The sequence below is a fragment of the Herpailurus yagouaroundi genome, unplaced genomic scaffold (assembly GCF_014898765.1).
Source record: "Herpailurus yagouaroundi ecotype Mexico unplaced genomic scaffold, PumYag 187, whole genome shotgun sequence".
Lineage (NCBI taxonomy): Eukaryota > Metazoa > Chordata > Mammalia > Carnivora > Felidae > Herpailurus > Herpailurus yagouaroundi.
Window position 1 is genome coordinate 28,320,833 of NW_024412418.1, and position 144,179 is coordinate 28,465,011.

Genomic DNA, 144,179 nt, shown 5'->3' on the forward strand with positions numbered 1-144,179 from the left:
GTCAACTTTGCTAGGCTATAGTGTCCAGTTGTTTGATCAAACACTAGTCCATATGTTGCTGTGAAGGTGTTCTGTAGCTATCATTTAATATTTAAAAGATCATCCCTGTGGGGTGCCATGGTGACTCAGTCAGTTAAGCATCTGACTCTTGATTTCAGCTCAGATCATGATCTCATGGTTCACCCTGACCAGTGCAGAGCCTGCTTGAGATTCCCTCTGCCTCTTCTCTCTCTTTCTCTCTCTCTGCCCCTCCCCCCTCAAAATAATTAATAAAATAAATTTGTAAAATAAAATAAAATTAAAAAAACAATCATCCTTGATAATATGAGAGGGCCTCATCCAATCAGTTAAAGCCTTAAGAGCAAAAACTGAGGTTAACCAGCAAAGAAGGGATTCTGTCTCAAGATTTTAACATAGAAGTCCTCCCTGAATTTATAGCCTCCCTAAATTTCTGACCCACACACTTTAGACTGAAGATTGCAACCGACTCTTTTCTGAGTTTGTAGGCTGCTGTCCTGCCTCACAGATTTTGATTTGCCAGCCTCCACAGTCATGTGAGCCCATTCCTTCAAATTTCCATCTTTCCTCCTCCCACTGTGCTCTCTCTTTCTTCTCTATATTAGGCACTTTCCGAAAGCTTTATATTTACTTAATATCTCATGTAATCTCTGCAACCAGATGCAGATCCAGATATTATTAAGCTTAAAAGTAGTCTATTTGGAAGGTTCTTTTTAAGGAAAGCAATATAAAATTAGAAATACAAAATTAGATACTGAATTTGGAGAAAATCTCCATAAATGAAGCCTTGCAACATACCCTTTGTTAATGTCGTGGTAAATCCATCTCTCTCTTTTTTTTTTTAATATTTATTTTATTTTTTAAGACAGAACATGAGCAGGGGAGGGGCAGAGAGAGAGGGTGACACAGAATCCGAAGCAGGCTCCAGGCTCTGAGTTGTCCGCACAGAGCCCAAAGCCGGGCTCCAGCTCAGGAACCATGAGATCATGAACTGAGCCAAAGTTGGATGCTTAACCAACTGAGCCACCCAGGAACCCCAATCCTTCTCTCTTTACAACAACCTGTGAGATAGGTACTGTTATTTTTATTTTTCCCACCTGACCTAGGAGGGAATTGAGATTTAAAAGAGTGACGTGCCTCATGCCTTAAAGCTCAAAATTGGACAATGTAAAATTCTAGAATAAATTATATGTTATGCTTAAGACTTAAGGTGCCTTATGTAAGTATCTTAGGTAACATTTCACATAGGAAGTTTCTATTTTCAATTGATGAGAGGCAATTCTGAGAGGTCTATGCCTTCCAATTTGATGTACCTTTTTAATTTCTAGATCCAAAGTGTACCACCACCACTGCTAACCGAATAGAACATAGAGAAACAACGCGCCATGTAATCAAAGGCTTGAAACCCATATGGTGCTGGCATACTAGGATTTCTGGTCAAAAAATGGTAATAGTGCATTTAAAAAAAACTGAAGCAAAATGGAATGCTTTTAGTATTTATGGGTTTTATTATTTTTTTTAATGTTTATGTATTTTTGAGAAAGAGAGACAGAACATGAGTAGGGGAGGAGCAGAGAGAGACACACACACAGAATCTGAAGCAGGCTCCAGGTTCTCAGCTGTCAACACAGAGCCCAATGTGGGGCTTGAACTCATGAACCACAAGATCATGACCTGAGTCAAAGTTGGACAGTCAACCAACTGAGCCACCCAGGAATCCCCTCTGTCCTTATGGATTTTAAAACATATTTCCTTTTCTGTTGCTCTTTATTCCCAAATAAATGTCATACATTATATTCAAGATACTCAGCTTTGACACAAATATCACTGGACCTATGATAAGCCTTAAACAAATCTAAATATTTTGCTATATTTACTTCAGATCTTTAAAACAAAATATTATAGTTAAAAATTAAACAACCATTGTATTCCCTCCTTGGTTACATTTCTCTCTACCTCTGTGATTACTGGTACAATAAATAAATAACTGAACTAATAAGCAAATCCAGTTGCAATAATATTTTCTCTTCTCTCCTTCTCAGCAAAGCCATAGTGCTTCCACCCTCTAGGCTAGACAACACCAACAAATAAACATACCCTACAGATCTGAGTGAAGAAACGAGATGAATATTCTGATGCACCCAGAATGTCCAATAATGTCACTGGGCAATATGTTCTATGGGAATGGAAACACCCTGAATCAGCTCAGACTTAGTCCCCTCCTTAACCTTAATCAACTTACTGGCCCTGGATGCATCTGTCTTTTAAAATTTTCTATCAGAATTTCTGCACATCTATTTTTAGAATCACAGAATCACTTCTCTTTAATTTTTAGTGAGATCAAGAGCTCTAGGTGAGGACTGACGCCACAAAGTTTATGAAAAAAATCAGCCTCCATATGTGAAAGTCACTTTTAGCGTGAGAGGTGTGACATTTTCTCTGCTGGAAAGAGAAAATGATATAGACATAGGTAACAGCATCACTTCAAAGTTGTGTGATCTATAACATCTAAAGAATTCCTGTCTTTGAGTTCTGCTCTGGCTTTCTTGTTCATGGCTTGCAATCTCTAGCTGACCCTCAACACTGGGGAAAGAGAGGAACGAGCTGTTCCCCACCACACCAGGGTTCAGAATTCTTCTGCTCACTGAAGGGAAGTGGAGGTCTGGTCTGTGGCTGAAAAGAGACATTTATTAAATTAAATGTCCATAGCAGTCAATAACTCAAACTCTGAGCCAGGCAGGCTTTGTTTGGTGTCTTGGCTTTTTACCTTACTAATTGTATAAAGACTGAACAAGTGACCACTTCATTATAACTTAGTTTATTCATCTGTGATATGGAAATAATACTAGTAACTATTTCATTAGGTTAACATTTAATTATATATTTCATCTAAAGTTTGCTACATGGTGCATAACACAGGATAGATGTGCACCAAAGGGCACTGAGCTGCCTCTCCAACTCCCTTCCTCTTCTGGAAGCTCTGCCCTCACCATCAATGTCATCTCAGGGGCCACCATGTGAATACATTATGACCTCACTCCCTGACCATAGTTGATGATTTTGAGGTGGGCATCTGATCGGTCCTTTCCCAATAATTTTGGAACTAGAACTGAGAAGCAGACTCTCCTTGAATAACTTCTGCCAAAGATGACAGAAAGCTGACTCAAAAGCTGACTTCTTGGGTAGCCATGATCATCTACTACGAATAAAAAGCTGGTGTTTAGTGGAAGGGAAGGAAAACATGCAATGGTGTCTTAATGACATTTGAAATTCTGTTTACAGTTGGTTCTGAGATACAGCCATATCCCTGCATTCTATAAGATCTTCTAGTTCTACACCATATCCCAACAACCTTCCAACCCTTTATACTTAAATTAGTTGAAGCTGAACTTTGATCTCTTGCTAACAATGGCAGCACTTAAAAATATATCATCTCATTTACATTTCAGTAAAGGTGAATATTATTTACATTTTACAGATAAGGAAACTGAGTTTCAGTAAGTGTTTGCTCAAGGTCAAGCCACTGATGAAAGGTTGAACCAGGATGCAGTATGATCCTGCTTCCAAGCATTTATTCCTGCTTCTCCCTTCCCTCCATCATGTTCTTGCTTTTTCTTTCTGTTCTCCTCTCTCCCTTCACCTAACTTCTCTTGTCCTTCAGGTACCAGCCTATAGTTCCTTTAGGAAGTTTCTCTTAACTCTAAGGACCAAATAAAGGTTTTCATTCTATGCTCCATAACTTCTACACTTCCCTTTATCATAGTATTTATCACCTTGTATCCTGAATGTCTCTCTTCCTTTCTGTATGCTCCACTATACTGTAAACTGTCTAAATGTAAGAGGGGTCTTGTTTCTATCTTTGTATCTCCTGCCAGGCATAGCCCCTGGCATAAAGTAGACCCTTTATACACATACTTGGAATTGAATGAGTAAAAATATTTATAGGAGAAAAAAAGGGTTCTCCATATCTCCAAAATCACACAACTAAGAAAGGCACCCACTTTCTCATACAGAAGATCAGGCCTGTAGTCAGAAACTTCTCTATCTGAGCTAGATGCTCTTATCTTAGAAAATAATACAAATCATCTTTTTGCTTAACAGCACCCTCTTCTACACCTCCTCCCCATTTCCCTGCAGCTTTGCAGCTCTGTTCTAATTGGGAGGTGAGAGTGAAAATAGCAAATAAAGACAATTTAAATACTCTGAGCTATCATATGGCAGTTCTACAGGACAGGAAAATGTGTCTTGGGCTAATAATGTTCATAAAATTTCTGGCTTTAAATTCAGCCATGCTGCCTTATAATCTCCAGGAATAGAAGCTATGGTTTTTCATTAAGTTTTACTTCAGAATGTCAAAAATATTCTGGCTTTCATATTTTTTCTTGACATCCAAGGAAATATATGCATAAACAGAGCATGCATGCATACCTACACACTCACACACAAAGAGAATGTAAGTTTTAAATAAAATAATTAAATCTAATTATTAATCTAATATTTAATCTAATAATTAAATCTAAAATAATTACAATGCTATTAAAGATTCTTCAAAGTTGAATCAATCATAATGAAAAAAGTTGAAAGAATAATATTTAAGAAGATAAATTTTTAATGAACATGGTCTGCCCCTTATTAAACTTTTCTACCCAGAAATGATCTCAAGAAAAGGAAAACCAATTGGAATTGATGCTAAAATGAGCTATCAGATATGAGATTTTTTTCTTTTTTTTGATTTGGTGAGCCTCATGTCTCAGCTTGATAAAGAAGACAGCATGTCTTTTTGTAGGGACCATACTGAAATGGTTTTGAATTATTAGGACTTCTGGGAAACTGTGCCTATTTTGGACAGGTGAACTACTCTGAAGCTGTGAATCTGTTGCCATCCTCATTAAATAAAATCCTGAAAGATCAAATCCTCATGCAGGTTGGGACCAGAAGCTTTCAAAGAGCTGCTAAGCAGTGAGGGGTCTACTTTGTGGCCAATAGCTATCCAAGTTGCTCTTTGAAAGCATTGTCTCCTAAACAAATGGAAGGAAGGAGACAAGAGCTCTTCACCAATATAGAGGACACAGCAAACAAAAAGAAATGTAGTGTGAGTGCTTTCAGAGTAGTGCAGCTTAGCTCCGGAACATGCAAGATGTCGCCTTTCTTCTTGCAGGATGGGGGATGGGAGAACGAAACAAGACAGAAACACTGAGGGTTAATATAATTAAACCAATGCTCTCATAACGTGGGGAATAGAGTTTGACTAAAAGAACATATTTCTCAATCACTGTCAAAACTATTTTCTACAGGATGCTTTTTCGTTCTCAAGCCTATATGTCTTACTGTTTTTAAAATCTTCTATGAGCTGTGTTCACCTTCCATGAATCTTTTTTTTTTTTACATTGAAAGTTGCTATTTCTGAATTTTGGTATGTTGGAGCAATCTGTTCAACTGTAGCTTTTCATTTGCTGATTACAATAAGGAAAGGGTTAGTTGTTTTATAAATTCAATTTATCATGAAAGGTACTAACGCAAAGAGATAAATTAAATTGATGTTTGTATTTATTGCCATGAAGATGAAAAGAGTTACTTGGAAATAAGCTGCAAACCTGCTCTAACCAGAATGCAAGTGAAAATCAATAATTCATTCTCATACATCTTCCTGCACTTTGCTGGCAATTGCAGACAAAATTAACAGCAACTCTGACAACCAAAAGAATGACTCTACCATGTTTCCCCAGGAGGGCTGCACCATTTCAGTTCCAGTGACATGATGAGCAATTGGATTTGGAATTTATTCCAGTTAGGGGGTGGGCTCAGGTGAGGGTTCTCAAACAAGGTCTTGCATGGTTTGGACTTCCCACCAGTGCCAAGGGAGGGAGTGCCCAGGCTTTCTTACCAGTTCACTGAGATGTGGAGCAGAAGAGAAAGGAGGGTGCTTGAAAGCTGCCAGCAACGAAACATTAAAAATATGGTCAGATCATTTAATACACTCTTCACCTCTTATTGGGCTCCAATACTCTATATTCTCCGATTCTCTCTGCACCAATCTGCCACTTTATTTTCTTTAAAGAACTGCTCCCTCTGTCAGGCTGTTTTGTGTGTGTGTGTGTGCGTGTGTGTGTGTGTGTGTGTGTGTGTGTGTCTTTGGGGGCTCTGTTAGCAATGGTAAAAACTGTAAACATAAGTGACCTGTTAATGTTATGATTGTCACCATATAAATGACTAAACTGCTTTATCTACATGTGGAATGAGAGAAAGAAAGGGAGACAGGGAAATAGAGACAAAGATGGAGAAAATGAATCATATGTTTGGATTTCCCCAAGGCAAGGTATGGACTCTGGCCTGTTTAATTATGTCCAGTGAAGTAAAGCCAGGTAGTTCAAATATGGCTACTCAAGTGCCCTCTTTCTTTTTTTAAAAAAAAAAATTTTTTTTTCAACGTTTATTTATTTTTGGGACAGAGAGAGACAGAGCATGAATGGGGGAGGGGCAGAGAGAGAGGGAGACACAGAATCGGAAACAGGCTCCAGGCTCTGAGCCATCAGCCCAGAGCCTGACGCGGGGCTCGAACTCACGGACCGCGAGATCGTGACCTGGCTGAAGTCGGACGCTTAACTGATTGCGCCACCCAGGCGCCCCAAAGTGCCCTCTTTCTTAATGAATGTCCTGTGGTTGGGGTAAATTTTCGTAAAAGGAGTGATGACAGGGGGACTATTATGGCATCTTTGACATACTAAGTGAACACCGGAAACTGCGTTGTGAGATACAATTGGAGAAGTATTATTTCAATATTGATCACAGAAGATGGGAGAACAGAAAAAGACATGGTTAACTAAGGCCATGACAATTCAAAACGCAGCATGGTATGCTGTACACATTAAGCTCATAGATGATTGATTGTTGATTGAATGAGGTCATAAATAAGCAAAAGTTGGTCATATTAGTAAAAAGAGAGAGATCCATCATTCGTTAAATGCTAATTGAGCACCAAGTATGTTTTAGGTATTCTAAGTAAGCACTAAGGTTACATCCATAGACTAAACAGAAAATATCGTGCCCACATGGAGTTGCGGTAGGAAAAGGGAGATCGAAAATAAATAATTTGTAATATAATGGTTTGTAGTGATAAGAATATTTTTATGAAAAATAGACAACAGCATTCTATGTAGGCTAATAGGTTGTCCATTGAGTACTTACTATATACCAGTCCCTGATCTAAATCTTTATGGTGCATTCTCTCACATTGAATCTTCCCAGCCACTGTCATGCAGCTACTCTGATTACCGCAGTTCATGAATGAGGTTTCTGAAACACCAAGGAGGTTGTTTTGCTCAAACTACACAGCTTTGGTAAAGGAGCACAGGTCTACTTAATATGAGAGACGGTGCACCTAAGTTCTGCATTGCCTTGTGGTCATTAGAAGGTGTCCAGTGCACACATGTTTAATACATAGACTTTATTTTTTTTAATTTTTAAAAATGTTTTATTTATTTATTTTTGAGAGAGAGGGAGGGGAAGAGAGAGAGAGCTCGAGCGTGTGTGTGCACGTGTGCGCGCGCAACTGGGAGAGGGGCAGAGAGAGGGAGACACAGAATCTGAAGCAGGCTCCAGGCTCTGAGCTGTCAGCACAGAGCCTGATGCAGGGCTCGAACTCACGGACCGTGAGATCATGACCTGAGCTGAAGTCGGACGCTTAACCGATTGAGCCACCCAGGTGCCCCTAATACATAGATTTTAATCCTAATGAAAAACGTGTGGAAACTCTTAGCCAGAAAAGATTCTCTTTTCCAATGGGGACTGATTTCTCTTCTTTATTCCAGTTGTTTTTGGGGAAAAAAAAAAAAAAAAAGCCAAAGCATCTTGTAAGCCAAAGGACTAATTGTGAAATTTCTCTTGATAATCATTTTACAGGTGATACCATTCACATCAAGTGGGTTCGAAAAATGGTTAAACTTTGTCTTAATCAAAACTTTCTTTTAAATATGTGCTCCTCTCTAGCATTTAAAGAGCACATGTTGCTGTGGTCTTTAAGCTTATCAAAAGGTCACACCAAGATAAATTATAAGTGGAAGAGGTGACAAATTGTAAGGGAGAGGAGTGGAGATTTGTAGCAAAGGGAAAAAGCAGACCCAGCGGGAAGACATTTTCATCAGTGGGGGACAGTCAAGGTTGATGAATGTAAGGTGGAAAGTAATCTAATTCCTATAAATGTCCATGTTTATGAAACGGACAGGTCCAAAGCACAGTCTCTCCAAAGAAGGTTTTCTTAGAGTCTAGGAAAAGATTCTGCCTGAAAAGTGTCCGATTCCTCCATATTAAGTCCTATCTGCCACTTATCACACAAGTTCTTGCCTGGGTGAACAGCATCTTAACAGGATGTGAGGCTTTGAATAAGGAGGCTGGCAAGAAGCAGTCTTGGCATAGGTGTCTTCCCCTTGTTTGACCTTTCCTAGTTACTTTTTGTACTACATGTCTCTGAATCTCCTAGCTAAATACTTTTCTCTCAGACACTTTGACCACAGCCAAGTCAGCTCCTGCGTCTACCCAAAGCTCCTTTTGCCTAGTAAGTAACAGGCCTAAAATTCATAACAAGAGTCAAATATGGTCCAACCAGCTCCATTTATCAATGTAGACCACTATTCTGAAGAGTTCCTTTACTCACTCAAGACTTTCAAACTCATCCAATCCACTCATGAGCTTTTTAATCAATAAAGTCAATTTCAACATTGCTATATCTAATAAACTGTAAATACTACACAGTCTGGATTTAACTTAAAAATTTCTTCCTTTCCCACTACTATTAGTTCTGGTCCTATCTGATTCTTTCTCTTCTTTAATTGCTCAGGATCTTTCTATGTGTCGTGTCTAATGTGAGTTAACTGCTAGTACCCATTCTTCCCCTCCTTTTTAAGAGAAATTTTAGCTATATACATGGTTACCCAGATAAAGACTACATTTTCCAGCCCTCCTTGCAGACATGCGTGGCCATGTGATTAGGTTTGGGCCAATGGAATTTGATCAGAGCAATGTGTTTAACATCTGTATCATGCCTCTTCCTATACACTGGCATATAAAAGTAGAAGAGGGCCATCCACGAACATGTCGTAAAGGCAGCATTCTCAGGTTTAAGAGCAATAAAATGAACAGACCTTGCCCTTCTGTACTGTCAAGTCACCCCACCAGTCTTAGACTTCTTTCTCAGGGATGAGAGAGAAATAAATAACTTTGAACTTGTTTAAACCATTGAAGCCACTATGGTTTAGAGTCTTCTGATTACAGTAAGCAAGCCCACATTCTAACTACTGTACTCTACTCATGTTCGACCCCGTTTTTCACTTCTTGGTCGCTCCGTACACCAGGATGTCTACTATTGACTAGAGGCCTTGGTTTGTAATTGTCTGAAGTATGGGTTTTGGAATTGCCATCAGCCAAATTTAAACAAGATTTTCTTCATTCCAATGCACCCACTGTAATCTGCTATGTACACAGGAAGTCATATTTCTTTGTTTTCATATCCCTACAGAAGAGCACCTTGTAGGTATCAAAGTTTCCTGAGTGCGCAGATGGAGATTCTCCAGAAATATTTGTCTGGACCACCCCTGACCTTTAAACTCTATCACCCTGTTCTTGCTCCATAACCTGTATAGCACACAAAGTCAAACCAATAAGGAAGAACAAAAAACTTTAACACTTTCCCAACATCCTTCCCATTTAGCTTGTCTTAAAACTTTGTTTACAGTAATAACATTAGTTTGTTTGTATTTTAGAAAATTGTGTTGATGCTTGGAAAAGATAATTTAAAATTGTCAATAAGCCCAGCACCCAGAGTTTACCATTCCACTGACATTTAGTATTTGGTTGATATTGCCCTATTTTATTTCTGTTATTTTTAAAAATAAGTCTCACATTTAAAAACTAACTGAATTTAAATTTCACATTTAAATTTTCACATTTAGGGGCACCTGAGTGGCTCAGTCGGTTAAGCGTCCAGCTTTGGCTCGGGTCATGATCTTGTGGGTTCGTGAGTTCGAGCCCCACATCAGGCTCTGTTGACACCTCAGAGCCTGGAGCCTGCTTCAGATTCAGTCTCCCTCTCTCGTTGCCCCCTCCTCCACTCATGCTCTGTATGTGTGTCTCTCTCTCTCAAAAATAAATGAACTTTAAAAAAAAAAACTAACTGAACTCTACGTTATATGTATTAGAGTATGCCAATTGCTATAACAACTCCAGTTGCAGTGCTTAACATAACAAAGGTGTATCTCTCACTTAAATATTAGCTGAATATGGTTCATCTGGAACATTTACTCCATTTAATCATGCAGAGACCCAAGCTTTTCCCTCTAGTGGCTATGCCATCTTTGGGTCTTCAAAGTCCTGTACTGCATTCTCTGGATCTGGCAAAGAGATAAGAGTTAGCATGGAGGCATGGAGGAGCTCATGGAAGATTTCAGGTCTTAGGCTTCTGCTTACATTCTATTAACGGAAAATCAGACATTTAAGAACATTTAAATAAAGAGACTGGGAAGTGCAATTTAGCTGTGAGCTGAGGAAGGAAAGGTCACTCTTGATGAGCATCCACTTTATCTATACAACATAGTATTTTCTCATGTGAATAAATATTCTTGGAAAATTAACTAAATGATTGCATAGATAGCTCCTGCCTACTGTAAATAGTCATATCCCTGGTTCTCAAATTGCTAACTATATACTCCAGTTTTCACTTCTGTTTGTGGAAGTATCTCATTAAAATTCCATTTTCTCTTTCTATCCATTTCTTGGTCCTGTTCTCTCTTCTTTTAACATCTCACAATGATGTTAGTGAGAAATTTTCCACTATAAATCTGAGGTCGCAGGAACCGATTAGCTCCAAAAGCTGATATGCATTTGGAAGAACAGGAAGCAAAAGGGATATTTGGAACCTATCAACTACTCACTTTTTGGGGGGCTGTTAATAGTTCCCTATTTTCTTCAGGGAATCATCCCCTCTACTGCTCTCAAATCATATACTTTAAACGAAACTGACTCCAGCCAGGAGTCAGGGATTAAACCTGTGTCTGCTTAATTAAAACATCTTATTTGCCTCTCCAAACAGTTATTTCAAGCAAAGGAAAGTCTGTGTGAGAGTGGCTGAAACTTAGGAGAAAGCAAAGCAGAAGAAATTCAAAACAATTTGGATTAGGCTTCTGTCTCTTTTGACAGAGTCCTGCCTACTAATAAATATAGAAACAAGCAGGGAGTAATTCAGTTTCATCAATTCAAGGAGACACTGCTCCAGAAAAAGAAAACAAAGCAGAATCTAGGAAACAGCAGAACATATCAAAAATGAACAAATTTTTTTTTAACGTTTATTTATTTTTGAGACAGAGACAGAGAGAGATGAACAGGGGAGGGGCAGAGAGAGAGAGGGAGACAGAGAATCTAAAGCAGGCTCCAGGCTCCGAGCCATCAGCCCAGAGCCCGAAGCGGGGCTCGAACCCACGGACTGCGAGATCGTGACCTGAGCTGAAGTCGGATGCTCAACCGACTGAGCCACCCAGGAGCCCCAAAAATGAACAAATTTTTATAAATAAAAGCATCCTAATTGAGTAACTCAGTAAACTGAAAGAGTAAATCAAAAGAGGAAGAGTACTGGAACAAGTCTGTTGTAGAGAAGATAGTTCCAAACTTGTTCAGTAGTTAATTCCAAGATGATTGAGTATCTGCTATAGTATCCTTGTAAGTACAGCCAGGTAAGCTTCACCAGTTAAAACACAGATATATTCCTAAAGTACCAACATAGCCACTTATATTTTTGTAGACAGATTAGGTTTTCTGTCTCAGGTTACAAAAAAATCTTTAATAGAATGTTCCAGCTCAACCTGAGCAGAGGTTTAGTGTGGACTTGGCAAGAAGATCAGTTACCAATTGCCCAGGTGAAAAGCAGTGATTCCCCAGAGAAATATGTGGAAAGGCAAAATGGATTCTCCATTGCCATCAACTTACTTCTTAGATACATTCTTGGGTCATGGGCTTAAAAAGGGTTTTCTTCTTACATGGATTACCAGATGAAGGGGAACAGGTGATAGCTTACTTAAAATCTTGCTAATATTACCCCTTAGATTGTTTAAACCTTGATAGAGAAATTGTCATATTACTTTCTGATGATACAAGAAATGGGAATTTATACTTTTGTGGTAGAACGTTTCTTGGTTCTTGGAAAAATATACCAATGGGTCATGTACTTATGCAAGTGCTTTGAGGAAATTTTGTTTAATGTTTATTTATTTATTTTGAGAGAGAAAGTGCACATGAGCAGGGGCGGGGCAGAGAAAGTGGAGAGAGAGAGATCCCAAGTGGGTTCCACACTGTGAGTGCGGGCCTGACACAGGGCTTGATCTCACCAATCATGAGATCATCACCTGAGCCCAAATCAGCTCAACCAACTGAGCCACCCAGGTGCCCTAAGTGGGCTTTATAGAAATTACAATCAGATATAGAGGTGTCTCAGAAGTTGTGGGATTAAGGTGCTAAACTGCCTGATGTGCTAACATGAATGTTTGTTAATGACAGGCATAGTTACATCTCTGAATGTGATGTTTCCTTAGAGACGATCTAATTTTCAAGTATGGATTTAGAAGGATGTGTTTTCAAAATATCTCATGGCATCATACGTTCTTCCTTTGGACTATGGTGTCACAAGAGAACAACATTTGTCAACATCACCAACAATTTCCATGTTGTAAAATCTAAGCGTCAATTTCTGTTTTTCTTTAAATAATTCAACAGCATTTAACACAGTGGTCACTCCTTACTTCCTGAAATACTCTTCTCTTCTGAATTCTGCATCAACTAGAAGGCCTTATATTGCATTACTCAACGTTACAAAATCTGGCTTAAAAACGAAGAGGGATTGATTGGTTTATACAAATGTGAAAAATTCAGAGGTAGCACAGGGTGGTTTCAGGTAGAGTTTAGTCCAGGTTCTGGCTCCATTTATATATAGTTCTTTCAGCTCCGCCCTTCTCCAAGAGTCAGCTTCATCCATAGCTGTGCTCTTTATGTTGATACGACAGCTTCTGGCCACATCTAGGGTTAATAGCTTCCCATTTATACCCAGGAAGAATGGATAGCTTTGCTTTAACTATGGAAAAATAAAAACCCATGTTTCATATTGATTGGAACAGACTAGAATGGAATCTTATAGTCAAAATAATGTCATGTGCTACTTGACTTAAGCCACAGCAACTAACCCAATTACTGAGTCAAGGGGAGTGAGATTATCCTGACAGATCATTACTAACTGGGGCACTTTCTACAGGTGGGGAGACACTCCCACCCAAATTCTGCAACTACAGCACCATGAAAAAAGGGTGAAATTGATGACGGTTAATCAGATACAAGGTTACTCAAATACAATTTTGGTGAGATAGCCTCCTGTTGTTTCACACAAATCTATCTTAGTGTTCATTCCTGGCTCCCTCCCCCTATCCAAGCTGTAAATATTGGATGCTCCAGAACTTGACCCTGGACCTTATTCTCTTCTCTATACCCTCTCCCTGGCTGATGTCTCTTTCTCTCATAATTTTAAATATTATCTATTGGTTAAGGACTCTCAAATTTATGTCTCTAACCCTGACCGCACCTTAAACTTTAGTTTCATTTTCCCAACTATTTTATACAACACCTGCACTTGAATGTCAAATAAGTATTCATATTTAGCATATCCAAAATAGAATTATTCATTTCTCCACTTTAAACTTTTTCTATCTTCTGCCTATTCTGTTAACTCAAAGTAGTTAATAGCACTATGACCTACCCCAATGCAAAATATCTCATCCCTGATCCCCTAACCTCGTAATCCAATCCATCAGAAAATTTATCAGCTTTGTCTTCAGAATATTTTGCAACTTTGACAGCTTCTCATCATATTCATGGCTACTATCCTAGTCCAAGCCCCACTGTCTATTAACTGGATACTACAGTAACCTAACTGGTCTCTTGCTTCTATTCATGCTTTCCCTATAATTTATCCTCCACAAAGGGACCTCAGACCTTATTCTGAAATTTAAGGCATATCATGTCACTGCTCACTTAAAAACTTATAATGAGTTTACCACAGCACTTATGAAAAATTCATACAGGTTTCGGTTCCCCATCTACTCCTCCAGCTACATATCATCCATGCTCCACATTTCCCATTAAACCCAGAAACATTGGCCAAGCTTGTTCCCATGAGCTCTTCCTTCAACCTGAAGTACACTTCCTCCAGATATTTGCATACCTTGCTGCTTCTTACTTCCAGAGCCAAACTCAAATATCGCCCCCGATAGTGAATATGGTTAGTGCTTACCCATAGCCCCATTGTTATGCCGGTGCACCCATCCCTAGCTGTTGGGTGCATTGGTTATTAACAGTTCACAGCTGCCACCTTTTCCAAAGAATTACCTTCAGCCCTGTAGCTTAAGAGGTATGCTCCACTCACGAGGGGAGTAATGGAGACATGACTGACTGACAGGGGAGATACAAAAGGCCAGCCCTCTTGCTTCAAGGTGGTACCAATTGTGTGGTGTAACTCATGTTCTAAAGTCCTTGGTGGGACTAGGCTTAAGGGCCCCGCATCTGAAACCACATCCCTGATTTGCTTTCTTTCTCTGGCCTCTTTTTCCCCTAGCTCCCCTCCTCGTAAGAATACACATTCAAGGGGCGCCTGGGTGGCACAGTCTGTTAAGCGTCCAACTTCAGCCAGGTCACGATCTCGCGGTCCGGGAGTTCGAGCCCCGAGTCGGGCTCTGGGCTGATGGCTCAGAGCCTGGAGCCTGTTTCCGATTCTGTGTCTCCCTCTCTCTCTGCCCCTCCCCCGTTCATGCTCTGTCTCTCTCTGTCCCAAAAATAAATAAACATTGAAAAAAAAAATAAAAAAAAAAAGAATACACATTCAATAAATTACTAACGAATCCTCATCTCAGCTCTGCTTCTAAGAAATTCTATGTAAGGTTCCGCCTCAGAGAGACTTTCTTGACAACCAGCTGTAAGGTAGAACTATACCCTTCCACATTTGCTATCCCATTAGTCTCTTTTATTTTTCCCTAACACATTCCATTCTGAAATTACTTATTTGTTTACTTTTAAAAATCTGTCTTCTAGACATATCATAAACTGCATGACAAACATGCATATGCTTGGAACAGTACCTGCCTGTGCCTGGTCACACAGTCAGTATTGGCGGAATGAATGGAATGCAGGCTTTAATGGTTGAGGAGGAAAATGCTTATTTCTGTCTGCACTTACATTTCTTAAGGTGGGTCTCTGAGGGGGGTAGACGCTTAGGAGCATAACCACAGGTAAAGGGGGAAAGGTGATATATGCGACTAGGACACAGGCTAAGAGCATGTCAGGGAGTTATTCCTAGATCTTGCCAGGAAGTCAGGTCTGTAATGAGTGTGAGGAATCCTATAAGAGAAGCTTGAGGAATTCCCAAGTCACACAGCCTCTAAAACTGTGGCTCAGTCATTGAGTGACTGACTTTAGCTCAGGTCATGATCTCACAATTCATGAGTTTGAGCTCTGCACTGAGCTCTATGCTGTCAGCACACAGCCCACTTCAGATCCTCTTTCCCCCGTTTGCCCTGCACTCCCCCCCCCCCATGCTTGCGCTCATGTGCTCTCTCCCTCTCTCTCTCTGTTTCTCTTTCTCTCTCTCTCTCTCCCTCTCGCTCTGGCTCTCTCTCTCTCTCAAAAATAAAAATAAACATTAAAAAAAAGCAAAAACCTGCCAGCCTGGAGACTTCCAAGTGAAGCCTAAGGGCCAAATTGGCCTGGAGACATTCTGTTTAGTTCACATTGTTTGTTAATTTGACATTATATCTGCCAGTATTTAAAAACAAAATTCCAGGGCACCTGGGTGGCTCTCTTGGTTGAATGTCTGACTTCGGCTCAGATCATGTTCTCAGGGTTCGTGAGTTTGAGCCCCATATGGGGCTCATTGCTGTCAGTGTGGAGCCTGCTTTGGATCCACTGTCCCCTTCTCTCTTTGCCCCTTCCTTGCTTGCACTCTCTCTCAAAAATAAATAAAACATTTAAAGTAAAAAAAACAACAAAATTCTGTGATGCCACATAAATATCTCCATTTTCTACCTCTTGGAAAAATTCCACCATTTCCACGTGGCCATAACCAACTGGAACTGAGGGGCTGCTGCCCCTTTCTGCTGGGGTGTGAATTTTCTGTGTTACCATATCCCCCATCCACACTAGCCTTCCTTCCTTTGTGTATTATGCTTGAACCCTGTAGGCCTTTGAATTATGATCCTAAATAGTGACGAGTTGAACATCTTCTATTATTCTGGATCTTTTTTTGGATCAAACTTTGTAGAATCTTCAGCTTGTCTTGAGCTGTTGTAACTAAAGGAAAGACTGGAGTGGTAAAGGGGCAATGGGTCTGGGTGGAAGGAACCACTGAGACTGAAATGCAGCTAGAATTCTGTGCCAACAACGTACTCTGACAACTGAAAGGAAGATGTCCCGTTCAAATCTTCCTCTTTGTAATTCATTGGCAAAGAGCAGGCCACAGGTAGAAGTTATGGCTTGAGAGAGTAATACTCAGGGTAGCATTGTGGTAGCAGGAAGAGCCCCAGGAAACTCCAGGGGTAACATTTCAGCAACTCACGGATGGATCAGTTCTATGGCACCAAATTCAGCAGAAGTCCAGTAAGTGACTCAGATGGATAAGGGCAGCCCAAGGGACGCTTGCCAAAAAGGATAGTTCGACATCAAAGCCAGGAGTGACACTTCAGGTTTAACTGCTGTGTGATCTCATTAGAACCCAGAGCAACCTAAAGGGATTCTGGTTTTATTTGATTTTCAGGCAACTTTTCATTTGCACATACTCTGCAGATCTCGCAGTGAGATATATACAGTTGAATCTTGAATATTTACTCCAAATAACAGCTCTACCTTCTGCAGTGACTGACGTTGACATTGAATTGAATAGATCCACTAAATTTTCTGAGTAATGTTAAGTATTGCCTGAGATGAACTGCCAAGTGGAAAAAAATCAGACTCACGAATGATTTGGGATACCAGTCACACAGCCAAGTACACTTGTTTTATGCCCTTGTCTCCAGTGCTCATTTTATTTCTTGCCCTTTGATCTAAGACTTCTGCCATCTGATTCTTGAGGGGATCGACAACGTGTCTTATCAGACTGACTCCTTGTCAACAGAATGGCCGTGCACTGTCTCTGTGATGTCTTCCTCATTGTCCAGGATGCATGTTTACTCTCCCACTTCTGGTCATGTTAGAAAATCACATTCCTGTACATCTTGGAGAGAATGAGGGCAACCAATGCCCACAATAAGCCAAGTATTGGAATATTTTGTAAGACTTTTATTATCCATACTAAAGGGAAGAAATGGAGAGATTATTAAGAAGAGCTGTTTTGTGGTCCCTAATTGAACAAGCTCTGATAAACTAAGAGACTTTTAGGTTCTCTTAAGCCCAGAGGGATGTTGTTATAGCTTGAATTATGTTCCCTCCCATAATTATGTCCCCCACAGGTTAATCCTAACTCTGAGGACTTTATTTGAGATCAGGTCTTTATAGGTATAACTAGTTGAGTGAAGATAATGTCATACTAAACTAGGAAGAGTCCTTAATCCAGTACAACTGGTAGCTTAATAAAAAGAATGCCATGTGAAGAGACAAACAGACTCACAGGGAGAAGAATGTCATGTGAAGATTAAAGTTATTCTGCCATAAACCAAGAAACTAACCAAACCTAGGAGAGAGGCCTGGAACAGATCATTTCCTAGCAACTTTAGCAAGAGCATGGCCTCACTGACACCTTGATTTCACATTTCTGATCTCTAGAACTGTGATACAATAAATTTTTGTTGTTCTAAGCCATCCACCTTGTGATACTTTATCATGACACCCTAGGAAACCAACACGGAGATGTTTTGGGTTTCTCTCCACTCTGTTCTGTATTAGGTGAGAGGCATAGCTTGGGGACTATGGGAAAACATGAAGAGAATAAAACAGGGGTCGTTCCTTCAGTAAGTTTGCTGGGGAAGCACAAATAATAAAACAATAATAATAAAGGTTACCTGAAAATAAAAGTAACTTGTCAGTGAGCAAAACAAAACATGGCATACCAGCCTTCCTTTCCTTTTCTATGCCCCTTTCTCCTCATCCCACACAGGATCTTCATGGGGTCACGTGGCTGCTCCTGCCCACCCCCATCCAAGAATGTCCCTATTGAACCTACTCTGCCTAGAGAGCAGCTCTTCCCAGGATTCACTTTACTTGGGCCTATCCCACCCAGAAACGGGTGCCATGATATATCTGACTTAGTACTAGTCCTGGGTTCTAGCCCAACATTCAACAAATCAAAGACTACCTCTGAGTCTTAATTTTTTGTTATTTGAAAAACATGAAAAAAATGACCCTTCTCATAGCACTGGAGTGAGAATCAAATTTAGGGAGAATGACTAAAGGCATTTAAAAAAAATTTTTTTTAAATGTTTATTTATTATTGAGAAACAGAGACAGAGCATGAGCAGGGGAGGGGCAGAGAGAAGGGGAGACGCAGAATCTGAAGCAGGCTCCAGGCTCTGAGCTGTCAGCACAAGGCCTGATGCGGGGCTTGAACTCACAAACCACGAGATCATGACCTGAGCTAAAGTCAGATACTTAACCGACTGAGCCACACAGGTGCCCCGACTAAAGGCATTTTGAAAACCTATAATATATCATAAAATATTCAGAGTTGCTAATATGTTTACATGCAGTTAAATACTTCCCTTTTACTGTGAGCCTTTTGCATAGCTGCCACCTTCCCTGAAATGGAGAAACTTGAAATCCTTTCATTTGCTTAGCACTTTATTAAGATTTACAAACTCTACAAATCAAATCATCCGATTAAATTTCTGCCACAATTTGGGGTGCCTGATTGGCTCAGTTGGTTGACTGTCAGACCTTTGGTTTCAACTCAGGGCATGATCTCACAGTTCATGGGTTTGAGCCCCACATTGGGCTCTGTGCTGTTAGCACGGAGTCTTCTTGTGATTCTCTGTCTCCCTCTCTCTCTGTCCCTGACATACTTATGCTCTCTCTCTCTCTCTCTCTTTCTCTCTCAAAAATAAATAAATAAACATTTTAAAAAATTACCACAATTTAGTGAGCTCTGCATTTTTATGCCCATTTTGAAGATAAGGATACTGAGCTCAGAGAAACGAAATTGTTTTCTCCTAAGTGGTTGGAAATATGGTGTGAAGCCAACTCCAGGATTGCTTTTGGCAACTCCTAGTAAGAGTGATATTTTGGATCACCCATTCCTTTCTATGTTTTCAAAAATAAATTCTTAAAGCAGGCAACTATAATGTCCACCATTACTGATGAAGAACTAGGATTTTGACCTTAAAAACCCTCTGGTTACACTTCCAGTTTTTATTTATGTTTCCAGACATATCATAAAAGAACCATGCTCTATCAAGAAAAAAAATACAATGATAAAAAGGCACCAAAAATGATGGAGTATGGTCAAAGATTAACTGGAATCTACCATTTGGATTAGCCTGTTGCTCCTTGAGTTGAGTGCATTCATTTCCTTGAAAAAAGAGACCAACTTGGGGTTACTTCTGAAACAAATATGCTCCTAGATATGAGAGAGAAGACAAAGCAAAATTGGAGACACTTTGTCTTGTCCTTGTGTATAACCTTGAGATCCAGACAGGATTTTTAAAGGGAAGAAAGAAAAAGAGAGAAGTATTATTTCATAAATAATGTGCTTGGTTCTTTCTGTCTAGAGTTGTGAAAGCCAGGGACAAGTGGATCACTCTGCCTTGGACTCATTATGCAAGGTGCGGAAAGCATGAATCATGTATTTGTTGATATATTTTGATTATCCACATCCTGTTCTTGGGTTGTGAGTGGGTGTATATGCAATGAAGGAAACAAGCTTTTATCTTAACATCTGGAAAGACACTACGATCCCCAGAGCACATCATCTTCCCCCACACCATGTCTGCCTTGGCACTCTTGTACCAGCCCCTCCCCTCTCCTATGCAACATCCTGTAAGACAGAAATGCTCATCTCAGGCTGCACTAAAAATTATTTCAAATATAAAATAGCATCTGAACAATATAGTCTAGCACCAAAGACACTGCACAACCAGCCTACTCATCCTATCTAGTCTCATATCTCTTCCTAAGCACACTTGATATTATATTCTCACCACCTTCTGGCTCTTTCAAACACAACACAGTAGTAACACCTCCATGATCTGCCAGTGATGGGTCCTCTGCTGCTATGCTATAGATGTGGGCAAACATCTATTCTGCTTTCAAAGTCTAGTTCAATATCTTCTCTCTGTCTCAGACTTCCCTTCTGAAAAGAAGAATTGATTTAATGAGGAGGATAATATTCTGCTTGCATTTCAACTATGACCATGCATTCTCCCATTGATTATTTGTTGAGTTCATAATGTGTATGTTAGGCCTTGGATATAGTATGGAGAGCAAAAGATATGCCTCATAGCATTCACAGTTCAGTGGGAAAAATATGTTAATGTTATAGTTATAAACAAACAAATAAATGCCTAATTACAAATTGTGATAAATCATATGTAAAAGTGAAATTATACAGTGGTGTACCTATGTCAGGAATGATCGTAAATATTGACTGATATGCAGAATTTGCTACCCAAATGCAAGAGGTTCTACATACACGAAGTTCTTTCTTTTTTCTTTTTTTTTTTTTGCTCTGATAACATTCTTTCTACAGTTATTTCTATTTCTATTTGTCTTCTCTTCTAAACCATGAGCTTCTCAAGAGCAGACAATATGCCTAACTCATTTTTCTGTCTCTATAGTTTAGTAATAGGTCTGCACATAGCTTAATAGACGTTGAAGTAATGAATGAGCGAATACTGTAACTCTTGAAAAAATGTTTTAGTATGATAGATTTAAGCTTAGCTGATTAATATTTCTTCCTTTTAAACGTTTAGTTCATTATTTTGAGAGAGAGAGAGAAAGAGAGAGAGCACACACACAAGCAGGGGATGGGCAGAGAGATAGGAAAAGAGAGGATCCCAAGCAAATTCCACGCTGCCAGCAGAGAGCCCAATGTGGGGCTCAAACCATGAACTGTGAGATCAGGACCTGAGCTGAAGTCAAGAAGAGCTGGGCATTTAACTGACTGAGCCATCCAGGTGCCCCACATTTCTATATATTAAATACATCTAACTTGTTCTGTGTGTATACTCATCGACATTTAGGTAGTTTGAGAAAATTTTCTTCCACCCATAGACTAGGTCAAGTCCTCCATTTGAACTTCTCAAAGCACCTATCCATCTCTTTCATAGTATCTGTCACAACCATAATTGATTTTTCTGTTCATTTCTTTATTATCTGTCACCTCCATGTATTAAGAGTTCCATGAAGGCAGGATCCTTTTAGCTCTTTTCCCCACCATATTTCTAGTACCTGCCACATAATACATTCTCAATAAATATTTATTGCTTGACACACTGCCTAACTTCCTGAGTGAAAGAGTGGTTCTTAATTAGCTCAAAAACTCTGTTGTGAATCCTAAGATGTAGGCTAACATTACCTTCTGTTAATGACTAGCTTAAATTAAATCCTAAGTTTTGTAAGAGTCAGGAAGAGAGTAGCATCACAGAAAGAAGCCCACCAGGATGAAGTGAACCTCCAGTAACCATCAGGATTTTAAAAATGTCAGATAAGAATATAGACAGAAAGATAAACTTTAGTCTTACATGTAATGGGGTTCTGAGAACAATTACACTTCTTTAAGTTGACTTGAAAAACTCAGCTATATGTCAGTGAGAATAAAGTCAGAAAACTTCAGAGCTTCAGAGCCAGGAGGATCTTTGGAAACCATCAAGGCTAACCAATTCCTTTATTTTGGCAGATTTAGGAGTTCAATCCAGATAATTCTCATTTTTATACTATCCCATTGCAACTGGAATTGATAATTAATATTCCTTTAGATTAATGGTGATATACTAATTTCTACTCTGCATTCAAGGAGATAGGTACACCCCCCAAAGCCCTTTTTTAATCTTTGAGAAGCAGTCCAATAGACTCTGAGGAGATCTGCTAGAAAGAAGGCTTTCATCTGTGACATTTATTCTCATGCACACTTTTGTTGGCTTTGTGCCCAAGAACTTCATTTGGATTCAGAAACCTATTCACAAATGTGTATAATTCTACCTTTATCTTGACTTTATAAAATAAAATCATTCCCCGAAAGCTGTTGCATTAAATGCTATTTTGAAAGCTGTCAAATGCTCTGGAATATCATGACAATATCTTCACTGGAAGCCCAGAGATTTAAAAACAAACAAACAAACAAACAAACAAAAACTTGGAGAGAAATAAGACTTGTGTTCTCTTGGGAAAATATCTTTCCTGGTTTGCTTATTTTGTATTTTACAATGCAGAAAATTGTCTGAAAAATATAATAAAAAGTCATATATAAATTCCCAGAATAAACAAATATTGGAATTTTATTATATTTGCTTCAGATCATCTTTGCAAGTTAAAAAATGACAATTTGAAATTTCTCTTATGTTTTTCCCAAATCTATTCTCCTCCTTCCTTTCCAGGTGTAACCACGATGAATACTTTTATGTGCTTCCTTCCTGTCCATGTCTTTATCCTCTTACTACACAGTATATCATCTGATAACTGTATATTATAATTTACATAAATAGCATCCTACAGTGCCTATTATCTGCACTTGTTTTCTGTCACATAAAATCTATAAGCTAGAAATAGAAAAATAATTTAGGTAATCACCCTGAGCCATTTCGTTTTGGTAAAGATAAAAATATCTGAAGATAGTTTCCAAACTGAGGTCATACTTGAAGAATTAACACCTTGCATTTCCTTAGCACAATGGGGAAAGTTGCAAACAAAATGACCCTTGTTAAAAACTAGAGTGCAAGATGCTGTGCTACACGCTTTATATGGTATTTTATGTCATCACAGTCCCAGTTACAAGTTAGGGATTGGAGTGTCATATTATTGGTGAAAAAACAACAACAACTGAGCCTCAGAGAAATTAAGTCACTTCCCCAAATCATACAGCTATTTAGAAGCAATCAACTGTAGCGATCATGAGTACAGGATCTAAAGCCAGATGGCTTGCTCTCATGTTGTTAACTTTACTCCATTAGTTGTATGACCTTGGATAAGTTACGTCACTTCTCTGTGCCTACATCCTCTCATTTACAAAACAGAGTTGACACCAATATCTACCACAAAGGGTTATTTGGAAGATTAAATGAGTTATGTATGCATATATGAAACCCCAAGATAGTGTCTGGAATTTTATAAGCCCCATATAAATGATTCCTAGTATTAATACCATCATCATCATCATCAGATCCCTTGCTCACATCCTCCTTTAAAATGTAATCAAAGGTAATAACACCTAAACAAACAACGAAAAACAGAAACTAAATGAAAATGAGGAATGAAGATAAAAACAGCACTGAGTCAAACAGCAGGTCTCTAAGCTTCTGGAGAAAGAGACAAAGAAAAGGAGACATGGTGGAGCTCCATGTCTTTTCCTTTCTAATTGCCCACATGCACTAATGCATAGGAAAAGCATTCCTCAAACTCTTGGAAATGCAAGGATCTTCATCTAATGCATATTGAGCAAAGTAATAAAACGTGTCCTCCAATGTGATTGAACAAAACTGGAGAGGTTTCTTCATTTTGTTTGCTCTTGGTGAAATCTGAGGGTTTCATTCAACAAAAGTGGCTGACTTTGGACAAGGGACAGGGTAATAAGTCCAGATTATGCAGCTTTTAGCTGCCTGGCTATATTCATGGGAGAAGCTTGGAGAAGCTTGAGCATTTTAAGGGACTGTATTGCACAGAGCCACCTTCACAAATAAAGTGTTTCTGACAGCAGCTGAATGAAAATTCAGGTTTGAGGTCTTGCATGAGGATGGAGAGCAAAGGATAAAAAAACAACCCTGCTCATTATATCACCACAGTAAGAATGAAATCTCAATCGTCGTTATTTGTCATTAGGACTGACAAGGCAGTATGTGGATGCAGGGGGAACAAATGGAAAGAGAAAATGTACAGATCATTAGAAACCCAGGGGAGGAAAACAAACAGAAAGAAATGTGAAGGAGAACAGGAAAATGAACATAAGAAGTTCAGCCCATCCGTCTCTTCTCCTGTGGAGTCTCAGACCCTGGAGATGGTTGATGTGGATCTTCCTGCACAGCCTGGACCCCATGCAGCGTGGAGATCTCTAAGGCTGAGAATAGCTTCCTCACCTGTAACTTAAAAAAAAAAAAATTGACATGGTGCCAGGGTTGGTGGCTCTGTTGGTTAAGCGTCCAACTTTGGTTCAGGTCATGATCTCAGGGTTCACGGGTTCGAACCCCGTGTCAGACTCTGTGCAGACAGTTTAGAGCCTGGAGCCTGCTGCAGATTCTGTGTCTCCCCCTTGCGCTGCCCCTCCCCTGCTCTCATTCTCTCTCTCTCTCTCTCTCTCTCTCTCTGTCTCTCTCAAAAATAAACATTTTTTAAAATGTTTAAAAAAATTGTCATGGGGAGCACCTTGAAGGCAGCCCACCTTTGGGAACTTGGGGGATTAAGAAAAATATTTTCTCAGCAAAGTCCTGGTGTGCAAAAGCCTTTCCTCTCACCTCTGTGTGGCCTGTCTGGGCATCCAGGCGTGCTGCAGACACTTCAGTGAGGAGATTGGACTTAAGGATCCATGAGAGCAGGGGCTGATTTCTCACCACGCTACGGACAGTGACTTGCACAGTGTAGGTGCTAATAAACCTTTGTTAAATGAATACGTAAATTAGTAAATGAGCCACAGAAAAGCCAATTGTCAGGAGCACTGTCTGTAAACAAACACGGGAATAATAAGCTACAGATAGTAATTTAAATATCCATCACGGTTATAGAGGTTATAAGTGTGTATATGTGACTTTGCATTTCCCCAAATCATCCACACAAGCAGAAAGATAAAGGGAAAAAAAGATGTAAAATTAAAATTTTCATAAATAAGATACTGGTTACGTAGACTAAATATGGCTCATGTTATGTAACAGAATATTAGACTCTAGAACTCTGTTGTTCAAATAGGAGACTATGCATGCAATATTGTTCAGTGGAAAAATTGGTTTGCAACGATAGATCAAGTATGACTTCAAATTTGAAAATTGCAAAACCTTTTTGTCCATTTTTCTTATAAAGATTCCAGAAATGTTAACAGTGCTTATCTCTGGATAGTGAGATTATCAGTTATCTTCACTTTCATTGTTTTCAATACTGTCCTTTACCTAATGAAGCTCCCCTCCCTTATACTACATTTATAATCAGAAGAGTAATAAAGTGATTTAAAGATAAAAATAAATCACTCTTTTGCTGTGGCCAAATAGTCTGTATCTCGTTCTAATACTGCCTAGGGAATCTTTAGGAAGTTAATTATGCTGTCTTACACCTGGTTCCCCTACTTGGAAAATACAAATACTAACACTGATATGTGGCCTTTCAATTTTACAAGGCAGATAGATGTGTGGATGAAATGGGGTAACACATAAGAAAGCATTTTGCAAATTACAACATACCTGAAACATACAACACTCCACATGGGGATAACCATTGGGATGAGGAGGAAAAGGGGAAAATGAAGAGAAAGGGAAGATAAGAGGTAAAAGCACATGAGGGTGGCCCGTGATAATATCTGGAGACAATAGAACGCTTCTCTTACAGAACTGTAAACTTTTGTATTACAGAATTGGGGAAATTATAGACTGTTAGGTCCAAGACACTTTCATTCCTGCCAAAGATATGCAAAGATGGCATGTCAGGCTCCATAAAAATTAGTCTGGGTGTCTGGGTGTCTGGCTGTTGTTTCTTTGTGCAGAGGATTTCAGGAAGAGACAATACATTCCTTCACTTCCCCCCCGCCCCCCCCCCCACACACACACACTGAGCTCATGTAAGTCGTGGATATGGGGTAGTGGTTGAACTGATAAATATTCTCCAATTAATTTATTAAATTAAGTCCTGGCTAAAAAAGAAGATAAAAATAAAAACAAAGCACAGCTTACTGTGCTACTTCTTTCCACACCCACAACATGCTCTGTGTCCCTTGATCCAGTCAGTTTCATGTATTGACCCTCAGTGTCATCATTAGTTAAACAAAGAGTGTTAACTAAATCATCCCAGAAGTCCTGTTGAGTAGTAAAGTTCTATGACTCTAAGATCCCAGTGCTATATAATTATGGTCTTCCCCTTCCACACATCTGTAACATTGGGAATCAGAGCAAAATGATCACTTTTCCAGTAACACAGACATTCCACTGGCCGCTACCTTGATAAATCTCTCTTACCCCTTGCTGGTTTGGCTGACGCATTATACCCTATGATGCTGTTACTCTGTTTTACCTTGGGAAACTTATTTAAACTTTACTAGCTTCAGTTTCTTCCTTTGTAATCTGGGAATAAAAAGAGTAACTACTGTGGGTCATTGTGGAGTTTTGTGAGATAACTTTATGTAGAATGGTTAGGACAGTGTCCAGCACAACCAACAAATGCAATCCAAATTGTATAGTATCCTTGACGTGACAACTTTTGAATTTTTTCCTAAAAATTTTTAAGCTCAGCACACATGTTATGAGAAGTCCATCACTGAAGGATAGAGTTTGACTCAGAGAACTATTCCTTGATGTAAAACTCTGTCTAGGGAACCACCTCCCATACAATCTAAAGAATGCCATGTTTTTCCATTAAATCTCAAGTAGCTAAAAAGATTATTATTCTTGAGCCTAGATTTGGCTTCATTGTAGCACACAAAAGTTAAATTTGCATTAATGTTACAAACTAAATAAAATAAACCCAAATTAATGTATTGTATTTTACAAAAGGATAAATAGAGCATTTTATTAACTTTTTTTTTTTTTTTTGCAGCAACAAAATGATAGTCCACATCTTTTCATTCAACACAACAAAAGCCATGATCACATTACATCACTTTGAGACACAAAGCAAAGGATGTTTTTATTTTCTCAAGGTTCAGGGATGGTTTGCATCTTTAAAACAAATGTTATGTTTTCTATTTGCAGTAGCAGGGGTTTCCAGTCACTAGCACAGTACAATGAACCAATGAACCAATGAACAGATCAAATATCCAGAATAGACAATTAAATACACCAATCATATTTTGCATTGAATTGGGAAATGTGTTATTATCATTTAGAACATTATAAAGAGGTCTGATGTCAACTTTTTGAAAGAAAAAAAATCCAACCACCCAGACAGCTACCACAAGCAAAATGAAGATAATATACAGACAGGAAATTGTATGCATTGCACTTATTGCTTGGAACACAAATGTTGCAATTCCTGTTGAGTTATATTAAGAAATGACAAGCAAAATGCCTCTGCCCCCATCTAAAATTCTATGACTCTATGAAAGTAGAAATTGCAGTCCCCTAACCCAACATGAGGTGTATGCTATTTTTGGTTTTTTGTGAAGATTGTTTATTATGTTTTTGTGTATGGATATGTATAAGATATACAGATATATATATAGATATAATTTTTAATATAATTTATTGTCCTATATATTTAAGACAAAGATCTTTTAAATGGGACTTTAAATAATAAAATTGTCTACTTACAGTATCTCTATTAAGTTTATCTTTTCATATTATATATAGCTCTGTGGCACAAGGTTAATATAGTATTTCATTATTAAGGAAGAAGAATATCTAAACAATTTTCTATTTCTTTTGTTGTTAATATTGCATTTTAAGGGATATATCTCCGTAGTAAATTTCTTATTAGATTCTTTATGGCATGTGTATCTTTTTTTTTTCTAATGCAAGTTACAACCAGTACAAAGTTGTAATAAAAAATACATTAAAGTCTATTTACTTTTTATATTTTTTTGCAAAAAAGTTATGTGATATGCTACATGAAACGTCAGATTTTGTTGAAGTGTGAAGTGTTTTATACTGTTAGGTAAATGAATGGAAGAACATGAAGCATACCCCCCACTTTACAAGTTCTCTTTCACAGATATAAGTATATGCGCACAAGCATTTCATATAAAACACTGCAAGATATTTCTTTTCAGAACCAACAAAATATTCCACATTATGTAATAACAATAATTATTTAGTACACCTTGCTAGTTGCTAGCCCACAATATTCTTCTCTAATTGAGAGATATATCAACTCTATAATTTATATTCAATAAATGTTGCCAACACCTGATGCAGCCAACATGACACCTTTAGTTTTCTTAACAGGACTTCTGCATGATACCTTGCAATACAGTGTAACAAATATATAAGTGCATTTTGCATGATCAAGTAGCTTTGGCTTCCTAACCTTTGTAGGATGGGATGTGCCAACTGTTTTAGTTGTGCTTTATTAAATGGTGATGAGTTTTAGCTCACATGAATCCAAAGAGTAACTACTTGCTTCTACAATTTTGACCAGTCAACCATTAAATCACAAACGCAAAAATGGATGACCTGAATGGGAATGATGGCATTTCACAACTTCTACAGATTGCTCTTGATGGAAACTTCATGAGTTTTTTTCTTTGTTTGTTTTTTTGATTCGTTTTTATAGCAAGAGTTGCCTGGTTGATATGTTTATGTGTTTACATCACTTTTTTTTTTTTAATTTTTGTGCAATCACAATTAATGTAATCACAAACACTAAAAATAAATCCAGCAATTAGCTTTGTTATGAATAATCATCTCGGTCCTTATAGGTGTATGAGTCTTGTACTTCTTCTTGTACGAATTCCTCTTTCTTTTCCCAACCATTTGGCCAACCTCCATTGGCCTGTGTTGTGGCACCATAAGACTTGGTGGTACCATAATTTATATAATTTTGAGTAATGTCCCCTGTCTCTTCATCAAGCTCATCTTCATGGATAAATCCACATTTTTCTTCACTTGTTTCTTCAGGGTCTGCCCAGGGTTGCTTCTCTCCTGAGGCAAATATTGCGTAAAATATAACTCCGCCATAGTGGACCAGGGCAGCAATCAGGAAAACATACTGCCACTCTTCACGTGACTGTAGTGACAAAAATTGGCATTGTGAGAACAAACTCCCTGTGTTTAAAAAAGCGTAACATCTTCTTTGAATGCACCACCATCAAGCTTTTCATACAATGCTATCTTTAGGGGAAACCCCTCTTCTGAGTATATAAAGCAAATACTGTGATAGAAATTTTCCATAATCCTATGGCTTTTCATTAATTAACATTTTTTGTAAATCTCAGGATCTGAAATAAAACTCCAAATATATCTGTGGTCTGCTAATTTTTAAAATACCCATAATCTCTCTTTTAATTTCCATTCATGTACTTATATTTTTTTCCTCCTAATTCTTTTGTTTATTTCTTTTTGGTGAACCATAATTTTGAAGCTCTACATATAAGGACAAATACCTGATAATAATATTCTTCCATTGATACCTGTGGATTCAGAATTGACATTTCCAAATAAAGCTCAGAAGACTTCTATTTTCATGTTCTAATAAGCTAAGAGAAAAAAGTTTTTTTGTTGTTTCGCCAAACCAGAAATATAAGAAATATTAAAAGGTGTTGGAAACCATATTGTCTATTGGTTGGGAAAGACACCTTCCTCAGAGTTCCTCAAGAGAGATTTTCTTCTGAGCCTCATTTATCTCCCTTACTCAGAGGTCTGGTGACAGGACCACAAAGAGAATGTCAAACAGAACACAGGAACTTTTTTTTACCATGAGAGAGAATCTTCTAAAACTAACACTTCCATCTTACCTTATTCTTTGTCATTGCACCAACAATGATAGGGCAAACCATTCCTGACAATGTGCCAACACCATTTGAAATGCCCATTAAGATACTTGCATATCTCGGAGCAATATCCAAGTGGTTAACATTGAAACCTGAAACATACACACAAGCTTAAACTCAGAGAATCCTAAACCTCTTAGAAGTGGGTGACTGTAGAATATTCTCTACCACACTCATCGCCCTCTTTAGAAGATACTAGGGATACAGCCTGTGCTCAATAAGTATTTTTTGATAATCTAGCTCAGGGATATAATGGGAGTATGAGGTATGATTTCTTACACAATACTTAAAATGTGATGCTCACACTAGAGAGATTTTCTCTGAAGGAGAAGAAGGAGAAGAAGAAGAAGAAGAAGAAGGACAAGAAGAAGGAGAGGAAGAAGGAGGAAGAGGAGGGTAAGCAGGAGAGAAATTGGTAGTAACAAATCCAAATAATTATTTCTAAATGTTTATTCTTTTTATTTTCTAGTGGAAATATTATGAGTAACTTTTCAACAGTCAGAATATTAAAGAGGAAAGGAAAGTGTGTGTGTGTGTGTGTGTGTATTAACAGCAAAAATCAGGGTGTTACATTTATAAATTTAAAAACATATCTTACCAGAAATAGCAAATCCACTGAATCCCACTGCAAGTACCAAGAATGAGATAGCTACACCTCTAGTATGAGAATAGCCAACAACCAGAAGCAGTGTTGCTTCCATGCCAAAACCTTCAGAAACAAACACATAGAAACACTTCACAAATTTGTGTAAATTTTTCCAATGAGCTAAAACTGCTAAAAACGTTCATGCCTATCTGACATAGCAAACCATTTCAGGAAGTCTATTTTAAAAATAATAAGAACAGTATATGCACAGGGATTACTGAAGCCTTTCAATTTAATAAAAACATTGAAGACAATCTTCAGTTTCAGTGGTGGGCAGGGAAAGTTGGTTATGTGGTTACTTAAAACTAGAAATTATGAAAATTTGAAGATAGAGAAATGACTATAAATGAACAACGAAGACACAAATTGTGCTGCATATTTGATACGCACAGAAAAATTTACTCACTCCTGTAGATCAGCAGCAGTTTGTGAGCCAAAATCATGTCCTTAACATCACTTATGTACTTACCACCACAATTCATGATCTTTCTTACTGTAGTTGTTGAAAGAATTTGCTTGCTTCTTAGAAAATCTGCAATCTGCCCTCCAATGGGTACAATAATTGTCATTACCAAGTGTGGCACAGCAGATAGCATGCCAACCTGAAGGGGAAAAAAAAGAAGAGACATATATGTGACCATAAGTAATATGGGCAACTTAATCGTCTTGGTTTTCTGAATCCATCATACTCTTTATGGAAAAAGAAAGGAAATAAAATACTGTCTCCAAATGACCACTTAGTCCTAGAATAAGCAATAACTTCCACAGAATAAATGAGAAAAGCTAAGTAAATTTACTTTTTGTCTTTTGGAAGAGAATGCTTTTTTTCTGTGTGATGAATCAGTAAAATTTGAGTTTATGAATAAATTATCTTGAATCTTATCACAGACTGATTCACATTTATGTGCCCATATTATATTCTTTTTTTTAATTTTTTTAACGTTTTATTTATTTTTGAGACAGAGACAGAGCATGAACGGGGGAGGGGCAGAGAGAGACAGAGACACAGAATTGGAAGCAGGCTCCAGGCTCTGAGCCATCAGCCCAGAGCCCGACGGGGGGCTCGAACTCACGGACTGTGAGATCGTGACCTGAGCTGAAGTCGGATGCTTAACCGACTGAGCCACACAGGCACCCCATTATATTCTTAAATGTATTTGGAAAACTTCATCATTAGTGAGTGAGAGAGAGATAGAGACAGAGACAGACTCAGAGGCACAAGAAACATATTGGATAAGGCTGGAAAAGGCTACATTAAAAAATTTTTTTTTTAATTCTTAATAAGGCTAAAAACCTTAAGTGCAATTTAAATGTGTATCTCTTATGAGTTTCATAGTTAGTTTCTAAGCTAAATTTAGCCCAGAAAATGAAAATAAGTTCTTTAATTTTAGGTATTTTCTATGTCAAATGTCAATCTTTTGGTCACATTGTCCTGCAGTGGTATATAGTTTCTGTATTAATTTCATACGAAATAGCTCGTATCTAACCTAGAAGCATCAATTCAACACACATTTTTTGGCCAGTAATTATGTGCAAGGTACTCTTCTCTAGGCATCATGAAGGCAGGAAGTATGAAGAAAATGCATTTTAATTGTATACATGGACTTAGTAAATTTTGAATATAAACATATAAGGAAGTGTTTTCCCTAAGTATAATTTGAAGTACAGTTCTTGGCAAATTATAAGTACTGGGAAAAAGCCTATTATTTGTGTATAAAAACGTCTTCCATGTTAGATCATTGAAAGTTTGAGACAAAGATTGCTGTATTTTACAATGGCATAAGTATAGTACCACAACCACAGAGTCAGGCTGTTACAATAATTAATTGAGATAGTGAATGACTCCTAAATAGCTTAAATATATGAGTTATTTAATTCTATCTCTTTTATCCAGATGAAAGTTTATTATATTCTCTCGTATTGATGAAGAGAGTGTAATTTAAAAGGGCTAAGTGATTTCCAGAACCAAATATTGAGCCATTTTCACCTGAGTCAAAAAACTGGGCTTTTAACAATTTATGGTTAGTACTATTAACCATCTGAGAAAGAAAAATCAAATAAAACCAGTTAACATGTGTGAATACTTTTAGTTCAGTTCAAAACCTGGCATTTAGGATGGCCAACAGGCACATGAAAAGATGCTCCACGTCACTCCTCATCAGGGAAACACAAATAAAAACCACACTGAGATATCACCTCATGCCAGTCAGAGTGGCTAAAATGAACAAATCAGGAGCCTATAGATGCTGGAGAGGATGTGGAGAAACGGGAACCCTCTTGCACTGTTGGGAATGCAAACTGGTGCAGACACTCTGGAAAACAGTACGGAGGTTCCTCAAAAAATTAAAAATAGATCTACCCTATAACCCAGCAATAGCACTGCTAGGAATTTACCCAAGGGATGCAAGAGTGCTGATGCATACGGGCACTTGGTACCCCAATGTTTATAGCAGCACTTTCAACAATAGCCAAATTATGGAAAGAGCCTAAATGTCCATCAACTGATGAATGGATAAAGAAGTTGTGGTTTATATATACAATGGAATACTACTTGGCAATGAGAAAGAATGAAATATGGCCTTTTGTAGCAATGTGGGTGGAACAGGACAATGTTATGCTAAGTGAAATAAGTCATACAGAGAAAGACAGGTACCATATGTTTTCACTCTTATGTAGATCCTGAGAAATGTAAGAGAAGACCAGGGGGGAGGGGAAGGGGGAAAAAAAGTTACAGAGAGGGAAGGAGGCAAACCACAAGAGACTCTTAAAAACTGAGAATAAACTGAGGGTTGATGGGGGGTGGGAGGGAGGCAAAAGTGGGTGATGGGCATTGAGGAGGGCACCTGTTGGGATGAGCACTGGGTGTTGTATGGAAACCAATTTGACAATAAATTTCATATTTAAAAAAAACTGGCATTTAGTAGAGGCTCCACAAATGTGAACGAAGTAAAAGTATAAGCTAAATTGACATTAAAGCAAACATTGCTTTTCAGAACAGCACCTTGAAAAAAGCAGAGTGTTCTTTATTCTTAACTACAGTAGATATATTTAAAGCAACCACTGTGTAGAGAGAAACCATCAGACAAGAAAACATTCTGAAATACACCATGCTGGATTTGTGTAGAGTTGTATGTCGTGTGTCTGATATTCAGAGGCAGACAAAGTCTAAGAGTGACCTGCATTTCTGAAGTCCACACAACTGGCCTGCATCTTGACCAGTGTTTGAGACATCTGAAAAGTTCTCAAATTGAACACCCTTTGCTATTTACTATCTACTCAATAAACATTTTATTCCTTTGGATAAACAAAGAATAAAGCTATGATTATTACTTATTCTTTCAGGAAAACACTGTGGGAAGTACAAGAAGCTAACAATCTCAAGGTTAATGAGACAGAAGTTGAGAATATTTTAGCCTGCTGACTTAATATTTGAAGGTACTGAATCTCCAAGTTCCTTAGACAATGTTTATATATTCTGTATGCGACCTCATCAGGGCCAAGTTGCAGAACTTTGAGTAACTTATTCAACTATCTTCTCAGCTTTTGGTGACTTATCATAATTAATCATTTGCGATCACATGTTATCAGAATGATCAAGACTTTTTGGGAGTATCATTATTTATGATAAACACACAGTACTTTGCTCATTATTTTAAGGCTAAATGTTTTTACATCTAAATATAATTAGATATATATACTTAGATAGATAGATAGATAGAGTTTAGATAGCTATATCTATATATAGATATAGTTTTTTATCAGTATATATAGACTATAACTGATTGGTTCTTCATAGAAACTCCAGGTCATTAGACTTTGTGCACCCTCCTCTTTGTGCTTCTCCTCTTTGTGCTTCACAGTCTGGATTTCCTCTCTCCCGACCTGTGTCACAGTCCTTGTAGAAATTGGCAGGTTACCACGCAACAAAGAGCAACCACTCAACACTTCTTCTCTGCCCCTAAATGTGAAACTCAAAAGGAATCAATGTCTCCTGTCACTTGTTATCTCTTGTAACCTGACCTCTCAAAGGGCTGGTTAATCCAAGCACTGGCCTTCCCTTGATATACCATTTTCAACATACATATGTGTATATATGTGTGTGTGTGTGTGTGTGTGTGTGTGTGTGTGTGTGTTTCTGCTTTACCTGAGTCAGTCTACCTGAATATTAAGCTATTATACTTGTCATTGAGTCTGCAAGATACTCAGTTTAACTAAGGTTGTAGAAAACTATCCTCCTTTTAAATATATTTTAATGTTTATTTATTTATTTATTTTAAGAGAGAGAGAGAGAGAGAGAGAGAGAGAGAGAGAGAATACCAATCAGGCTCCATTCTGTGAGCACGGAATCTGACACGGGGTTTGATCTCCCCAACCATGAGATTACAACCTGAGCCAAAATCAAAAGCCAGAGCATAACCAACTGAGCCCTCTCCATTTAAATATTTTAGTTTGCTTACATTTTGCTGAGTTCTGAAAGAGGATATTAATGGAATTATTTGTACAAGAGAAAATTGGGGCTGGCAAGCATTCAAACATCAGCACTAGGTTATGTATCAATTGTTTATTGTACAGCTTGGATTCAGAGCCATGCCAGCCTGGATCCAAAACCCGTGTTCTATTTATTTTACTACCTCCTTTACACATTTTTCAAGGAAGTATGTGACTTATTTTAAGCCAGTATAATGAAAATTTTCAAGCCAATCTGTGTGTGTAGAATTTACCTACAATTTTAGTTAAAAATACAGTAAGCGAATCGAATCAACTCATCTGGTTATTGTATTTAGGTTTTGCAAAATATCATTGCTTTTACTCAAGCATTTTCAGTTAAGAGGAGCTACAGGGCCAGAATGACCACAGTTTCATTAACATCAGTTGGCTCCTTCAATTTTTCCCCATGAGACCTGACTTTATTAATAGCGTCTCAGTGTCATATTTGTCCTAGATTATGAAAATGGACTCACACCTCCAGCAGCCTTTGTTGAGCAGTATAACACCTCTCAGAGCTTCCAAAGGCTACCCTGCAATGTTTGATCAGCTCTAGAGAGAAGAGGCCTATCTAAAGCAGCCATTCTTCTCAGGAAGGGAGGAAACAGTTTCCTTAGAAACAGGGATTACAAAAGAGCTCTTAGAATAGCTTCTCCTAAACTCAGGTTTTCTTCAATTCCAGGCCTCTGATAGTCTTTCAAGTAGAGACATAATATGAATAGCGAGCCCAGCTGGACGTATGTAATGACATGAAGAGAAATGGCAAGTCCATTGCCAGCACAGACAAGTGTATTCAGTACTCGGCAAAGGGCTTGGCAGAGATGGTATTCAACAGATACTTTGCTAAGTGCTTAAATGAACATAGGGTCTACCTGAATTTGAATAGCATAGTAAAGGGAAATGAAACATAAATTAAAGGATCAGGGTTTCAACTCGATCCTGGCATATATTACCAGCTTGGCTGTAGGCAATTTAAATACCTTCCCTAGTTTGTTTCCTCACCAATAGAAATGATGATAGTTATCCAGCTGGTCAACCAAACAAGGTTGTTTATGAATATGAAAGGACCTTGTAAATTTCAAATCCTTCTATAAATATGAAGTTGTATTTTCATTTTCATTTTTTCTTTACGAAATGTCTCAAAATGATTACATTTTCACAGCTATGAACGAATGTCTGTAGCATTTAGCATACTGTGCTGTAACTGGTAACTAATTGCTTTCGTCTATACCACCAAGCTGTGAACTCTTGAGGACAGGAACCATGTTTTTATTTCTGAATCCTACACATCTCATATTCAACAAAAGCTTGTTAAATGAATAAATTGAATAAATGGCACATAAGATTGTTTTCAGCTTTTTTTTTTTTTTTTGCTATCTCAAATCTTTTAGCCAGAGAGATTTTTTTAAGTTTATAAGATTTTTTTTAAATTTTTTTCTTTTACTTGAGTGTAGTTAAAACACAATGTTACATTAATTTCAGGTGTATGACAAAGTGCTTCCACAAGTCTATATATTTTGCTACACTCACCACAAGTGTGGCTACCATCTGTCACCACACAATGGCATTAAAGTATCATTGACTGTGTTCCTTATGTTGCATCATTTAATCCAATGACTTATTTATTCCATAACTGGAAGCCTGTATCTCCTGCTCCCCTTCACTCATTTTGCCCATCCCTTATTTCCCACCCCTCTGGCAACCCCCAATTTGTTCTCTATATTTACACATCTGATTCTGCTTTTTGTTTGTTTCTTCATTTAGGTTTTTTTAGATTACACATATGAGTGAAATCATAAGGTATTTGTCTTTCTCAAAGTCTGACTTATTTCATCTCATATAATACCCCCTAGGTCCATCTATGTTGTCACAAATGGCACAATCTCATCCTTTTTGTGGCCACATAATATTCCACTGTGTGTGCACGTGTGCGCGTATGCGTGTGTGTTATGTATGACATCTTCATTATCCATTTGTGTATCAATCAGGACCAAATCAAAATAAACTTTTACATGGAAAAGAGAGCCAGACAGATTTTTGAAAGCATTGAAGAAGAGATTGGTAATTGTATAAATACAATTCCATTTTTTGTTCACTGTAACACTATCTCTGATCTGAGACTTAAAGAAAGTTATGTTTCTTTATAGGGGAAAGGCTCCAGAGCTGCCCACCCCAACTGAGACATAAGCTCCATGAGGGCAGAGACCAGGCTGATTTTGCCTGTATTTCCATCAACAAAGAGCAGTTTTTAGCAGACAGCTGAATGAAGCAGACATTCAAACACCTTACTCAGTCTGTTTCCCAGAAGTTATTTGTTAAATAGATGACACATAAATGAGTAACTTATAAAATTTAGAAGATAGAATGTTGGCAAAGAAACTTAATATTCAGCTGAACACAAAAATAATGCACTAGTTAAACAGGATAATTTTTACATACCTTGCTGATTTCAAATCCAAAGACTTCTTCAAAATATGCCGGCTGACTAATAAGCAATAAGTAAAAAGTCCAGCTTCTGCAGAAGTTTGCAACAATTATTGCATAGACAGGCATAGATGTAAAAAATTTCCTCCATGGAGTCTTGAATTTCTGAAATCCCAAACAGAGAGCCATTCTGACCATTTAAAATATGTTCTAACTTAAATGGGAATAATAAGTGCTTTGCATTTTCAGGATGTATATGTTGGGGCATGAGTAGGAGGTAATGAACAGTTCATTGCAAGTCTAATTAATCTTTGCTGCATGAATAATCATTGGAATAAAAAAAAGATATCAGCCTCTTCTGATTAGATAGTTTACATTTTAGGAATATGTAAGATCCTATGTTTATAGAAAACAATTCCAAAAGCACAGATCCTAGTTGTTAAGATGTTTTTTTGCAATGACAGATCATGACTTAGCTAAAGATCATTGCCATATCAGTGACCTTGTTAGTATCCAAAATATCTTATCTAAAACATTGAAAATCCAATATAGTTAGAAGAAAAATAAGAAAAATTAAGAGTGCAATATTCTAGGCCCTATCTAAAGTCAATAATACGACTACAGATCTATAAATTCTCTTGAAAGACAATGGATTTCAATATAAATTCTGTGATGCTAAAGTGCAAAGTTCTGTAAAACTCCTATGGTATACAGTTGGATTAAAGTGGCCACCCATCACACCATGGGCACATGATAATTCGTTATTTGTGATATTGAAAACATTTCAAAATTAACAACCTAAACATGATTGGTTTTGCTTATGATAACCATTAAAAAATTATACCTAATATTCCTAAAGATCCTCTATATGCCCAAACATAAAGCAATTTTCTTCTGCCCCTCAAGACTAATATTTTCAGACCTGAAAATGTCTCTCCTATTCTCAAGCACTTTCTCAATGACCTTATTTTGAATGTCAAAATAGAGTTTGGTGAAGAAACGATAGCCTAAAATAACTCTGTTTAACGCGAGGTTGGGATCCTTGAACCGATCAAATTAGTAAAAGAAGAGACAACCATTTTTTGCACAGATTGGGTAATTATTCCTGGATATAGAACCTTAGAATTGCTAGCCTTGATTGTGACTCTAACTAAACCTTTCAAGATCACTTTAAAAGTAATATAGTAAGAAATTATATTTTGTGATCACAAATATATATCAGACAAAAAAGAAAAACAAACAAAAACAAAAACACAGCCTAATAACATATGAGTGCTGTGGCTTTGAATAAACATATCCAGTGACAACATCATAGATGAATTTCTTAAAATTCAGTATGCTCTGGGAAAACAATGCCAGATAAATATGCTTATTTCACAGGTAATAAAAATGGTCAAATACAGGGATGTCAGTATTGTATTATTATATTTGTATGAGAAATAACTTCAGAATATTATTAAAAGTAAATAGCTTTTTCCTGCTGGGAAAGTGTTTCTATTATTCAGACCTGGAACATCTCTGCTAAGAACTTTTTTCTTCAGGTTGTAAAATATTTCATCAAATGTAAGATATATCTAATTTTATACCTTAAAAATTGTTAGGGGTCGTAGGAGGGCTTATACCATTTTGATAACAGTGTACTTACTGACCTGGCTGTTTGCTTCATAAGTGTGTTTACAAAAATTAAGCAAGTTGTTTGCTTAAGATTTATGCATTTTTCTGTATGCATGTTATATTTAATTTTTTAAGGAAAAAAAGATTTAAAAGACAATACAGTCAGCTGCAATGTGTGATCCTTAATTGGATGCAGATTCCAAAGAAATAGCTGCACAGGGCATATGAATATAGACCAGGTATTCATATTGGGACTGGGTATTAGAAATTTGAATACGATCTAGGTATTAGGCACTATCAGGGAATTATTTTTAATTGTTTTAGGTATAATAATAGCCCTTAAGTTGTGAAAGAGGATTTTTATTTTTTTAGAGAGGCATATGAAGTATTTGTGGGTCAAGTGTTTTAATACCTCATTTACTTTGAAATCATTCAGAAATAAGAAAAGTGAAATAGATAAGGCAAGATGTTAACAACTGTTGCATCTATGCCGTGGAGACATGGATGTTTCTGTTACTGTTCTTTCTGCTTTGCTATATATTAAATTTGTTCACAATAAAAAGCTAAAAATAACTAAAGTCCAAGTACAATAACTGGAATATAATCTCATTTTTAATTTTCTTTTGGAGCTTCAGGAAAGTATAAAACATCAGTAAGAAGTAAATACTATGTTCAGAAAAGCAGTAAGGTAAGGAAATTGGGAGTTTGAGATTATGCTGTTTTATCAAGCTACTAGCTGCTCTTTTTAATGTCATTTCCAGAAATTGGTTTTCACTTAGACTAAATTTTTAACTGTTTAAAAGCGTATGTTTGGGGCGCCTGGGTGGCGCAGTCGGTTAAGCGTCCTACTTCAACCAGGTCACGGATCTCGCGGTCCGGGTGTTCGAGCCCCGCGTCAGGCTCTGGGCTGATGGCTCAGAGCCTGGAGCCTGTTTCCGATTCTGTGTCTCCCTCTCTCTCTGCCCCTCCCCCGTTCATGCTCTGTCTCTCTCTGTCCCAAAAATAAATAAACGTTGAAAAAAAAAATTAAAAGCGTATGTTTGATTTAGACACACAATCTCTCAAGAACTGGTAAGTAAAAGAGGTATATTAAACAATGAAAATATAGGCTGATCAGATCATTTTGGGGCTAGAAATTGAGGCTAAATTCTGAACTCGCCATGGATCAGCCTATATTTAGCTTCTGTGCACAGCGACCACTGCTGGTGGGCACCAGCGTGCACTGCCAACACCCACGCCATCCCCACATCACCACTTGTTTCCTAAGTAGCCACCATTAGAAACCATCAGGCCATTTACAGAAGGAAACAGGAAGGGGAAAGTTCTAATGCCAGTCTCTCCCATTCATGGGACTACCATAAGAATACTGTTTTTAAGTACTGAAGTTTCACTTCTGTATGATATCCAAAATGGGATTTTTCCTATTCATTAAAGGCCTCAACACTAGTGGCTGATAGACCTTTGAACCTAGGATGAGGTGTCAAAGACAGGCCTTCTCTAACAAATGAAGTAGAGAATCTGCTGGAATAAAATACAATTCGAATGAGGAGAGGAGCCTTTAAAAGAAAGAGAAGCATAATGTTAAGAGACACTGGTTCCTCAGCCATGCATGGTGCCTTCTATCTCTCAGCATAAGGAATTGAGTTTCTGTTCAGGTGCTGAATTATTGCACCTATCTAAATACGTGAGTTTTGTTCCCCAGTTTTTAATAGTACCAGATGGCTATTTACCAATTAATATTTATGATATATTAATGTCACGGGGACTAAAATATTTGCATTATTGACAGAGAATGCATTTCTGTCTCCATAGATTCCATTCAAGAAAGCAAATCAGAATAAGGAAAGGGGTTCATGTTATATGAATACTTTATCTTCATAACAATAATCCTGAAAATGGTAAGATTTTATCAATAACAAGATTGTATTATGCTAAGAATATTTTCATGTCAGCTATTATTGACATTCTAATGATTTAAGATTTCTTAAACCACATGTAGCATAAATAGATATGTGTAAAACCTACATTTAGACAATTCAATACACTAATAATAGTCCTTTTCATAATTGTGTTAGCTGATCTGGCATTTCCTGTGATCTGAAGTTAACAAATATTTGTTGAATTTGTTTAAATTATGGATCATATTGAACTGTTTATAAAAGCTTATTTAGGTTTATAGTCCTAGCTACAGCCAAGGGAAAATTTGATGATTGAGAAAAGATAAAGAAAAAAAGAAGTTATAGGTAAAGGAAGTAGTGACCATTCCTAACTCAGAAAATATGGATGGAGGAAAGAAAACAATCATGATTGACACCAAACTGGTTTCGTTGAATTGGGACTCAGAAAGTAGTTTGGTTGGTCAAAGGGAGGTGAGATGAAGAATAAGAACAGGAATATACACCATAATAAAATTCTTACTTCCATTGCACCTAAAAGATTTGCACTCTCTCCAATGCTTTCTTCAATGTACCTACGTTCTTCATCTGTAATGGTAGGATGCTTTGCAGGACTCTCATAAGACACCAAAAGCCAAAACATGTACCAGATCATTCCAAAGCTTCCTGCAAGCAAAAGTTCAAAAGAAAAAAGGCAAAAATCTATCATAAATGTCCTTAGTTAACCATCATTTGGTGGAATAAAATGATAGGAATCTCATGACAGACACATTCTATAGAATGTGATTTGGAGTTTATGCTTCTCCAACTGACTTCAGCCATCTATGCTTGTGTTATGCCACTAGACTTCAACCTTCCTGAAGGCTGGTCCTGTAGTTTTATCTCTTTATTAAATAACGGTGATACACGGGAAACTCACAATGAACAATTATTGAATGGCATGGTCTGGAAGATGTTCATACATCCAACAAACATTTACTGAGCACTTACTATTCCAGGAACTCTGCTAAGTGAGAGGTATTTGGTGCACAAGACAAAATTCCTGTCTTCAAAGAGGTTGAGTTCTTTTCTGATTTGCCTTCCATACGAATATGTGAGTGTATTTCCACACACACAAAAATACTCCTTTCACTCTCCTACTAGCACCTCCAGATCTAGTAAACAGACTATTAAATAAAATCTAGATTATTTTAGCCTAAGTGGCTATAGTTCATTTAAAAAATTCTCTAATTAACGTAGTAACATTTAACACTTTATATGACTATATACCATGTCATTTTCAGTACCACACTGCTGCCTATGGATCACTCTTTGGGCAGATGAAAGTTAAATACAATAAACTGTTTGCAAGTTCTTCTCCATCCCTTTCTTTAGCACTTTCACTATTAAATCATGCCCTTATTGTGCAATGTAAACCTAAAGAATCAATAAAAGAAAAAATTTCAAGTGGTTTATTCTGGTTTCCCAGAGGATGGTCATTTATTTTTGCCTCTTACCGTTCTTTATCCCTTGGGTAACAATCTAAATACTCCTGATCTCTCTAATACTTTTTTCCTGCTTGTTCAATCTCTAAGAATTGTTTCTTAATACCACAGATTTTGATATGCCGTGCTTTTTTTTTTCATTACCAAACATGACAGCGAACACAACTGGGGGTTAGATAGTATGTGAACATTTGGTAGAGTGTAGTCGTTGTGGCATATGGGTCTCCCAGATTCAAATCCTGGCTGTGTCACTCATTAGATATATGCTCTAATCAATGATGAAATCTCCGTAAACCTCCACTATAAAATGAGATGACTCTTTTTTTTTTTATAAGACTGTGGCAAAGAAGGGTTAAAGGAGATAATGCAACTAGTAACTAGCACAGTGGATGGCACAAAAAAAAGCACTCAATAAATGAAAGCTTGTGTAATTCAGTAGTAATTACCATTACCACTAACTGAATGCATCTGCAGTGCCAGACATTTAGCTAATTGCTATATATGCATTATCTGTTTTAATGTAAGCCACTATTCAGTTCATATCATATTAATTTTTAAATTATTAATAGTGAATGTGTGGCTGGCTCAAAGACCTAATTTTTGTTACACACAGTAGGCAAGTGCTATAGTGTGATATTTTCAGTGTATCTAATGAAAGATATGGATTAAAATGAAATGAAAATCTAATGAAAGATATGGATTAAAATCTGATAAAAATATCTCCCCAGGAAAAAATGTACAAATGCATGTATGGCTGATAATTTTGGGCATTCATGAATCTAAAACCCATCCATGGCTTTTGAACCAGAATAAGAGCTCCTGCTATATAAAGCATATTAAATAATATTCTGCAAATATAAGAATTTGCTCTGACGAGAACATTCTGAAATGGAAATGGATCATGCCAAATTTGGAAGCAGCCAGATACTGTCCGGTTCTACCTCATGACTTCATTAATATTTCACATTCTCGGCCCACATCCAAAGATGGTATTAATCAGTGACATCAGTTGGAATCCAGCTCTCTTATATTTCTCTTTTTCTGATTGTTACCAAAAAAAAAAAAAAAGAATCTAGAGAGAGACATTAGGGGTCTCTCTAAGGACTTCAGACTTAGAGTTTCGGGTCCTTTTTTATTTCCATTTGAAGGTTTCATCGCACTTAATTCTGGAATAATGAAGACGAAAATGTCTGTTGCTGCAGCTGACAGTTAATATTTCATCACAAAACTGCACTGCTGCATTAACCCCACTATTGTTTTCCAGCTTTCTATCCCTATTCAGCCTTGATAAGGCAGGGTCAGGGGAATAACTAAGAAAGCAGTAGCAAAGAAAGAAAAGTGGGTGCTGCCTAGCTCTTTCCTCTTAATTGGCTATGAATCAAGAGCTAACTTTTTTTCATATTCAAGGACAATGTATGTCATACCATGTCAACGTTGCCACCAGCAATGTAATTGCTTTTAAAAACAATAAATACCAAGGTAGGGAGAATCATAAAGATAAGACATTTTCCTTGATCTTCCCAAAATATGAAAAAAGGATTATTAATGGGCAAAATGTGAGTAAATGCAGGAGTCTATTCAGTGATCTATCACTTTGTTTTAGTTCACATACATTTCTTTTAACTTTATTGTAGAGAAATGCAACATACCATAGACATAGAATACTGAGGACCAACCAGTATACTGTACGAGAATGCCAGCTAAAGGCATTGCAATCACAGCTCCAGCATATGAACCTAAAGTAGAAGGGAGAATGGGAGGAAGGTAAATGAAATAAATACAAATTCTGACTTCATCTCACATTTATTGGTTGGCTCCCACTAACACATAGCTGCACACTTAGGTACATGCACACTTCTACCCCTGTACCTACAAATACATATATATGTCTACATACACAGCCAGTGATACAGGACTACACAAGTGTATCTGACCTACTTCCCTAAGACACAAAAGAGGTATAAAAATAATAAGACTATAATAAAAAAAAATGAAGTAAAAAGACTATGATAAAATTATGTATGAATATATTTGAAAACTTAGATGAAATGGATCATCAACTCCTAGAAAAATAAAAAACGCAGAAGAAATAGAGGATTTAAGGAGACCGATAAGAATTAAAGAAATTGAACTGGTGGTCAAAAACCTTTCCTCATGTACACACACACACACACACACACCCCAAATGGTTTTAGAGATGTGCTTTATCGACTTTCGGTTCTTATCCAAGTTGTTCCTAAACTTTTACCTACCATAATTCCATCTGCATGTGGTACTCACCACAAAAGGAGGTGGTTGCCAATCTACTCCTCTCTAGAGGAGGAGCCCATTTGCTCCATATCCCATGACATGCTGGGTAGGTGACGCCCTGTGATGGGGGAAGATATATATATCACCATTTAGGATGCAGGGTAACTGAAAAATAAGCTCATTCCCTTCTCTGAGGCTATCTCCTTCAAATGGGCCCAAGGTATTAGAGAAAGCTGCTACTCATAGCTCTTTGCTAATTCCCTGAAATTTCACCTTAAAAACTTTCAGCCCAGATCAAGTAAGACATGGCTTTTTAGTGACCTGTCCAAATTCTCCCCAACACTCAAGTATTACTCCATTCATCTGCAACTCTGAACAGCTCGAGAAATGTGGGAGGCCTTTTCATGAGTCATTAAATACAGTGATTCCCAAATATAAGGAATCCATACAGAAGAAGGTAAAGCTTAGATCCTTGAAGCTCACACTTCCTAAAAGTAGTATCTAGAACTTAAGACCTTTAAAATAATTATCCATTTTGTGTTATTTTGATCCTATCAAGTTTTTCTTTCTTTTTTGGAGAGAAGGGCTTTAATACTTATCTGATTTACCTACTCTCACTATACTTCAGGAGAATTCTGAATTCCCAAAGAATATAGTCAATGAAACATTTTAGTGAAAACTCAGATCATGATTCGAGTCCTACGGGGACTTGGTATAAAACTCCCAAAAGGTATTAATTCAGGTTATCACCAGGAAAGGACGGACTCAAAAATTCTTATCATAGCACATTAACAAAAGTGTTTGTCCTTTTTATTTTTTTAAGTTAAATAGTCATTAAACATTTCTTTAATACCACTCAATTCTCGAGAAGAGGAGACGAGCAGTCACAGTTGTACTTTAGCATTATTTAAACACAAAATATCTGATTGCCCAATTTTCCAATTTTTAAGCATACTGTGTAGACACAACCTTATAAAATGTTTATTTGTAGATCAAGACAAAGATAGCCTGCTGGTTCTGATTAACATGCCAACCTTAAGATGATGTCATCCTGCGGTTCCATACCTCAACAAGTCCCTGCAATATCCTAACAAAGATGACACACCCATAATGCACTCTGGCTGCTGATGGGATTAGCATATTCAGAGTAGAGGTAAGAAGTATGGCAGCTCCAAAAACCCTGAAAAAGAAAAGGAGTTAGCAGATCTAAATATGTCAGGTCAAGTTAATTAAAAGCAATTTTAAGGTACATTGCTTTTTCCAAAAGAATAAAATGTGTTCTGGACTTGATTGACTAGCCACTACAAATAAAAACCTTGACCATCTTGAAATGTTGTATTAAAGCACAAGAAATAAAAGAAAGACTCAAGAAATCCAGTTATATTTACTTGTATTTATTTTCTTCATAGATCTAAGCACAAATTGCAAATATTTGACAAATCATTGTACATGTTTTTGGTTTATATCTCAGTCTACGATGTAAGCTGCTTACGGGCAAGAGGATTTTTTTTTTCAGGTATACTGTTATATCCCCAATACAGCACAGTGCCTGACACATAGTAGATATTCACTGAAAAGTTGTCAAAAAAATCATAAATGCCTAAATAGGCTTATGTCTCACATTATACAACTATTTTCAACTTTCTTAAAAGCTGCATATACATAAAAATGTTATGAATGGAATTATATTTAAAAATTTTTTTTTCAACGTTTATTTATTTTTGGGACAGAGAGAAACAGAGCATGAACGGGGGAGGGGCAGAATCGGAAACAGGCTCCAGGCTCTGAGCCATCAGCCCAGAGCCTGACGCGGGGCTCGAACTCACAGACCGCGAGATCGGTCCGTGAAGTCGGACGCTTAACCGACTGCGCCACCCAGGCGCCCCAGGAATTATATTTTAAATACCCCGAGAAATCTCATGATCGGATCCGGCAGCACATGTATTTATAGTGAAAGTAACTATTACTTAATACGTATTTTTTTCTTTCTTTTTTGTGTGAGTGGGGATAGTGTCTGAGGCACACCTCTAGCTGTGTGCATACACACAATACGTCAGAAAAGAATTGCTTTAGCTATGGTACTCACACCTTCATCTATCTATAAGCAAAAATTCCACTTTGTTTTCAAAATATCTTCCACAATGTTCATACTAAGTAAGAAAGATATTCCCTTAACTGGGTAGCTTTAGAAATATTCTCTTGCAGAGAAGTATGGGAACACACTATCTCTAATGAGCTAATTTGTGCATCCTGTGCAAGTTTTCTCAAGTCGACCACTGAGCCTTGAATTCAGTGAAGATTGTTGCCTCATAGAAGCTCTGATTCTTCCATGGGGCACATTTAAGTGTAAGAGTTAAAGCCTGGAGTTTCTGAAAGGGACCTTGGTCATTATTAATCAGCTACTGAAATTTGAGAAATGACTTTATGAAAGGCTAAAGTGGATCAGCTGTTTTTCTATGAATCATAGATCAGGTCAAATACTTTTGTTTACTTCATGTAACCTAATATCTGCCTGTCCTCAGTGGCTTCTCAGGAGGTAAATATCCTGTTCCATTCTTCCTCTCTGCTGTTTGCTGAATAGGTATCTTTAGGTTTGAGTCAAAGAATGACTTATTTCCTAAATGTCTGTCACAAAAGAGGAACTTTCTATTTCTAAAAATGATTACCCTCATTAAGATACCACCCATCCAGTGACATTAAACTTCTGCCAAACATGGATTTATTTTTTCAGAAAAGAAATGCAAAATCCCAATGACCTGCCTTTATAAAATAAGAGTCCAAAATTGGTATAAAAATTGATTTAAAATGTATTGTCATTGATTATTACCTTCCAGCTGAAAGAATTTCAACCTCTCTTAAAAATGCAATCCGAACGTGGCTGTGTGCCATCCCCAGGACATTTTGGAGGCTTCCTTTAAGGCTGATAGGAAGCAAGAGAAAAGGTATAGGGCATGTTTCCTGGACCTAGTGGTAAATGGTGCCTGTTTCCAAAGGCCAGTGTGATGCACATGTTTCTACCTCTCTGGAAGTATGAATGTTTTACCTGTGTAACAGGATGAAGGCAGGAAGGGCAAAAGACACTGAAGTTTTGGTCATGTGGGTAGGCTGTCTAGGTCCTGCCAAACTCACTCTCCTGTATCCTGTAGCTGTATCTCACTTTGCTTATTATCCTCCATACTAAAGAGACTGACCCTGCTGCAGGCTTTAAGGATAATGAGAACCAGAGCTACATAATGCGACAGCACTTTTGAAGGTGTTTGTATGAGTTATGCATCTACCCCATTCAGCCCTTCAAAAGAATCCCTTCAAACTGTTGTCCATGAACCAGCTGCAGATTTAAAAATGCAGATTATTAAAATGTTTATTAAAAATGCAGATTTTTCACACCAGAGTTTTCAAATCAGACTATGCTGGGAGTGAAGCCTGAAAATCTGTGTTTTGATAAGAAATCCAGGTGATAATTTTGCATGCTAAGGTTTGCCAAAAAACAAACCAACAAACAAACAAACAAACAAAAACCACCATAAGGTGTATATCCAGGCTTATCTAATATGTGTGTCTTCTTTTCCAATAATTTTTTGAAAGTATGATGCATGAAGTTTACTTTTTATGAATATAACTTTCAACCATCACTTTCTCCCCATTTGAAGTGTTTTTTTTCACATTTATTTATTTTTGAAAGACAGAGTGAGACAGAATGCAAGAGGGACAGAGAGAGAAGGAGACACAGAATCTGAAGCAGCCTCCAGGCTCTAAGCAAGCAGTCAGCACAGAGCCTGACACAGGGCTCGAACCCACAAACCATGAGATCATGGCCTGAGCTGAAGTTGGACGCTCAACCAACTGAGCCACTCAGGAGCCCCATGAAGTGTTTTAAAATATGGCTGTCTCTAGACATGTCAGGAGAGATGACTTTTACCCATTCTATAGCTCAGGATTTCTCAACCTCCACACTATTGATATTTCAGGACGGATGCTTCTTTGTTGTGGGACACTGTCTGTGCATTGTATCATGTTTAGCAGCACCCATGGCCTTTATGCACTAGGTGCAGTAGCATTTGTCCCCAAGTTGTAGCAACCAAAAATGTCTACAAAAATTGCAAAATGTCCCTTGGGGGACAAAATCACCCACTAGTAGAACTGAATCAATTATGAACTGTTCATTAAGCATCCATTATAGTTAGACCTAAATCTAATAAATGCTTCTTCACCTTGCTAAACCCCAGGCTAACACTTCACATGCCATAAAATCCATAGCCACTTAACAACCCAATGACATGGATATTATTAACATACCCATTTTATAGATGACGAAACTAAGCCTCAGATAAGTGAGATCATTTGCACAAGTCATTAATCAGTTCCAAGTAGAAGAACGCTGGTTCAAATCTAGTCTGTCTGATTCCAAAGCCAGTAGGTTTTACCACTAGGGTTTTCATCTGATTATGCATACATGTAGTCAGTAATGTGTTTCAGGATTCTAAGTGTAAATTTAAGTAGTAATCTTCACAAACCTACTTGAACTCACGCTGCTATTCCTGAAATAAAACACCAATAGATCATTTTCAAAGTTTACTTCTCACTCTCACCCTGAAGAGTGTTTGTAATAATATAATCATGTGGCATGTTTAAATGCTTCCCACTTGCAAGTTCCCATACTATTCCTTTTTCATTATAGTTGCTATTGGATCATGAAAACACATTGACTTTTTTTCTATTTAAAAATGAAATCCATCAGACTTTTCAGAACCTCATCTTCTTTTTAAAATTTTATATAGTTGTTATCCAAATCAATATCCAAGTACTTACAAATCTATCAAAATTCTTGCCCAGTATGAGAAGCTTTCACACCTTCTCTTCCTGTGCTACACACAGCCAAAATTAAAGCAGCCACTTCACTCAACATTCATTTATGCATTCACACTCCAATTCTTTGTGAGACCGTATTTAGAGTAGGGTACTGTGCTGAGGAGGAAAAGGAAGCTAAACCTTACAGAACAATTACTATACTCTCCACCTACATTAATTCATGTAATCCTTACCTCTCTGAGTCACACTTTCTTCTCATTTTACAAATAGGAAAATGGAGACCAGAATTGTGTAAGATAAAAGCAAGCAGTAGAGTGGAGATTGGAATCTAGGGCTCTCTGACATGAAAAGCAATGCTCTTTCACCAATATGGTGCTACTACGCACTCAGGAGAAAACATAAGAATGGCCCTTGGTGTAGTAAGAGAAAGAACGAGACAAGTAGCAAGAGGCAGCTTAAGCCAAAGTTCATAACAGGTGTACAAATGAAAAGCAAAAGAGGGAAAATACCATTCCAGCTGGGGTGACCAAGAAGCAAGCCCTTCGTAGGAATACTCTCAGGTTGGGCCTTGGAAGATGAATTGTTGAAGGAAGAAGGAAGAAGGAAAAAGGAAGAAGGGAGAAAGGACAAGGAAAAGGAGAAGGAGAGGAAGAAGAAGAGGAAGAAGGTGGAGGAGGAGGGAGAAATTCCAAAAAGAGGAAATGGATCTGCAAAGGTTCAAAAACATGGAAGAGATTTCATTGTACATCAGAAACTAGAAACTATTTAAAATGGCTGGACATGGTGGTACCCTATAGCGTGAGTAAGAGAAGTAAGAACATCAAGGGTGAGTTTATGAACAAGGAATTAGTAGAGGGTGTGAGGAAATGCAGATTGAACAAGGAGGGGAAGAGCAGAGTCTGTAAGTCCATGACATCTTGGACATAATGTAGCTTAGAGTGATTAGAGAAGATAATTGATGATCAAGCCCTTAAAGTGAAGTAAACACAAAAGCTGATCAGAATTAAGGGGCAAGGGATTGTTAAGGCCAGGGAGACATAAAGTGACCAGGATCCATGTAAATTTAGGCAAGGTGATGGGTTGCAGAGGAGCAAGGTGCCAAAGTCACTAATGGTGGTAGGAGAAATAGTGACATAAACATGGTACAGAAATTTTTATAAGACTCCAGCTTTGTCATTCAATAACTATGTAACTGGAAAGTTATGTAACTTCTCTGGGTGTCTGATTCCTTGTCTATAAAAAAGGGCAGAGCTGTGTAATGGTCAAGAGCACAGATTCTAAGGCCTGGGTTTGAAGTTTATTTCTGTCATTAATTACTTGAGTGATCTTGAGCTGTTTACTTAACTGACTATGCTTCATTCCTGGTCTACAAAATGGGGACATTATCAGAACCTATGTATTATTACAAGTAAAGCACCCAGAAGAATGTCTGGCATATCATAAGCATTTAAGAGGTGTTAGGATCTGTACAAAGAACTATTAATAAATTACATGTCATAGGACTGCTGTCAGACTAAAAATAATGCACTTAAAAGGCTTAGGCTGGTGCCTGGCACATAATAATAAATCCATAAATGTGAGTCAGTCAAGTAGAAATAATAATAAATAGCCAATAGTTATTGAATTGTTAGTGTATGTCAGTCAGTGTTCTAGATTCTCATTTTAAGCTAACAATAATATCAGAAAGCTGCCACCGCTATCCTTATTTCACAATAGAATAACTACATGCAAGTGAGTTTAAAGAACTTGCTACAGTCACATAGATATAAGCGGAGAATTATGGTTTATATTTACTCAGTCTGGTTGTAGATCCTAGATACTTAACTGCTAAGTTCTACCTACTCTAACAGCAGCATAACTAATACTTACACTGTTCTGGCAGCACCAGATAGAATAACAACAACTTTGAAGGACAAAAACTTGCTGAATAACGGATGATAGCAGCCGTGAGGAGGAAAAAAGGATTCTACTCCTGTCCTATTTTCCAAAGTCATTCAATTGAGAAGCTTATTTAGAGAGGGTTTTGTCTTCCTATGAGCAAAGTCTAGGTTTTAACAGAGAAATGGAAGAAATAGAAGTAAGTATGGAATACAAGTTCCAGAGTATAAAATAGTGATTTTCAGATTTCATCATTCATGATCATCACCTTAGATGGCTTGTTAAAACACAGATTGCTGGGTGCCACAGCTTCTGGTTCAGTAGGTACATGTGGGTCCTGAGAATTTGCATTTCTAACTAGTTCCCAGGTGATGTTGATGTTACTTTTCCTGTCTTGAGAGTCTTTGGTTTAGCAGGACTATGCTAGCTATTCCCCGAAGACATCACAAAAAGGACACATCTGGGGCAGAGGTGGGGGGACAGGCTTAAAATGGACAGAGGTAGACATAGGTAGAAAAGGGGGGGGTTGCCTTTGACGACAGAGGGGAGTGGCAAGAATGGAATGGAAACACCTGCAGATAGAAATGATATCACTTACAAAATATAAATTGTAATTTGATGGTGGGATCAAGACCAAAAGTGAGGTTCTCTGGCCTAATTTTGACTGCCCTCACTGACCAAATTGACTGAGCAACTGCCATATTTTTCTTGGGGACATAAAAACAGCACAACATAATACTAAGAATAAAAGCTGCAGTTACGGTGTGTGATTTCAAATTCCAACTCTAATTTCTTTCTAGCTATAACTTTGGACAAGTTATTACTTAAATTCTCTAAGCCTTACTTTTTGCATTTGTAAAATGGAAATAATAAGTTTTCACACTTCAAAGGACTATCATGGAGAGTAGATAAGTCAATTATGAAAGAGGACAGTGCCTGGTTCATAGCATGTGTACGGTTTATAAATATCATCTATCATTACACAGGAATTTCCCAACATTCAATAGAGTTTCCAGAGAATTGCTATTCTTTGCCTTTTTTTTCCAGAATGTTTTTGCCCTAGTTAAATAGTATTATTTCTATAACAACGGACCCAGAGTTGTTCCGTGTCATCTTGAAATTCTAGCAGCTTAAAGTGTATGAAGACATATACTGAAAATTCCCTCTCCCCTTCTGAAGACATACAGAATTGATTGAACTGCATCAGCCTCTCATTCTGTGCCTCAGTAGTCCATCTAAAATATCTGTCAGGAAACAAAACATTTTTTTAATGCACAGCATTGTCTAAATGAATTATACCTGTCTTAGTATCCCTCCACCCTATCCCTAGTAACCACCCAACGCGAGCGCGCGCGCACACACACACACACACACACACCTCTTTTTTCAGCTAATTTCCTCTCAGATATTTCTCAAGCACTGTAGATTGCTTTTATAAGACTTAACTCAAGAGATCACATGTTCCCTTACCCCCTGCATTATTTGTGTCTCTTGAGGAACACAGTCAGTGTCCTTATCTCACTTCTTCAACCCCTATGATGCTAGCAGAATGCTTTGTAGATAACATGCTCTTAAGAAGTAACAATTCAGTTACTTTTGTAGAAAGACTGTAAAGAGAAGGCAATGATAACTTCCCTTCCTGAGATGTGTGTGATAACAGATTCTTCTTTGAACCTTTGTTATCCCAATATCCTTTTCAATCAATTGACCATTTGTATGTTCTTGAGCTTTTAGTAGGAATGAACTGCTGTTCTTGGTATCTTAATAATCCTAGGAAGCTGAGTTACTCTCACAGAATAACTGTAGGATGGCAGCTATGGACTAGAATTTAGAGTATTCCTGTGGATAAATCCTCACTTGAGATAGTTGCTGAGTTCAAGTATGTGGCCCAGCCTGGCCTCATCCTTAAGTCTTCTAAACAACACTGTAGAATCTCCTGAAACCAACTGGCATTATACTTTATTTATTACAGCATCCTCATCAGCCTTTGAAACCACTCTTTCTAAAGCTCTGCTTTCATAACTAAATTAGATGGTGATGTTTCAGAGATGACATATTGTCCTCCTGAAGAATCCTACCATTTTTCAATATTTAATATAGTCGTGTATATTGTATGGTGCTTGATAATCATTGGTTTGTTTGGCTTGATGTTCCAAGAACAAACATAAGCATTGAATATATTTTTGGTATCTCAACAGAAGGAAATCTATACACGTAATATTCATGTGAGTTTCATGATTTCTAGCACTGGTTTCAACTTTGACACATAATTGCATCTCATAGTACTGCTGCACTGAAAGCAGTTTCCACCATAATAGGCTTTCCAGATTTACCCTCTGATTAGAAGACTTGTGTAAAAACCAAACTCATGCAAAAAAAAAAAAAAAAAAAAAAAAAGCTTTAAATTATTCCACAGCCATGTTCTTTCCTATGGACCTAGCCCAGCACTAAGTAATACAGTGAAAATTTTTAAGACACTGTTAAAAAAAATGTTTTAAGGAACACACGGCAAAGGTATTTAACAGGAGAAATGTGTTTAGAAAAGCAGCACATCCTTTGAAATTAGACATACTGGGGTTGATACCCCAGCTCTTCCTCTTACCAGCTAGTAATATTTGAGGAAATAATAGCTATTTTGTGTTCAGTCCTCTCACCCGTAAAACAAGTGTTAAGAATGTCTGCCTTCCAGAGTCTCTATGAGGAAGAAAGATCATGTATATAAAAAGTTTAGTGACACATGTATTTAGTATTCTATTCAATTTCAATTTCATCTGCCTCCTGAAATGGGGAACTAAGGCAATTACAAAAACAATTAATAACTCATATCCTCTCTCTTCCTACCCCAATACAAATGTACTATTTAGGGAGAGGTTGAAACTTTATCCCTGAATGATCTACTTCACATTGATGGAAAAGCTTTTCTGATATTCACTCAGGCTTGTCCATTGTACATGGTTAGAGTGTCTCTTCCATATTTCCATTCAGTTGGGCTGGTTTTATTTTTCCCCACATTAATCTAAAAGCTAGATTTCTAGACTCTCTTTACAGGGAAGGAGAAGGCTGTCCTCTACTCCATCATATAAATTAAGCAATCGTGTTACTGCTTGACCTCAGTAGGCCTATGCTGCTTTCCAGGTTCATTTTTACAATTTTTTTTGTCTTTTGAAATTTCATTGTGGGTTTTTTCAGGGACATTTTCAATGTTTCTCAATAGGTTAAGTGCTAAATTTAATGACATCGAATAGTAATGAAGTTTATTTGAGAATGTTTTAACGAATGGCAGTTATAGAATAGAAATGTAAGACTCTATTCAATATAGGTAACCAATTACACATTTGTAAAAGTAAGCTGATTTCTCATTTATATTGTCAGGTTTGTTTTGTTTTGTTGTTTGCTTTATAATCCATGTCAGTCAAGAAATTCACTTAAGGTCTGATGCACCATTTATTCCAAGTAAAGGTGAATAATGTATAGGCAAGTAAATATTATACTTCACATCAAAAAAACAATTTATAGAAATAAATTTCCCCAAATAAACATTTTCCATGTTTAATATATTATTTTACTTTCTGAATTATAAATCTAGGTTCTATAGAATATCACGTAGTATCTATATCAATATATATAATCTCAGGCAATATATTCATGTCAGTACTACACCTAAAAACTAAATCATCATTGAAAATTCTGGCAAATTACAAAAAAATTTTCTGCAATAAACTAAACCATTTATTTCACTTAACAAATAATCAAGCCATAGAGTTATTAGGTAGATAAGTATTGCCAAACTTTAAATTCCAAACAGTAGGCTGGATCTCAACTAGCATATTTCATTTTGCCTAAAGTCCTTCTCCTTATAATGGACAGTTAAAGTCCTACCTGAAAAACCCACTCAAGTGTGAATATAAGTCAGAGATGGGCGTCAGTAACTGGGCCAAGAAAAAAAAGGCAAAGAAATGAAAAACCTGAACATTTCAATGCCTTAAGAACAAGATTAGAAACTGATGGGTGCTCTCCATTTCTCACAGAACATCTTTATAACCTCTGTGAAATAAAATAAGGGCCATTTGCTTATTAACATTGGTTTTAGGGGCGTCTGGGTGGCTCAGTCGGTTGAGCGTCCAGCTTCGGCTCAGGTCATGATCTCATGGTTTGTGAGTTGGAGCCCCGCATTGGGCTCTGTGCTGACAGCTCAGAGCCTGGAGCCTGTTTGGCATTCTGTGTCTTCCTCTCTCTCTGCTCCTCCCCCACTCGTGCTCTGCCTCTCTCTGTCTCTCTCTTTCAAAAATAAATAAACATTAAAAAAATAAGATTGCTTTTAAAAATGATAAACTACTTGAAAGCTACTTAAAATTGTTGTTTTCCTCACGATTTCCCCTGCAGCAAATGACACACTAAAATGAATTTAATTTGCCTATTTTCAAGTTAAAACCTAATTTCTACTTGTTTTTCCTCTACTTGTTACAACACATACATACACACACACACACACACACACACACACACACACACATTTCTTTGTCTTCCAGTGTGAAATGATCATATTCTCTCACACAGAATAATTTTAAGAACACTGGTGTGTGTGCAAACATGTGTGTGCACAAGTGAGCACATACATGTGTGTATGTATGTGTGGTAGGAGGCTCTGCATTACTAAACAGATTCCCCAAATTGAAAAGCATATAGTACCCCGATACAGAAATGTTTGGAAAAGCAAATGCATTTGCTGAAAACGTGCATCACCCGTTGTCTGATGATTAACATTCAGTGTGGTCCAGAGTGAGTTAGCTGTGAAATCCTCAGTCATATTATTCTCTCTGCCCTCCAGCCACAAACACCCTCACCTACCGAGCCCACCCCACAAGGAGTTTCCTGGAAGAGATGACAGGAACACTGGTGACCTGTCACTCCTACAGATGCTATCCATTTTCCCGGAATCAATCAATCCATTTCCATTTGGGCAGTGGCTTGTCCCTTAACAGGGAACTAGTGTTCCTCACCCCAGGTGTGGCACTAATCCTTTCCTAGAGGGTCTGTAAGAATAGACTGATTCAGGCTGTTTAATCTATTTAATATAATCAAATCAGGGCTCAGGCGCCTCCCTCTGTCACATCTGATGCCCCGGTCCCATATTTAAAAAGGAATACACAAGCACAAGCCAGCCCTCTGGGTCCCTTGGTACATCATTAAGTTGTAAAAATGACTTCATCACTCATGACAGAGAAATGAGACAGCCCCAACAGTGGCATATGGCAGCGGGAGAATCATTCTACCAGCTGCCCACCTGACTCTCTCCTCTCTCAAAATCACGTCCCTCCCCTCTAGAGGCTGCCTCTGCACTGCAGTAGGTTGGATGTGGCAGCCTCAGGGGAAGCCAGAGCTAGAAAGGGTGAGAGGAGAGAATAGAAGGAAAGAGAAGCTCAAGCCAGCAAACCACGTGCAAGCCCTTAGGGACCCCTCCCCCTCTCAATCCGTCTATTTGTCTTGTGCAAAGGGTATTTTCTTTTGTCAGAAAAAGGAAGGTCTCTTCCGTGTTGTCCCAGACACAAACCTAGAGAACCCACAATAGGAAGGTGGCGAGATGCTTGATAGGCTGCTAAATGAGTGAAATAGAGTCACCTCTGGCCCTAAAGGACTGGATGATGATAAACCATTTCCACCGCAGTAGGATGGTGGTTTCTTGCAGCAGCTTTATGTTCATAGTCTGAATTATTTTCTTACACAAAAGGAATTTGCAAATGTTTCTCACTGGAAGGGTTCATGAACCCCTGCTTGCAATAGAGGTAGCAATGGACAGGTAAGTAGAGAAGAAAAAATGGTGATGGATGATAGGTAGACAGAGAACGTTTGTATATGTGCTTGGTAATGATGCTTAAGAATTCATTTCCAATGCTTATTCCAGTAAATAAAGTACATGTTCAGTGTTTTATTACTGTGAAAGAAAAAGAATAACACCTGTAAATTGTTCCTTTCTGGGCTTAAAACATGAAGATGTTGAGTTTAAAATATCTTCACTCCTCTTTTTCTGAAAATCCCTCCCACATGAGAATTTTTCAGAATCAGGCCAGTCAGAATATTTACCTAAAGTATACCAGATTTCGTTTTTATAATTGCAGATTCAACATTAGGTAACAGTTTTTAAATCCATGCATTTGAATTTGTAGATTTTTTCAGTATAAACCACTCTCTCTTTTGGTATGAATTAAGTTGTATCAGTCAAAATCCCAAGGAAAAATCCCTTCTTTTTTGCAGACAAAAGGTCTAAAGTACCCCACCTCTCCCCCCACCCCCAGTCATGCTCAAACCTCTATAATCTTGCAGGAGCCCACACTGCCAAAGGGCTAGGTAGGGAGAAAAAGTTCTAAATACTGCTTTCTGCTATAGACAATCACAAGTCGTTTTTTTAAGTCGTAACCAAGTTTGGGTTTTGTCTTTTGCACAGAAAAGAATAGAATCATTCATATGGATTCGGGAATCCGTACACACACACACACACACACACACACACACACACAAATACAGTATGTTTTTCCTACCACCAAAATCTACGGATCCCTTGGGCTTGCTAAAGACTTCTCCTTCTAATTCTTGGATTTCTGTCCTGGATTTGGGGCATTATAGATTGTAGGCACTCACTGAGAGAGCAGATGGCTCAGCTTGCTGCTGAAAGTGAACTTTGTGGTGAAGCACAAGGTATCAGGCAGAGATGTTAAATTTCAGTGTAAAGATAGACTGAGGTCATGCATTCCTGGACACCTGAGTTTTAGTCCCAAACTCTTGGTGATCTTGTGATCCCTGATTCTCTGTTTCCTTTCCTGGTCTCTAAATGAGAAGATTGGATTAGATGACCCTTATTCCGCTTTACTATGGGCTCTTTCTGTTAGCCGAAGTCCACTGTTCAATTTCTTAATTCAACTAAAGAGCTTTTTTTTTTTTTTCCTTATCAAAAGTCAGGCTAGAAACCCAGGAAATACCTGAAAAGACAGTGTTGCACCAGAATCAGACACTATTTAAATAAAGGATAGGCGTAGGGGAAATAAATTGTAACTATCAACAGAGAAGTCTACCCTCAAACTTAAATGGATTTCTCTAAGTGTAGTGATAATGCCTGACTAGAATTCAAAGACTGAATGCACTGAATTACTAGCACTGTCTACACCATTGGCCGAAAAGCTCTTTTAAGAGAGTTCTTCAAATGAGATGTAAGGCATTTTCAGTGAACAATAATTTTAGCTGTAAATAATGTGTATGGAAAAATAATTTTAAAGGTAGAACCTAACAGGTGAAAAGATACATTGTATCACAATAGAAATAATACTTTTGCATTACTAATGCTTAAAACAGATTTAAACACGAGTAATACTGAATGGCCATAAGACATTATTTATTCTTTCATTTTCTTCTGAAGTCAGGACGTTATTAATAATAAATGGTAACAGCCAACAATTACCTCGGGCCAGGCACTTCTAAGAACATTACACGGATTCTCTTACTTAGCGGTCATGATACTCATATCAGGTAAGTAGTTTGATTAATCCCCTTTTACAGAAATATAAGCTGAAGCTCAGAGTTGTTGAATAATGTTTTATGTCATTCAGTTATTAAATAGTACATTCAGGAGTCTAAACCCACATGGTTTGTGCTTAGAACCTGTATCTTAACCACTATACCATACTGCCTTTAAAAATTTTTTTAATCCCAAACACTTTTATTCAACAAGTGTCTGTCATGGGCCAGGCACTCTTGAAATGCTAGGGATATAGCAGGAAGAACTACATGGACACAACAGCCTGCTGTCATGGAGCTTACATTTTAATGGAGAAAACAGATAAGTAAAACAGATAAGTATGACTGCTGGCAATAAGTGCTCTGTAAAGAACCAAATCAGCATTGGAAGATCAAGAGGACAGGAGCAGGAGAGGGAAAATTTTTAAATACGCTTAAATAATATTGCCCCTAGACAGAAAGGATAGCCTTTGTGAAGACAATTATCGGCCATGAAAAACATAACATTGACCAAATATTCTTTGGTAAATCTGGCCATCTTTGGTTATGTCTTTGGTCAGAATTCTGTTGTTTCTCCTGTTAAGTACTTGACTAGGTTCCTCACCAGTCCATATGCAAGATAAAAAATAATCCTTAGCAATTCCACATTTGTAATTATCCGGATTACTGCAAGACCATGTCGTGGACTGTTTAAAGGTAAAATGAATTTGTCCCCGATGCATTTTTATCCGTGTAGTAAGTATGTTCTCATCTAAAAACACCACAGATTTTGTAAGGATTCCTCCTTGGCTTCCTCACCCCAAAGCCCTCCATGGAGGTGACTAAATTTTCCTGCCCACAATATGCAATAGCCCTTTAAGACAAAGACAAAGGAAAACATGATGCAAGAGTCCTTTCTCTCCCCTTGACTCCCCTGGCTTTGTCTCTCAATGAGGAGGAAAACAGGAATACTTGAAATTTGACCAGAAAGGGACCAAGTATCTGTATTCTGACCAAGGGTGTTGCTGCTTTTGTTTAAAGCACAAAATGGAGAGGCAAAATCACTGCTGTGGGTTTTTCATTGAGAAATTTGCCAGGGGGAGTAGCCAGGAGCTCTTCTCTCTAGAGGAGCAGTCTCCACACACCTCAGTTCCTCTACTCTAGTCCTGCCCATGACTGTGATGACAAACACTTTCCAAAGGGAGCTTCTTTTATACCTAGACAGACAGGACTCTATCCCTGTACCCACCCCCCCAAGGAAAATCTTGTTCTACTATTAGATGATCTATAGGGAGAGGCTTATTTGAATGGGCACATGATATCTGTAGGTGGAAAACTGGTCTTGCTGGGTTGTTTTTACTGTTTTTGAAAAGGTAACATCATAGGAAATGTACATCTTTCAAAACAATTATAAAAGTCTTTCAGATTTTATGTTTAAAAAAAATTTTTCCAAAATAAAATTCCATGTAGCATATATAGGACTACGTGGACATTTACCAACATATTAACAATAGGGTCTTGGTGTGATTAAATTATTTATGATTTTTATTACATTTTATTTTTTATATATTTTTATTACCTATTATACAGTAGTTTTCTCATCAGAAAAGAAAATGTTATATATCTTTTAGACCTGTTTTCACAGAAAATTTCCACTGTATTTGTAATGTTTTGTTATATTTTTTAAATGAAGCAAATATGTCAAAATCCTAAGGTCTGATAAGGAAGTTACTCTATATTTTCCATATGTTTGTAGTATTTTACAGTAAATTTTAACTTAGTTTTCTCAGTCTTGGAGGACATAAGACATTGAAAATATTAAGTTTCTCTTCCTTGAATATCCATTTCAGATCCAAATAGGACTTCTAAAGTTCACAATTGTTTCCTTTAAGGAAAATCTACCAAGTCAATTAGAACCTCAGTTAGCATTAGTCTTTAATAAACATAACACAAATGATAGCGATGAGCTTGTTTTTTTGTTTTTTTGTTTTTTGTTTTGTTTTGTTTTGTTTGTTAACCAGAAAAACCTGTTTACTGACCTCCCAGTGTTACAACCAGGGAAAGCTGGGGCATCCCTGGTGTTTTTTCCTGGCAGGAAAATGTTAGCATTTTAACAATTGGCAAGCTGAAGGTTTTGACTCTAAAACAAAACTTAAAGGCACAGTCATAATATAGTTTCACTTCACATTACATTGAGTTTGCTGTATCATTTGTGTGTGTGTGTGTGTGTGTGTGTGTGTGTGTGTGTGTGAATTTTCGGTTGTTTTTTCCCTGAAGTGAAAATACTTATATATGTATGTTTGAATTATCTTTCTGGGAAGTTTATATTGTTTAAAAAAAAATTTAGGGGGAAAAAAAGATTCAAGACATTATACATTAGGGATATGAAAGCCAAAAATGTAACATGCTCATTACTACATTACCAGTACTATTTAATGACATATTTTCTTCAATTTGATTTATCTCATCTATAGAATTGGGTTTTGTAAATAGTTAATGATTTTAATTTTACACTGATCCCTTTTTTAAAAGACTGGTTTGTCTCCTGTTGGGTCTGAGTGCTAACCATCGTGGTGTCAAGGTAAAGATGATATTCAAAAGGTACTATTCCTAATCTTTTGCCCTCTTCTTTTGACATTTTGAAAAAATGTCCAAAAATTCTGCTCCAAGGATTCCTAAACCTAAAATAAATTTCCAAGAATTCTTCCCTAGGCTCTGGAGCAGACTGAAAAGTCTTGGGCAGGAAGTCACAGCTGGTGAATGGAATTGGAGGTGACAAAAGCCACTAGAAGAGACGTGGGAGATTTTACTGAGAAATGAGGAGAGACCAGTTTACAAAAGCAAAGAAGAGATCAAGACTGGAGAGGTGCCCCGTTCAAGATTTCTTCCTCAGAAAATCTGAGTTTGGAGGGGAGGGAGAAAGGTGAAGTCATAGATACAAGGTCTGAAGAAAGACCGGAAGTCTTTACTTGGAGTCTTCACGAAGCGATACCTGAAAACGTGAGTGCTTGCGTTGTCAGTTTTCCAATTCAGACTTAGGGAGCACTTGGTTTTATTCATCTTAATATACACAAGGAAGCAAATAAAGCTGCCTTTCACCCTCCAGTGGCCAGCTGTGCTCCTTGGTATCCCAAACCTTATCAGTCCTTATGCCCCATATTTTGGGGTGTCTCTGCAGCTGACCCCGACGGCATTCCCAGAGCTGGCGCTAGGAGCTCGACTGCAGCCACCGCTGCGTTGCTGGAGGCCGCGGGACTCAGCTGAGCGCCCTCCCCACCCCCGCCCCTATTCGCTGGAGCTCATTAACAGGTGGAATCGCACCCCCGGCGCCTGAAATCCCGCCTGCCTCCATAGAAACAAATCCTTCAGACCCAGAGCACCATCTGGGCGGGCTCGGTGGCCCGGCGTTCGATGCGCCCTGCCGGGAGGTCAGCACCACAGGGAGCCGGGGCACCCGAGGGACGCCCTGCCGAGAGCGCAGCACGTGACGCCCCCCAACACACTCGCCTTTGTGCACCCAGCCGCTCAGTCCCGGCCCGGCCACACCCCGCCTGGCCTCAGCTCTTACCAGGCCTTAAGGCACGTAGACCATTTGGCGAAAAGCTGGCTCAGCCAGGGCAGAGAGAAAGCGGCAACCAGGGCCCTGCCTGGCGATCCCAAATCCTCTTGGGTGCCTAATTCTGGAACGAGGCACGAACAGTTCCAGCCCGGAGAGATGGGGTGCCAGCGGACCAGAAGACCTCGCCCAAGAGTTCCAATCCCCGCGGGGCTGTGGTCCCTGCCCCCAGCCTCTGATGCCCCTTGTGAGGGTACCAGCCCCATTACCCCCCGCCCTGCGGACGCGTTACCTGTTGGCTGCCAGCCGAGACGCGATGTAGCCGCCCGGAATCTGGGTGATGATGTAGCCCCAAAAGAAGGAACCGTGGATCATCCCCACGGTTTCTGGGTCCCAGTTGAATTTGGCCTTCTATGGGGGGTACAGGGGAAACGGGGTGGAGGGAAAGAGGAGAGTCAGTGTTTGGGCTGCAGACTCACGCTCAGGAGCCCTCAGTCCCCGGGGTGCTCCCTGCATTCTGGGGTTGGAGGTGGCTGAATTTTCGTTTTCTAATAAAATTGAATCTATACCTTCTTATAGAGAAGAAATGCTTCTTTTAACTGAAAAACTGTGTTCGTTTGAAATGTATTGCAGTTAATGGCGAAGCTGGACGCCCTGGCTTTGCTCCCCCAACTACTGTCAGCCAGATCTGATCACCTCGATGAATGAGGAGTCCTCCGGGCTCCAGTTTTGAAAATTAGAACTCCCCAGGAAGAGATTCCATTTGCTGGCTGGGGACAGAGACCCCCTGACCGGGGTCCGTTTAGCCGATGCCAGCCAGTACTAAAGCAGTAGTGGGGTCTCTTCCAGAATGAAATCCAACTAGGGAAATTCTGAGGAAGGAAGGTGGGGAATTTGGGATGGAAGGTGAGGAGGTCGGAGGAGCTAGAGGAAAGGATCCTCCAGGCAAAATGGGGATGGGCGTAGGCGGGCAAGATTTGAAGTAGCCTGGGGAATGGGTGGGGGTGGTCAGTGGAGAGGAGGATTTCCTCAGGGGTGTTCAGAAAAGCTGGAGAGGGGTGTGTGTGAAGGTCAAGGCCTAACTCCGCCCTTGCCAGCCTGGGTGAACCTTTAAGTATCTGCATTGGAAAGGCGGAGGAGGGCTTATGCCTCCTGAGGAACTGAGGATCCTTTTCGTCTCTTTGAGTAGTATTTTGAAACTAAATCTGCTTTGCGGGGTCTCTGGGAATACCCGGGGACCAGCGGCGCTCACAGCTTCGCATCCACAGTGAGTTCCCGAATTTCTCTCCCCCCTACCCCGGCTCTGCCTTGTTAATGGTCGCTCAGATCCCTGAACTGGACGTCTAGACCCACAGGTTTCAGTGACTTTGACATTGACCTTCCTCTCCCTACCCATCACCCCAACACACCCTTCAGGAGATTACCGGACTGGATGACCGGTGACCTCAAGGCACTGCTGAGCTTGGCTTTTCTCTCCACCAGTTAAGTGGACAACTCCTAAAGGCCCTTCGGTGGAAACTGCCCATATGCTCACAGTTGATCTGATTTCGGTTTTGTTTCATTTTTATTATTAAGACTGTTTGGCAGGAATTGGAGGAAATCAGGGAGACATTATCACTGATATGCTGCCTTACTCCTTCTCCGAGTGAAAGAAAAATATTTCGATTTAAATTTAGCGTACATTAGTAAGCACCAACTTCTGGTATGGAGCCACTCTTGACAAGAAGCTAGTGAGCTACATGCTATTTTCCACTTTGCAGGTGAGAAAAGGAAGGCCCAGAGAGCGGAAGCGAAAAGGGAGGCCTTAACGGCTATCGCGGTCTATTCCTATTCTAGAAGCGCTAGCAGGGGGCTGGCGAGCATTCAGGCCTTCCTCTTTCAGGGGGGAAATGGAGCTCAAACAGGTGAGGCGGCTTTGCGAACCCACACGGCCAGCGGCTGCCCACCTCCTTGATGACCTTGCCCCCTCGGTGGATGGTGCTGTTGTTGACCATGTCCACGATGGCCACGCCCAGGTTGCAGCGGATGCCGAAGGAGATGCAGAAGCCCAGGCCGCTCATGATGGCGATGATGTAGCGGCGCGGCAGGCCGAAGCAGGTGCAATCGCACAGTGGAGCCTTTTTCTCGGGCACCTCCAGGGGCTTCCCATCCTCCGTCAGCTCGATGGTCTCCCCAGTGTCTTGCTTCTTCTCCAGCACCCTGCGTGGCAGAGCGGGGGAAAGGCAAGGACGCGGCGGGTTAGGCACCCCCGACGCCGACCCATCCCAGTTCCCAGGACCCGTCAGGGCTGGGGGCGGGGAGGGGCGCTGCCTCGCTCGACTCCTTCAGGAGTTAGGGTGCTAGGGCGCCACCAGGCTTCGGGACCTCCCCGGCTCTCCAGCCTCCTGCTAGCCCCCCTCCCTGCCGCAGCATCTCTTCAACTTTAATGCCGTCTGGCCCGTGGCACCCAGCCCGCATTCCCTCGGGATCCACCCCGCAGCGGGTTGGATTAACAGACACAGGCAATTGGGGCCTAACTTTCTCCGAGGGTCTGTGGTTTGGGAGGGAGTGGGTTACTGGGGCGGCGCCTCGTCAGCAACCGTGTAGACTTCTCCCACCTGCAGTGCTTTACCCCCGGCGACGGTCGGTTTTATCCAGCCACTAGCTTCCCGAGGGTCGGTGCTCTGCAGGCCAGCCCAGCTCAGACCTGCACCCGCGCTACCCCTTCCTTCCCAGCTAAGTTGAACCTTCTGGGTTAAAGACACACGATCCTGCCTCTTAGCTGAGCGCGGGGACCCCCAGGGACTAAGGCCGCTCCTGACCGGCGCCCACGCGGAGAAGGTCTTGTGAGCGCTCTCTGAGAGTGTCACGCACGCATTCTATTGCCCATTCCTCCAGTCCCAGGGTGCCTGTTCACCGTTTACTCTCCCGTTACACATCTTACTTTCTTCTCCTTGTTACTCGAGTTTGAAACAAAGGCCTCCGCAGCATATGGCCGACACCTAAGCTTCCTACTGCCAGAACATGAATAATTAATTATTAACAATCTTGCGTCATTACTATCTCGGTTACAAACACCGAAAAATGTCTTGGGCACATTTCCAAAGACGTAAAATGCGACTTCCAGATACACAGACGTGCCCCAAATCAACTCTGGTAAGATGTCCCACACCACAGTAGATCTCAAATTTTTGCTTTGTTTTGTGTTTTTTAATCTGCATAGTATTTCACAAGATTTCACCCTTAAAATTCAGTTCCTTTTAGGTTTTCGTCCTTGAGGGGAGGAGGAAGGGAGAAGGGGAATGGGGAGTGATGGAATGGTTTTGCTAAAAGCTGAGGGTGTTATGCTAGTCCACGATATATCTGTGAAATGTCTATTAAAAAGAGAGAGAGAGAATGAATGTGAACAGTACAATTACTGTGGACTCTTGGGATGGATACTTTCGATATTTTAACAAAGAACCTCTCCGTTTACAGTTTGCAGATGTTTTTCAATCCACTGTATAGTTCATTTTTCTGTGTGCCCTTTTAAGTGATACATTCACACACAATTATTTTCATACATGGGAGTAAAGCAAATGAAATTTTAAGATCAATTCCAAGAATGCACAGGTTGAGAGCTGAGTGCCAAACAATTTGAGGCTACCAGAAAAAAAAAATGTCAGACTTCCAAATTTTACAAAATACCACCTGGGGAATAAGTCATAAAGGTTTTTGCAGCTATGTTAATTCGTATCTTTAAAGTTCAATCTCAAAGTCAGAACACATGGCAATTTCTTCTGGGAGAAAAAATTCAACTAATGTGATTTCTTTCTTTCTTTCTTTCTTTCTTTCTTTCTTTCTTTTCTTTTCAATTTTTTTTGTTTACATTGGCTTCCTAGGCTGTTATAGGCAAAGTTGGACTATGCACCTGAACTCCCCACCTGATGGCAATTGAGCTGGGAAAGAAGAGCTTTTTTCCAGGGCAGCTGCGGGACTGCAGGGCCCTTGCGGTATCTATTGCCGCATAGGTGCATGATGGGGTGCCTACATGAAGCCCACCAGATCCAAAGAGATTTGGAAAATCAGGAAGTGCATTGGTCATTTTGTGTACATTTTCTCTACACTTCTAAGGGCTTCATTTTCCCAAATGTGAAAATTAGCGCTCTCTTGGAATCGTTTATCCTTCTGTTTCTGCCCTCTCTTATTGATTTTGCTCATATTATTAAGGAAAGTGTACTCATATAATATTCTTAAAATAATTTAAAGTTGCAAAATTTTCAGCATAATTAGTACATTGACTACAGGGACGATAAAAAATTAAATCATTGCCAGTACTTTCAAAGTCATTATGCTTTTTCTTATAAACACTGACATTTGCCATGCAAGACATAGACTTCTCAGAAAAGTCAAATAATTAAAGCACATATATATTGTTTTGGATTTGGGTAGAGGAAATGCTTCAGCTATTAATTATTGATATATTTTGATTCTTCCTCCTTCAGCACAGAAGGAAGATTCCACTGGGAGATTATCTACTTGAGTTGTTTTAAAGCTGAGGTCTAAATTTCTTTCTGCCATTACTCTTTGGAATTTCTTGGTGGATTTCTTTGAGGGTTGTATTTTCTAAATTCATGTGTCTGCATTAAAGGAATTTGTTGTCTCTATGAGCACCAAAAGAAAGATTCTTTGAACAGGTGCTGGTCATTTCTCAATTGTAAAGAGGGTAAATCCCGGGTAGGAAAGGATGAGAATCTGCAGGTACCAAAACAAAAACCACACACACACACACACACACACACACACACAGCACACAGGTTCATTTAGTGCAACATTCCTGAATTAATAAGCAGGTTTCCAGAGCAGCCCCGCTTGAGCAATAGCAGCAACCAACAAAAAAAGACTTTCCGATCATATTACAACCTCTCAAAGCAAGCAGGGTTTACGGAAATAGCCCTGCAGATTTTTTCATGCTGAGCCCCAGGCAAATATGGGTTTGCCCAGGCAAATATGGGTTTCTCTTACCTGTAGATCTGGCCAAGGGATTTTCCAGCAAAATTCTTTAGCCCCTCTTTTCCTGGGGTCAAAATCCTTTGTTTTACCGACTCCATTCTTGCAAAGACTGGTGTTGGCTCTTGCCAGATTTGTATAGTGATCGCTATGAAAGGCGAGAGTTGCGCATATTGTCTTAATCGCTTAAGGTAGTTGTGGGCTTTTTCTTCTCAGCAGAACGGTATTGGTGTGCCTCCAGCAAGAGTGTGAGTGAGAGAGGGGAGGGAGTGAGAAAGAGAATACAACAGAATAGCTGCATGCAACCCACGGGTTTCCTAATAGGAGAGTTGGTAGACACAATCAGAAAGTCTCATTGGAAGGGGAGGATCCGGTGGCAAAGGGCGCACGCAGTGCCATGGTATTTGGGCGGGTGCAGATGAGTCCTTGTCCTGGAAGTCAGTCCACTGAAAAACAATGCAAATTCCCGATTTTGAAAACCTTATTGCTGCCAAATCTTCTGGCTTTTAAACGAAAGGCGGAAATACCACAGAACCTTTGTGTAAAAGCAAAGTCAGAAGAATAGTATTTTTTTTAATGGTGTCTTTGCTGTAGGGAGCAGAGCACTTCCAAACTCATGGGAGCATCTGAGGTCTCAGGTGAGCAATGCTGATGTTAGTTTTTCCTCCTTGCCTATGATCTCCTCCTATCACGCCGGCGCAACTCTGCTCTGCGGTAGTGTCGAATTAAGATGGAGAAAGCTTGCTGCTCTTTGAGGACGTGAGTAAATAACAGGTACACAGTTCTGATTTGGGCAGCGTCAGGGAAGATTTTTTCAGCGCGGCTGACAGCGCTCCTCAGGGCGCGTCTCGGCACAATTGTTCAGCACCACGGACAGAGTAAGTTTCCGGAAAAGGGAAAGCTGCTTTTGGCTGGCCAGGTTGCCAACTTTTCTTGGGGAGCTGGGTGGTCGCCCTGACCAAAGACCATTCTGGGGATCTTCAGGAATGGATGCTATGGAAACCAAGTGGAAATATGTCATCATCTCCAGAGTTTTCAGGGAGAATGGTGCATTTGACTCTTCAAGGGAGGAAGACTTAATTAAAAATTGACAAGTTACTTCTAGTTTCCTACGTTTTGCCCAGCACACTACCGCCAGCTCTGACAATGTTGCAGGGAAGGAAGAGTACATGTTTCATTTATGTTTGTGGAATTCTGGGGCATTTGGGCTCCCTTGGATATAAAACATATGCACACAGAATGCATAATTACATTGTTCATGTGTTGTGTTTTGTTTTAATTCCTGATAAGAAGGAAAGAAGGAAGGAAAGAAGGAAGGAAGGAAGGAAGGAAGGAAGGAAGGAAGGAAGGGAGAAAGAAAAACAGAAAGAAAAGAAAGGAAAGAAAAAGAGAGGAGGAAAGCAGAAAGGGAAGGAGGAGGGGAGAGGAAGAAAGAAAAGACAAGCTGCAACCTCATTGCCCTTGGTTAAATAAAATATAGGCAGTTTAATATAAATTCCTTGGAATTTTTTGATTCTTTGCTTAACTAATTTGCAGCACACGATGTAAATATCAATATACTGACAAAATTTGTGGCTGTATCTTGTGCTTGTCAACAAATTATCATTAATATTTTCATGATTTGTTTGAAATTGCTTACATTTCTTTAAAATGTGATTTTTTTCCTTGTACCATATTCCCCAAAAACAGAATTATAGAGAGACATTCATGTAAGACATTTGTTTTCACATACATAGGTACAGCATCAATGAATCTATTTCATTAAGCAAAGCCAAAAAGCTATGCTAGCTTACTGTTAATTATTAATGCATTTAACATGAATCACAAACCTCTTAGATGCAATTCAGCCAAGTGATTACAAAACTGATTGCCCTTGAGTCACATTGCCAAGGTCAAAATCCTTGGATTTTATTTAGGCCAACAGGGGGAGTAGATTTTTCTTAGGGATTTTGGGACCAAATCTCAAAAGTATGGATCTAAATAGAGAATCATGTAAGAATGTTCCCTGAATAGGACAAATTATACTATGGATGTGTATACACTGAATGGATAGCCAAAAAAAAAAAAAAAAAAAAAGATTATCAAAAGTAGCTAAAGCCATCTGTCATTATTAAATTTGATAGTTGTCATATTATATTTCATTATGAATTATAATGATGAAAAGAATATTAGAGGCATCTTTCTCTCATTTTTATAAACATGTATTAAAATATATATCCCTATAAAACAGTGGACCAAATTTTTCTTAAACTCCAGAATGCCTCAAGATAGTATCTATCCCTAAAGATGATCAAGTATAAGAAGGGGGAAAAACCCCACTAATCTACCTCCTTCCAAATAAAAGATTCAAGTTAATTAGGACCTTACTCATCTAGGGTGCTTTTCAAAATATGTATGTTTTTCAAATCTTTAGTGAACAAGTTCATTAGACCAAATTCATTTAGGGATATCCATGATTTTGAAATTCTGCGAAGTGATGCAAAAAATAGAAGTTAAATAAATATCTGTGAAGCTAGGAAGGTGATATAAAACTGATTCTCCTCAGCACTCCTGCTTACATTTCACCTCAAATAACTAGAGATCTAAACCACCAATAAACTTAATTGCTAACTCTGCACTATAGATTATCTGTGGGGCACCAAGCAATATAAATCCAACATGAAAACATTGTTTCTAGAATAAAATAATTACATTCACCTTATTGAAATTAATGTCATCTGGGTCCTCCATTCTCTTGATAACAGGGCAAGTACTTGAATCAGAATTATTGCTAATATTGATTTATTCATTCTAAAAATACTCATTTAGTGCCAGGAATTGTACTAGATTCTGAGAATATTCCCAGAAAGATCTCACAAGCTATGGGAAATAGACACATAAATACAATTACAAAGAATTATGGATGAAATCGGACAAGAAGATGACCCAGCCTGGGAGTGAAAGTATATGGAAGAGAAACCAGGAAATGATGTTTCCTTGTCTGTCTTAATACTTTAAGAGAAACTTAGCTCCAAGAAGGTGATGATAGCCTAGTGGAATTGGGTGAGGAGGGGTGGTGATACTTGGAGAGCATCCCAGCCAGAGGGGACATCTTGAGCAAAGTCATAAACAAGGGAAAAATATTCTATGTGGAAAATTACAAGAATTGTTACTAGGCCACCTGAGACCAAAGAATGCCATATATAGGCTTTTCTTGAATTAATAGCTCCCAATATAAGAGACAAATATTCGGGCACTATTTACATATCTAATAGATTCTCTTCATGTGTGATCCCCAAATTCAAACACTGAACATGTACTTTTGTGACCTTAAGATCACCAGATTTCTCTTTATGCAAAAATAGTAGTAGTTACACATATGGTATTAATTTAGTCATATGGAAAAGACTTCCTTTTTGTGGACACCTCCCTTACCTCCTTACTCCCTTACCTCCCTTACCTCTTCCATCTTCTTCCAGCCAATTTTAACAGTGCTTTAAATGGAATTATTATACAAGTCTTCTTATAGAGGAATTGTCCCCTCTACCCAAGCACTCTTAAAAATAAAAGCTTTCGGGGTGCCTGGGTGGCTCAGTCGGTTAAGCATCCAACTCTTGGTTTTTGGCTCAGGTCATGATCTCACAGTTCCTGAGTTTGAGCCCCACATTGTGTTCTGTGCTGACAGTGCACAGCTTGCTTGGGATTCTCTCTCTCTCTCCTTCTTTCTGATCCTACCTCCCCCTCAAAATATATAAGCTATGAAATATTATTAAAAATAAAAGATTTCTTTGAATTTATTTAATGTGTGTAGCATGTTACGAATTATGAATGACTTTGATTTACATGATCTCATTTATTCCTTGTATTCTCCAGACTAATTTTATTCCCATTTATTGAGAAGAAAAATTAGATTTAATGAATTGCCTGAAGACATGCAAACAGTGATGAAGAAGGAGCATGAGTTAGTGTAGTTTCTTGCAATTTAAGAAAACACAGATTCTGATTCAATAGGTCTAAAGTGGAGCCCAAGATTCAGCGGTTTTAACAAGTTTTCAAGACTACTTGCTGATAAATCACACTTTGACTATTGACAGTGTAGAGTATGAAAGGTGAAATGTGCTGACCTGGGTTTGGGTCTTGATTCTGTGGATTATCATCCTTGTAACTTTTTTTTTAATGTTTATTTTTGAGAGAGAGAAAGAGAGAGAGAGGAAGAGAGAGAGAGAGAGAGAGAGAGAGAGAAAGCGAATGCACAAGCAGGGGAGGGGCAGACAAACACACACACACACACGCACACGCACACACACACACAATCTAAAGCAGGCTCCAGGCTCTGAGCACAGAGCCCGACGTGGGGCTCCAACTCACAAACCACGAGATCATGACCTGAGCTGAAGTCAAACACTTAACCGACTGAGCCAGCCAGGTGCCCCTTATCCTTATAATTTTTAATCAATCATTTAATTCAATAAATTTTGGTTCCTTAATTGTGTAAATGAAGGTTTATAGTAAGTGGTTTCTATTATACCTTCTACTTGTAAAATTTTATGACTTTTTTTGTTAATTTATTCATTGATGTAAAGCCACAATTCCCTTGTTTATTCCACCATAAGATTGTTCTATTGTATTTGAGCTAAATGGTTAATAATGAAAAGAGAAAAATGCCAATACTATAGAAAACCCTACTTCTTTCTGAAAGTTGTATCTTCTTACATATTGAAAGAAGAATAAATTTATTGCTTGTTTTACTATGACTGGTTATTGAGTTTTATATGCAATTGTTTAAATAATTGTCTTTATAGTATTCTTTAAAATTTATAGAAGATATTACCCAATAACAATGTGATAGGTTTGCATTTGTTTATATCCTTGTGAGGAAATACATTTGAGAGATCCTTTAAATGACTTGCAAATGTTGCCCTCTGGTGGAAGGATATACAATTATTTTAGAAGCAATTGTCCTTAATTATGTCATTAAACTACTGTTTCCTTTCTTTCTCTCAATCTCTTTTTCTCTCAATTCTCTCTCTCTCCTTCTCTTTTCAGTACTTGTTAAATTAATATCTACAACTAAAAATATGAAGTCACTTTTGTGCCCAATATACTTGCAATTGCCTGAGCAAGTATACATGTCTTTAGAAATAAGTTGATTATGTAAGAAGAATCAGTTAACCAAAGAGTTATTATAAGGAAATTTAACTCTATTAAGATTTATATATGGTATGGTAATCACACAGGGGGTAAATGAGTTAAAATTCTAATCCCTAGAATTAATTGTGATAATCTTATAAATATTTTGGAATAGTAATATAAGTTTGATAAGTTTCCTTCCCCATTACCAAAAAAATATATTTTAGAGGCATCATATTTAATGCTATTCATAAATTTTGCTAGAGCACTTTCAAGACAATTTTATTTCAAAAAATTCTTCAAGGTGTCTAATTCTGAGGCTATTTTAAATACAACATTTTGTATTTATTTTTTTACATATACTCATTTAACAGATAATTTGCATGTCTGGTGGGCTAGGCCCTTTTCTGCAATATGTAACCCAATGAAGTAAGTATTATGGTTTTTATAATAGACATAGGGAGTATATATGAAGAAAAAAGGTGCTTTGAAAAGCTTTTTTTTTTTTTACAGTATCACTTATTATTTGACTTGAATTCCTAAATCAACATTCATTCTAATAATTACACACATCTTTCAGGTTGAGGCTATACAAATAAGCTCTAGGATTCATCTGTGACTTGTTTCTTATCAAGGCTTCTTAAGTGGACAGTGTTTTGTTCAGCTTTATTTGACTTTACTTTGCAGTGTTAGCCTCAAAGATATTTCCAAGAAATTATGATTATACAATTTCTTGAGTGCCAGAGATAGAAGATATAATTTAGTTTGTCTTATCCACATCTGTGTACATAACCCAATATGTTGCACTGCTATATTTAGTGGCCTAGTATAAAACATCTTTTGATTTCCCTGTGATCTGTTTGATTAAAAAACTAGAAGCTGTTAAGTTTTAAATAAAACAACTTGTAATCTTAAATATAGATTTTAACTACCAAAAATGTATGTGTATAATCATTGATGCAATGTGTTCTTCTTTTTGTGTGCATTTTACCCTGTATAATCTACCATTAGAAAGATTTATACATCTTTTCCAGTCCTTTCTTTCTGTACTCAGAGAAAACAATTCTTATTCACTACACATCATTATGTCTTAGGGAAATCCAAGCTTAAAGTAATTGGAGACCAAGTACTGTTAGTCTAATGCCCCAAAAGTATTTCTAATTTTGAATCCCATACTCTAGCTCTAGAGTAATGTGATAAATTATAGAAGGGCTTTTAACTCTCTTTAAACTCTCAAAAATATTTTCTTAAAGTAAAAGTGTGATTGTATAAAGGAATATTGGGAGAAATTAGGACAGAAAAGAAATGCAACTTGTAAAGAGAATAAAGGAAATAAGCACTTCAATATAAAGAAGACCAAGGCAGAGATCACCATGACTCAAGATATTTTACAGATAAATAAAGAGATTAAGTGATGAGTGATATGTAACATTCTTAGAGTCTGATGAAATCTTACCTAATTGAAATGTCTTTCTCTTTGGATCCTATAGGGATCATCAGCCTAGGTTACTGATTCCCTCCCTTTGAATACCATATGTTTGTCATTCTAGATTGTGGAATATTATCTTCCTTCAAGGAAAGCATCTAACATTATTGATATCTTCCACGTGGCTTCAAACATCTAGATATTTTGTTTTTAAATTATTCATATTTTCTAAGTGACTTAAGCTAACAGAGGCAGAAGGTAGGGGAATTTCACTTCTAGAATATGTAGAGTGACATTTTCCAAAATAAGGATATGAGTACATAGTTTTTAATAGGACAGAATATTTAAAATACAGAATATTTCATTGTTGTAAGCATACCCTATCACAAGTTTGGAGAAGTAAAAACAACAGCAATAACAATAGCAACAGAAATGTAAAGAAATACAGTGGGGGCTATTTTTCTAAGCTCTGCCCTCTAGTGGTGAAAAAGAAAAAGATTTCTTTGAGTTAAAAAGGCTAACCTAAAGCATGCGGATTTAAATTATTTTAAAATCAGCCGGTAAACATGTCTTAAATAACATTAATAGTATTTGTGTGGGGGTTTTCCCTAGCACAAAGAGTAAAATGGCACCGATTAGCTAGCACTGAAAAATTGTGTCACAACTTAAACAACATTTTTATGTCAGCCTATGGAAATATGGTAATGATAAAGACACCATTATGCTGTGGTGAGGATGGTGGTGAGTAGATCTTATTGTGTAAAAAGAAGAGGCTACGGTCATTTGCTGACACTTTGGATATTGAGTGCCGATCCCTTTGCTCATTCATTGTGGAGAAACAGAGTCAGAGATCTGATCAAACCACACCTGAAACCTACTCTCTATGTAGACCGACTTTCCAAAATTTGGAGCCACTGAGTTCCTTTTAATTAATATTTAAGCCAGTTTGAATTAAGGTTTTCATTACTTGTAACTGAGAGAATACAGTTTAAGATTTATCACCTTAAAAGTACTTCATAGATAGATAAATAGATGAATAGGAAAAAAAAAGGATGAATAGATAGATTTGAGGTCTAGAATATAAATTAAAAACACTGGAATGAGAAAGGGGTCATATAAAAGTAATTAGAGAACAACATATTAGAAAGGCAGAATAGGGTCGGCTTTAGCTCAAGCGGTTACTTCGCATGTGGTTACTAGAAAGGCAGAATAGGATAAGACAAAAAAGTCTCGCGTTTCAAGTTAATTCCATTACATTTTTATTCAATATTTCTAAGTTATGATTATGTGCTAGGTCTTTTGCTGGATACCAGGGAAGTGGAAAAATAATACACAGATCTTGCTCTCAGAGAACTCAGATTTTAATTTAAACATTTGTGGTTTTTTTCTTATAAATAACCAGGGTAACATTCTTAGAAGTTTAATCAGGCAATGATGTGGTAAGCTGTGGAGGGAAGATGCAGGTAGCATTCTCAGTTCAGAAAACAGTATTGCAATAGTGTATCTGGTGAAATATTCTAAAAATTAGTCTTTTTTTCCCCATAGCATGATCCAGCTGTGACTAAAAATAATAGCAGCCAATATTAATACTTTCAGAAGGCTGTTACTATTTTTAGTTTTCTCTTTGTCCTTGTTTTTCTGTTAATTTCCTCTTTTTCACTCTGTTTTAGACTCTTTTAGACTCTTTCCTTAAACAGCTAAGGGTCACCAGTGGTCCACTTGTATCCAAAAGTAAAGCACTGTGGGTATGGGGCTTACCAACTGAGTTCACACAAAAACTCCCCCCTTCAGTTGTGGGTTCTGGATAGCAACAATATGCCTTTTTTCTTGCTTCCATGAGCTTCTCTATATAGGAGTCCTCCAATATTTTTCCTAAAGAAGATTACACATCTGGCAACCAGTATTCTAGAAGCTGAGTAGACAAAGGAGACAGATACAGAGTCTTGTTATTCAGTATGCAAACTTTCATCTTCCTCCTGATTTTTATAAGACATTTCACCTCAGATCTCAGCTGTGCCTGCCTTCACTGAGGCACAATTCATACTGCAGAGATAAATTTCCATATTCTGAACAGGTGAGGTATATTTGCCTATCTGTACAGGCTGCGGTAGGTCTATATCCTCTTTATATGGAATTGCAGCAAACCATCTATTTTTAACCCTAGGCCCAAAATCCTGCTTTCAGAGTTACCTGGTCACTCCAATTCCCAAGTTTTTTCCAGGGTTTGCCTCCTGTTGGCTTCCCAGGGAAAGACATTTAAACTTCATCTTTCCCCACTATTTGGACCACTTTCCAATTGTCCATCAGCTTTCCATCTTCTAAAATCTTGTTAATATCCCCTATCAGAATTTCATGTTTCCTTCTCCTTCTTGGACACCTTTAAAAAAATGCTTTACTATGATTTCAGAGAAATCCTAGGAAAAAGTGGACATAAGCTATATGTTCAAGCATCTAGACTTAAATGGAAATCAGTGTCTATTTTATAGTTTTTAAAAACTCAATTGGAAACTTATGTCCACACAAAACCTACACATGGATGTTTATTGCAGAGCAATTTATAATTGCCCAAACTTGGAAGCAACTGAGATGCCTATGGTGGGTGAATGGATCACCAAACTGTGATACATTCAGACAACAGACTATTATTCAGAACTTACAAAAGAAATGAACTATCAATCCGTGAAAAGACATGGGGCACTTTAAGTGCATATTACTAAGTGAAAGAAGCCAGTCTGGAAAAACCACATGCTGTATGATTCCAATTATATGACATTCTGGAAAAGGCCAAATTATGAAGAGAGTGAAAAGATCAGTGGTTGCCAGGGGTTGTGGGGGGTGCAGGGCAGGGAGGGGAGGGATGAATAGATGGGTCGTGGAAGATTTTTCAGGGAGTGGAAATATGATACCACACTGATGGATACATGTCATTATACATTTGTCTAAACGCACAGAATGCGTAAGAGCAAGAGTCAACTCTAACATCAACTACAGACTTTGGGGGATTATGAGGTGTCCATGTAGGTCAGTTATAACAAATGCACTCCTCTGGTTGGGGTTGTTGATATCTGCTGTGGGGAATGGGGGCATACACGAGATCTCTGTATTTTTCCTCAATTTTGCTATGAACCTTAAACTTCTCTTAAAAAAATAGGTCTTAATTTTTTTTAAAGAGACTATAGTGTAAACCTTGAAGCAAGTCTCATGTTTCTCTTGTTCAGGAATAGAAAGAACATATTTATCATGGAAAAAACTCTAATATTTCAACTTATACCATTCTGATAAAGATTAGCTGAATCTTCCCCAGTGAAGCCTGTCTCTCAACCTTCATCTTAACTAATCTCATTCTTGTTCTATATGCACCATGAACACAGTGTAACACAAGTTACATAAGTGCATTTTTGTCTTAGGGACTATTCACTGGCTTACTATCATATTATCTTTTTTTAAAATTCTCTTCATTCCTGATCATATCACTACCAAAAGCTATCTTTTTTTTTTTTTTAAAGGAAGCAATGATTTTTTTTTCTTTTCAACGTTTTTATTGTATTTTTGGGACAGAGAGAGACAGAACATGAACGGGGGAGGGGCAGAGAGAGAGGGAGACACAGAATCGGAAACAGGCTCCAGGCTCTGAGCCATCAGCCCAGAGCCCGACGCGGGGCTCGAACTCCCGGACCGCGAGATCGTGACCTGGCTGAAGTCGGACGCTTAACCGACTGCGCCACCCAGGCGCCCCAAAAGCTATCTTACTTAATTTTCTGCTTACTCTCTGTGTTTTTTTTTAGTTCCCTATTACCACTGTAACAAGTGACCATAAGCTTAGTGGCTTACAACAGCACACATTTATTATCTTAGAGATCTGTAGCTGGAAGTCTGACACAGATTTCACTAAGCCAAACTCAAGGTGTTAGGAGAGCGGCATTCTTCTGGACACTATAGGGGAGAAGGCATTCCTTGTCTTCTCTAGCTTCTAAAAGAAAACATATTAACAAGTTCTGTGGATTTTGACAAGAACGTCTTTCAATTGGCCTGTCATAGTATCCACTGGTTCTTTGTTTTGTGTTTTGTTGTACCTTTCTAAGCCAGCTAGAGAAAACTCCTAAATGGCAGAAACTGTGCCTATTTTATTTTCAATTCTATTCCTGGCAACCAAAATACTCCTGCCACAAAGAAGGTCCTCAATAGGTTTTTTTGTTGTTCTTGTTATCCATTGTTTTTAAAAAACATGTTTAGTTGGCGAGGATGCGGAGAAAGAGGATTTCTTTTGCATCGTTGGTGGGAATGCAAGCTGGTGCAGCCACTCTGGAAAACAGTATGGAGGTTCCTCAAAAAACTAAAAACAGAACCACCCTACGACCCAGCAATTGCACTACAGGCATTTATCCAAGGGATGCAGGAATGCTGTTTCGAAAGGGCACATGCACACCAATGTTTATAGCAGCACTGTCAACAATAGCCAAAGTATGGAAAGACCCCACATGTCCATCGATGGATGGAATGGATAAAGATGTGGTATATATATGAGTAATACACACATATATATATATGAGTAATACTCCATTGTGTATTATGTGTATATATATGTGTATAATATCTATGTGTGTATATGTGTATATATATGTGTGCATAATATATGTGTATAATATAATGTGCATAATATAATAATATATATATTATGTGTATACACACACACACACACAATGGAGTAATACTCGGCAATCAAAAAGAATGAAATCTTGCCATGTGCAGCTACGTGGATGGAACTAGAGGGTATTATGCTAAATGAAATTAGTCAGAGAAAGACAAATATCATATGACTTGACTCATCTGAGGACTTTAAGATACAAAACAGATGAACACAAGGGAAGGGAAACAAAAATAATACAAAAACAGGGAGGGGGGACAGAATATAAGAGACTCTTAAATATGGAGAACAAACAGAGGGTTACTGGAGGGGTTGGGGAGGGGAGATGGGCTAAATGGGTAAGGGGCATTAAGGAATCTATTCCTGAAATCATTGTTGCACTATACGCTAACTAACTTGGATGTAAATTTAAAACAATAAATAAATAAAGAGAAAGGAAAAAAACAACAGTATTTATATTCAGTCAACCACATTTTTATTTTTCTGCATTAGAGCCTATGGAAGAACAGCTTAAGACCACACAGTGCTGTCCATATCCATTCAGTGGCCTACAGACCAGTCCCCAGTGGCAGGCTGAACACTCCAGTCCTCACCAGGGAACTGCTTGATAGGCACAGAGGGCACCTGGATGCCTTTAGACCTTGGGTTGAATAGCAGTAAACTCAGGAGCTGGAGAAGCACACTCACCCTGAACTTCCTCCTTGGGCATAGCCTTTTTAGCAACAATTTGATCTTCCTTTTCAATCTCTTCAGGATACATGTAGAAGTAGGGATCAGGCATGACCTCCCATGGGTTCTCACAGGGCACTACACGTACTTGGAATTTCCTGGGTCAGCATTCACCACATCAGAACTTCTGTTGTTGCACAGAATGGCATGTCCACATAGTGCAGAGGGTCGTCTATGTTGCATAGAGTGATGTAGACAGGTTGGCATACACATGTCTTTGAGAAGGTGGTGGTGGTCATCCCTGGGATCAGTGACCATCAAGACGACTTATCTCCTGGGAGGCTGCCTAGATCTGGTTTGTGAGGTTCCAGAAGCCAAGCAGCCAACAGTAGAGTGGCTGCGGTAGCAGAAGCAAACTTCAGCCCATCCCCCTGGCCAGTATTCCTGGAGGCTGTGACACCAACATCAGCCGGATTTTCAATGGCAACAATGGCATGAGCCATCAGCAGACCTGTTTCCAGGTCCTCTTCAGATTTATGATATAGATACCATCACATCACGTCATGAATTTCTTTCCATAGATGTATGGTTATTGGAAGTCAACATTGGTGCCACTGGAGTGGGCTCCTGCTGCAAGAAATTTGAGGACATCCTTCTTCACTCATAAGCTATCTGGGCTCCACACATTGTGAACATTTCCCTTTAAGTGGGGACGGAAACCTGGGACATTGCCATATAGACAGAGTGCTGTTTGGATAGCACAGAAAGATTTAGCCAGTATTTTTGAATAAGTGAGTAAATGGTGTTTGAACTTAGAGTTGTTTTCTGAGGAATGTGAATGGATTCTGCCCTCTCTTATAACATGGCTCCTAAATGGATCCTTGGTCACTATTCTTTCTCGGTCTCCACTCCATTTTTCACACTCCTATGGGACTTACCTGCCTGAAGCAACACTCAGAGCTTTCCACCTGTTTTAGCAAAATCTTTCAGAACTTTAATTTCTTTTCAAAATCATTTCAGAGTTCCTCCTGAAATTTGCTCAGTAGTCAATAGCTGGTCTGAATCTGCCTTTCCAAACTGATTTCCCACTTTTCCTCTTTAGTGTTCTACGCACTCCAACAAATTGAAGCCCGCTATTACCCACAAGAGCCCCACCGCCTGCTCTTCTGGCTATATGCTCACTCCCACTCATTCATAACGCCATTTCCCTTGTCTCCATTCACCAGTTGCCCAGCATGGTTCATCATTCCACACCCAGACCAAATGCATGCTTTTTAATGAAGTTCTTCCTTTCTCCCCTAACTGGAAAGTGAGATCCAGCCCTGTCATTGGAAGAAATGAACAACCTCGGAGAAGGCAATTAAAACTCATCAAGCCTTCGGGTGCCTGGGTGACTCAGTCAGTTAAGCATCCGACTTTGGCTTAGGTCATGATCTCTAACTCTGTGAGATCGAGCCCCACATTGGGCGATCTCGCAGTCTGTGAGTTTGAGCCCCACGATGGGCTCTGTGCTGACAGCTAGGAGCCTGGAACCTGCTTCAGATTTTGTGTCTTCCTCTCTCTCTGCCCCTCCCCCGCTTACACTCTGTCTCTCTCTCTCAAAAATAAATAAATACAGGGGCGCCTGGGTGGCGCAGTCGGTTGAGCGTCCGACTTCAACCAGGTCACGATCTCGTTGTCCGTGAGTTCGAGCCCCGCGTCGGGCTCTGGGCTGATGGCTCAGAGCCTGGAGCCTGTTTCCGATTCTGTGTCTCTCTCTCTCTCTGCCCCTCCCCCGTTCATGCTCTGTCTCTCTCTGTCCCCAAAATAAATAAATGTTGAAAAAAAAATAAATAAATACTAAAAAAATAAAAAAAAAACTCATCAAGCCTCGGTTTCGTTATCTTTCAAATGGAATGAGCTATACCTGCCTTTTGTAAGTGAAATTAAATAATTCATGTAAGCCATCTCTCACAGCACCTGGCACATGAAAGTATTTATTAATATGGTGATGACGATGTTGTTGATGATGATGATTTATCGAAAACTCTTATATGAAATGTCATTTTCAACCTTGCAGTCTTTTGAAAATGGAGCTCATATTTGCATTATATGCATTTTCCATAACTCTTGCCACACAGGCAAACAGTAGACAAGGTTGAATAAACATATACTCCTAAACTTTATTACTAGGTTCTGCCTGTGGCAAAGGTACTATATTAGTTTCCTAGGGCTGTCATAACAAAGTACCACATACTGAGGGGCTTAAAATTACAGAAATTTATTCTCTTACAGTTTAGGAAGCTAAAAGTCCAAATTCAAGGTGTCAACAGGATTGGATCCTTCTGTGAGGGAGAAATCATCTCGTGTCTGTCTCCTAGCTTCTAGTCGTTGGTGGCAATCCTTGTACTTTCTTAGCCTGTGGATGGGTCACTCCAACCTCTGCCTCTGTCTTCACAGTGCTTTCTTCTCTATGTCTCTGTGTCCTCTCTTCTCACGAGGACTTTGGTCAGTGGATTTAGGGCCTACCCTGAAGTCAGAATGATTCATCTTAAGGCCCAAATAAGGTCACAGTCTGAGGTTCAGGTAGACTTGAATTCAGAGGAGACACTATTCAATCCTTCACAAGTATGTTCAAGTCTCATTCTTTTTTATAACAAATTTTAGAACCACGCTGCATTGGCACAGGCCCTGTCCTTTATGGGATATGTGGCTTTGGTTACATTACTTAGCTATGCCAAGTCTCATTTTCTATATAAGTGAAATGAGGATAATAATAATATCTATATTAAAGAGTTTCTGTGTGAAATAAAATAAAGAATCCTTACAAAGGGCTTAATATAGTCTGGTTGTCATTAATCAATCAATAAATGTTTGCTTCTTATTTTACTGATCTATTCTTTTAGTTTTATAGGGCATGTCTCTGCCTGGAAGGCTCAACCACCTTGCCACTTTCTACCTAACTTCTAAACACTCGTGTCTCAGCTTAAGATTTACTTCCATGGGGAGGCAACCTCTAACATCCTCAATGGAATTCAATAGCCCTCCTTTTCTCAGACCTTTTTACAATCTTATAATGATTTACTATTACAAACACTAGTTGAATGCACTTTAGGGAATTAACATTTGATAGCTGGCTTCCCTTGGAGGTATATGCTCCACAGAGACAAGAACTCTGTCTAGTTTGATAGGGCCTCAGGTTGCCTGGGATAAAGATCTGGCCCCTTCACTCTTCCTTCTTGGCCAAGCTCTTCCATCTGCCCAAGTGTTTCCTCACATGAAATGACTTTAACAACATGAATCACCTCAAGTAATTGTTGTTGTGAGGTTTCAATGAGATGCTGTATGTAAAACACATAGTTTATATGCTAGGTGCTTAAAAATTGCTAATCAGTATTTTGTTTTTTCAGCTTCTGGCATTTAGTTAAATGAAAGAATGAGCCATGAGCCAAGTTATTCATCAAATCTAGGAATACAATCTGTGCCACAGAATAGTGTGGCAATTCAATAGTTTCCAGTGACCTTGTCTTCATTAGAGATTTTCTCTAACCAAAGGAGCTAGAAAGCCCAAGGGAAGGGCTGCCTAACATCACTGCCCTCAAATAATTTCCTCTCTTATAGCCTTCACAATCCCATTTAGAACCAGAATTAAAAAAAAAATGTTCAGAGAATCCAATTTCTTTCTAGCCCTAGGGTGGTCTTTTGGAGGTGGAGCAAGGCCTCTGGAAGGGCAGTGAAAACTCAGGGTAAAGCAAGCCTAAAGCCTAGTTCCTTATCAGGTGAAGGGAGGCTGGAGGGAGCAATGCTTTAGAGTAAGGAGGAACAGAAACCCATCAGGACCTTGCAGCTTTTAATGTGCTTCTCTATAGTCTAGGAAAACAACAATGCTGTGTGAACGTAAAAAGGCAGCTTTAAAGTTTTAAATAAGAGTAGTCACTACCCTGAGAAGAAATTGGCCTTTCTCAGTGGATATGCCCATTGAAGAGTATGCAGTATTATTTTTGCCTTGCCTTTACAGCAGTGGAGACAATTTAGTGGTACAGCTTTGCCATCAGACTAGCCTGGTTTAAAACTCTGATGGAGGGGCGCCTGGGTGGCGCAGTCGGTTAAGCGTCCGACTTCAGCCAGGTCACGATCTCACCGTCTGTGAGTTCGAGCCCCGCGTCGGGCTCTGGGCTGATGGCTCAGAGCCTGGAGCCTGTTTCTGATTCTGTGTCTCCCTCTCTCTCTGCCCCTCCCCCGTTCATGCTCTGTCTCTCTCTGTCCCAAAAATAAATAAACGTTGAAAAAAAAAAAAAAACTCTGATGGAAATGTCACTTTTTTTTTTAAAGTGAGTCATGAATCACACAGGTTTTAAATCTACTTTTTAGGGGCTGACAGTTTGATGGCTGAAGTCATTTATATTTCCTTAAATAGAGGGAGCTGAAACAATGACAATTCTTTTTGCTGAGAAATGTAATTTTAGAATTTGAAGATTGTTTAGTCATTTTCCAACCATTCATTAAAATGTATTTTTATGTTCTGACTTTAAATGCTATGACCTTTGCTAAATTCAAGTATTAATTTGTTGGCTTTTTTGCATATTCATTAAGTTGTTCTACATACACAATCATGCCACTGACAAATAAATAGTTTTATTATTTACTTTCCAATCTCTATTTTCTTTATTTCTTTTTGATTGCCTTATACACTGATTAGGATCTTCGGCACAACGCTGAACAGAAGTAGATTAAAGCAAAAACCCTGGTTTTGTTCCCAAAATTTTTCCCAAGTTTGATGTTAGTGTAGTTTTTTTGTTGATTCCCTTTATCAAGTTGTAAAAATTCTCTTTTGTTACCAGTGTGCCGAGTGTTTTTGTCATGAATACATATTGAATTGTCACTTTTTTCCCCTCCAGAATTTTAAATAACATGATTGCCTGATTTTTCTCCTTTATTATTTAAATGTGACCCATTATTTTAATTAAGTATCGAATATGAAACCAAATTTGCTTTGCCTCTTTGAGATAAACCCCATTTGGTCTAACATCAATTTAAAGATTTTTGTGTTTAGCTTCATGAAGAATATATGCTTGTGCTTTTACTTTCTTGTAATATTGCCTTTTGATTTTGGTATCAGAGTAACGTTGGCCTCATAATGAGTTGGAAGCAGACTCTCCTTTAAGTCCTCGGATGGATGGATGGATGGATGGATAGATAGATAGATTAATGATAGATGGATAGATATAGATAGAGAGATGGATGGATAGATACTAGAGATATTAGCCATTATAAAGTCAATAACCAATAATTTATTCATCTGCACCATTTCTGCATCTGTTTCTGTTGACTAGGTTGACTTTTGTTATGGATCATAGTTTCCCACCTCATTACATGTCTGATCATTTTTTATTACATGCTGAGCTTTGTAAATGTTACACTGTTGAATGTCTAGATTCTTCTTTCTTCCTTTATAAAGTGTCTTTGAAATGCAGTTATTATAAATCCATGTGATTCTTTCATGACTTATTTTTAAGCATTGTTAAGTTGGCTTAAGAGTAGCCTATAATCTAGGGCTAATTTAAATCTGTCTCACACGAGACAGCTCTAAGGCATCCTAGGATCTCTACTGATTGCCACAGGTGTTCACAAATTCTTTCCACCCTACACAGAACTCTGCTATCTCTCGTGCCAACATGAGCTTTGAGAACTGTTCAGTTTGCAGTTGTCTGGTAATTATTTGCCTGATCTCACACACAATTTTGAAGTTGGCAACAGAATCAGGCGAGTTCCGGTACAGATTTCTGAAACTCTTTCTCCTACATAAATCCTTCATTTCCAGTATTACATCCTACAAATATCAGCCTCCCAAGCTCCCTGGCCCCATCTGTTGCCTCCACTCAATAAGCCAGGCCCTGCTTGGGCTTCCTTTTCCTATTATTCAGCTGTGTAAGTGCCTCCGGGTGGACAGCCCAAGTGATAGGAGGGTCGTCTCTATTCCTTCCCCTTCTCTCAGGAAGCCCAAGCCAGTGAAGTCTAGTTGTTTACTGTTTGCAGACAAGTCAAGGACCAGTCACTCTGATCTGCCAGGAGCAGAAGTGCACCTCATAGGGTCTTAATTATATGTGAGTATTACATTGGAATTTAATACTCACGTGTGTGAGTCTTCTAGCATAAAGTCATGAATGGTGGTGGTGATAATTACTGTTCTCCCTCACCTGCCCACCTTTCAGTTTGCCGTGGCCATAATTCAACGTTTAGCAAATTATTCAGTCATCATATATCTGTGAATGTACTAAAAAGCACCGAACTGTACACTTAAACGAGTTGTATACTATATATTTATGTTTCAATAAAACTGTTTTTTAAAAAAAATAAACACATTTGTCTTCATCGGCAAACCAAGAGCTAAGCTTAGAGGTGTCACCCATAGAGTTCTTCTAGTGCAAAGAAAAAAGTCTCTGTTTGCTATTTTAAAAAATCTTCGACAAGAATGGATTTAGAACTGGGGAAAGGCAAGGTATGACAAGCGGGAAATCTCACTGCTTTGGAGGATCGTGACAAAAGGACAAAATCAGAAGGAGGAAAGCATATAAATCAGACATGAATTTCAATTTCCTCTTCCTAGGCTTCAGTCCAGATACAATATAAATACTGTATTCTAATAAAGTGAAGGGATGCAAGCAGATGCCACTGGTACCCCACCCACTGTTCCTCACTCACCTAGAGTTTACCTGCAGCTTCAGTGGACAATTTCCATATTGTTGGCATCGCACCCCCAATGCCTGCATCTCTTTACTTTTTGCAGAATGATTTTCCTAGCTGCGGGAGTGTTCTCAGCTTGCAGAGGCAGGTAGAACTTCATAAGAGTTATTTCTAGACGTAACCTTTAATCAACGAGCGATGGGAGTTGGTAGAGAAAGACCCCATCTCGTCCCTCCCTCAGTGTAACAATTCTGAGCTTTGTTTTCAACAGTCCCTCTGAGGATTCTCAGTGAGTCTGAACTCTGGTTTCTCATAATGGTAGCCCACTGATAAACATATGCTTTATCCCCAGTCTTATCTCACTCCCTCGAATCACATCCTAAAGACAGTACGTCACCCAAATCCTTATTGCATTCTCTGCAATAAGCAGGGGAACACTGAAAGCAGGAAGTGCTTGCCCTGATAGCCAGTTAGAGTCTCCAGGAGGAAACTAGGAAGTTATATAGTGGACTCTGCCCTAATGTGGACCAGCCCAACATAATAACCAAGAGTAGATAAGCGTGATCAGACAGCTGTCCTCCTCAAGCCTCCCTCATTTGTTATGTATAGTGGATCCTAAGCTGGGAATCTGTGAAGCTGCCATGTAGTGCACCTGGAAGACTGAGGGCACTATCCAGCAGAGGTTAGTGGGCCCCTGGGCCAGGATCTAGAGGGCACTATGACAGAAAATGAGAGGCAGTTAGCCAGCAAAACCTGAGAGCAAACAGAGCTGGCAAGTGTAAGATAGTTGCTCCTCCTGAGGTGTATTATACAAGCCAATATCACAGGTTTACTTGCCATAGGATGCCACCAGTGCTCCCAGGCGCCAGACCTATGAGGTTTATTTGCCAAAAGACAGTAGAGAGCAGCACACACACTCCAAAATCCGTGTGAGACCAGAGACACTTCTCCCATGCCACATTTCCTTCCATGAACAAACTGGGACACCATCTTTGCTGTAGAAATAAGAGGGAAGACAGGCTCCCTGAGAGGCTGAGCATTTTTATCCAGGAATTACTGAGACTCACCTAAAGGTACTGTTTACTTCTTTGGATCCAACTAAGTTGGAAACCGGATACTGGTTAAAAATTATATTTCTCCTTGCTACCAGCAGGTGGCGATCAAGCTAAGAGTAATTACAGACAAAAACCATAATCTTGTTGCTTACCTCAGCTTCTAATGTGACTCAAATTGTGAACTCAACTGTATAAAATGAAAATACTGTTTTGTAGAATCTCCACATTAGTTTTAATATAAATACTGTGCTATATCCCATAATGTTAACTCATTTAATCTTTACTAACTACTTTCAGGTTATTTCTAATTTTTGCGTCTCATAAACAGTGAATTATATTATCACATTATATTTCCCAGTGAAAAGAATATACTTGAACTATCAACTTTCGAAAAAAATTTCTCTCTCTGCAGTTTACAATTTTTTTGTTTTGTTATTTCTGTACATAAATTTCTAGAGTTAAGTTGCTGGCTGGACAGTTTGTAGTTTGTTGTTTTTGACTGTTAATTGTGAAAAATTTTCAGATATATACCAAGGCAGAAAGAAGAGCTCTCAAAACATGTATGTTCTCACACCTGGCAATCTTGTTTTACTTATATCTCCTCCCATTCAACTTCCCCTCCCCCATCAAGGATTATTTTGAAGGATATAATCATTATGTCATTTCACCCACAAATATTTAGGATATTTCTCTAAAGAATATATACTCTCAAAATTATAGAAATAATATCATTATCATGCCATATCATCCATTTTGAGATGAAAAAGGTTTTCTGAAACTTTTTATTATGAATGGGTATTGGATTCCATCAAATGCTTTTTCTGCATCTATTGATATGATTATGTCATTTTTCTTCATTAGCCTGTTGATCTGAAGTGATTGATTAACTAGTTGTTTGTGAAGATTGAACCAGTCTGGCATTCCTGGGACAAGTCCCACTTGGTTGCAAACACAATTTGCATCCTAATTTTCCTGCATAATAATGAAGTTGAGCACTTTGCCACGTGTTTATTGGCCACTTGAAGATTCTTTTTATATTGTGTATTCAAGCCTCTTCACCATTTTCAATAACAGGTTGTCTGTCTTTCTCTTATAAATTTGTAGCAGTTTCCCAAAATATTGTAGATATGTCTTTATCAGAAATGTATGTTGTAAATATCTTTTCCCATTCCATGGTTACAATTTCAATTTTTTTATTGATGTATAATATTCATAGAATACAGTGAACAAGTATATACAGCTTAATGAATTCACAGTTATGTATACACCTGTGTAACCACAACCGCAACCACAATTACAACCACAGGTGTACTCTGCATGTACCTGTGTAACCACAACTCGAATGAAAATAGAACACATTTTCAGTAGCACCGGAAGTTTCTTCATGCATCTTCCCAAATGACACCTCCCCCCAAAAGTGACCATTATTCTGAACTTTCTATCACAGGTTCATTTTACCATATTTTTAAACTTTATATACATCAAAAACATGTCCATTAGACATGCAAGTGTGCTCCTTTCGGTTAAGCTTCTTTTAAGCTCTGTGAAATCCAATCAATGATACTGCATTATTTCATTGTTGTTAGTATTCTATTTAATTAATATAGCATAGCTCAATTCTCCATTGCATTGTAGATTTTCAGATTATAGCTAGTTTGGAATACAATGAATAAGGCTGCTGTTGGCATTCTTTACATGTCCTTTGATAGACAGAAGTGTTTAAAAATTGTTCAGTCATAGGGTAAGTCATAGCATAATGCTTATAAGGTTTCCTCGCTCATGCTGAACAATTTTCAAAGTGTTGGTAATAATTTTCAGTCCCATCAGCAATAGATGAGAATTCCACTTGCTCCTCTCCTTTCTAACACTTGTATTATCAGTCATTTCATATTTGCCATCAGGTATGAGTATACTAGCGTTTCTGGAATTTCTCTTATGACCAACAATGCTGTTCACCTTTCTATAGTTTATTGGTAATTTGGACTTCTTTTGTAAAATGTCTGTTTACAGTGTTTTGCCCACTTTTAAAATAGGGCTGTGTTTTAATTTCATTTACAGAACTTATTTATATATCCTGGGTATGAGTCATTTTGGAACTACTTTCTCTTTATCTGTGGCATATGTTTTCACACTCTTAATGTTGTCTTTTACTGAATAGAATTTCCTAATTTTGAAGAAGTTAATGTATCTATCATTTCTTTAATGGTTATTGTTTTGCCTAGCCCGAGTCATGAAGATACTCTCCTGAGTTTGGTAATTTGTGATTTCTTTTTTTCTTTATCATTTCTTGCAAGGTAGTTATCAATTTTGTTAGCTTTTTCAAAGAACAGACTTTTGTCTTTGTTAGTTTTCTCTATTGTATGGTTGCTTTCTATTTAACTTTTGTTATTTTCTCTTTCCTCCATTCTTTGGGTTTATGTTGCTTATTTTCTTCCTATATATTTGAGATAGAAGCTTCATTGATTTTTATAATTTTGTCTAATGTATGCATTACAATCCATATATTTTTTCTTAAAGCAGTGGTTTAGCTGCCTCCCACAAATCATGAAATGTCAATATTTTCATTTAAAAATGTTATCTAATATCCATTGAGTTTTTTTCCCCTAATCCATATGGCATTGAGAACTATGTTGTTTAATTTCCAGATATTTTTAAAATTTCCTCAAGGAGAAAAATCACCACAAAAGCAGGCTTACGTCTCCTAAATACTGATTCTAGAAGGCTGCAAGTCCCCCTCTGCTTTGCAATTTTCTGATATTTTCAATTTTTTAAACATTTTACCCAATTTTTCTGGTTGTTCTCAGAGTTTCAATGACTTGAACAAAACCCAGGCTATTATTACTGGAAGTGTAATTTCTTGTTGCTGAATATAAAAGGGGTGAGTCTAACATGTTCCCATTAATAAATGTTTTCTGTTAAGTTTTTCATTAATTTCTCCACTTAAATTCCTTTTCCTTTCTTTTTTGTTTATATTGCCATTCTCTAACTTCTTTGGATGCTTAGCTTATATTCCTTTGTTCTTTTTGAATAGCCAAATGAAGACTATACATTTCCCCTAAAAGCAACCGACAAAACGGGAGCCTGGGTGGCTCAATCCATTAAGCTCATGATTCCTGGATTGGAGGCCTGCTTTGGGTTCTGTGCTGACAGTGCTGAGCCTGCTTGGGATTCTCTTTCTCTCCACCTCTCTGCCCCTCCCCCACTCCCCTGGTGCTCTCTCTCCCTCTCAGAACTAAACTTAAAAAAAAAAAAAAAAAAGAATTGGGGCACCTGGGTGGCTCAGTGGGTTAAGTGTCCAACTCTTGATCTGGACTCAAGTCATGATCTCACAGTTCATGAGTTCAAGCCCTGCATCAGGCTCTGTGCTGATGGCTGGAAGCCTGCTTGGGATTCTCTCCTTCTCCCTGCCCCTCCCCTGCTTGTGCATGCTTTTTCACTCTCTCTCAAAATAAATAAATAAACTTAAAAAAAAAAAAAAAAGAACCCACAAGAAGTATTTAGTGTACTCACAAAATGTGAGCTGCACAGTACTTTTGGTTCCATGTAATTAGAATTATCTTCTAAAATCAACTTTGATCAATTTTTGGATCCATAGTTATGTGAAAATTTCTTATTTTAATGTCCTTGTATTTGGTCAGATCTTGTAAGAGTTTAGAATGTTCCTGAAAAAAGACTCCTATTCTTAGTTATTGAATACAACATTTTATGAAGGCAAATTGGCTCTATTCTTTAATCACATTGTTCAAATGATCAATAGTTTCATTAATTTTGTAAAATTTTGTTTATATGGTAGTTTTGGTTAAGCTGGAGCTGTATTTCCCAGAAATTTTCTTTTTTCCTTATAGGGTGTCAGGTTCTATTTGCAAAAGAGGCAAACGTAAGTGAAGCAGCAGCTAATTCTCTGTGGAGGTCTTTGCAGCCAGATATATGAAGGACACACAGACGGGGCTCAGTTGGGCTTGTCCTCACTCTGTTCCACTTCATTTCCAGATCTTCCCGACCAGCGGTGAAACTTGGTTGCAAACTCACAGAAGTAGCTATACAGAAGCAATGGCCTTCTTTTTTTTTTTTTTTTTTTTAATTTTTTTTTTCAACGTTTATTTATTTTTGGGACAGAGAGAGACAGAGCATGAACGGGGGAGGGGCAGAGAGAGAGGGAGACACAGAATCGGAAACAGGCTCCAGGCTCTGAGCCATCAGCCCAGAGCCCGACGCGGGGCTCGAACTCACGGACCGCGAGATCGTGACCTGGCTGAAGTCGGACGCTTAACCGACTGCGCCACCCAGGCGCCCCGCAATGGCCTTCTATAGACTTCTTCGTGAGTCTTCCTGCCTAGTCTCATTTCCGCCCTTGAATACCCATATGTGCTCCAGTTTTCCACCTATGGCAGTGTTTCAGGAGAGGTGAATAGTGCCTTTCTCTGACCCTTCAGCCCTTCCAGACCACGACTTCCCAGTTTCTTCCAGTTTCAAAGGCCTATTTTCTATAACAAACCCTTTATTCTACAATATTCATAGTTTTGCTGTCCTGATTAAACCCTGAAAATCTGTTTATTCTTTCAACCTCGAATGTGTCTTTCACATACAGAATGTGATGTATTCATCTCAGTCTCTGGCCAGCATGCACTTTTGTTTTCTTGAATATGTTAGTAAAAGCAAATATCTCTCTCTCTCTCACTCTCTCTCTTTTTTTAAATTTTTTTTTCAACGTTTATTTATTTTTGGGACAGAGAGAGACAGAGCATGAACGGGCGAGGGGCAGAGAGAGAGGGAGACACAGAATCGGAACCAGGCTCCAGGCTCTGAGCCATCAGCCCAGAGCCTGACGCGGGGCTCGAACTCACGGACCGCGAGATCGTGACCTGGCTGAAGTCGGACGCTTAACCGACTGCGCCACCCAGGCGCCCCTGTTTTTTTAAATTAAATAGAAACTATAAGTCTAGGGCTCTTAGGGTATAAGATTTCAGTTACCTCTGTACACTGCAGAATTAGGACAGTTCTACACATTTGGAAATCCTGAGTTCACATGCCCTGACATACTTCCCTCATGGGTTGAAATGATAAGTTTGAGAGTTAGTATGAAAATGCTTTAGGCTAGGAATTTGGCATTCTTAGGAAATTGTCAATTCTTATACCCACCAAAACATTACTTGGGAGATTTCACCTTTATCATCTCCCAAAGGAGAAAAAAAATAAAGAGACAAAACAAAAAAAGTACCACCTTCTCCAAATTTCCTGGACCATAACAGCCTCTTAGTTTAAGGAATTTGCATCTCTAAATGTGACAAACATGGAATTTTGTGAAGTAATCACTTTACATGTAATGCATCTTAAGGATTCTAAACAAAAACAAGACTTAAAAATCTCTTAGGGTACTCAAATTCGGAGGAATCATATCAATGTTTTACTGGAAGAATAAATTGAGTTCATGCCAAAGTATTTATTCACTGCATGAGTTTGAATCTCTTGAGATTGATGTACAGGTTACTTAAGAGCAACTTTCCCTGTATACCTCCATTCCCACCTCCTCGGGGGAGGGAAAACAGCAGACAAGAGAAAAGAAAAAGGAGTACCCATTTTCTTGGTTAACACCATGGCACAGAATCACTCACAGGAAAGATATGCTAGTCAAATATGGGGGTGGGGGAGTTGAAGCTGGAATCTCATACACTTTGAACTATGCTATTCTTTTTAATATTCTCATGAATTTTTGCTATTCTTTTTAATATTCCCATGAATTTTTACATAATGCTGGAATAGGTGACATACCTGAATTATCATACATAAAGCAGAAGAGTAAAGATCTGTCCAGAAAAAGAATAATATAATAGTTATAGTCAATGACGGTGGCAGACTTCAAAGTCTAGTCAATGGTACTCTGGCAATGCTCTGTTCCCTATTAACATTCTTTGATAACATAATAACTATTGCTAATTAAAAACAACTATTATAGAGAGGTTCTTCCAAAACAAACAGACTCCCCTGTTGAATGAGTGATACAAACTCCTCACCCTCAACTGGAGTCCATCAACAGAGATCCAGGGCTACCCATAGCAGCTGATGCTACACAGGCACTTTGGAATCCAAGTTTTACTTTTGACACCTAGTAGTTTTCAGCTTGAAACTTCTTTGGCTTTTCTCTCATCCTCACTGAGATGGCTTAGGAGAGACATTCCTCTCACTACCCACAGCTGCACCATGCTGCCTCACTGCGCCTCTCCCCATGGAAGCATGCACAGCTTCATAAGGAGAGAACACTATTTTATCTCCTTCTTCCTCTGCCCCTCCTCTTCATTATCATCGTCTTTGCATCTTCTCCTTGATAAGCTGCTTAATGGCTTAGCTGAGAGAAGAATGTTAAAGCCAAGAGAAATCATGAGATGCAACAAAGATAAGACAGCAGCCCATTTAATTAAGATACTCCCTTCTTGATGGATTCCTCTAAAATAAATGTTTTGAGGTGGATTTTGCTTCTTGTGTGCAAAGAAAAACTGATGAAGGCAAGGATTAGAGATGACATTTGAAAAGAGTTATGTAATTTTTTTGGCTTTTGCACTTAAAATTATTTCAAATAAAATCTCAAGTGTTTCCCGGAACATTTCTGGAAAAAAAGAAAGTTTGGGTTTGACTGGATGATGAAAACATCAGCCATGCTGATAAATCTCAACCTACACTTGGTAGTCTCTAAATTCAGCCCTCCATTAACAACACAAATGATTCTACCAATCATTGGAACTATTTGCTTGTCTTCAAATGATTTCCTCTCTTGCTAGTTTCTCCATACATTCTAGAAACCTGACACTTGAGTTGATTTTGTTTTAAGATTGCGGTGTACAGATAATTTTACGAGTTTGATTTGTCTTTATTTAACACTCTAGATCTATAAATACTGTTAAGCCATACAAACTAAAACTTATATCCAAGAAACCAATTTCCACACTCTTCCTTATTTTTATTAGCACCTGGAAGAAAGCAATATGTATGAGCTGTGCACAAGGGACAACACTGTAGTAACAAAGAGTTTGATTTCACAAGCCAAAGATACTGCATCTGTGGCTTATTTCATAGTAACATTGACTGGTGTTCTCAAGCAAAAAATAGGTCTCCTCTTCTTATGAAATGATTTTTTCAATAATGAGATCATTTTAAATTACACAAAAATGTTTTTTTTAAATATACCCAGTGGATGCCAAATCATTACTGCCAATATTGGGGTAACTGTCTCATGGTTTTATAAAATTCATAATCCTCATTTCTAAATGCTTAATACTGAACACCAGTTAATACCACCTGCCATGTACTTAATATTGGCAATTCTACAAAAATGTATTAGGATCAAATAATGAAATACTACCTAAAAAAATCTTGTGATAAAGTTTCTCCTTTTGTATACAATTTAAAAAAACACCATTTTTTGGGAACTGAAGTGTAATTTGAAGCTATGGACGTAAATACTATATAACTGAACTGTATCTCTCACTCTATAATGTTAAAAATATGGATGAAGTATTTTTAAGAGAAAGAAGAACAGGTGTACATGTGCCATAGGCCTACATATGAGAGAAATCATTCAATTAATTTTTTCTCACTTAGCTATCAAATCCATCACCCCCTTCTTCCTTGGTTGATCTTCTGGTGTTAAACTCCATGAATAATGTTAAATTGACAATTTCTCTAAAAGAAGCTAACATTTGAGATGTTACATCACATCAGATGAACAGCACAACCACTTCTTGTGTGTCAAAGGCATAGGGACAAGGCACTGAGCACTCTATGGAGCAATGAATGCATCAATAGAAAACAGTGTAAACCCATTAAAAGTGTAAACCCATTTCATAAACAACTTGTACCTAACTTATACAAAGAGCTAATGCTCAAACAGGTTTCATGATGCAAAATACACATTGTAGAAGAAAAATGATTTTTAAAAATTCAACAATTTTTTATAGATTAAGCTCAACAAATTAATCAATATTCATTGTCTTGTGTTTGTTAACTAGTAAGAAGACACATTTACTTCTCTACAATATCTTTCATTTTCTTAAAGAACTGAAGCAACCTAACAACTTAATGCTGTTTTCCAGATAACAATCCACACTTGAAATTGCCGTTACCAAAATGTCGTCTTTAAAGAACTGAGATGTTAGACTTTTGTTGAAACCCAAATGTCCAGTCTCTTGAAAAATCAATTCTGCATTGACCTGGAAGGGCTATCTGGGATTCTGATGGAAGTTTACCTTATTCAGGATGATTTCAAGAACAAATCCCTGCCATGATATTTACTCAACGCATTTAATAAATGAGTTTTCTTAAGTCGTTTAATTTGGGGGTTTCATTCACATGGTCGAAGATGGCAGGATATAGATGGCTCAGTAGGCCTCTTCACTTCTTTTCTCCATGTCCCAACATTTTTCTTGATGGGAAGAAGTTATAAAACAACCCAATAGGAGACCATGAAAATGTGCAGATGCACTGGAACATGATGGGATAGCCCAAGTCCAGTGTTTAATTCTAAACTGCAACATCCCATGATTTTCCATTATTCTGATTTGATATGCACTCTTAACAATCATTTCTAGAACTCCAGAAAACAATATCTGCAGAGGGCTCAGTCAATGAAGCAGACAAGTGGTATTCTTCCAACCTCACAAAGTTGGCCTCTGTAAAAGGGTACAGAAAACTCTCAGTTAAAAAAGAAGAAGGAAGAGGAGGAGGCAGGGTGAAACTGACATGTGGCTTCTGGCCTCTGGCCTGAAAACCCACGGAAAATTGTGAAGCCTAACAGGCAACCAGTGGCTTGTTCATTATGTTGATTAGACTGTTGATTTAGCCAGTTGTGTTTTGTTTTCCTGAATCAGGACTTCTTTGGCAAGTTCACTTGAATTAGCTCTCAAGTTCTCTTTTAATTTGTTAAGCTCAAAGTCATGGAGAATCTTGATAGTCATTAACTTTTCTCTCTTGATTCTCTCCAGAACATCTTTTGGAACATCAGGAATCATCCAGGCCAACAAAAATTTAACTAAAAACACAACGTGCTGGAGGAAAAATAAAAGAACATCAAGGACATTAGAATTGTCAAATGTTCAGCAGGAAGTTCTTACAAACCACTTTAATCATTCAATAAACTGTGCTCAACACAGAAGTATGAGGAAAAGGCAAAAGATACGGTCGTTGTCCCAGAACTTTCCCAGAAAGACAAACCTTAAGCAAATGAATATATACTAAAATGTGTAATTATAGACATTTAAGTTGATCATGGTTATTGAATATACTTTTTTCTATGCTCACTCCTGAAAACCCAATACATATTTGTAAAGGAATTTTGAAAAATGGTGTAACTCACAAAGACCCAAAAAAAAAAAAAAAAAAAAAAAAGGAGGAAACAGTAGGAACAGATTCCAGAGATGGAAGAAAGCTGGCGCTTAAACTTGCAATTGGTGATATGGTGATGGTAAAAACCAAGAAGACAAAAGCCAACTTTATTTTAGATCTTCAATAAATATCAGGAAAGATGGTCTTATGGACCTGGAAAGCATGCATGTGGGTGGATTTGAAAACAAGAGGATTAGCCAAAATTTGGTATAAGGAGGAGCAGGTGAATTTTCAGGACCTCTCTCCCACCTTCATCCAGGTACTACTTCTCTCCAACCTCACCCTGGCAGCAGTTGAGTAATTTGCTTTCTGTAGAAATCAAAACAGAAAGCTGTGAACTCAGGAGCACCAGAGACACCAGAGAATGGAGAAGTGGCAGCATTCTGAAAACAGGGCAACTAAGTGAAATTCAGTGAATTCTAAGATCCCTAGTCTTCTTCTGTCTTGCTCAGCTCTCAGAATACAGGTAGCCATAAAATAGCTCAACAGAAAAGAGTTCAGAGGATTTTTCTTTGGGGAGGGTAACCAGTCTGTGAAATTAGAATGGTAGATATCAAAATTTTGTAGGCTTCAAATGAAAAGGTCCCCCTCCCTAACTCGTCACCCTATAGTGAAACCCACCAAGTGACATTCTTCTTGTATGCACACAAAGCTTATAATCAGTTCTCATTTATTCACTCTTAAGTATGAGCAGGTTGGCAAGAATCACCCATTATGTAAGAAAGTCTCTAATGTAAAAGAAAAAATTTGAAACAGGCAAATGGGAACTAAGAGGCAACAGAAATAATGAAGGAACAAAAGAACAGAACAAAAAGACAAAAAATAGGAGACCAACTACTTATAGGAGAGAAATAATAAGAATTTCAAAACAGAAAGCATAACACCTGAGTAACAGAAGTTCCAGAAAGACAGAACAGAGAAAAAAAAAAAAGAAAGAATAAAAAATAATAATAATACATACAAGCAAATTTTCTCACCCTGAAGGGTAAGTATGTTTTCAGATTTATAGAGTCCAGCAAAGTGTCCAAAAAAATGAATACTGTCCAATAACAAGAAGCTGTCTTGTAATGTTTCATAGAAGAGGACTAGTGGGAGAATCCTTAAAGCTTATTGATTTAATAAAAGATCAGAAACAAAGACTGGGGAATTGGAATGCTGACACTGAAACTGACAGAAAATGGTGCAATGTCTCCAAAAATGTCAGGAATACCTGGGGTGCCTGGGTGGCTCAGTTGGTTAAGCAGCCACCTCTTGGTTTCGGCTCAGTCACAATCATGGTCATGAGATAGAGCCCCACGTCAGGCTTCATGTTGTGAGAGCACAGACTGCTTGGGATTCTCTCTCTCCCTCTTTCTCTGCACCTCCCATACGTGCATGCTCTCTTTTTCTCTTTCTCAAATAATAAATAATTTTTTTAAAAAGTGTCAGGAATACCTAAATAAAGTTGGTTGAAAATTTTTCAGGGAAATAACTTTCAGTCTTGAATTCTATATCACTTAGTCATCTGTGTGGAAAGAAAAGAAATTTCCAATATTTAAGGTCTCAAAAATTGACCACCCATAATTTTCCTCAGAAAATTACTGAAAAATATACTTCACCTAAATAAGCTAGTAAACCAAGAATGGGAGAAACATAGATTGCAGATAATGTAGCATATAGCATTCAATACAAGAGAAGGTGAAAAGAAGTCCCAGGATGATGGTGAGTCAGAGCTCACCAGATTAAAAACTGGTCATCAGAGCTGGATGATTAAAAACATTAATAAGAATAATAAATAAACAAAACTCAAAAATGAAAAATAATCCTGGTGCAAATGACCAGACTGAATGGTGAGCTAAACTGATGATGTAAAATATGGGAATTAAACAGTGATAAAGTCATAAAGAACTGAGAGAAAGAGAAGAAAAACATGGGCAGGGATACACATAAGACTGCTCTCTTTTTTATCATGTAGAATCTGTGTCTGCTTGCATTAGACTTGTGTATTATTAGATTTCACAGCAGAGTGAAAAAGTGCCTCACCTTTATTTCTCTCCCTTATTGGCCTTCATATCTTATGATGTAGAACACTCAATATGTAACTTACCCAAATCCCCCCTCTGTATTTGTTCTCTTTGAACGCATGCCTTATATCCATAACAAGAATGGATAATCCACAAAGGGGGAAACATAATACAGTGGACAGAGCAGATGCTTGGCAGTGATATAGCTGGCAATGAAACTCAGCTCCAATATTAGCTGATTATCTTTAAAACCACTGCTAATTCTGCTGAGTCTCAGATTTATTTCTCAAGAGTCACTAATAAAGTCTAACTTACAGGGTTATTATTATAGTGTCTGGAATCACTATATAATAGATACTCAGTAACATCAATGAGTTCTCTGTCCTTTTATCGACCTTGAAAGAAGAGGCCACATTTTTTTCTTTTTTTCTTTTATGTCACCTTGATATCTTCAACAATAGTAGGTGAATAATAGGGCAACCCATTGTACTGAAAATATCCCTAAGTTACTTCTTTCAAAATAATTTCCTGAGATAATTTTTTGCTGAGCAGACACCTTTAGAAACCTGAAGGCAGAAGACAGACTAGCTGGAATGCAAGTTAAGAAAGGCTTACTTCCATAACAATGATGAAAGTCATCTTGGCAGCAAGGACGTGCCAGTACTGCATATTATGAAAATATTTCTGGTCATGATCAGGTGGATATCTGTAATCCCTGTACCTGAAAAACAGAAGTAAATGCCAAAAAAATTAGGTATGATTTCCAATAGAGACCTAGCATAAATTCTTACTATTTCTCTTAAGAGACATTTTTAATTGACTACAAAAGTCAAGTCATAGGAAGATAACTCCTGTTATGAAATGTTTCTTTTTAGCACAGATAAAAATCATGGCCACATGTTACTTGTATCTAGTTTGGTGTAGCAGAAGACACAAGTGAAGCTTCTCACCTGACTTTCAAAGTCAAATTTCTCAGAAGAGTTACCAAAATGATGCTGTCTCTGTTCCCCCTCTTCCTGCTCTTTAATGCAGTTCTATGCACCACTTCCCTGAAATGCATTGTCTCCTATCCTTAAACTGAAGAAACACGCTAATCCTCATCTTTTTTGATCTTTAGATGGTAGGACTTGACATTGTTGACCATTTCTATTTTTTGAAACTCTATTTTCTTTTGGCTTATTTGACTGCATTGTTTTTGCTTTTCTTACTATTCTTCTGGACTTTTCTTTTTTTTTTTTTTTTAATTTTTTTTTTCCAATGTTTATTTATTTTTGGGACAGAGAGAGACAGAGCATGAACGGGGGAGGGGCAGAGAGAGAGGGAGACACAGAATCGGAAACAGGCTCAAGGCTCTGAGCTTTCAGCCCAGAGCCTGACGCGGGGCTCGAACTCACGGACCGCGAGATCGTGACCTGGCTGAAGTCGGACGCTTAACCGACTGCGCCACCCAGGCGCCCCTCTTCTGGACTTTTCTTAGTGCTCAACCTTGGGGGCTCATTGTTTTCTACAAAGTTGCTAGAGATTGATGTTCTTCAAAGATTTAGTCCAACTAGGAAGTGATGAAATCAAGAAAACTGACCCACATCTATGCTCTTAAACAGTATACTATGATTCCTCTATATGCAAATCTAAAATATAACAATGGTTTTGTCTACTGCTCTATCAACATTTTGCTGTTTCTTTGTTGGAATCCCAGATGAAGTAGCTGGCTTAAGGTTTAAGTTAAGTGGGGTGTGTGTGTGTGCGTGCGTGTGTGTATGTATACGTATATATGTATGTATATGTATGTATATATACCTATGTATGTATATATATATATATATGTATATATACATAGGTATACATATGTATATATACATATATATATATATATACATTTATGTCATATATATTTATTATATTTAATCTTTAATTCATAGGGTAAAAAGACCCTCACAGTACATGAGACACTGAATGTGGAAATACATTCACAAATCTAATTTCATGCTTCCTACACGGAAGAAACCCTTAAAGTGGGATGGATGGTGAACTTATCATATTATTTCTCCCTTTCTCACTCTCTTTTTAAGGACATAGTTAAATTCAAGTAGGTTAAATGCATATATAATATGATCATGCTGTATGATCTATAGATACTACATTTTGGGACCAAGATGTATTTGTTGGTCAGAAGTCTTTCCAATAAATTTAAAAAATAAGAAACAATTCAAAATTGATATCTTTACCCATGATATTCTTTTACTTTTGGACATTCTACTTTTCCAAACCAGATTCATATGATGAGTGAATTCCAAAATTGACGCACTTTACCCAGGATTTTTATTGCCCCAAATAAATCCTTCACATTGTAAGACAGGAAGAAAATGGAGAATTTAAAAAATACATTTAAAAAGCAAAATTAAAAGCTAAGAACGTAAGAAGGAACCTGCAAGTGGTGAAGTCTCGTTTCTCCCAAGGTGCAGTGTGGTTTGGAAAATCAGCTATCAGGAATGTTGACAGGCTGTCATTGACATATCCTTTCATGGGTGCAGTGGCATCCTTTGAGTAGGCATAGTAGTAAACTAAACGGGGAATGATGTCCGAGGTAAATGCAACAATAAAAGCCTAAAGAACAAAGTAAGAGGGAGATTTTGAGCTAACAATTTCATTTTAAGAATATCTGATTTGCATATGTCTCAGTTCTATATGGATACAAATGATTAAAATGCCATTACAAATCATGTTAATAAATGAGTCTTTGGGCTAAAACATGAAATAGGCCTTTTAAGGCATATGATTAGTATTCCAAGATTTCACAGCTAGAAAGTGGCTAAGGTGAAAAGTGAACCTAAATGCATCTAGCTCCAAAAACCATGCTCTTTCCACAATGCCTTGTTATTTCTTCCATTTATTTCACAGCATAGTTCTACTGTCCCTAGCCAAATTCATTTGGCTGAATCAACTCTGTAAGCTAGGACAGTGTGTGTGCCTGCATCGGTGTGAGTTTGCACACATGTGTGCACTATTGGTGGCTGGTGGGAAGCAAAGGAGAGATAGAAGACCATGTGATGGTAAATTGCCCAAAGTTCAGTGTAATTAATCTTAGTATTTAATTCTATAGGAATGGTATTTTCCCATTCTTACCTAAGCTCTGGAATTCCTGTTTCTTTTAGGTTAGGTAAGTCCATTTAAAACCATCTGGCTCTGCCATCTACATTGTTAGTGTAGATGCTTAAAAAAATTTTAGTTAGTTAGTTAGCTAGTTACTTATGTTTATTTATTTTTGAGAGAGAGAGAGAGAGAGAGAGAGAGAGACAAAGCACAAGTGGAGGGCAAAGAGAGAGGAGACACAGAATCTGAAGCAGGCTCCAGGCTCTGAGCTGTCAGCACAGAGCCTGATGTGGGGCTCGAATTCATGAACCAAGAGATCATGATCTGAGCCCAAGTCTGTCAACTGAGCCACCCAGGTGCCCCTAAAAACTTTTAATATTACTTCTATAGCTACTGGTCCATTCAGGTTTTCTACCACTTACTGAATAAACTTTGGCAGTTTTTCTTTTCTTTTTTTTTTTTTTTAATTTTTTTTTCAACGTTTATTCATTTTTGGGACAGAGAGAGACAGAGCATGAACAGGGGACGGGCAGAGAGAGAGAGGGAGACACAGAATCGGAAACAGGCTCCAGGCTCTGAGCCATCAGCTCAGAGCCCGACGCGGGGCTCGAACTCACGGACCGCGAGATCGTGACCTGGCTGAAGTCGGACGCTTAACCGACTGCGCCACCCAGGCGCCCCTTTATTTTCTAAAAAGGTGACAATTTCAAATAGATTTTATAATTTATTTGAATAAAGGCACATATATAACCATTTCACAATTTTCTTACCTGTATCTTATAAGTTATTTCTTGTTTGAGATTGTCAGTTTTATATGTCTTTTCAATGAAGCAGCTCTTGATTCACATAGGAATTATATTGCTTTTTTAATTTATTTTCTATTTTGATTATTTCTGATTGCATCTCTATAAACTCTTTCCTATTACTTTTTGTTGATTAGTTTTATGTTTTTCTTTACTTTCTGAAATTATGTGCTCAGCTTATGCTTTCAAGTCTTCTTTTTTAATAATAAAAGCATTCAGGGGTACCTGCGTGGCTCAGACAGTTAAGTGTCTGACTCTTGACTTTGGCTCAGGTCATGGTCTCGTGGTTCAAGAGATTGAGCCTGACATTGGGCTGCACACTGACAGCACAGAGTCTGCTTGGGATTCTCTCTTTCTTCCAATCTCTCTCTGCCCCTCCCCTGCTCACACACATATTCTTTCAATCTCTCTCTCTCAAAATAAACTTAAAAAAATAACAAAAGCATTTATTGCTATGAATTTTTCTGTAACTATAGTTTTAGCTAATTCCTATAGGGTTTCATTTTCATTAAGCTCTCTATAATTTGAATTTTGCTTCCATTTTATACAATAAAGCTTACTTGGGAGTGTGAATGTTAGGTAGTTAGATTTTTTTTTAATTATCTTTATTATTGACTTCATTTTTATAACATTATTATATACAAATAAGTGTTATAAAATTTCTGCTTTGGAGAATTTAGTTTCATTATCATTAAAAAAAATGTTTTTAATGTTTATTTATTTTTGAGAGACAGAGTACGAGCGGGGGAAGGGCAGAGAGAGAAGGAAACAGAATATGAAGCAGGCTCCAGGCTCTGAGCTGTCAGCACAGAGCCCCATGCAGGGCTTGAACTTGCGAACCGTGAGATCATGACCTGAGCTGAAGTTGGAAACAACCGACTGGGCCACACAGGAGCCCCTCAATATCATTTTTTAATAAGTGCTCCATAAGCAAAACACATTAATGTTTTATATTCTCTATTTGTAGTATACAACTCCTTGTATAATTAAGCTTTAATTGTGTTATTCAAATCTTTTATACCATTACATATTTTCTGTCTACTCTGTCACATGCTATGAAACTATATCATGGTATTTTAAGGACAGTGGTTTTACAATTTTCTTTGTATTTCTAAGAGTTTGCATGTCATAAATTTCTCTATGTTGTTCAGTGCATAAAAGTGTAGGGATGGTTTATCATTATGGACTGTCACCATGATGAAAGCAACATAAATAAATATTGAGTTAAGCATCATTCACATCTCCCCAACCCCAAGAAAACGAAATAAAATACGAAGCCGTCCAACCAAAATGGGTCCACTTACATTAGTTGCAACAGAAAGGACAGCCATTCCATAAAGAATGTCTTGCCAAACACCTATGCTATGAGCTTTAGCAGCTACCGGTCTCCTGTACTGAGTTGTAAGTTTCCAGGCATCTACTCGGATCTCTATAATATTATTCAAGAGAGCAAGAAGAGGAGCCAAAGGAAAAGAGGCCACAAATAATGTGACAAATCCAAATTGGATAACTGTAGGGAAAAAAAAAATAGTGAAGTCATTATTATGAAAGAGAAAAAGGGGAACATTCTGCCCAATACCTCCAACTCCTTCCTTTTAGAGGGATCTACACCAGCAAAACCCTCCAGGCCTCTTTCCATCTGCCCACTCCTTCCTCCTCATTGGAAGCCTAGTGACTTGTTTGCTTACTAGAATAGAAAGGAGAAACTGAGCATGTACAACTCAGTTCTGTCCTGGCTGTTTCTTTTGACATCTGCTTCTCTGAAGAAAGCATCTCCTCTTGTCAGATAAGAGATTCTCTTTATTCTTTTTAAACATAGCCTTTTATTTTGGGCTATGTTTATGCCTATGCTGGCCCAGCCTTTACACTGGTATTGGCACATTAGTGGGGTAATCAAGTTTTTCTATCTTGCTAAATCTGTGAGATCAGGGATAAGGACTGATTCATTTATACGCTTCCAAGAGCCAGCATGTGTTGGGTATATAAACATACTCAACTATAATAAGTCTTATGAATGAATACATTATTTAAGGTTGGTTAAGGTCCTGATCCTCTATACTATCTTGACATCTTTCTAAATAAATTTTATTCTCTTTTCTCATTAAGACTTAGCATCTATGTAAGTTAGCTTCTCTTCCTATTTTTGTTTGCTTCCAACAACGATTAAGGTACAAGAATCCATTCAACTGGCAGTTTGGGCTTCCCGTGAGTGAAAAATGTAATAAGAGAACAGGAATGGCTTTCCACTAAAGGGGAAAAAAAAAGACTCTTCCACGAGTCCTCTATTTTTAGATGAATCCCAAGTGTTTCTGAACTTCAACTTTTCTCACAAAAAATTCTCAAAATAATCAGTCTTGCCATTTACTAAATCTACTGAACACCTGTACTGAACTAAGAGACAGAAAATTCAGAGGAAGTGTTATGTAGAAACAGCTTGAATTTTCTGGGTTCAAATCCCAGGTTTTTACCTAAAATCTTTCAGCCCATAACACAAATTAACCTATCCAAATTTCAGTATCCTCTAAAACAAAATGCAGTGAATAATGACTCCTCTGCAGAACGTTTCAAGATTAGGGATAATGTTCATTAAACAACCAGAATAAACTAACTCTTAGCTGTGTCTCAATAAATGGTAGTTAATTTTCTTATGACACCTTGATTTCATTTTGTTAAAATTGCAGTGATAATCCCTAACGCATCTATGCACAAATGCATTTGATACTTACAAATTTAATTAAAAATTACAGCCTCATCACCCCTAAAGCAAGGACTGCCCAATTTTACAGTCAGCTATATGAAACAGACTTCTCTCAATTGGTCTTAAATTTACCTATTTCAATCCAGGTATCATGTGTATGTATCACAGTGGAGAATCAATAACAATTTCAGGTCATTTTTTCATTCTATCATTATGGGATTAGAGAGTAAGTGAAGAATATTATTCCACCAGAGAAGCAGAGAGGGTAACTTGGGAGGAAACACTCAGAGGTTAGAGTGGGAGAGAGCCAAAGCATAAGAAACTCTTAAAAACTGAGAACAGGGGCGCCTGGGTGGCGCAGTCGGTTAAGTGTCCGACTTCAGCCAGGTCACGATCTCGCGGTCCGTGAGTTCGAGCCCCGCGTCAGGCTCTGGGCTGATGGCTCGGAGCCTGGAGCCTGTTTCCGATTCTGTGTCTCCCTCTCTCTCTGCCCCTCCCCCGCTCATGCTCTGTCTCTCTCTGTCCCAAAAATAAATAAAAACGTTGGAAAAAAATTAAAAAAAAAAAACTGAGAACAAACTGAGGGCTGATGGGAGGTGGAAGGGACGGGAGGGTGGGTGATGGGTATTGAGGAGGGCACCTGTTGGGATGAACAATGGGTGTTGTATGGAAACTAATTTGACAATAAACTTCATATATTTAAAAAAAAAAGAGGGGAAACACTCAAGTAGACTTTATAAGTAGTCCTCAGCAATAATCCTTCCTAAAATTTCACCTCAAAATCTCTTCTCCGTTCAATCCTTAGCATTTTTATGCATTCTTGTATTCAATGTGAGCTTCCCTTGCACAACTGTTTTTAGCCTGCTTCTTTTCAGCCTGAAATAAAGAACTTACTTAAATGTATGTCAGACTCTGGAAACATCTTTCAACTTATTCTCTCTCTGGGCTGTCAGTGTGGCAAACAGGACAGCCATGCAAGCTAATCTGAGATAGGAATTTAAAAGTAATCCATACTTTATGTGGTTCAACAATCTTAATGTTCAATTGATAGGAAAAACATCTCTACCATTGGTGTTTTGAAATTAAACTTCATTCTGCATTCTATTTGGTAAGGATATAAATACTGAACCAATCTTTTCCATATCCATCCATGTGTCTTTTAACCTACCATCCAATAATTTTTTGGACACCTACCATCTGCAAGGCAGGAAGAAATATAAAGAGCTGGAAAAACACTTACTCTACTCAACCTGACTCTATGTTTCAAGACAGTGGTTAAAAATTACCTGTTTCTAAGTACTCATAGAACAGCCCAAGAGATCCAAAAGTTTCAAGGTCATGATCCTGCTCCCATCGACTGTATAGCTTTTCGGAATTGGTCCGAGCTTTTCGACGTCTCCACCAATTCAGAACCATACTGTTGGAAGTGATAAAAGTAAATATATGATTAGAATTTAAAAGTAAGGGGTCAGAGAATAAGGGCGTTAGATCTAGAAATTGGCAGTAAGACAGGGTAGGTAACTTAAGATCACAGAGCAAGGAGAGATGACTATAGCTAAAGTTGAAATAAAAATCTAGAGTTCTTTTCATAACACATGCTGCAGTCAAAGTTCTTTATTGGGGTGATAAAGAAAATAAGACAACCCTGACTCTCCCCTATGAAAATATATTTACTCAGAGACAGTTCTGTTAAAGAGCATGTGGACAAGAGGGTCACCACAGCACCTTTTTTTTTTTTTCCATTTAATTTATTAACCTTTATGTTGTCACGAAGAATGCTCAAGGAAATGAGAAATTGGTTACAAGAGAAAATATATGACAAAGGAAACAAAGAGGCTTATCTAATATGTGAAAATAAATGCAATAATCCCAAACAAAATATTGCCTAACTAAATTCCATATTATTTACAAAATAATATATTATGATGTTAGATTACTTTAAGGAACAAAGGGCTTTTTATTAGAAAATCAATCAATGTAATAAGTCACATTAGCAGATTTGAGTAGAAAAAGATAAAATCACGTTGACAAATGCAGAAAAATTCATTTGATACATTTCAAGCACCTATTAAAACCTCTATATGACAGAAAAGTAGGAAAAGAAGGAAATTATTTCAGTTGGATCAAAAGCATCTACCAAAATCCTGGGTGAACATCATCCTGAATAAGGGAAAGTCACAGCAAAGGAAACAACTAACAAACCAAAAGACAACCTACTGAATAGGAGAGGATATGCATATGGCTTATCTGATAAAGGGATAAAGATACCACAATATCTTCTTTATTTTTAAATGAGGTGTGAGGTCTATATTGTTCCAGCAGCTTCTTCAATGAACTGCTTTTGCACCTTTGTCAAAAATTAAATGGCTACATTTGCATGGATTTATTTCTGCAATCTCTACTCAGTTCCACTGATCCATACATGCATTCCTTCACCAATCTCACCATCTTGATTAATATAGTTTCATAATAGGCCTTAAAATCGAGCGGTGCAATTCTTCCAACTGTATTTTTTATCAGAATTGTTTGGCCTGTTTTAGTTCCTTTGCCCTCTATATCAATTTTAGAATCTGCTTGTCCATAACTATAGAAATTCTGCTGATATTTTGATTGGAATTACAAATCTATATATCAATTTGGGGATAACTGGCGTCATTACTAATTTTAGTCTTCCAATCTGTGAGCACATTTCTCCCCAAATAATTTTTTTTCCACCAGGATCTGTATTTTTCAGCATATAAATCCCATATATTTTAAAAATTTGTACCAGTTATTTCATTTTATTTTGGTGCTTACTCTTTCTGTACTGATCGATGATTCTTGCTTCCCATACTTTGATTTTGTGCTCTTTTCTTGCTCAACTACACCTTTCAGTAGTTCTTCCATTGAGGGTCTATAAATGTAAATTCTTGTTTTTATGTCTAAAAGTGTCTTTATTTCACCTGCACTTTATAAAACAATTAAACTGGTTCTAGAAATCTAAGGTGTGCATTAATTTTACTCCAAATCTTGAAACGACTCTACCGTCCTCTGTATCCAGTGCTATGAGTAAAAAATCTGTTGTCAGTGTAGATGATACTCTTTTTTCTTCTGGAAGATTTTAAGATTGTTTACCTCTCATGTTCTGGAGTTTCACCATAGCATATCTGGGTGTAAATTTAATTTTATTTATCTTACTTCATACTCCGAATTTGTTTTCATTTCTGAAACTCATGTTTTCCTTCAGTTTTGGAAAATTATCAGCAATTACCTAGTCAAAGAATTTTTCCCTCCCACCATTTACCCATTCTCTTTTTTCTGGAACTACTACTAAGTTGATGTGGAAGCCTCCTAATATAGTCTGCCACTTTATTTTTTTAATTTCATTGTCACTCTATTGCCATTTGTATAACGTGGGAGTGTCTCAGTACTATTTTCCAATTCATTAATTCACTCTTCAATTGTGTCCAGTCTGCAATTGATGTCACCTATTGTACTCTTTATTTAAAGTACAATTTTTTTTCATTTATGTATAATTGATTCTTTTTACTGTCAATTTATTCTTGTTTCATTTATATGTTTTTATTTAAATTCTTTCCTGATCCTTCTAAATGACAGTATCACTTCCTTTTATGTTTTTAGGCTTTGCCAGAAGCTTCTAGCTAGAGTAAGTTCACTTTCTAAAACTTGATTTTGTTAGCAGTCTCTGTAGCATTAAATTTTATCATAAGTTATGGAATTTTGGTTTCTGTAGGTTTAATTTTACTTTTTTTCTTTTTTCTTTTACTTCCTTGTGTGTCTGTCTCCTTTCCTCTTTTACTTTTCTTTTACTTCCTTGTGTGTCTGTATTTATTCTCCTCTTGTGTTTGGTTTAGGGGTTATCCCCATTCTGCCCTCCAGATCTCAGTTTACAGCTAGGACTTAAAAGAGCAGCTTAGAGTTATTTCCCTGGGGCAATTGGGATGCAGTGCATCAAATACTGTTTGAAAAGATAAGTCTATGTTCTCCCTTTGTCAGCACATGAAAAAGAACCCCAGGAGTGCTACAGAACTGTAGGGAGAAGTAGGAGCAGAGGGGGAGGGTGTTTTCAACTTTTTCATAAAGAAGTGAGAATAAACCCAATCCCTAACATCAAGTACAGTTACACTGGCCAAGCCCTAGTCCTAAGTGGGGCACTTTAGTCCCCTTGACACTATAGGTGTTAACCTTGGCACTGTCATTTCCTAACTGGGAGACCTGCAAGATTACAGGCTTATGATTCTTTCTCTTTTTATCCATGGAAATTTTCAACTTATATTTGAGATCAACTGTCATTCTGGTTTTCTCTTTTGATAATGTATTCATTATTGCTATGCTTTTGGACTAGGGAGCAATTCCTTCATATACTAAAACTTCATTCATGACCAATTTTTGTGCCTAAGTGTGTCCATGTCACAAAGTTTATTTATTTATTTTGGGGGGGAGGGAGGGAAAAGAGAGAGGGAAAGAGAGAGAGCCCGACATAAGGCTTGAACTCATGAACCATGAAATCATGACCGGAGCAAAAATCAAGAGTGGGACACTTAACTGACTGAGCCACTCAGGTGCCCCTCACATGGATATTTTTAACAGAGTTCAACATTTAGTAATCTTGAGAAATAATATGTGACATACAGAATAAAATAAAGAGGATACAATATTTAGATTTCCCAATGGAATCTCCACAGGAAAGAGGGATAATACATTTCCCTCAACTTCACTCAAGCAATAAAAATCCATATTTAAAAGCCTGTGTTACCTAAAAGCATTACTATTGATTAAAAGTGAGTTTTTGTTGTTGTTGTTGACTTAAGCATTTGCTAACACAGATACCATGAAAATCAAAGAATTCCATCTTCTTCCAGAAGAAAGCTCTTATGGTTATTTAGGAAAAACTTGTAAGTCATACATACGGATAAATGGCTTCTTTAATGTTTCCAAAGATCTGTTTCCCAGTCATTATGATGGTCAACTGGGTCGTCAATTCTATTAGACAGCCTCCAGGATCACACTAGTCAGAGGCAAGAAGAAAAAAGAGTGAATGATGAAAGATAGACTTTTGCAAAAAAAAAAAAATCTCAAACCAAAAGACTACAATCTAAAGATTTTAATGGGAATGGATGTTAAAGGGGTATAAAGAGATATTTAGCTCAACAGTTTCAAGCATGTTCATTAACCAGTTATGAGATAGCAGCATTAGATTCAGATTCTGGTCTTACTCTTAGAAGATTCTTTATATATTTATATCTGAATCTTTATATTTGGATTCGGGCTGGAAGTTGTTATTTTCTCCATGTGATTTAGATACACAACCACATATGGAAACCACCTACTGGTCTAACTCTGTAACGCATGGTGGAGCCATTTCTGCTATACTTGTGGAACACTATCATTCATTCCTTTGCAGGAAATCTTCAGGAATATAAAACGTACTTATCCCATTTTATAGCTCATATTTACTACTAAACAATAGGTACAATATCACTTCTTGCCCAAAAGGAATTGGAAAGTCTACCAGATGACAGGATTGTGAGACCAATACTCTCTGTGGAGAGAGTTGGTGTCTTAGACTTCTCTTAAATCCTGATAAAATCTGAGTTAGTGCTGGACACACAAAAAGTATGTAGTTAATTATTGCGTTACTAAAGCCACAAACCTCTCAAGAGAATTCCTACCTCTTCACTTCTCCACACATTAAACAAATACGTGTATTTTCCGGGATAGCCCACGAACTTCCCTTTAAAGAAAGCTACGTAGAAGCAGGACGAGTAAAAATTTACAAACTGAAACAGGAACATTTTCAAGGTAAGACTGCTCTCATATTCCTGGTAAGTTCGAGGAATTTCTGTTAAGTAATAAAACACCAAGGTTAAATTATGTGCCTTCCTGTTTCTCTTTTAATTCTGTATTCCCTGGTTCAAGTCATATTATTAGTCACATTATTCAGATAACCTGTTGAAATGTGACCCACTCTTCATTCTAACAGACCAATATCAAGATTTATGGTCGGCTTTCTTTTTTTTAACGTTTATTTATTTTTGAGACCGAGAGAGACAGAGCATGAATGGGGAAGGGTCAGAGAGAGAGGGAGACACAGAATCTGAAGCAGGCTCCAGGCTCTGAGCTGTCAACACAGAGCCCAACACAGGGCTCGGACTCATGGACCGTGAGATCATGACCTGGGCTGAAGTCAGACACTTAACCGACTGAGCCACCCAGGCACCCCTTGTGTTCAGCTTTCTATCAGAGACTTTGTATTAATCTAATCACTGGAGAAGCCTAGGAAGCTGTCATTACTTTATTTAGATGGGTAAAATACTTGCCTGGAATCACACAGTCAGAATATAGCATTTAAACCCTTATCAGAATGGCGAGCATAAGCCCCCTTATATATCATATATCCTGAATTCCAAAGATAAATATATATATATATATATATATATATATATATATATATGTATGTATATATATATATATAAAATTCCCTTCACACCACAGAGAAGCATCAGTAGGTGTAAAAGAGTCAGGGAGCATGTTTTTCTGAGCTGATTATCTCCCAACAGGATGAGCTGTTCCAGCCAAATTGATGACAGCTTCAATAATACTGAAATAGTAACACATATTATTCTAAAGACACAGATAATTCCTCTGCATTGCTAAAAAATCTCTAATATGAACACAAGTAATTTTTCTCACTTAAAACTGATTTTTTAGATGCTTTGTTTTTAAGTGCTATCTGCTAGATATTTTGTTGTTGTTATTAGCAGAAAAAAAGCAGTAAAATTGAAAAAGAACTACAAATTTGAGGATAGCATTTAATTAAAGTTGCTTCCTAGTGCGTACTCCGGTGCTCGGTGAATACTGTGCTCTTTCTGGTTACTGTTGCACACAGTGATGGTGTCCTGACTTAGAGGAGGGAGCTGAGGTCTGGAGAGGGGTCTCTGATCTCATTTCCAACTTGCTGGGGGGCAAGACCAGAAAAAAATGTGCTCTGCACTCCTCTTCTGGACTAAATCTCCATTTCACCTGTGACGCCTTTACCATCCCTCATGGTTGTGGGAGAACTTTTAATCATTTAAAAGGAGAATAATCCAGGATCTAAGACACGGCAACTGAAAAGAAAAGCACTACGTGTAAGATTTACTCAGGAAAAGCCGACTGTTCTGTTTTTCCTACAATGGTTTTCAAAATCAAATACCTTCTAAAAACCATACACAGGAAATAAAAATAACCCGTGTCTTGAGGAAAGTGAGGATTTTACTTAAAATTCAACTAGCCCCCTCAAGGGAGGATTAAGACAAAAATACTCAAAAAAGATCTACAGAGTCCTAATTCTTCTGTCTAGTTCTTTTTCTTGCTTTCACTACGATGGGCCTAAATATGACTGTTGGGGGTTCTGAGTACCAGCCTATGCATCTACCCGTAGAACAAAATTGCTTTAGAACTTGAAGAACTGCCTTAAATATGAACACCCCAGGGGATGATCCACAGTGGATATATACCACTGGCGGGAATACTTTTTCAGTGTTACACAGATGATCTGGCCAGCTTACCCATTTTTGTAATCCACGCAGATATCTTTTCATAAAAGAAATTCAAGATCAAGATGACGATAAAGTTTAAGCAGGATCCACTGAGTGATGTAGTTATCTGGGGAGTGAGGAAACTTTTGACATGCTTAAAGGATGCTTCACTTTCCATAAAGCTAGCAAATGTAGCAAAGACCGACAGGCGGTACACAATCACAGCTACCATACAGGCAATGACAAGAGCCATCTGGAAATGGGAAAGAAGGAATCGGTCACTGGGTCTCTGCATCTCTGCAATGTGTACACATCTGAAACATAACTAGTCTCTTCATCGCGTCATGTTAAGGTTAGTGCCTCTGACATGGAAAGCAGACCAAGCCAGGCTCTCTCACGACAGGTGGCAGTAAAAGAACACTGCCAAGGAGAAAGGGCTGGAGATAAGACAGGATCTACAGTAGCAGCAGTTGGGGGAGCCTAAAACAGAAAAGTAGCCATTGCTCATCTTTTAGGCCCATCCTCTACCAAGCACTAGAAAACTATCCGGAAGACAAAATCCTGCCCGCGGCCTTACTTATTCTTAAATGATTCTTGAGTTAAAAATGTCTTGTTTTGTTTTGTTTTTGCTTTTTTTTTTTTTTTTAAAGATTATAAGAAAAAACAAAGACGCCAGGGGCTATTTGTACAAGGCTCACAAAGCCTAAAATACATCTGGCCCCTTGACAGAAAACATTTGCCAACCTCTGCTCCAAACAGGTGGTGTGAAAACCATGTGCTTTCCCAAGAAGAACACAGTTACAGATTCTATTTCATTACCCCTCAGAGTGTTGCCATCAGTGGTCTGATATGCCTGGTCACTGAGATATTTGTATAGATTCTGCATAAATTTTAAACACTTCCCATATTGGAAAAACAGAAAGATGTAGGGATGCCTTTATCTCAATGATCGGAAAACTTGATTCTGAAAATTGAGGGACTGAATCAGGTTGAATGAGTACTAGAAATAAAGGTTAGAACAATCTTTCTGAGACCATATTCTATATTATTTCTTAAGTAGTGCCCTGAATTGATTATTGCCCCCTCCATTTACTCTATCATTTCTCCTCAGTGACTGTTATATCATCTAAGAAAACATACATTTAAAACAGAAAAATCAATTCCTTTAACTAGAAATGTTAAAATATTATGGGATAATATGCACTGGTAAGGTTAAACTATAGTCTACAGCTGCTAATTATTTATATTTCAACAATGCTAAACTCTCAGGGGGTAACATTTCTTCTTTTCCTAAAGTTAAAGGCCAACTATAAGAGGGCACAGATTTGGAGAGTGGAGGGCAGGAAATAAATTGTGATGATGGAGGAATGAATCTATTAGTTCAAAAGCATGGAGAAAACCTGACTCCCTCACAATGGGATATGCTAATTAAATTTTTCAAACAGAAGTAATACTTTCTTCTATTTATTTCAGCAAGAAAATAAATTTCAATAGCATATGCTTTTTGTTTGCATTTTGTGTAGCTATTTTAAGTGGAGATAAAGATAAATTAATGATTAAAACCAAAACACTAACCAAAGAGTCTGCAGACTATAAGTTTGTTATACTGTTGAGGTTTCAAGTTATCACCTAATTAATGAAGTGCTAGGAGAGGGGGAAGGACAGTTTCTGAGATGAAGCCTCGCTGTCTCCCCCCAGCTCTTTTCCCAAGGTTCAATTATTCCCAAGGTTCAATTATGGCACCTCCACATAGATCACACTTTATTTTATATAGAAGCTGTATTCGAGACAAAAGGACTGGGGACGAGGAGGAAGGAGAGGGACTCAAGAGTCACTGCAGATGAAACTGCTAGGATATTCTTCCTACGACTGCACGTCAATGACATGAGAGCAGTTGTAAAAGAATGCTCACCCATAACGTCACCGTAGCTCCTGATAAAAAGTACCATGGAAGGCGACTATATAGAGGCATATAAGGTTCCATCTCCTGCAATTTAGAAGAAATCACAGCATTATCAAAATCTACCCACAAAGTTGGGACTCCAAAAAGCAGTCAAAACCACAAAACCCAGTGAAAGTAGAAACCTTCCCCAGAGAATCCGCTACAGCTCATGGGAAGCTACATTCTAGCATTGGTTCCTTCCCTTTAAGTAGAAGCCTTCTACTACTCTTAGTTGACAGATTTTATACATAATATGAGCCACAATGGATACACACTATTTCCTCAGTGTTGAAATGGAGTGATATTAGGCCTGACAAGTCTGAGGGCTGCTGTTTAATTTGAAATGCTTTAATGATATTACAGTTTTATTCTAACTGAATTCAATCAAACTGCATCGCTCCATAATTGCTATGTATAATATTAAACAGGGTGCCTTCTTTACCCTTAACAGGATTCTGTTTTTCCACACAGTTCATGGGCCCAGTCTTTTCTACCTTCATGTTTTTAAGTTATTAATGGAAGATATTAATTATATCAGCTGAAAATTCTCTCCTATATCAAGAGGTAGTTAGATCTTATCCAAAAAAAATACTGCCATGTAGTAAAAGAATAGCTGTCAGCAGAAATCTAAATTTTGTAATCCTATCTAAAGGATAGGATTTTTAGGGAGGATTTTTACATCTTGAGGATTTTTAGGGAAGACTGAATGCAAACAGAACTCAACAGGCAAAATAGCCCTCCAAGTGCTCTACTGAAACCCCGGATGTGTGTGCACGTGTGCATGTAGGTGACTATGTACATGTGTGTGCATGTGTGTCTGATACGTTTGCGTCTGTGTATGCATATTTGTTTGTGCCCATGTGTGTGTCCATGCATACAAATATGTGTTCCCAGTACAGACTCAAATGTGAGGGTTCTGGTTGTACTTAACCACTGAAGCACTGCAAGTGAGTAAAAAATCCCTTGATTTCAAAACCATTAAAGTGGGTGATTCACAGTGGATCAATCCACACTATTTTTCAGCTGGTTTCAAATGTAAATAAACATTCAGTACATATTGTTTTTATGTCAGTAATTTTAGGCCTGCTTTTAGTTTTTTTACACCATGAAATAGGAACAGATACACTTCATGTCATCAGGACAATGTCTCTTTTAATATATTTCCTTAATGTCATACAGCCATCCAAGTTGTTAATGTATTTTCTGAGGTGTTTTTCCCCTTTTCTCATTTACTGAATTTTTTGCAATGTCTCAATAAAAGTTAATAAGTGTTTTGTGAATGCCTAAACTGTGAAAATAATTTTGAGTATTATACCACAAGAATAGTGTCCTGAACAAAGTAGGAAAATCTACTTTTCTGGTTGTGTTAGAGACATATTGTGTTTTGGGATTGTGTTAGAGACATATTCTATTCACCTTTAACAGCATCAAGCAACGCAGTGATTATAGATTATGGAAAGGTAGGGACGCTAAGAATATGCACCCAGGAGTCTGGTCTTTGAAGGCAAAATACCTTCTATTTTCCCATTAAAAAAAAAAAAAAGAATTACCAAGAAGTCAAATTACTCAGTCAGCAACATACAGGTGATTTTCCAGTTAAGGATCCCCAAATCTAGACTTTACTGCCCAAACACTACTGCAATGATCTTCCCATTATGATAAATTGAAAAGGACTAGATGAATAAAATGTGGTCTAATAAAACAATCACTCATAAGTCCACTATCTTATTACAATACTATTTAAATTTTTGCATATTAACTTAGTATCATATCCATGTGTATATATATATACCATATATATATACACATATACATACATACATGTATGTACATGTATATGTATACATATACATGTATATGTACACACACATATATATATACATATACATACATATATATATATATATATATATATATATATATATGCCCACACAGCAGACACATTATTTTCCATTTTCCTTTTACATCATTTATTACAAACCCATGCTATTTCATGACACGATGCCTCGTATTTGCTGCAAAATAATCTAGTTGCAGGGAGGAGCAAGTGTAAACGAATCAAGATTGTCCACGAATTAATATGAATTGAAGCTGGGTGATGGGTCCATCCTGGGGTTCATTACGCTTGTCTATCTACCTTTTTTTTGTATATATTTGAAATACATATTAGAAACAACTAAAGAAGTTTATAAGATTTATATGTTGGAGAATATTTTAAAGGCAAATTAAAATATGCGTAATTATTTGGGAGGTATGTCCATTGAGATACGCTGCCCATTTCAGTTTCCTAATCTACCTTAGTTACTGCATTTATTTTCCTGTGTTTACACATAGCTTCAAATTCAGGTCTCAGCTGAAGCTGCTGCTGTTCCTCTTCAAAGTCCACCAGGTCCCACTCATATTCCATTCTGGCTTGTCGCTGTTTCCAAAACTCCAAAAACAATGTGACTGTAGGCAAAGAAATGTATATGAACAAATATAATAAAGAGATGGGGAAATCAAGTGAATAAAAAAAGAACCCGGTGCTTTTCTCTACTTTAAGAAACCATTTTGGTTGAATGATGGCTCTCTGTCACTACTCTAATGACAAAATTATAGAATTACAAATGTTGTCTTAATACTATGTAGAAACACTGAAACAACTCCTATATAAAAATTCAAGTTAATTTCTTAGCAATCCCTGCAAGGAAGAAAAAAATTCAGGCACATTACTCTCTCTTCATTCAGATAATCTGAAAGAATGTTTAAACTTAACCTTTTATTAACACCTAGATTTTGTTTGCATGCTTTTTACTGAAATCATTCAATGTACATATGTATGTATAATTTTAATAAACTTTCAATTGAAACATAACATATTTACAGAAAAGTACATAAAACACAACTGTACAATTTAAAGAATTTTCACAAAATAAACACTCTCGTGGAATCAGCAACTGTATCAAAAAGTAGAACATGACCAGCACCCCAGAAACACTCCTTTATGACTCTTCTAAGACGTAAGTGTAATATCCTGGCTTCTAATATTATAGGATAGTCTGGCCTGTCTTTGAACTTTACATAAATCGTGTCATACACCATACACAGGTAGTTTTTGTGTTAGGTTTTGTTTTGGTTCAACTTTGCTTGTAAACTCAACCTATATTGCTGTGTGCAGCAAAAGTTCACTTATTTTCATTGCTACATAGTATTGCATTATGTGATAAATCACAATTTTGTTTATTATTGGGTTCATGGACATTTGTGCTACCACCAGGTTTTTTTGCCATTATAGCATTGCTGTGAATATTCTTGCATGTGTCTTTTGGTGGGCATATATCTAAGAATGGAATACTAACACAATATTAACTTATAATTTTATCACCTGTGAAAACTTCAAATTTTAATGTTTCATCTGACTCATTCTCTACCTTTTAAATAATTATAAGGAATTATGAATTCTATCTGTACATTTTTACAGTCTTAATTATATCCTCCCTTAAGTATCCTTATAGTCATTTAACTGATCTCTCTGCTTCCGATATCCCTTTTTTTCAATATAAATATATCCCCTGACTACTAAAGAGTTTTATTTGTTTATTTGCTCATGTATACATCCATTTATGTATTTTTTCCTCATTTTAAAAAAAAAATTATTTTATCGTAAGAACACTTAACCTGCTTAACAAATTTTAAGTCTACAATACCTTTATGTTGACTATGGGCACAATGTCATACAGCAGATTTCTAGGGCTTTTTTACCTTACTTAACAGAGACTATATGTCCATTGATTAGTTACTCCCCTTTTCCCTCACCTCCCTTAACTCCCAACAACCTCCATTCCACTCTCTAATTCCATAAATTTGACTATTTTAGATATTTCATGTAAATGGGATCATTAAAGATGCCTCTGTATGTGACTGGTATGTTACACTGACCATAATGTCTTCAAGGTTCATCCATGTTGTCACATATTGCAGAATTCCCTTCTTTTCAAGGGTGAATTGTATATCATATGTATATATCAACAGTGTGTGTGTGTGTGTGTCTGTGTGTGTGTGTGTGTGTGTGTGTGTGTGTGTGTGTATGGTGTACATATATACCACAGTTTCTTTGTCTATCCATCAATGGACAATTAGGTAGTTTCTACATCTTGCTTATTATGGCTAGTGCTGCAATAAACATAGGAGTGCCAACATCTCAAGATTCTGATTTCAATGATGTGGAATAAATACTCATAAAGTGATATTGCTGGATCATATAGTAGTTCTGTTTTTAGTTTTTTTTGAGGAATTTCCATACTGTTTTCCAGCTGCACCATTTAGCATTCCCACTAACAATGTACAAAAATTCATTAGAATTCTCCACATCCTCACCAGCTCTTGTCTTTTGTTGTTTTGGTATTAGCCATCCTGACAGGTGTAAGATGATATCTCATTGTGGTTTTGATTTACATTTCCCTGGTAACTAGTTACACTAAGAATGTTTTTCATATACCTGTTGGCCATTTATATATATTCTTTGAAGAATGTCTATTTGAGTCCTTTGTCCATTTTTTAATAAGGTTATTAGGGTTTTCTTTTTGTTTTGTTTTTTGTTTTTTGTTTTTTGTTTTTTTTTGCTATTGAGTTGCAGGAGTTCCTTATGTATTTTGGACATTAACCACTTAGCAGATAAATGATTTGCAAATATTTTCTGCCATTCCATGGGTTGTCTTTTCACTCTGCTGTTTTCTGTGCTGCAAGAAACTTTTTAGCTGATGTAGTCAAACTTGTTTTTGGTTTTTGTTCCCTGAGCTTTGATGTTATGCCCAGGAAATCAATGCCAAGACCAATGTAATGAAGTTTTCCCTTATATTTTCTTCTAGGAGTTTTATATAGTTTCAGGTTCTACATTTAAGATTTTACACAATGCTGAGGTGATTGAGTATAGGATAAAGACTCAATTTCACTCTTTGCATGTGGATGTCCAGATTTCTCAGCACCATTTGTTGAAGAGATTATTCCTTCCCCATTGTGTATTCTTGGAACTCTTGTTGAAGATTAGTTAACGATATATGTTGATTTCTGAACTTTATTCTGTTCCACTGGTCTGTATATCTGTCTTTATGCCAGTGCCATACTGATTTGATTATTGTTGCTTTGCAATATATTTTGAAATCAAGAAGTCTGATGTCTCCAGCTTTGTTCTTCCTCAAGATTTACCTGGCTATTTCAAGACTTTTGTGATCCCAGGGGCACCTGGGTGGCTCAGTCAGGCAAGCATCTGACTCTTTAATTTCAGCAGGTCGGTCAAGCATCTGACTCTTAATTTTTGCTCAGGTCATGATCTCACAGTTCATGGGATCCATGGGATCCAGCGCCATCCTGTGCTGCATGCTGACAATACAGAGGCCAACTGTGATTGTCTCTCTCCCTCTCTCTCTGCCCCTCCTCTGTTCTCCCCCTCTTTCCTTCAAAATAAATAAATAGAAACTTCTTTAAAAATTAAAAAAAGGGGGGGGTGGCTCCTGGGTGGCTCAGTTGGATAAGTGTCTGACTTTGGCTTAGGTCATGATCTCGTGGTTCATGAGTTCAAGCCCCACGTCAGGCTCTGGGCTGATGGCTCGGAGCCTGGAGCCTGTTTCCGATTCTGTGTCTCCCTCTCTCTCTGCCCCTCCCCCGTTCATGCTCTGTCTCTCTCTGTCCCAAAAATAAATAAACGTTTGAAAAAAAAAAATCCAAATCAAATTGCAGGTCTTCTATAAAAGTTATCTCAATTCCTCTAGTCAAGAAGTAATTCCTTCCTCCTCTGTACTTCTTCAGCACTTAAAATTTAATGACAGTATGTATTAGATTCTGGCCCAATTAGATTGTGACCTTCTTAAAAACATTATATTTCACTCATTTATTTATTCATTTTTAAATTTAATATTAACTGAAATTCATAAGGCAGAAAATTTTATTCATTTATTCATTTCTTTACTCATGTATTTGGTAGATACACTGCTACTAGGAGAAAAAAGTTTTAAGAGCACAGTATAATTAAGCAGTCTTTTAATATTCCAATGCTTTCCTGAAGGGGATCTACTTGTATACTTAAAAGCTGCTTCCTGAAGGTCTGGCTTCCAATTAGCCTGAACCAGGTGCTAACTCAGATCCTCCCCTTTGGGACACTGACAGTTCTTAGCATACTCCCAAATACTGGGAGCCACCAAGAACATAGAAGGCGGTGGGGACAATCATAGAGGTTTGAGAAACAGTTCACACTGGATTCATCAAAAAGATTCATCTCCTATGCCAGATCACACAGTCATTACTGGGAGAGGTAGCTAATTTATCTAATGTGCAGAAATCAATACAGAGAGACAAAGTAAATGAAGAAACACAGGAATATGTTCCAAACAACAGCAACTAAACAAAAAACAAATACATAAATAAGCCTCAGTAACTGACCTTAATGAAAATAAGATAAATGATTTACCTCATAAAAAGTTCAAAATCAGGGCACCTGGGTGGTTCAGTAAGTTAAGGATCTGACTTCAGCTCAGGTCATGATCTCACAGCTCATGGGTTCGAGCCCTGCATTGGGCTCTGTGCCAACAGCTCAAAGCCTGGAGTGTGCTTCAGATTCTGTGTCTCCCTGTCTCTCTCTGCCCCTACCCCTCTTGTGCTCTCTCTCTCTCTCTCTCTCTCTCTCAAAAATAAAACATTAAAAAAAATTTTTTAGGGGTGTCTGGGTGGCTCAGTTGGTTAAACATCTGACTTTGGCTCAGGTCATGATCTCACAGTTTGTGGGTTCTAGCCCCGCGTCAGGCTCTGTGCTGACAGCTCAGAGCCTGGAGCCTGTTTCAGATTCTGTGTTTCCCTCTCTCTCTGCCCCTCCCCTGTTCACGCTCTGTTTCTGTCTCAAGAATAAATAAACATTAAAATTTTTTTTCTCATTCTCTCTCTCTCTCAAATAAATTAAAACATTAAAAAACATTTTTTAAGTTCAAAATAATAGTCATAAAGACATTTACCAAGGGCAGAAGAATGTTGCATGACCAAAGTGAGAATGTACTAGGAGACAGAAAACATACAAAAGTAATAAACACAAATCAGAGAGCTGAAGAATACAATACTGCACTAAAAATTTCAATGGAGAAAATCCACAGCAGATTAGATCAAGTGAAGAAAGATAAGCAAAACTGAAGACACAGTATTGTACTTCATTTAGAGGAGCAAAAAGATGAAAGAGTGGGGTTAGCTTAAGGGACTATGAGACAATATGAAGCTGACCAACATTCACATTAATAGGCTCGCCAAAGAAGAAAACAGTAAGAAAGGGGCAGAAAACTTACGCAAAGATATAGTGGTTGAAAACTTCCCTTACGTGGGGAGAAAAATATATCAAATCTGAGAAGCCAAAAGTGTCCCAAAGGAGTCCTAAAAGACTCACACTAAGACACATTATAATTAAATTCTCAAAAGTTATATACAAAAAGAGAATCTTACATGCAGCAACAGAAAAACAACTTGTTACGTACAAGGGACAGCCTCATAAGACTATCAGCAGATTTTCACAGCAGAAACTTTTCCAGGCCAGGGGGACTGGCATGGTACAGTCAAAGTACTGAAGGACAAAAACTGCCAACCACGAACATTCTATCTGACAAGCTGCCTTTCAGAACTGAAGAACAGATAGTTTTCCAGAACACAAAAGTTAAAGGAGTTCATCACCACCAGGATGGTCTGTCTGGCCTTATAAGAAGTATTAAAGAGACTTCTTTGATATAAAATAAAAGGATGCTAGTTAGCAACATGCAAACATGTGAAAATATAGATGTCACTAGTTAAGGTAAATATACAGTTAAATTCAGAATACTCTAATGTTGTAATGGTAATGGCTAAATCATTTATAAAATTAGTATGAGGGTTAAAAGACAAAAGGAGTAAAAATAACTATACAATAACTGGTTAATAGATAAACAAGATAAAAAGATGTAAATTGTGACATCAGAAGCATAAAGCATGGAGGGGAGAGTAAAAATATAGAACCTTAGTATGTATCTGAAGTTAATTCGTCTTAGCTTACCAGAGACTATAAGATGTTTTATAGAAGCCTCATTGTACTCACAAAGCAAAACTTATAATAGATACACAGACGATAAAAAGAAAGGAATATAAACATATGTTAGAAAAAATTATCAGGAGGACAAGACAGGAAGAAAGAAACAAAGAAATTATAAAATAGCCAGAAAAAAATTAACAAAATGACAAAAGGAAGTCTACACCTAACAATTATTACTTTAATGTAAATAAGCTAAGTTCTCTAATCAAAAATCTTGGAGTGGCTGAATGAATAAAAAACAAGACCCAACTGTCTGTGAATTGCAGGAGCCTCACTACAGCTTTAAGGACACACATACTGAAAATGAAAGGATGAAAAAATATATGGAAACCAAAAGAAAGCAAGGTTAGTTACATCAGAAAAAAACAGACTTTAGACAAAGGCTGTAATATGGGGCAAAGAAAATCATTACATAATGATAAAGAGGTCAATCAAGCAACAGGATATAATACTTGTAAATATTTCTGCATCTAACAGCAGAACACATAAAGAAATAATATGAATATTAATAGATTTGAAGACAGAAACAGACAGCAATATAATAATAGTAGGGAGGGGTGCCTCGGTGGCTCAGTCGGTTAAGTGTCTGACTTCAGCTCAGGCCTTGACTCCATGGTTCATGGGTTCAAGCCCTGCATCAGGCTCTGTGGTGGCAGCTCAGAGCTTGGAGCCTGCTTTGAATTCTGTGTCTCCGTCTCTCTCTGCCCCTCTCTCGCTCATGCTCTGTCTCCATCTCTGTCTCTATCTCTCAAAGATAAATAATCATGAAAAAAAATTAAAAAATAATAGCAGGGAAATTCAATAGCCCCACTTTCAACAATGAATAGATTATTCAGACAAAAATCAATAAGGAATCATTCAACTTAAATTACATGTTAGGGGCGCCTGGGTGGCGCAGTCGGTTAAGCGTCCGACTTCAACCAGGTCACGATCTCGCGGTCCGTGAGTTCGAGCCCCGCGTCGGGCTCTGGGCTGATGGCTCAGAGCCTGGAGCCTGTTTCCGATTCTGTGTCTCCCTCTCTCTCTGCCCCTCGCCCGTTCATGCTCTGTCTCTCTCTGTCCCAAAAATAAATAAACGTTGAAAAAAAAAAAAGAAGAAGAAATTACATGTTAGACAAGATAGATTTAACAGAGGCCTACAGCACTTTCCACCCAACAGTGGCAGAATACACATTATTCTCAAGTGTGCATGGAATGTTCCCTAGGAAAGATCAAATGTTAGATCAATGCTTCTGAACAAGCAATGTCTCAAAACGAAATCAAAAGAGAAACAAAAATATCTGGAAACAAATGAAAATAGAAATATGACATATAAAAACTTATGGGCTGCAGCAACAGAAGTTCTAGGAGGCAAGTTCATAGTAATAAATGCATGTATTAAGTAAGACATAAGAGAAACCTTAAATAAACAACTTAACTTTAGACTACCTGGAATGAGAAAAAAAAAGAACAAAGTAAGCACAAAGCTAGTAGAAAGAAGGAAGTAACAAAGATCAGAGTGCAAATAAATAAAATAGAGACTAACAAGACAATACAAAAGGTCAATGAAACTAAGAGCTGTTTTTCTTCTTCAAAAGATAAACAAATTACATCAGCCTTTAGCTAGACTTACCAAGAAAAAAGAGAGAGGACCCAAATAAATAAAATTAGAAATGAAAGAGAACACATGACAACTGATACCACAGAAATACAAATAATCATAAAAGACTACTATTAACAAGTATATGCCAACAAATTGGGAAAGCTAGAAGAAAAAATAAATTCCTATAAACACACAACATACTGAGGCTGAATCGTGAAGAAATAGAAATTCTGAACAAATGACTAGTAAAGACCTTGAATCAGTAATCAAACACCTCCCCACAAAGAGAAATCCAGGAGAAGATGACTTCACTCATGCATTCTACTAAACATTTAAATAATTAATGTCAACCTTTCTCAAACTCTTGCCAAAATTATAAGAGAAGAGAAGATTTTCAAACTCATCTTAGGAAGCAGCATTTCTGTGATACTGAAGCCAGGCAAGAAAATTACAAGAAAAGAAATTACAGGCAAATGTCCGTGATGAACACAGATGCAAAAAACCTGAATAAAATAGCAGCAAATCAAATTCAACAATACATTAAAAGGTTCATACACCATGACAAAGTAAAATTCATTCCAGGGATACAAGGATGGTTCTATATGCACAATCAATGCAGTATATTACATTAATAACAAAAATGATTAAAAAGAAACTTATGATCATCTCACCTGATACAGCAAAAGCACTTGACAGAATTCTTGATAAAAATTCTCAACAACATGAGTATGGAGGGAATGTACCTCAATATAATAAGAGTCATATGGGACAAGCCCACAGCTAATACCATTCTCAGTGGTGAAAAGCTGAAAGCTTTTCCTGTATGATTAGTAACAAGACAAGGATGCCCATTCTTGCCACTTTTTTTCAAAGATTACTGAAAGTCCTAGCCAGAGCAAACAGCCAAGAAAAAGAAATAAGTGGCATACAATTTGGAAAGGAAAAAAATAAAACTGTCTCTATTTGCAGATGGTATTAAATTATGTATAGAAAGTCCTAAAGATTCCACCAAAAACAGAATAAAGGAATTCAGTAAAGTTTGAGGATAAAACTTAATATACAAAAATTAGTTGTTTCTTTTTTTTTTTTTTCAACGTTTATTTATTTTTTGGGACAGAGAGAGACAGAGCATGAACGGGGGAGGGGCAGAGAGAGAGGGAGACACAGAATTGGAAACAGGCTCCAGGCTCTGAGCCATCAGCCCAGAGCCCGACACGGGGCTCGAACTCACGGACCGCGAGATCGTGACCTGGCTGAAGTCGGACGCTTAACTGACTGCACCACCCAGGCGCCCCATAAATTAGTTGTTTCTATACACTAACCACATACTATCAGAAAGAAAAATAAAGAAAACAATCCCATTTCTAATGGAATCAAAAGGAATAAAATATCTAGTAATAAATAGAACTCAGGAAGTGAAAGATATGCACACTGAATACTACAAGATATTGATAAACTCAAGATGACACAAATAAATGGAAAGATATTCCATGCTTACGGACTACAAGAATCATATTGTAAAAATGTCCATACTACCCAAGCAATCTTCAGATTCAATGCAATCCCTATCAAAATTCCAATGACATTTTTCAGGGAAATAGAACAAACAATACTAAAATTTGTATGGAACCACAAAAGACCTGGAATAGGCAGAGCAGTCTTCAGAAAGAAGAACAAAGCAGTAGGCATCACACTTCCTGATTTCAAAGCTATCGTAATTACACTTTATAAACTATATTACAAATCTATAGTAATCAAAACAAGATCATAGTGGCATAAATTTCACAGAGGAGCCAAGAATATTCAATGTGAGAAGGATTGTTTCTTCAATAAATGGTTTCGTGAAAACTAGATATTCATTTGCCAAGGAACAAAGCCAAATCCCTGTCTTAGACCATATACCAAAATCAACTCAAAATAGATTACAGACTGATTGAGCCTAAGATCTGAAACCATAAAACTCCCAGAAGAAAACATAGTGGGTAAGTTCCTTGACATTGGTCAAAGCAATGATTTGTTGGATTTAACATAAAGGCTAAGGCAACAAAAGCAAAAATAAACAAGTAGGACTTTCAACAAACTAGAAAGCACAGGAAAGGAAACCATTAACAAAATAAAAAGGCAACTTACAGAATGCAAGAAAATATTTGCAAATTATGTATTTGATAAGGGGTTAATATCATTTTTCATATATCTGAAGAAATCATACAACTCAACAGCAAAAAAACAAAAACAAAAACAAAAACAAAACTAATCCAATTAGAAAATGGACACAGTGGGGCACCTGGGTCAGTTAAGCCTCTGACTTCTGCTCAGGTCATGATTGTGGGTTCAAGCCCCATGTGGGGCTCTGTGCTGACAGCTCAGAGCCTGGAGCCTGCTTTGGATTCTGTGTCTCTCTCTCTCTGCCCCTCCCTTGCTCTCTTTCTCTCTCAATAATAAATAAACATTACAAAAAAAATTTTTAAGGCAATTCCATTCAGTCATAAATACACACACACACACACACACATACACACACATTCACATATCTGTTACCCTGGAAGGAGTCTTGTCACTCAGTTTTTAATAAAAATATAGATTTAAAACTATGTATATCAGTTATGTAAAATTATATTTATACACATGCCCACACACATGGAAAAAAAGATTCTGAAAAACTATGGCCATGATAATGTTTCCATTTCTAGTAACTTTAACATTATTTTCTCCCTGCTTTTATATACTACTTAAGTTTCCTATGATGAGTATGTATTTTCATTATGAACAAAAAGTTTAAAAAAATAAAAAGCATTTCCTATCTGCCACTACAAAGCATAGGAAGCATTATTTTCACGTCTCAACCTCTTGAACTAGTGTTATTCCTTTAACCAAGAATGTTGTTTTCTTCACATCTATTCTGCCAACGCATCCTTTGATTCGGCTTAATGATTTATTAGTGGCTGTACTAAAATAAATATCTCCAAAGTTCTGCTTTCCTAGAATTCGGCCACGAGCCTCAAAAACCAAAGGTAAACCAATTCATTACTAACGTAAACTTTTCTGAAAGAACCGATGGTAACACCTCCTCAAAATACTTCAAGTGTCTGGGTGTTCCGCATATGGCTGTGTCTCTGTTTGCGATGAAGTATGAGGTTGGTGTTGGTACACCATCTCTCTATGTGCAAACAACCGAAAACCACTATATTTGCTGTAATTTGTGTACCTCTCGTTCACTGCTGATTCCAAGTAATGATCGAGGAAAAATTTGGCAGCTACGTGATGAAGATGTATTTGTACTTAACAACGTCGGGGTTATTAGACAACTGCTGGTAAGATTTGACTATTCTCTGTTCTTTGAATTGAGGCCACTGTCTTCAGAGCAGAGCAGCCAAGCACAAGTAGTGGAAACCCATAAATCTTCACGCACATCCACAAATTTTGGTGTCTTTTTCCCTGGACTGAGCTACCCTGGCTCCCTTGCCCAGTTTTTAAATACACATATTTGTGATTATTAAATAATTTTTTTAATTGGAAAGAAAAAATCTATTTCTTCCCAGAGTCCCCTGAAATTTGGGACATGTTTTGGAAGTCTTTAGGTTTCCTCCTGCTGAGTTAGTCTTTACGTAAAATATTTTCCTCACTGACAGCAGGAACAAGATGAAAAAAAAGAAGAAAAAAGATGAAACACTGGGACATTTCCAAAAATAAGGGGAATTCTACTTTATATGGAAGATTTCTAACAAATATAACTGGAAGCTGGAACCAGAATTATACACAGGGAATTTGGACTCAAACATTGATTTAACAGCCCTCAACAGTTGTTGATTCTTGTTCAACTTTGTATCTATGATTCAGTATTTTCCAGCCAGCAAATATTTATGTGTACTCTCTCCTGAATTACATACTTATTGAACTGTTTTTTTATCATAGCACTGGGAGACGGTGTGAGCTGAATATATACAAAGTTTCAAAAATTATATTATCTCTCAGAGAAATAAACAGATGATGAATAAAGACCTTTTTTGGACCAAAGACCAAGGAATACAGACCACTGATGTAGACTCTATCAGTGTACTGATGTTAGCAAACACACAAAGATCCCAAGTCACCTTTGGTATATAAGATATGCCATCAGTATATGTTATATGACCATATAACACATAACATGGAGAGAGTTGTTTTTTATGTGGCCATTTACTCACCCCAAATTCCCATGAATATTGCAAAGAACACTGTGGACTCGTTATCAAACAAATGCGAGATCTGCAAAAACAATAACATCACAAAGACTATTTAGTATCAAACGCAATACAAAAAGAGAAATCCCAAGTCTTTTCCCATACCACAATACATACATACCTTTGAAGCCAAACACGTAGTATTTAGTCTCCAATAATCACACACTAGATCACAGAGCGGGCACATGATAATCTGCCCTCCAATCTTAGGGTCACAGATTTCAGTGCTGCAGAGGGGACAGCAAAGTGATTTTAAAAGTGATGTGCTTTTAGGTGACAGAACAACAGTTTACACAGCTTCTCAAATATGGCAGAAGGGACAATAAAGCAGCAATCTCTGTAGTAGGTCAAGTCATGCTTTGAGAAACAGAATCTTTAGAGCTGATCATTTATAGATTTTTCCCTGTAAAGCACTAGGTGAGGGCAGCCATTACATTTGGGTTTTTATCAGAAATATCAATTATCTGCTGCCACCAGGAGACACTCTGAAACAAATGCCAGGGAAATAATAAGAGCAGTTGTTTCAGTTATTATGACATCAAGATGTTTTCTCTGTTTGGGCAATTCAGTTGCACGTACCTGCTTGAGTTAGTATCCATGGATAATAAGCCGTAAATGAAACAAGCTAAGCCAACGACAGCCGCAAAGGACAGCATTTCCGTGTAAAATCCAAGAAAGACAAAATACATGCCAATCTTCTCTCCATAATAATCCCTATGAAAGAAGGTAAAAAATAGTATCAAAGTTTAAGAGAAAGATACAATCCAGAGACCCTTGGTTTTGTTTTCAGAAGAGACATGTATTCCTGGCTCCACTGCTTTCTAGCCCTGTCATTTTGGTAGAGTTACTAAACTTTCTGAACTCTGGTTTCCACGTCCTAAAACATAAGACGATGCTTATCCAAAGAAGTGGTGCAAGGACCAAAAGAGTTAACACATATAAATAGGAAGCCAACTGAATGTAAGTTAACTTTTAATTTTGAAATAATAAGGATAAATTTGAAAAGCTTCCAATGTTTCAGGAGACTTTAATGTACTAAAATGTAGAACATTCTGCGATGTAACTTCTAGCAATTAACAAATCAAAATCACATTCCTAATCTGCAGGGAGTTTCGCTTTATTTCTCTTTCTAATATAGAAGAAGGTACTCTCACCACATTCATCAAGAGTGGTTATATGTATAAAGTTGCATCTCCCTCCCATTTTGGATCTCTGATAGATGTTTATAGAATTGTGATAGAGGTAGCAAACTAAGGAATTAAAAAGGGCTGCTTAAGAAAAATTCCATAAAGGGGAGCCTGGGTGGTTCAGTCGGTTAAGCATCCGACTTTGAGGTCATGATCTCTCAATTCATCAGGTAAAGCCCTGGGTCGGGCTCTGCACTGAGAGCCTACTTTGGATTCTGTCTCCCTCTCTCTCTTTCTCAAAAATAAATAAACATTTAAAAAAAGGTCCATAAAATATGCAATTCAGCTCTTGCTTTACAAAGAGTTGAAAAATTATAGCATTACTTGTCACAAATGTTCAAGTCTTAAAACCAAGTTTTGTTTTGTTTGTTTTAATTTTAACTTTGCATTTTTTCCTTCCAAGATTTTACTTAAATTCAAGCTAGTTAAGATATGGTGGAATATTGGTTTCAGGAGTAGAATCCAGTGATGAATCACTTACAGATGATACTCAGTCCCTAACCCACCAAGTGCCCTTCTTAATGTCCATCATCCACTTAGTCCATCCCTCAACCACCTCCCCTCCAGCAGCCCTGTTTGTTGTCTACATTCAAGAGTCTCTGATGGTTGATGCATGCTCAGAAAAAAGGCAACTAGGAACATAAAGGTACAAACTTAATTTCCTAATATTTATTTTTTTTATTTTTATTTTTTTAAATTTTTTTTCAACGTTTTTTATTTATTTTTGGGACAGAGAGAGACAGAGCATGAACGGGGGAGGGGCAGAGAGAGAGGGAGACACAGAATCGGAAACAGGCTCCAGGCTCCAAGCCATCAGCCCAGAGCCTGACGCGGGGCTCGAACTCACGGACCGCGAGATCGTGACCTGGCTGAAGTCAGACGCTTAACCGACTGCGCCACCCAGGCGCCCCGATTTCCTAATATTTAAATATTTTCTCATATTCAATACTAATTTTATTGAACCTCATATTCTTCAGTTTTCAAAATTCCTAATCTCTTCTAATTAAATAGGCATCTTTATGCTTATACCATTTTTCATTATTTTCACTGATTATAAACATTTTGCACTGTTGTTTTCTCTTGTTCTGCTCCTCAAATCACTACAAACTTGAAGTTAAATTATAATCCCATCTTCTTCCCTTGTTAATTTGCCACTCACAACTTCCTTAGTTTAGGATACATGAACTCGTTTTTTCTTTTTTCTTTTTGTTTGCTGAAAAATATAGCAATTACTGCAATACTGCATAACATCAAACTCTTTTAATAAAGGATAAAAATATTTGATTTTGTGGAATTTACTATTTACCATATCTATTTCCACTTGATGTTTTAAAAATTACAAAACCAATAATTTTTTGAAGTTAAGACATCAATATTACTGCTACAGATTTAACCTAAAATTGTTTGGGAATTCATAAAGAAACCAGTTCAACAACCTATTTTTTTTTAATTTTTTGTTTTTAAAGTTTATTTTTGAGACAGAGAGAGACAGAGCATGAACAGGGGAGGGGCAGAGAGAGAGGGAGACACAGAATCGAAGCAGCCTCCAGACTCTGAGCCATCAGCCCAGAGCCCGATGCGGGGCTTGAACTCACGGACCACGAGATCGTGACCTGAGCTGAAGTTGGAGCTTAACCGACTGAGCCACCCAGGCGCCCCACAACAACCTATTTTTAAAGAACTACATTTTTCTTACTTTCAAATATCAAGAATCTTATTCCTTGAGAATGAAAAAAAAAGGCTTCAAGAACTCTAGACCTTTATTTGTATTAAAAAAATTCTTTAAAATTTATAGAAATTTTCAGATGAGGATTTATTATATATGGAGTCATAGAAATTATTTTACTAAACCATGGATTTGGGAAGCTTAACAATCAGATTAACAACTAAACCATCTCCTAAGAGTGTAAAAAAGCAAAAAACATATCTTAGATGTATATTATGGTAAAAATGTACACAGTATTGAAGTAACATTTAAGGGGCGCCTGGGTGGCTCAGTCGGTTAAGCGTCCGACTTCAGCTCAGGTCATGACCTCACAGTCTGTGAGCTTGAGCCCCGCACCGGGCTCCGCGCTGACAGCTCAGAGCCTGGAGCCTGTTTCCGATTCTGTGTCTCCCTCTCTCTCCGTCCCTCCCCTGCTCACACTCTGTCTCTGTCTCTCTCTCTCAAAAATAAATAAACATTAAAAAAAATTTTTGAAATAACATTTAAGATGTTAAATTATCTCACTATTCATAACAATTAAATGAGAGAAATCTAATAACATGAGACACTCTATAAAGACTCAAATATAAAGGGAACTCTTTTTTTAAGTACTTATTTTTAGAAAAATGTGCCTTATATTCACACTTAGGGCATTTCTTAACCTGTTTTACTTACTAGACTTTGAACACATCTGTGGCCCCATATCATCTAAATAGCACATGACAGGTAGAAGACATTCATTGTGAGATTTTGTGAGAAAGCATTGGTCTAATATTGGATTCCCAAGACTTAGTCTGAGACACAGCAAATAATCAAAAGAATGATGATCAAATTTAACTGAATATAGGCTTGAGGAATGGACAAACAAATGCAAACATTTGATCTAAAGTGATTCATTAAAAAAAATAAAAATACAGTGATTCATTTTTATAGTGAGTTAATGAACATCTGAGACACTTAGCTGTTACATTTAATAGCATTTTAATAGCACCATTGTATTTACTGTAAATATACTTATATTCTAAGCTATTTACTATATAGCTACATATCAAGTATTAAGCCACTCAAAACAGGGGTTATCGAAAGAAAAAATATAGAGAGCTCTTAAATTGGCAAGATAAAATAGGATTGGAGGGCATATAAAAATAAAGACTGGGGGTGCCTCGGTGGCTCTAGTCAGTAAAGCATACGACCTCAGCTCAGGTCATGATCTCATGGTTTGTGAGTTCAACCCCACATCAGGCTCTGTGCTGACAGCTCAGAGCCTGGAGCCTGCTTTGGATCCTGTGTCTCTCCCTCTCTCTGCCCCTCCCATGCTCATGTTCTGTCTCTGTCTCTCAATAACAAATAAATGTTACCAAAAAATTAAAATTGAAGACTGATAATCCAATGATAGCAACCTTGGTATTCCCATTGTTTTCTTTGAAAATATAATCTAATATGACAAAATGGTAAGTCCCCAAAAGACAGCAAAACTATTTACAAATATTTCAATATGGAACTTAAGTTTCGTGTAGAGGTAACACGGAATATGTGAAATCCAGAAAATCGGACTCCTAAATTCTAAATCTCTCCCTAGAGGCACCTGGGTGGCTCAGTTGGTTAAGTGTCTGACTCTTGATTTCAGCTCAGGTCATGATCAAGCCTTGCTTTGGGCTCTTCATGGACAGCATGGAGCCTGCTACCCTGCTTGGGATTTTCTCTCTCTCTCTCTCTCTCTCTCTCCCCCTCCCTCCTTCCTTCTCTTCCCCTCCCCCACTTAAGTGCATGTGCAAGTACTCTCTCAAACTTTTAAATAAATAAATAAATAAATAAATAAATAAATAAACAAACAAATAAATAGACAATCTCTTTCTAGCCATCCGAAGTCATTATGTCTTTTTTTTTCTAATCTTCCACACCCAGCCATCTACAAAGTGCAATAAATTTTGCCACAAAAATCTTTTGTTAATCCATAGTCTCCCCTATTTTCTATTAGCAATACCTTGGATATGATTGTCAGTACCTGTCACTGAAAATTTGTAATAGCCTCCTTACTTCCCTGACTTCAGTCTTGCATCCCTCTCAACTGTCTCCTTATTTCCAATGTAGTGATGGTCTTAAAGCAAAAAACTGAACCTGCCCTCTTCCTCCTTCAATGGTTTTATCCCTTCTTTTAGCAGTGTCCTGCATGACATTGCTGATAAACATTCAGTTTCACCTGCTTCTACTCCTACACGAAGAACTAAATGTGCAATGTTCTTTCTTAGCCCAGCACTCTGTACTTCTCTCTGTCTGAGACATTCTTACCCCCACTTGCTTACTTAGCAACTTGCTACTTACCTTTCAAGAGGCAGCTCAAGAATCAGTGCTGTGAAATTTTCCCTGAGCTTGTCATAAAAGTGGGTGCTTTTTCCTCTATGCTGTTCTTCCATGAGTATCATTCTGTTATAATTATACGTTTCTGTGTCTTCCTGGGAATATATTCATATTAGGAAATGATGTTCTGATTATCTTTGTAGCCCTATTCTCTTGCTTGATATCCAGTGATGTTTAATAAATGCTCACTAAGGGAATTTGTGTGGAGCACCTGGGTGGCTCAGTCAATTAAGTGTATGACTCTTGATTTCGGTTCAGGTCATGATCTCACAGTTCGTGGGTTCAAGCTCCGTGCTGACGGTACAGAGCCTGCCTGGGATTCTCGCTCTCCCTCTCTCTGCCCCTCTCCTGCTCTCTCTTTCTCAAAAATAGTAACTTAAAAAATTAAAGGAATTTGTGCATTGTAATCATGCATCTCTGGACAATTCCCTTCTCTTCTTAAGGATGTTTTTATTTTTATCCTCTTGCTATCAAGTGCCATCAAATCTCTAAAACTTTTCCTAAAAACCATAAAGTCAACAAGGAGAGGAAATAAAACCACACCTGATACAGGCCTTCAGCATCATGACAAAGAACACCATGATCATCAAATTACCTATAGGTAAAAAAATAAACCCATATCCAACAGACCACCTGCCACTTGCTGCCACAAATCTGAAGCACCAAAGAGCAGTGAAGATGATGCTTAGGAAATTCTAATTAAAAAAAAAAAAAACGTAAAGTAAGGTGGAGACATTAGACAAATACACACAAAATCACTCGCTGGGGGGACAAAACTAAATCAACACTGAACCTATCTGCGACACGGCAATTCACAGTCCTGGGCAAAAGGAGGGGACCTGAAAATAAGCAACAGCTGGAAGAGTCTGTCTCAGAGAAGCGATATTTGGGGGTAAGAATCAGCTATAAAGGGTGGTACTTCTTAAAGCTGTTGCAGTAAAGAGAAAGAAAATAAGAGAGGTAGTTAGGATCCTGTAGAAATGAGGGAAATAGCACATGGTAAGCACACACCATCACCCATAAAAGAAATGCATGGAGTAGGAAAGAACTAGGAGAAGAGTGCCCTCTAATGCTAGAAACTCTTTATGTGCATTAAATATAGACAGACAAGGGGCGCCTGGGTGGCGCAGTCGGTTAAGCGTCCGACTTCAGCCAGGTCACGATCTCGCGGTCCGTGAGTTCGAGCCCCGCGTCGGGCTCTGGGCTGATGGCTCAGAGCCTGGAGCCTGTTTCCGATTCTGTGTCTCCCTCTCTCTCTGCCCCTCCCCCGTTCATGCTCTGTCTCTCTCTGTCCCAAAAATAAATAAACGTTGAAAAAAAAAATTTTAAATATAGACAGACAAAAGCAGACCATAGCCATACAAATCTATGTTACAAAAACTGAAAATGTTAAACAAATAATTTCAGCTAATGAATATTCTCCCAAAAGAACAAAATAAATAGTGTAATAAAGCACTACAAACTGAATTCAAATGTCCTCAAATAAATATTTGAAGATATAAGAAAATACCAGAAATAGAAAATTAACAGTGGGAGGAAATGGAATAAATAGAGGAAACTCCATAAAGAGAGGAAAAAGTAAAATCATATACTGTAATATCAGAATTGATGCTGAAATTATGAGGTATTCAAGAGAGAGAAGAAAGGGAGGGTTCAGTGAAAATCTAATAAAGGATGATAAGAAAAACAGGAAACCTTTCAAAAGTATGAAAATAACACGCAGAAGTAAACAGAATCTCAGAGAAATTACTTGATATGAAGACAGGCAAAAAAGACCAAACATACAACGAATTGGAATCCAAAGAAAATTAAAATACTTGAAAAGAACTAACGTTTTAGAACTATAACCCAAGAACATTTTCCAGAAACACACACACAAACACACACAAAAAAACAAAAATAGAAGGTACGCATTAAAGGATCCAGGAGGAACCAGGAAAAACTGACTTAGAATAATCAACTCCAAAACATAACATGTTAAAACAGTCAAACTTTAAAACAAACAAGCAAAAGGGGCGCCTGGGTGGCTCAGTTGGTTGAGCATCCGACTTCGGCTCAGGTCATGATCTCACGGTTTGTGAGTTCAAGCCCCGCATCGGGCTCTGTGCTGACAGCTCAGGGCATGGTCGGATTCCGTGTCTCCCTCTCTCCCTGCCCCTCCCCTGCTCACACTCTGTCTCTGTCTCTGTCTCTGTCTCTGTCTCTGTCTCTCTCTCAAGAATAAAGAAACATTAAAAAAAAAAAAAAAAGAAACTCTCGAAGCTTCCTAGCAAAATGATAAAGCAATGGACAAGGCCAAAATAATGTTCTACTTATGAGGACACACTGGAAACATTCCACAAGGCAAGGACACCCACTATCCATTACTATTTAAGATGTTCTGGAATTACTAGCCAATGCAACTGAACAAAAGAAAATAACTGGAGATCTAACAATTGGTAAAGAAAAAGTAAACTCCTTCTACTTAAAAACGACATGGCAGGGTGCCTGGGTGGCTCAATCAGTTAAGTGTCCAAGTATTGATTTTGACTCAGGTCATGATCTCAAGGTTCTGAGATCAAGCCAGAGTCAAGCTCTGAGATGGATGTGAGTGGAGCCGACTTAAGATTCTTTCCCTCTCCTTCCTCCCCTCCTCCACTCACTCTCACATGTGCTCTCTCTCTTTCTCTCTTTCTCTCTCTCTCTCTCTCTCTCAAAAAAAAAAATGACATAGGAATATACCTGGATAACCTTAAAGAATCAATGATAAAACTGGTTCAATGAAAAATTAAGGCATCAGAATATAAAATTATGATGCAAAAATTATAGCATTCAATATGTAAATAATAACAAGTTAAAAGATATATTATAAGAGAATACATAATTTATAAAGCAACAAAAGTATAGAATACTTCAGATTAAATTCAGGACAGTTTCCTAATGTAATCAAAGAAAAGTCTGTAACACTCTTGAAAAAGCCAAAAGTAGGTTTGGACAAAGACCTATCTTTTCCTTCACATGGCTTTTCCTTGGTTAGAATGACTGAATTATCACCAAGCTATCAGGCCAGTCTAAGTTAAACTATAAACTTCATGTGATCCCTTATAAATACCAGTGATCTTTTTCTTTTTAGTAAAGCACTAGACAAGTTGATAATAAAGTTTATATGGAGGAATAAACATGCAGAATGTACAAAGAAACACTGAGAGTAAAAGCCATGATGAGGTTTATTAGCCCAAACAGACTTTAAAACATACTCAAAGACAGTACGTAGTAAAACATACTACAGCCAAAGTGCTATAATTAAAACAGCCTGGTACTGATGCATGAGTAGTTAGCTAGATCAAAGGAATAAAACAGGACATTCAGATAAACTCAACTGCATATAGAAATCTAGTATAAGATGAAGGGAGTACCAGGGTGCCTGGGTGGTTCAGTTGGTTAAGCATCCAACTCTTTTTTTTTTTTTTTTTTTTAATGTTATTTATTTTTTGAAAGAGAGACAGAGCACTAGTCAGGGAAGGGCAAAGAGAGAGGAAGACAGAATTCAAAGCAGGCTCCAGACTCTGAGTTGTCAGTACAGAGCCTGACTCAGGGCTCAAACTCACAAGCTGTGAGATCATGACCTGAGCCAAAGTCAGATGCTTGATTTTGGCTCAAGTCATGATCTCATGGTTTGTGAGTACGAGCCCCAAGTTGGGCTCCACGCGGACAACCCAGAGCCTGCTTAGGATCTCTCTCTCCCTCTATCTGCCCCTCCCTCTCTCTCGCTCTCAAAATAAATAATTTTTTTTAAAAGAAACTTGAAGATACGTGGCACCTGGTGACTCAGTTGAGCGTCGGACTTCCGCTCAGGTCATGATCTCACAATTCGTGAGTTTGGGCCCACTGCCATCAGCACAGAGCCTGCTTTGTGTCCTCTGTCCTCCTCTCTCTCTGTGCCCCTCCCCCTCTCACACTCCCTCTCAAAAATAAATCAAACATTATTAAAAAAAACCTTGAAGATATAGGTCATACCTCAAATTACTGCAACATCAATAAACTTAATAAATGGTGTTGGGACAAGTAGATAAAATTAGATATACTCCTCACAAAATATGTCAGAATAAATTTTAAATGGATCAGGAATCTAAACGTTAAAATTGAAACTATTCAAGTAAAACAAATGGAGGTGAAATCATCTATATCTTGAGTGTATAGAAAGGCATTCTGTCTCTAAAAATCCAAATGTAATAAAAATTTTGATAAACTTGACTTCATGAAAAAATGAGAAAATACTTCTACATAGCAAGAACCAAACAAAGTTAAAAAAAAAAAAACCCATAAGCAAAGTCAAAATGCAAATGGAAAACTTGAAGAAAATACTAAGAATACATACTACAGATAAAGGGTAATAAAACCTCAGTATATTAAAAACTTAAAAACATTGAGAAAGAAGGCAAAAATCCTATAGAAAAAAATAGACAAAAGATATGAATATACTATTCATTTAAAAAGCTACAAAACTATCCCTTAACATACAAAACGATGTTCAATTGTGTACATAATAAGGGAAGTACAGATTAAAGCTACACTAAAACACTGCTTCCCACCAGTCAGCTGGCAAGAATTAGAAAACTTAATCGTGCACTCTGCACTTCCATATACTGTTGGTGGGAATTCCCAATGGTCCAGTCCCAGTGAAGGGAAATTTGGCGATATGTAACACAACTACATACGCACTTACCCTGCAACCCAACAATCTCATACATACGGATTTACCCTGAAAACACACTCTCAACAATACAAAGGGGCGCCTGGGTGGCGCAGTCGGTTCAGCGTCCGACTTCAGCCAGGTCACGATCTCGCGGTCTGTGAGTTCGAGCCCCGCGTCGGGCTCTGGGCTGATGGCTCAGAGCCTGGAACCTGTTTCTGATTCTGTGTCTCCCTCTCTCTCTGCCCCTCGCCCGTTCATGCTCTGTCTCTCTCTGTCCCAAAAATAAATAAACGTTGAAAAAAAAAATTAAAAAAAAAAAACAATACAAAAATACACAGGTACATTTTTACTCATGGAAACACTTTGTAATCATGAAATCCGGGAGGCTACCTCAATGTCCAAGTACACATAATGGTGTACCAGAAAGCTGAAAAATGGATGAGGGTGGCTCAATGAATGCATATGGATTGATCTTCAGACTGTATTAAGTGAAAATAGCAAATTGTTGAAGAGTCTATATAGAATGCCACTTAAAAATGAAAAAGAAAGTTCAGAAAATACGTATATCTGCTTCTTTTCATAAAGATAAATCAGAAAATGGAGAAGTTGGCCAGTTATAAGGGAAAATATATAAGAAAAGAGGGCAAGGAATGGGATGAAAGGGATCAGGGATAGAGTGCCACTTCCCTGGGTTTTCACTAAAACTGAAAACAAACTGAAATAAATCTCATGTGTGAAGTGAGTGGGGTAGAGTTCTGGTGAGGAAAAAGGAGCAATGTTATAAAGACATAGGATCCAGCTCCCAGGGCTCCTGATGGAAGTTGGGTAAAAGGATGCTGAGTGACAGCAATTAAACAAGGAAGGAATAATACAGTTGGAAATTCACGTTGCAACCAAAACAGTGAATATTGGTTCAGGTGAGAACCATTCTATATGCTGTGTCTAGGGAGAAATTTTAATGAGTAGCCGAACTTCCCCACAGATTGTTTATTACTAAGCAGAGTGAAAACAGTGGAGAAATCAAACAAGATTTGTAGCTGGATAGTCAAAATTCATATAAAAAATGAGGGACTTATTAGAAGCAAGGAAGAAAACATAAACTATAGAGTTGAGAAACAGGATCACACTTTGGATGACCAAAGTTGTCATAAACAACCCGGGGCTCCACGGAGCTGAATGTCATCTCAGAAGAAGCTGTTCATAGCCGGCTGTTGGTGTCTCTAAAGTCACGGGAGGGGGCCAGTGGGGCTGGGACCCAGGTCTCTGAGAAGGAGGTCCTGGCAGGCTCGTGCTGGGACCTCAGAGCAGGTCAGACGGGGTCGGGTCTGCAAGGGTCGGGAAAACTGTACGCGATGTGCAGCCTCAGCAACAGGAAGGCACTGCCCCATCCAGGACTAGGAGCGTTGTTGGGGAATCGCTCGCTCACAGGAAGCAAACGGGAAACCCACAAAAAACAACAGAAACAGATCCTTGTTTCCTCCTCCAGTGCTTCCTGCTGGCAGAGTCCCAGTGAGCCAAGTGGCAACGTATACTCGTGATTTTGAGAGTTCCAGCCTCAATTTCATGAAGCAGCTGAGGAACCACAGCTTAAGGACTGGTACACCGTACCAATGAGATCACGTCGCGTTGGTTGACGAATCCACTATTCAACTGCCACTTCCTACCTGTACAACTGCAGGCCTTGGCCCCCCCGTCTCCCGCGTCATTTCCTTTCCGGCGTCCCCGGAGTCCCCCAGATATGTCTCACATATACTGGGAATATCTTTGGGGGTCAGAGTCCAACACCGTTTCCAGGCCACTGTGTAAGGACTCCAGCTCCTCCAGGCCAACGGTGCTCATCTCTCCAAGGAGGAATCCACCAAACCCTAGCTCACCCTCTATCCCAGAAAGTTAATCCTTTAAGAGGAGTGGTGTTTCTTTCTTTTTGTTTTTTAATCAAATTGATTGGGGTGCATACACCTAAGCGCATAATTTGGTAAGTTCAGACGCATGCGCTCAGGTAACCACCACCAGAGTCAACACATAGAGCGTTTCCATCATCTCAGATGATGGAACCTAAGGTTCCCTTAGGGTCCTTTGCATCTAACCCTTTCCCCAAACCCCAGATCTGGGCAACCACTACTGTCATTTAGGTCCCTATAGTTTTGCCTCTTCCAGAATGTTTTATAAATGGAAACCTAAGACTATGCAGCCTTCCATGGCCTGCTTCTTTTCCTTAGCGTAATGCTTTTAAGATTCATCCTTTGATGTTGCATCTATCTGTAATTTCTCTCAGAGGAAAAAAACAAAAAACAAAAAACCATTCTATGAATATATGATAATTTGTTTATCCATTTACCCATTGGCGGGCCTTTGGTTATTTCTAGTTTTTTCTTACTATGCAATAATCTGCTATAAACATTCAATCGGTGGTGTTTCTGTGGACATATATGCTCCATTTGTCATGGGCATAGACTTAGTAGCGGAATTGCCTGGTCATACACAAAGTACGTATTTAACTTGATGAGAAAGTGTCAATTTTTTTTATACAGTTGCTACTCCATTTGGCATTCTAGCAGCACTTTGAGTCTTCAAGTTGTTCCACACCCCTGTCAGCTCTTTTTGTTGCCAATCTTTTAGATTTTAGCTATTATAGTGGGTGGTGTGGTGGTATCTCAATGGCAAACATTTTAACTCTTATTCCTCTAGTGAACACAGATGTTATGCATCTTTTGATGTACTAATCGGCCATCCATAAATATCTTTCTTTGGTGCAGTATCTGTTATAATCTTTTGTCCATTTTTAGAGATTTTGTCTCATTATTGAATTCTAAGAGTTCCTTCAATATTCTAGATGTCCTTTACTGATAGGTGTGTTGCAAGTATTTTCTCCAGTCTGTGGTTTGCCTTTTTATTTTTAGAACGGTGTCTTTTAGAGAGCAGACATTTTCAATGTTAATTAAATCCAATTTATGAATTTTTAAATTGGGCTTTTTATGTCTTTTGTGAAAAGTCCATGCCTAATCTCAGGCCATATGAGTTTTTCTCCTAAATATTCTTCTAGAAGTTTTGTATTTTTAGCCCTAACACTAAGTTCCCTGATCCATTCAAGTTAGTTTAAATTTCTGTATAGGAAAGGATCAAGATTCATGTTTTGCATGTGGCCGACTTCGGCTCAGGTCATGATTTCACTGCTCCTGAGTTCAAGCCCCGTGTTGGGCTCTGGGCTGACAGCTCAGAGCGTGGAGCCTGCTTCGGATTCTGTATCTCCCTCTCTCTCTGCCCCTTTCCCAAACCTGCTCTTTCTCTCTCTCTCTCTCAAAATTAAATAAACAATAAAAATTTTTTAAATAAATAAATAAAAATATTATTTCACTATTGAATCAGAAAAGGCAGTATAACTTGCTATAAATTATAAGTTATTATAAGAAAATGAAAAACTTAAAAGTTCTTAAATTTCAGCTAGACACTGTCATCTGATTAAATACTTGAGCTTCCACTTTGTTGTAAAAGGAAATTAGCAAGAGCTAACGAAGTATTACAGCTACATTGGCACTAACCCAAGATGTAATGTGTTTGTGTGTATCTAGGGTTATAAATACAAACCTTTGGGGAATACTCATAGCAGAAACACCTGTTGATAGTTTTAAAATGTCAAATGAATACATATTTTAAATATATTTTGAACAATGTAAAACTATGTAAACCTTCATTCTGATGACTTTGCTTCTTTGAAAATATGCTATGAAAACATCCTCCAAGGGCACAATGTCTGAAAACTGTTCTTAGCAACACGTTTGTAACAGTGAAAAATCTGGGACATCCTGTTTTTCAATTAAAAACCGGATAAATGAATTATGCAAAATTTACAATATGGCACTCTGTGTTCTCTTAAAAAGCATGAGATAGAACTGTATGTATTCACAGGAGGAGTACCAATAATATATTATTTAGTGCAAACACAAAATTGCAGCTGAAAGGTAAATAAAGATGTCATTGTTTTTTCTAAGGAAAAAATATGATTGTGTATGCATTTTATTATGCACATAAAAATAGAACTGAATGGATATACCAAATCAACAGCAGTCACTTCTGCAAAGTTCAATAGAGGTAGAATTTCACTTAAAACTCTGCACATCTTGGGGTGCCTGGGTGGCTCAGTCAACTGAGTATCCGACTCTTGGTTTTGGTTCAGGTCATAATCTCGCAGTTTGTGGGCTTGAGCCCTGCATGGAGCTCTGTGCTGGCAGTGCAGAGCCTGCTTGGGATTTTCTCTCTGCCTCTCTCTCTGAAACTACCCTGCTTATGCTCGCACACATCTGCATGCATGGTCTCTCAAAATTAAACTTTAAAAAAAAAAAAAAAGCTTTGCACATCTGTTTATTATTTGAATTTTTGATAAACGTGTGCTACTTTCATCATTTAAAAAATGAAATGACCATTATTCAAAACAATTAAAACATCCATCGAATAAAGAGTTCAGATAATGATTTACCAAAGGTACCAGCTCATATATGCTATCTGCCTTTCATTTATTCTTAAAAATTTCCCTTCTTATTTGCCTTAAACAAACCTGTTGAGATAATCGTTCACCTGTTTGGATGTATGCATCCAAATCAGTCTCATAAAAAGGATACTGTGATGTTGTGCAAACACAGTACTACAAATATAAATCACTGAGTAAAAAACAGGGTCTGTAACAACCAGGGGTCTAATCTGATCGTTCCTTTACTGAAATCATAGCAGGAGTCTCCTAACATCCCCTATGTATGTAGTATTGTTATGGTGCAAAGCAGGAACTTGCTACTGCAGTCTTCTTGCTTAGCCAATGAAACCGTCTAAAGAATTGAGGTCACAGGACAAACGCCTTCCCAGATCTCTGAGATCTACACATGCACACACACACAGACGTTCATACACAACCTTTCTGCTATCTTCTAAATTCCTGAACTCAGAGAAAAACAAAACAAAACAAAACAAAGCTAATATGTATTAAGCACTAAGTGCTACCCCTGTGCTAAAAAATATACATTATCTCATTTTATTATTAAGTAGCCTCATAAGGAAAGCACCACTGTTATTCCCATTTTACTGATGAGCCTCACAGAAGTTAAATAATTTGACCAACTTGGATCTGAACCCAGCCCACCCTACACACCAAGGCCCAACCTCTGAACTACTGAGCTACTTCTGTATGGTGATGAAGCGCATTCCACCGACAGCATTCTGCTCACAAATGAATGACTAAGTGATAGTGTGGGTACAAAACTGGGGACATGTGACATGTGGTGGGTGAAAACAGTGGTGAAAAGAATGGAATATGATACCACTGTGAATAAAAATCACATCATCAAGTTTTAATCCGTTTGATAGTGTTTAACAAGGAACTTACCTAATCAAATCTAAAGGCTGCTCCTTGTAAAAATAGGAAAACCGAGCCCAATTCTGGCAAAGTGTGTACCTCTCGTTGACAGGGTTAGGAGGTTCTGATGGCTTCCAATATTGACCCTACAGATAGTCAAAATGAAAGTACTTGAATGACAGAGCAAAAGATGAGGGTGAAGCAAATAAACACTGTTTTATAGGAAGTTTAGTGAATGAATCAAATGTTCTCTTTAACTTTTAGATTTGGATTTTCATATCCCATTGATGTGCAATTATCTCCCGAAAACTACAATAAACGATGACACAAGGGATTCATTAAATTCTCGCACCCAGTTATTTAAAAATACAAGTTAAAGTCTGAACCTTTGGCTTTCCTCAAGCTGCTCTTTCACGTCGAAAGCCCTTTCTTTACTCAAATTATACTAGAATAGTCACAGCTCAGGGATTAATATAACTATGTAACTGGCTGGGACATTAGAAATAGGCTAACACTTTTACTTCACATATAGAAAAATTAGACCCAAGCAACGTCCAGTGAATGATCCAAAGTCATCCTGCTATGACAGGAATCTCCTCCAGAAAACTCATCTGGTCCTCACTGGCAATCACTGCCACCATTTCCCAGAAAACTTGAAATATGTATCACAAACTTTACACCAAAGAACCTCAGTATTGTTTCATGC

General features: G+C 37.8%; 2 protein-coding genes across 8 annotated transcripts in view; both read right to left on the reverse strand.

The window, feature by feature from the left end:
- Positions 1–26,901: 26,901 nt before the first annotated feature.
- SLC17A6 (solute carrier family 17 member 6) lies at positions 26,902–68,056 on the reverse strand. 2 transcript variants are annotated; one of them, XM_040495610.1, is made up of 12 exons: positions 67,355–68,056; positions 64,318–64,570; positions 62,664–62,782; positions 45,709–45,823; positions 44,674–44,761; positions 44,043–44,129; positions 41,433–41,575; positions 37,416–37,565; positions 30,961–31,093; positions 30,444–30,554; positions 29,810–29,937; positions 26,902–29,082 (listed from the first exon to the last, which is right to left on the reverse strand). In XM_040495610.1, the coding sequence occupies exons 1-12, from the start codon at positions 67,438–67,440 to the stop codon at positions 28,747–28,749; spliced, it is 1,749 nt and encodes a 582-aa protein (XP_040351544.1). In that variant the 5' UTR covers positions 67,441–68,056; the 3' UTR covers positions 26,902–28,746. The 2 variants fall into 2 exon arrangements, with proteins under 2 accessions (XP_040351544.1, XP_040351545.1); XM_040495611.1 differs by lacking the exon at positions 67,355–68,056 and adding an exon at positions 64,969–65,071.
- Positions 68,057–92,291: 24,235 nt separating this feature from the next.
- The window catches only part of ANO5 (anoctamin 5), a 91,952-nt gene continuing 40,064 nt past the window's right edge, over positions 92,292–144,179 (reverse strand). For all 6 annotated transcript variants that reach the window (XM_040495618.1, XM_040495617.1, XM_040495614.1 and 3 more), the window contains 14 exons: positions 143,504–143,619; positions 128,787–128,921; positions 128,329–128,434; positions 128,172–128,232; positions 116,631–116,782; positions 114,305–114,379; positions 112,423–112,645; positions 110,545–110,714; positions 109,783–109,880; positions 106,159–106,289; positions 103,479–103,684; positions 100,707–100,885; positions 98,897–99,002; positions 92,292–95,941 (listed from right to left, as the gene is read on the reverse strand). In XM_040495618.1, the coding sequence (XP_040351552.1) occupies positions 95,720–95,941; positions 98,897–99,002; positions 100,707–100,885; positions 103,479–103,684; positions 106,159–106,289; positions 109,783–109,880; positions 110,545–110,714; positions 112,423–112,645; positions 114,305–114,379; positions 116,631–116,782; positions 128,172–128,232; positions 128,329–128,434; positions 128,787–128,921; positions 143,504–143,619 (1,980 nt within the window). In that variant the 3' untranslated portion in view covers positions 92,292–95,719. The remainder of the gene's footprint in view (positions 95,942–98,896; positions 99,003–100,706; positions 100,886–103,478; positions 103,685–106,158; positions 106,290–109,782; positions 109,881–110,544; positions 110,715–112,422; positions 112,646–114,304; positions 114,380–116,630; positions 116,783–128,171; positions 128,233–128,328; positions 128,435–128,786; positions 128,922–143,503; positions 143,620–144,179) is intronic.

Coding starts and splice junctions, on each gene's coding strand:
- SLC17A6 (XM_040495610.1), bottom strand. CDS start 67,440: ATGGAGTCGGTAAAACAAAGGATTTTGACCCCAGGAAAAGAGGGGCTA. Junction 64,571..67,354: donor TCCCTTGGCCAGATCTACAG/GTAAGAGAAACC, acceptor TCTGCCACGCAG/GGTGCTGGAGAAGAAGCAAG. Junction 41,576..44,042: donor CTCAGTATTCTATGTCTATG/GTATGTTGCATT, acceptor TTTTGCTTGCAG/GAAGCTTTGGAATGATCTGG.